Source organism: Ixodes scapularis, unplaced genomic scaffold (assembly GCF_016920785.2).
Source record: "Ixodes scapularis isolate PalLabHiFi unplaced genomic scaffold, ASM1692078v2 PGA_scaffold28__5_contigs__length_5199819, whole genome shotgun sequence".
Classification (NCBI taxonomy): Eukaryota; Metazoa; Arthropoda; class Arachnida; order Ixodida; family Ixodidae; genus Ixodes; species Ixodes scapularis.
This window is the reverse complement of record NW_024609855.1, coordinates 2,124,330-2,237,368: the sequence shown is the minus strand read 5'-3', so window position 1 is coordinate 2,237,368 and position 113,039 is coordinate 2,124,330. Positions and strand designations below refer to the sequence as shown.

Below are 113,039 nucleotides of genomic sequence, written 5' to 3'. Positions count from 1 at the left end.
ACATTGCGCGCGCATGCGCAACTTTCCTCCTCTAGTCTCCTCTCCTTCAAGTGTGAATATAAGCAGCGGTAGCGCGCTGCGCGCGTTCAGTTCACCCGCTGTTGACTCCACTTCACTCCGTTCTTCCGATGAAGTGTGATGGAAGCAACAGTCCCGTCAGTTAGTGGGTTGGTGCAAGCAAGCGTCAGCACCACCCCACAAACTAACAGCAACGCTACGTACACTGAAGGCAAAGCTGCGCAGCGAAGGGCACGCGACGCTGAGCGCAAACGCTTGAAGCGAGCGGCAGACCCTGAACTACGGCAACGAGAAGCGGCGTCCATTCGTCAACGTCGAGCGGCGGATGCTGAACTACGACAACGTTAAGCAGCGGCGGTTCGAGAACGTCGAGCAGCAGAACCTGAGGTTCGGGACCGTGAAGTTCAACGTAAACGTACGAAGCGAGCGGCGGAACCCGACCTTCGAGAACGGGAAGCCGCGTTGGTTCGTGAACGTCGAGCAGCAGAACCTGAGGTTCGGGACCGTGAAGTTCAACAACGTTACTAACACCGTTAATAACACCGTTAATAACGATCCGCGCATCACCCCATGGTTCCCCTCGGGAAGATGGTGTAATTTTTTTAATTGCCATTTCCTTTTTTTTTTCTTTTGATACGTTTACATATGTTTGCATCTGCTGCAAAAGGGTCAATACCTGCTCCATTTCAACATTTTGCCTGCTACAAAAAGTCAAATGCCGCTCCCATCACTGGTAATTGTTTTAGCGTCAGCGGATCCATTAACGTGGTGTTGCATTGTCCTGCTGAAAGAAGGGGTGCTGTAGTATTGCTGCCTTTCAGAGAAGCCGTGAGAAAAGCAGTTTACACCGTCTAGTAAAAAGTTGAAGTGTGCTAATATTCTAGTTTCGAAATCGAATCGAATAGTGATTGTCCGAATAGTTCTATTCGATTTTCACACTTGTATTCGAGTTTTCGAATAATTCGACTCATCGAATGCTTTGGGGCAAAATCCGGGTTCTTTCAACATCGCGGCCGGGCCTCTTGAATAAAGAAAAACCATACATGTGTTAAGAGGTCTTGGCTGACTAACCTTTTCGATAAGCAATATTAAAAGCTTTTTTTTTTTGGTATGTTTCGACAGAAGCAGGGCCCTGGAACGACTTTTAACTGGTTTTTAATTTGCACCGAACCTGAGCGCACTGAACGTAGTAACTTAATGAAACTTCTCAAATTTCGCTTTATTTTAAAAGTTATAGGCGAATAAAAATTACAAAAACGAGCAAAAAATAACCTCCTTCATGACGTCCATGGTCCTGGCTTGAGTGGCCGTGAACTAGAGGAGGGGTAGTGAGCTCAGCGAGCGCTCACGGCTGCCGCACTCCGTGTCGATGGCTCGAGAGGTCGCCACTAAAGCATGTGCTGCAGGGGGAACATGGTATTTAGCGGACAGCTTTTGCAGCGCCGAGGACCCGAAACATCCCAAGAATCACTCAATGTTGTGCGAACATTCCCTGGATGTTCTAAATGTTGAAGGAATGTTAAGACACCATTCGGGAACGTTCTAAGAACGTTCGTATGCGAACATTCCCTACTAAGTAAGCTGCTCAACAATCTAGGAACGTTCGTTGGCGAGCTTTCGTATGGACAATGTTCTCGGAACGTTCCTTTTCGAACATTCATATGCGCAACATTCTTGGAACGTTCGCTTGCGAACTTTCCTAGAAGTTTCGCAGGTGAAGCCAACTTTACGGAGCTCTCACGCAACCTGTGGTTCGAAACACCATCCACTATGTGTCACTTTGTGCCAAAAATATCTAAATTAATTGGAGTTTCTGGAAACTTAGAATAAGCAGGGGCGGATCCAAGGAGGGGAGGGGGACGATGTGGGTGGCCGCCCCCTTCTCCCCTCAAACAAAGTCGACCCCCCCCCCTCCCCCCTTCTCGGAGGTCAATTTGACATGGGTGGACCCCCGGTGCACGAGACAGAATGAGAGGATAGTATCCTTAAAAATCTTCCCCCCCCTCCCCGCCCCCCCCCCCCCCCAAAAAAAAAAAAAAAAGAAAGAAAAAAAAAAGAAAAAGAAACGGAGTTTTGGATCAGTTTTAAAAGGGCACTGAAGTCAATTCTGAGCTCGTCGTTTTGTGGTGACAACTCAATCTAGACGCTCTAAGCATGACAACACACCCGTAATCACAATCGTGCGTAGCTCATTTCCTCGTTAAAAGCGTGTTCAAAGGTCGCAACACGCCATTTTTGGGAAGAATTTTCTTCCGAGTGAAGTGGTCGACGAAGCGCGCTTGTCGGCGAGTTGCAAGCGATGGCTTCACCCGCGGAGAAAAAGAGGAGCCTTATCCGAATGCGTACGTATCAGGCTCTCTTCGAAACGAGTTATAATAAAATCATGTGGAAGCATCGCGTATTGTAGGGCTTTCATTGGTCCACACAATGTAGTCTGCGAGAAGAAAGAGTCCACATGTTTTTCTATTGCCCTGAGATGAATAGGCGGTTTTGTGACATAGGACTTGGTATATGCGGGAACTAACACCTTTTAAACAATATAAGGTCAAGAACGACCTTTTTGAAAAATGACTTCAGTGTCCCTTTAAGCTCGGAGTGAGTAATCGGTTATGTATACAGCATATTTTGAATGAAAGAAGTGTACAAGTGACAGGTAGGAGTTAACTGTCATTAGTACGTGCTCAGGCTGGTGCGCTGGGAAAACGGCTAGCTTGTGCTTGCGCCTTCTAAAACTCTGTTTCGACCATAAGCGCAGTCCCCCTTCCCCCCCGGGCCCGGGCCTTACCGAAATGCTGTTTACGTGCCATGTAACGAGCTTCTAGTAGCGGCATGTAAACAAAATAACGACCACGTTGCCTTTATTGACAAAATACACGGGAAATTAAATCCCATATGGAAAGTCTACGCCGCTGGTTTCGACTAAATAATATCGCCCTGTGAGGAGGTTTATTACATCCACATATCTAGTGGGGCTCATTGGGGCTGTAGTCTAAGCAAGCCGTAATTGTAGAATCTTTGTAAATAGTCCTCATAGATTGTACCCTGAGTGTAGCGACGTACCCACGCCACTTTCTGAGGAGATTGAAAGGAAGTCCCTGGCATAAATTTGCAATATTTCAAGAAAGTTACAGCAAAAGCAAATTGTTGTGTGTGTGTTGATACAGCCGGAAGTTAGTCTGCCTTAGTAGGCGTCTGATGTCTCAACTCAGCTGTAGATAAGCAATTTAGCCAGTGCGGTACAACCGCTAGCCTGGGGTCTTTAACGTTCACCACGCAGTAGTGATTCACGACCGCACGCCGGTACGATGCTCATCGAGTTACAGACAGAAGTTCTTCTGATGTTCTGAGAACGTTCTTAGAACCTTGTTAGGATATTGGAATGTTGATTGAACGCCCTGGTAATGTTTTATGTCATTCTCAGGACGTTCCAAGAATGTCCCTCAGAAAACATTCCCCGAATGTGGCGATAAGTGCCTGCGAAACATTGTGACATCCAGGGGCGGATTTAGAGGGGGGGTCCGGATGTCCTGACCCCCCTCTTGTTTTTTGCATGTGTAAAATTTAGGGCGTAAAACAAAGAAGAGGGGTAGGGGGTTCCTAAACATATGGTACGCTGACTAACACCTGACCCCCCTCAGGAAATGCCTGCATCCGCCCCTGGTGACATCGTTGATAGAATGTCCTTCCGTAAACTTGCAACATTCCAACAATGTTGCCTATGTTCTTTCGAACATTCCCGGAATGTTCTCAGAACGTTCTCGTGCTACGTGGGATGGTTTTCTAACCCGACGAGAAAAGAAGCGGTAGCGCGAGGAACGCGAGGAGCACGAGCGGACATTCCATCGCTCGGGAGAAGTGTGTTTCGGCGTGTCGCCGCAGCGGGGCGCCCGTTACATGGCTCTCCTCTCATCCGTTGTCTGCCGCTCTACCTTTTCACTTTAGGCGGCCGCTTCTCGTGGCGATCTGCCAGGCTTTGTCAGTATAGACTGTTTCATCCTCCCCCGCATGGGCGCTGCCATCTTGGAATCACGTGACGCGGCAGCCATTAGGTTGCTTCAACTTGCTGCTCCGCTCTCCCCTCCGCGCCTTAGCGGATGCATTGTATTCGTGTTTTTCGTCGCGTTTCACCGCGCTTTTTTTTTGCCTTACTTCGGAAACTGTAGTCCGAGACGTCTACTCGACGACTAAGACATCACAAGGGTTGAAAGGTCCTTATGACAACTGAGGTTTGTTTACTAGTAGTGGCGGAACATTCTCAGTAAAAAGCGCGTATATTTATATCGCGCATCTAGAATCGGAAGGCGTTAAGAATAGTCAGCGCAAGGAGACTATCTGTATTTCCTGAAAGCATCGTTCTTTGTATTCATAATATATCGAAAACAGTTTTTTTTTTATTATAAGAGGAAACATGCGGAGGAGATAGACAACGAACGTTTAGCTTGTATTTTATCTGTGGCTAGAAGTAATGGTACGTCAACATCAGGCGATTTGTTTGTTCATAACATCACATCTACATGTGTATGAGGCTCTCAATCTTTGTTGCTACGTAAAAATTCGGTTGGTCGGTTACTTATGAAGTATAAGAAATTGTATACCATGCTCGCTCCCATTTCGGCAGTCATTTAAGTGATTTATTGATTATATTCAGATAACCAGTTCCATCAACTTCATTTATTTTAACGCATAGGTTGGGACTTTCCGCGTAAGAAACTGCCACACACAACTTAACAGTAGCGAGCTTTAGAATAGCGTGCACAAAGAAATAACGTCGTTTATATTTGCAATCTAAAATGCGGTTTTGGTTCGGCGCATGCGCCGAACCAAAACCGCATTTTAGATTGCAAATATGATTGCAAACAATCTAAAAACCGCATTTTAGATTGTTTGTTTTTATGTATGCTGTTTTAACTATTGCCAGTGTCTGAAATCCGCAATATGTAAGAATTGTCGATGGCGAATAGAGATTTACTTTTGGTGGCTGGCGACGCCGAAATTTACAAAGCGAAGATGTACAAACAAATAAATGTTTGTTCACACATGTCCGCGAAGTGGTGCTAGGATTCAGCCAAACTTTCCGAGGTATTTCTCCTCCTGCGCCCTTCAATTTTATATGGCAAAATTTACGGAAGACAAATTTGACGGGCCTGTCACTTATATCTTGAGTAAGCAGATGTTCATATAAAAATAATTTATTTTCTAGGGCCAATATCGCGAAATGCTGCTTATGAATACTTTAGCAGGGTTGATAATTTAAGGAACTTCCTACTCGGCCTGTCAAAACATGCTCGAGTACTGAATAATAATAATAAAAACAGAGATCGAGACGATACTACTTGTTTATAGAGAGCATTCACTGGCGGCCATAGCTGTGTGCGCGAATGCTGAGCGCGTGCTGATGGCGAGCTTCCGCAGTTCTTTTGCAACGTGCATTCCGCACCATCAAGAGTGCCGGTCTTAGCAGCCTATTGATGTAAGCTCGATTTGAGCATGCGCTCTAAACAGCACCTACAAATATGGCGTCCAGTGAATACTCCCTATATCAATTATCTGCCTCATTACAGGATACGTTTTTAGTCTGCGAATTTGATTAAAGGTTGGGTGCCCACGAAAACCAAACAGTGTGTAGTAAACTTGCGAGTTCATCTGTTCTGGCCGATTCAGCACATTCCTAGTCAAGCTGTCGATATGCTTCTTTACGTTCACGTGTTAGTTTCTTCATTAGTTTGTTTTTTCTGGAAATTGGTATCATCGGATACGGCCGTAGATGATGGTAATCTCTCCTGCACATCAGTCAGGCGTTTCGCAGCCGACCATAATCAGATACATCAAAGGATTTGGTAAAACAAAGCCCGAAATTTAGGCTACAATACACCTCGTAGACCACAAAGTGGTTCAATACCGCTGTTTCATTGGTTGTGTGGTACAAGGAAAGTATTCGTATCACAAAATTAAGCAAAAACAACGTAAAACAGCAACATAGCCGCTTTCAAGTTGAAACCGAAACCAATCAAATTGAAGCAACCTAATGGGATGGATGGATGGATGGATGATGGATGGATGAATACGGCTGAGCCCTTTGGATCGGGCGGTAGCTTACGCCACCTAGCCATTTTGTTTTACCATTTAAGCTTAGAATATTTAAATGTGAAATCTATATTCACTCCGCAGTGCAAAGAAAGTAAGGCTATGAAACCCCCTTGCCATCAGTGAATAAGAAAATACCTAGTTTTCTCTCGATTTCTGCCACCATTCACTTAATCTTTGCTTGGTAATCTCTACAGTCTTGAAATCCACTCTCCCTTCGCTGTCTCTAAAACCTAACGACTTTATTAAATCTACGTTGTCTTCGGTAGGCATAGGGTGAAGCCCTTTACAGTAGAGTATCAAGTGCTCAGCCGTCTCGTCCTCCTCTCCACAAGCAGTGCACACTGTATCAATTTCCTGGTACTTCACTCTGTATGTTCTGGTTCGCAGAACACCCGTTCTTGCCTCAAACAGCAATGAGCTTCCCCTAGAATTGTCATAAATGCTTTCTTTGGCAATAACTCTTTTGTTTAATCTATAGCTTTCCAGAGCCGTCTTTGTCTGCATTCCCTCTAGCCACCGATCTCTTTCTGTGGCCTTAACTTTCTTCTTAACTGAGACTTGCTCTTCCGTATCTTCGCTATAGCCCAAAAACTTTCCTCGCCGAGTGCGTTAGCGCCCTCTATCCGCCGGTGAGGCAACTACTAAAATGAAAATGTCTATAGAGGAGGCTATGGTTCAGCGTATCTCGCGGTAGAACAAGAGCATAGGCTTATTGATGTGACGACTCACCCGAAGGGGTGTATGTACGGACATATTGTGAAACGAAAGATACCTCACCATAACAACCTACTGGTTTGTGAAAACTAGAAAGCAATTGTTCTCATGTAATGTAGCTACTGATGCCTCACTCGTTTGAAACACGCCCATTCACTCCCCTCCCGCGCAGGCGCGAGGTGAAGCGGCGTTTTCGGTGAGCCCGTCTGAGTGCTCGCTCGGTACAGTTTGACGAAAAAGTAAAGATCGCGCAAACACAGCTGTGATCGGCGCTCAATGCGCACGAGCGCACGGGTACACATAGCCATATGCCATAGCTTTGGCTTCCTCGCCAAGAAAAGTTGTCCCCAAGAATAGCAGACGTGTCGTTCGATTGATTTGTTTCTGGTATCATTTCATAGTTGAATAGACATACTCTTCACAATATGTGCTAACATGTAACTTGTAACAATACTGTGTGACTCATTCCGCGTGAAAGCTGAAACCTGAGCCAAAAATTGACGGTTGAGTTCTCTGTCCGAAATGTCGAACGTAGATAGACCTCATGAAGTCATGATGGTGAAAGAATCATGGAGACATCTCCACCGTTCAAGTTATATGCACCCAACAAGGTGATCATATTACATCCGACGATGAGATGACGTCACTTACGCCGCCATTTTGTGACATGCCTCGCATGTATTTTATAGATGTGTTAATTAATTCCACGACTTACAAATAAATTTGTTACATTCGATAGGTGCGTTTCATTTCACTAGACTCGGCACGTCGTGGCATCACAGCCCACCCGTTTTTTTTTTTTTAACGGTAGCTTTATACACCTTTCCAAAAAACGCTTCTAAGCCGCCGCCATGTTGCTGATGCTGAGACGGCTGGTGCTACTCTCGCGTACTTATCAGCTAGAAATGTTTTGCCTCTCTTGGACTATGGAAACCCGCTCAGCGCGATTCTCTGCCCATGTTTGGCGGCTTTGCATTCGATGTTTTCTGGTTCTTTTTGAAAGTTTCCACTTAATTTTTCTGATGCATACTGCATACTCTTTCTGTGTTATCTCCCACTGTGAGAAATAGGGCTGGTAACTGCCTGCCATTCAAGCGTTTCTGCTCAACATTTAAAGGAGCGATGCAACAATTTTTGTACTTTGCGCAAATACCGCTTAAAACGGATCCCTAACGTTAATGACTTATGAAACACGCGTTCGTTTTTCACCCCACGCAATAGAAGTCCCAGAAAAAAATTAAAGACAAACGAGCAACGTTCACCCCCTCAACTCGCAGCTAGTACAAGCGGCCACGTGATCTGAAGCCGATTATATGCCGCCAGTGTTGATCATAGCCACGCGCTGGGGTTGGCAAAGCGCAGGACACGCGCTGAGTTCCAGACATTGTTATGGCTCGGCTGTTGTCGTCGTTGCAGCGATTGGACACGGGTCACTACCCGAGGTAGCGATTATCACGAGCCCAAGTCGAGTGCCCACGCAATGCTCGGGACCAATCTATGAACCGCATTCAAACATCGGAAGGTTTTCGTCGTACATGTGTTTCGCGCTTAAAGCGCGAAACACATGTACGACGAAACCGTCCGATCCGACGTGCGGACTGCCGGAATGACCTTGGGGGGAGAGGGTTTTCGTAGCATCGGAGAGCGTTGAAAACCCTCGCCTCCGACCGTCGTATTGCGCGGTCGGACGTCGTGTCGGACGGTTTCGTCGTACATGTGTTTTGCGCTTAAAGCCCGTGCACACTCTTGCAACCGAGTACGACCGAGAGAGACCAGACCGGTTTTTAAGCCTCTTACGACGTCTTAGAACCAGCCCCGTAGCGGCGTATCCGGTTCTAAGACATCGCAAGAGGCTTAAAAACCGGTCTGGTCTCTCTCGGTCGTACTCGGTTGCAAGATTGAGGAGGGCAAGCACGTCGAATGGCCCTCGACGCGATTTTGCGAACAATGACAACTGTTCTCCTCCCTCCCAGAGATAATCCGCGTACAGTCCTTCTCAGTCATAGCCAAAAATAGTTGTTCGGGTTGGAGTCAGTCGCGCCCGTTCCTTTACCTTATAGTGTGAAACAAGCAAGCTCTCCCCAGAACGTACCCCAAAACGAAGTCAGCTTGGATTCCGTCCGATCGTCAAGTTGTCGTCGGCGGTGACTGTGTTGTTTGAGATTTTTGTCAAATAAATTATTTTTAGATAACGCTGCATCGTGAGGTACGTACAATATATTGTTCAAATGTTAACACTTGCTAAATTGTATGTCTGTGTCCTGTCCATCGGTAAACACGTTATTTGTGAGCGCGAAAAATGCATGATTTTCATTTCGACTATCTTTTGTTGTAAATTATTTGCGACAACTAAGCGCTTTGTCGTTTGACACGCGGCTAATCGAGCGAAACCGTCAAAACTTATCGTAATAAAAAAAAAAAAAAAAAGACAAGTAACATTTTAGCTGCATTCGTTCTGTCGCCCTGTGAGAGGTTTATTACATACATATATGTGGTGTGTCCAACAAAAAAAAAATGACTTTTTAGGGGCGAAGCTTCTTAGGGGCTAGCCATGTCCGTATACGTCAGTCTGATGTCCGGCGTCGGGTGCTCGTGCTCACGAGCACGTAAACACGTGCTCCCGTGCTCGTGTAGGGCAAAAAACAACAACAACAACAACAACAACAACAACAACAACAATTGAATCTCCACGTGGTGAATGATGTCGATTGGGGCGAAGCTCTGGTGGTGCTTGTCTGCGTAGACGGTGAGCCACAGCATGCCGAGCCTAGGGTGCCCTAGCCGAGCCTTTCGTTAGTTTTCATCGATGTCAGAAAGAGAATATGTGGTATGGAACGTGGTTATATACGCATTTGAGCATTTGACCGCAGCGTGACATGGATGAAAACGAACGAAAGGCTCGGCATGCTACGGCTCAGCGTCTACGCAGACAAACACCACCAGAGCTTCGCCCCAATCAACATCATTCACCACGTAAAGATGCGTTTTTTTTAATGTGGTACAATGCTTTCTCAATGTTCTCGGGAAAATACACACACCATAAAACACAACATACAGCTGGAAACGACAAGAGTTTAGCCGACAGCAGTGTTTGAAACTTAGTCTACACAGGCTCTGCCTATCGAAAAAACAGTCCACTCGGTTAGGGTTAGCAAAGACGCCGGTGAGAGTACAGCGAGTCCAGCCTCAAACCCAGTGACTGGGCTGGAAAACGGTTTGTTGCCCCTGGGGTCAAGTGTTCCTAGGAAAGGTGTTATAACCACGACCAACTCTATACTTACGACCACGGCATCTGAGCGCTCCCTATGGAAGAGCTTGCTCCCGGCTGAGGGCCGAGTTTTAGTGCCGTCTAGTGACAGGCGTTTTCACTAGGCGGCACAAAAACTCGGTCCTCCTACCTCGTCGGGTTCTTCTGTTATCCGTGGGTGCGTACCGGCTGATCTCGCTTTCTGGTTTCAAGCGCGTTCACTTTCTAAGATGTTTTTCTCTATGTAAAGCATACTGAAAGATTCCAATTCCTTAATTAGTTTGCTTTTTTTTTTTTTTTTAGTTCGCGCAGCCAACACCAAATGGTATTGGCTGCGCTTAACGTTACTAGAACACTCAGTTGAGAAACTCGCCGTCGAAACCTGGACTGCTGGCGTCCACCGAGACCGAGCTAAATACGACAACAGCGCCACTCTTCATCATTTGTCTGTACTGTGGCCACCTTGAACTTTTAGAAAGCATGTTTTTGCGTGAAAACAAACGGAAAAAACTCTTCGTATGAAATTTATTGGAGTTTAGTACAAAATGAGGGGCGCGTGATGTTTTTATAATCTTTAGTTTGCAAGGGTTTGCGGAACAATTAATATTGTTTTTATACAACCATGCCTCAGCGGCGCTTTCAGGTAGCGCGTCCCAACCTAGGTGCATTTTAACTTCGGTAGCGATACGCGGCACGTCCACTGGGGAGACGGGGGTGGCACACCCTCTTCCGCTGTATCTGTTTCGGCGCCAAGATGGCCGATTAAAGCAAAAATAGGAGTAACGTGCAGTTCCTCGAGTCACCGCTACGGGTGAAATGGCGGCGTTATGTTCGCCATTAGCTCGGTTCTGGTGGACAGATTGGGGCCACTTTTTCAGAACAATCTGTATGGCAGTTTCCCAACTGAGTGGTTCTAGTAACGTTGGCTGCGCCCGCGCGCCGCCAACACCATAGATGCCAACACAACCTGGTGAAGCTCGAAAAAAACGAACAAAAAATACCGAGTTCCAGGCCCACCACGAGGCGCCGCTGAAACTCGGCCCTCCGAGAGGTACGAGCTGGAGTTTTTTCAGATGGTGTGGTCGTAAGCACAGAGTAGGCCGTGCGCTCATAGCTTTGACCGCCCGCCTTTAAAGTCCTTTGATGTGTTCGTGTTTGACAAGTAACGTCATATATGCCAATGTACAAAGCCCGTGCTTGTGCGGTCGTTGGAAGCAAATGGCAGCGTAACACGAACTCGGTTGCGGCACGTGTCTTGCACGTTTGCGCAACAGTGGTTGGCGGTATACGCGAAATGTGAATTTTATCAAAGGACTTTAGGCGGCATAGTTACATAAAGCTGTCTCCGAGTGTAGCAGAAGAGGAAGTTTCAGCAGTGCCGCAGCAGTACCAAGCGGCCAGTCCTTTCTGGCCTCGCCTGCCTTGCCTACGTCTTGATGCATGAACGGTGGCCTCTCCGGGATGGTCCCCGAGTACGGCGTATCGGTGAGCTGTACATCTTTCCCAAAAATACGAAAAAAAGGGGAGGCAAGTGCGAGAGCCCAAGCCTTATTTGTGACGGTGACCGCATTGCACAAAGCGTTACAAAAAAAAGAAACTTTTTTTTTTTTTTTTTTTTCGTGGAAAAGTAAACTAGGCATCGCCGATTGCTCATTCTCCGACCAGAGGTAGAGATAGAGGTCACAACCAGATGCCAGAGTTTCAGCCCGATGCAATACCTTATTCAAAAGTTATAAGTGATTTTCTGAAAATTTCAATGGAAAATGGAGCCCCTTTCTGCCCGTTTTCAGTTCATGGCGCCATAGAGCCCCATGTATTCGAAAACTCGGTCGGCCGCCATTTTCCCATTGAAATTTTCATAAAATCACTTATAGCTTTTGATTAAGGTATCGAATCGGGCTGGAACTTTGGCATCTGGTTGTGACCTTTCGCTCTACCTTTGTGCGGAGAATGAGCGTTCGGCGATGCCTAGTTTATTTTTGAGCTTAAAAAAACCCAGTAAATTTTCTTTTGTGACACCCAGTACATGGCAGGTACGTGACGCCACTCCTTCGAAGCACTTGTTTCACATTGGACGCTCGCAGCCAGTGCTCGCAGCAGGCAGACTACCGGCGCATAAAGCCCCTTGATCCGAGACCATTTGCTATTTTACCCAAGCATCAAGGAGAATGCAGGGATTGGTGTTCCACGCGCCACACGCACACGCCTTCCCCGTATAAAAGATTCGAAGTAAATAACCAGAATAAAGCGTTGACGAACGCGCGTGCAAGATACAATTTGTTTTAGGTTTTTGCTCGTAACGTCACGACCCGGATTTGCAATGGGTGAGTGGGTGAGAGAGCGTATTTATTGAAGGAACGGATCGGTGAGTGCAGAAGTGCATTCATTGAAAGAATGGGCAAGTCAACTTTCCGAGGGTGAAGGGGCCCGGTCAGGATGGTGACGACCGATGATGGTGTTCGCCCGATGGTAGTCCCCCGGGAAGTCGAATAAGGAAAAAAAAACTAAAAGTTGTTCGATCCCGCTGGACACATTACGACGTCGGTAGGTTTACGGTGGCCAGTGTGGCCACGTTTATTTTCAAAACAAAACGGCAAGTCAACGGTAACATACAAAAACTTCCAAAATTAAAACCCCATACTTTAGTCCCCAGTCTCAAGAGCCGAATCCCCGAGAACCCTATCGGCAGCCCTTTTCTAGCCTCGTAGATGCCTCCTTTCCCTCCAGAGATGGACCAATCACTTCAAATTTCACCACTCCCACGTGGTACACTGTCGTCCAATGGTCGGCGAGCTGTCATCCTGTCGCTGTAACTGCCAAACCTAAATTCCTTGTAGGGTCGTTCTCTGCAATTTTTCCAGTCTGACTGGCGCCAACCGCTAAGTTATTGCATCGGGCAAAAAGCGACAATTTTACACTAAGCGGCGAAACCCTCTATATACAGGCACATTTGGCTAAAAGCCACAACCAGCTGCAAGAAGGGATCTGTCCGAGCAGACCACCGAAACCCGAGACGTTTCTTAACGACCGCGGGGAAGCCGCTCCCCACTCCCGGCCGCTCTGCCCCCGCAAATGCTCCCTCCAAAACGCCGACACTCACAAAGAAAGCTAAAAAAAAAATAAAACGATGCCGACGCAACTGTCGAAAGATAGACTTTTCTAAAACAAATCTTACTTATTTCTAACAAAATCCTTCGTTACTTAACACCTCCCCACCAAGAATGTTGCAAGTACACTTGCTGTTCGCGCAACATCTGTCCCCCTTTTCGAGACCGACGCGTAGCATACGAAAACAAAACAACAACAGAGGAGCTGTACCCCCTGACAAAAAAAAAAAAATCTGTTGGGCGACAGGGAAAACCAACAACACACACACAAAAAAAAAGACACAAGCAAACGCAGTCCGGTGAGACCCAAACCCGTACGTTCCAGATTCCACCATGACCAGTATTTATACAAAAGCAGAAAAAAAAATTAACGTTGGCTACAGGCAAGGAAATGCAAACGCGAACAGAAAAAAAAAAAAGAAAAGAAAAGGTTTGCTATACCTAGCCTATACCCGAAACTGTTTCTCCATGCCTGCGCGTCCCCGTCGTCTCAAATGTCTCGCGTGACCGAGGCAAAGGTCTTACCCCCGCACTCAGACACGCGGAGGCCGGTTTGTTCCCGGAGTCCACGGCTGTATGCACTATTCCAGGGCAGTTCTGCTTATGGTGTCCCAGCCTCCCACACGAAAAGCACCCTTGCGGTCGAGGTTTCTCAACCCTTCGCTGGTCGCCCCCAACTTCCGCAGGCCCACCCCGCATGTTCACCTGTGGCCCCTCGGCCGCCCTCTGGGGCTCCCAGTTTCGATTTTTCTTTTGTAAGAAGTGCCCTCTCGATGGCATGTCGTGCGCAAATTGAAACACCTCTTCCCTACGGGGCTTCGGGAGCACCAGCTGTTTGCATTCTTTCCCGTCAATTTGTTCCGTGTGATACAACAAATTACCTTCAATCAACATGCCATGCGTGCCGCTTCGGGCCTGTTCCCACGAGCCCTGCAAAGAGCCGTCGTCTCGCTGTTCGCTTACGAACCCCGTTTCGGTAGCGCTCCGTTCCGTAACTGTCTCGACCAAGTCTACATCACACGTGCTCCCGGCCGAATCAATACCCTCTACCACTTCCTCGAACTCCAAAGGGGGATCGCCGGAGACCTGGTCCTGTTCCGCTCTGATTTCTGCCTCCAGCCTTTGCACCTGTTCTGCCTGCTCAGCAGACTCAGCGTTTGCTCGCGTAAGCTCCTCAAATGCGTCCGGCGTCAGCAGCGCGTCCACCCCCTGCGCGAGTCTTTCCGTTACCGCACACAGCACGGCGACATGTTGGCCAGTCCCGCCGTCTGCGGTGCACAGCCCCAACGGAACATACCTCAGCTCTGCCGTCACCGTCTGACCGAATGCACCTCTGAGCATGATTTCTCCCCCTCCCCGCCTGCGTGACTCCTCGGGCACCACCTCCCGCCTCACGACAGTTATGTCAGCGCCCGAGTCCAAACAGGCAGAGAAGGCTGTGCCCCCTGCCGTAAGCTGTACCCAGCTTATACCCGAACCTGTTTCCCCATGCCTGCGCGTCCCCGCCGTCTCAAGGGTCTCGCGTGACTGCGGCAAAAGCGCTGCCCTTGCACTCAGACCCGCGGAGGCCGATTTATTCCCGGAGTCCACGGCTCTATGCGCTAATCCAGGACAGTTCTGCCTAATATGCCCCAGCTTCCCACACGCGAAGCACCCCTGTGGTCGGGGTTTCTCAATCCTTCGCTGGTCGCCCCCAACTTTCGCAGGCCCACCCCGCAAGTTCACCTGTGGCTTCTCAGCCAGTCTCTGGGGCCTCCAGTTTCGATTGTGTCTACTCTCCTCAAATTTCTCCGCAAGTCCCGCCACTTCCTTTGGCCTTAGCCATTCTTTGGTTTCGTTCTGAAGGACGTAGGCGCGTACATCATCCGGCATGGCATGCTTTAGGCGATCTGAGATGATCAGCTGCCGTAGATCATCTAGTGTCTCTACCTTGCGGCTCTCCATGTAGTATCCATACATAGTATTAAGATTTGTAGAGAACTGTGCCCACGACTCGTTCTCTTGTTTGCGCGCGACATTAAACCTCCGCTTGTACTCATCCGGAGTCATCCTGAGCTCGTCGAGGATAATGTCTCGTAGCTCCTTGTACTTCAATACCCGTCCCTCTGCTCTGTTTGCAACAACAGCGCTCGCTTTCTCATTTAGAAAAGGCAAGAGGATTGCCCCATGTAGGTCCTGTGGCACCTCACAACTCGCCAACATGGTTTCAGCGCTTTTAAACCATGCAGGCACCAATGTGTCTGTCACGGGCATTGGCGCCAGCACCGCACGTAGCTCCTTTGCATACCGTCCGACTCCCCCCGTACCCCGAGTGTTCTCTTCATGAGGCTGCCCCGTTATTTTGAGCTGCTGTAGTTTTATTTTCTCGAGTTCTATCTTTAGCCTCATGAGTGTTATCTCAGCACTAAGGTCATTCGAATCTGTTGGCTGCCCTCCCTCACCGGTGCCAGCGTCTGGTTCTGAGTTGGCGCCGCTGAGGAAAGACCATGGGGTCTTCGATCTAGTCTCTCTGGTCATGGTGAGCCTCGGAGAAAACGGGAATGGGACTCACCCACTGTTGCCTGGCAAAATCCAGTTAGCTGCTCCTCCAGTCGCCGCCACCCACTTGCCGCAGTGTCCCCACTCGGCCTGGCGATCATGCCCGTCGTATGGAAGGCTCAGCTCCTTCTTCGTTCACCGAAAAGAAGAAAAAAAAACAACAACACACACACACAAAAAAACAACGACAATTTTCCGGCACCACAACGAAGTTCAGCACTGCAGCGACGATCTCGTCTCTTCTCTTGAGGCTTGCCCCGATATTCTGTCGTCGCTCGCTGAAGATGCTTCGCCGGTCCGCAGGTGAAGCCACAGGTCGTCCTGTTCTCCGACGTAGATGACGCCCAGGACCACCTGTCAGCTGCCACCACTCCTTTTGGGTAACTGTACCCCCCCGGGCTTCTCGCGTAGATATTGCCACGGTCCTCACTCCGGCAGGAGCGAGCCTTGTCCGCAGTCCAGCAGACGACTTCTTTGGGTAACTGTACCCCCCCGGGCTTCTCACGTAGATATTGCCACGGTCCTCACTCCGGCAGGAGCGAGCCTTGTCCGCAGTCCAGCAGACGACTTCTTTGGGTAACTGTACCCCCCCGGGCTTCTCACGTAGATATTGCCACGGTCCTCACTCCGGCAGGAGCGACCCTTGTCAGCAGTCCAGCAGACGGGACCCTTGTCTGCAGTCCAGCAGACGCGACCCTTGTCCGCAATCCAGCAGACAAAACACTTGTCGCATAGAGCCCAGGTACGCTCCGCCTGCCTCCGTTGACGCCGTCGTTTTCGCTCACCACCCGTCGCAGGAAGTCAGCAGGATCCTGTCGACTGCGCCAGTCAACTTTCCGAGGGTGAAGGGGCCCGGTCAGGATGGTGACGACCGATGATGGTGTTCGCCCGATGGTAGTCCCCCGGGAAGTCGAATAAGGAAAAAAAAACTAAAAGTTGTTCGATCCCGCTGGACACATTACGACGTCGGTAGGTTTACGGTGGCCAGTGTGGCCACGTTTATTTTCAAAACAAAACGACAAGTCAACGGTAACATACAAAAACTTCCAAAATTAAAACCCCATACTTTAGTCCCCAGTCTCAAGAGCCGAATCCCCGAGAACCCTATCGGCAGCCCTTTTCTAGCCTCGTAGATGCCTCCTTTCCCTCCAGAGATGGACCAATCACTTCAAATTTCACCACTCCCACGTGGTACACTGTCGTCCAATGGTCGGCGAGCTGTCATCCTGTCGCTGTAACTGCCAAACCTAAATTCCTTGTAGGGTCGTTCTCTGCAATTTTTCCAGTCTGACTGGCGCCAACCGCTAAGTTATTGCATCGGGCAAAAAGCGACAATTTTACACTAAGCGGCGAAACCCTCTATATACAGGCACATTTGGCTAAAAGCCACAACCAGCTGCAAGAAGGGATCTGTCCGAGCAGACCACCGAAACCCGAGACGTTTCTTAACGACCGCGGGGAAGCCGCTCCCCACTCCCGGCCGCTCTGCCCCCGCAAATGCTCCCTCCAAAACGCCGACACTCACAAAGAAAGCTAAAAAAAAATAAAACGATGCCGACGCAATTGTCGAAAGATAGACTTTTCTAAAACAAATCTTACTTATTTCTAACAAAATCCTTCGTTACTTAACAGGGTACATCACGATTTCTTGATAAAGCCATCGAATCAGGAAGGGGGAAGGGGACTATGGAAAGGGTAGGGTGAGGACGCTAAGTGGTAACAGGCGATTGCAGGGGATTCTTGAGGTCCGTTAGATGTAACACGGTGCATCTGGGAAGCGATGGCCACGAGCTTCCACCGTATTCACGCCACCAAATAAACTCGTCGTTCGCAAGTGACAATAAGTAGCCGAGATCGCAAGCATATATCAGTTCCTATAGATGCTTGTGATGTTCTACTTATCGTTATTTGCGAACTACGAGTTTGGTGATGTGAGTACGGTGGAAGCTCGTGATCGTCGCTTCCCTGACAACCATGTTGCATCTAATCGGCATCCAGCAAATATCCCCTGCAAAATATTACACGCCCAGGCTATGTCAACAAACGTTCAATTTATGTCCAGAGCATATCCCAGGACCTGTCTGTTGCCTGGGGGTGGACATCCACAAAACGTTGAGACGATGAATTACCGATCTCCACAGGACGTGTCTTGTATACTGAGACACATCCAAGGAACATCCTAGAGACATGCCGTCTGAACAATTGTGGATATCCACAAAACGTTCAGGGGATGAACTCACAGTGTCCACAAAACATGCCTCATGTACCGCCGAGAAATTTAAAATATGTCCTAGCAGGGTGCTCTCGAGCAAGATTCAGGCATAATAAGCCGTATACGAATACGCAAATGAATGCAGTGAAATTAAACTTTTCACATAGGTGTCTTGGTGTTGCATCTATCATACTCAAATTTTATGAGTGCCGGTTCTTGGGAAAATTAACAAGAAAAGAAAAACTCAACATCTTCTACGATACCACATGTTCCGTGGTACCAGACGAAACAAAAGCTTGAAAGCCTTTCTTGAGATGAGCACCTGAAAGCAAATCCAAGTGAGTGTGGTACCGACTATGAGTAGTAATGTCAACCAGACGGTGTGTTTCTTTTCTCAACGTGCTTATAAAATAACTCGTCTTTCCTTTCTTGATTTTTCAAGGACACCTACTCACAGGATTTGGGTATGATAAATTCACGACCTAAAGACACTTTTGTGAAGTTTCACTGCTCTTTTTCATTGTCTTATTTATACGACTTTTCTACGAGTGAATAGTGCTTGGGAACACCCTGTAGAGGTGTGCCGTCTATGCATTTCCTTTTCTCTCCTGGCGAATTAGACTCGCGTCATGTAGCAATTATTCAAGAATTTGTATTTTAATTTATTCCCAGCATTAAAGGTATAGAAAATGACTCACTTTATGCAAGGTAACAATAATAAAAAATGGAAGTTTCTATTTGAATTTTGAGAATTACCAGTCCCTAGGTATACGTAAAGGTTAACTATAACAACACTTTGGCTTTTTTTTGCCAATTGTCACCCAGCATGGGGACCTCCTAAAAGCAGGGTTCGGCAGGGATACTCCAAAAAGTACTGAGAAACACTTATCTTTTATTCAACGGGATATCCCTGAGATAATTCTGCAGAAACGGCGAAAAAGTATTCCGGAATAAAGATACAGATACTTATAGAAAAACATTTGTTCCCGGACGGTGCAACGTGGGGAGGGTGTAGTTCGTGGCGAAGGCAAATGGTAATGTATGCTTGTGCTCCTCTTTTTCTGTCAATTTATGCACTTCCCCTTGTCCCGAACTCTTTATTTATCATTAATGCCTCTGAAAGAAACGAATAAAAACATGTCAGCCCCGGTGAACCACATAGTTACTGAATGGTAAAGACTGCGTTCCTTGCTTGACAAAAGTTGTCTGCACGAAATGAATCCTTTTTTTGCCGTGAAGGCGCATCTCAAGCTGTCGTCTTATATACTTCTGAGTCCGCCATAATGTGGGAAGATTAGACAACAGAGCCGTACCTTCTCTCCACTCAACTCCTCCACTGTCTTCGCTCTACAGTGGAGCTCTGTGTGAGCGGAACTTATTCTGTAATTCTTGCAAGCAGCCTTCTTTAAACCATCGTTTCTTTTTGAATGGTCGTGACTGTGATATGTAATTGTGTTACACACTAAAGAAAAGGGTATCACCTTACACCCTTTTGTCCCATATAATACACCCCAAAACTTCATTTCGACTTGCAGCGCCCTATAGTCGAAGAGACGGCCCCAACTTTTACGAGGGGCTTGATAGCCGCGTGATTTGACTCTTTTAAATAGCTAAAGTACGTATAAAATACCACATACAGAAAACACTGAGTTTTTGCAGTACGGCCAAAAAAAAACCCTATGATTTTTTTTTGTAGTCAGTAACACGTACTTTAGCTATTTTAATAAGTTGTACCGGCTATCAAGCCCCTCGTAAAATGTGGGGCCGTCTGTTCGACTACAGGGCTCAGTACGTCGAAATTAAGTTTTGGGGTGTATTATATGTGACAAAGGGTATAACAATACACCAGTTTACACCGTTTTTTCAGAGTGTATGTACAGCTATATACATACACTGCTTGTGTTCTGTGTGTTCAGAGATGTATGTATAGCTATACATAGATTTACACATAATTTATACATAGATATAACTACAGCATGTAGCGTTCACAAGTCGGAAAACTTGAAGTAAAAATTATTTTTTAGGGTTTGCTGGCTAAAGAGAGCCATTGGGAAAGCAATAGAGGAGTCTTTAGCCAACCATTAGAAAAGCTAAAGAGCGCTATGGCTGGACAGCGATAGGGCCATAGACAAAGCTAAAGAGGCCCATAAAGGCGTCCATAAAAAAATGCTAAAGAAAGCCATAGAAAATTCTTTAGCTAATTGGGCCAAATAGCTAAAGCCGACCACACCAAAAATTTTCTATAGCTGGCCATAGGACATATTTGTATGGGGGGCGGGTTTAAATGATAAATTCTGAATCACCTTGCACCACACATGTTTTCATCTTTTAAATTTATTGTAAAAAACGACAACAAATGTAACGAGATACCTAGCTATAAGTCTGTCAAAGTATCGCGATACAAGCGATACATTGTAAATGTATTTCTCCATTGAGATACAAATAAATTTTTCAAGTGTATTTTGACACAGAGATTCAAATACTCGATAGTATCTCTAAGGCACTATTGTGATGCATTTGTACCGCGATACTGCCCAGCCCTGCCTAAAAGTACGCAAGAGCCTGCAAGTCATTATACATAGCCAGCTCTGCACGATATCAAACTTCCTCCTCACCTTTTTCACGGCACTTGAGTGAGTGAGAAAGGAGTATGAAGGGGTCGGGTGATGTATGTTAACAACCTGACTCGTGAACTGTTCTTCCTATCACATAACTTGTAAAATACACGTAATTTTGTTTTCTATCTCGATTTTAAACGTTTAATAGTGTCACGAATGACAGATAATGAGGCGACGAATGAACAGAAACTAAACGTTTATTTTGGCGTACTTGTGCCGAAAACAAAAATACAAAGACGTAGCGTCGCAGGCGTCGAAGGTCGGCGGAGTAGCACGATCGAGCGCTAGAGCGAGACTGACTCCGGACCGCCACGCGGAGCATCTTTTGTACCAGCGTGGGTTTCTGGAACATTTGGCGTAGAACGTTCGGTACGTAGAACAGCGGTAACTTGATCAGACGACAAGGTTCTCAAACTTACGAGAACGTCAAGTTGAAAGTATAAACAAAAGAGTAATCCACTTCCTGAAATCGAGCCTGGAACCGCCGCGCGATAGCCAAGCATGGTAACCATTCGGCCAAGCACGTGCTCGCTTGGCTACGCGCGTGGCATTACTCCCCCCTCTTAAAAGAGCATCGATTCGATTGAACGTGCCAGGAAACAAAACAGAAAAACAAACAAAAAAATGTCAAACTACGGAGGCTTGTAAAACACTGTCCTATCGAGCATAGCCCTATCGAAAGTAGTACCGCTTGAAGCGCACGACGTGGACGACTTCCGGTCGTGGAGGGCGACGTGATGAAGTCCCTGCTCCGTCGGGCATCACCTCGTACTTCAGGTTCCCGAGTCGACGAAGCACCTTGTAGGGTCCAAAGTACCGTTTTAACAGCCTCTCGTGGAGACCATGGCGCTGAATAGGTGTCCAGACCCACAATCTGTCTCCGGGCTGAACGTGAACGTCGTGACGGCGAAGGTTGTAACGGCCAGCGTCGACATGTTGCTGGTCTTGAATCCGGAGTCGGGCGAGCTGGTGGACATAAACATACACACAACCCATTTTTTTTAACCGCAGTACCTAGGAGAGGGATTTAAACCACATGACTGGCTCGGTAGGGATACAGTGTACTAGAAGTACACTGTGGGATGCGGGGAAATATGGCGGTGCCCCGGTGAGTGAGCGCCGCTCGCTTCGGAACTAATATGTCGTTGTAGCTGCAATATCGGGTGCGTTAGTCAGCAACCAATGGTACAGGATGCTTTCGCTTTGCCTTACCTCACTTAAATTGCAAAGCATGAGCAATGACCTCGCCGCGTTTTTTAGATAGTCTTTCGATTCTGGCCATTCCTAAGCCTAAATGAACGCGATTATTGTCGGCATGGCAACCTCTTTGGAAAATGAATTGCTTTGACTCAATCGGCCAGGTAATGATAGTACACAAAAGCAGACTCTCAATTTCCCAAGCACCGAGGTGCATGCTACGAGTGTAGTTGCACGCGTTGCATGTGCTGGCGTATGCAGTAGTAATTGTCCTAAAGCAAAAAGTCTAAAACAAATTTGGCCTTGCACGCGCGTCCGTCAAAGCCTTATTATGATTACTTAGTTCGAATCTTTTATAAGAGGAAGGCTAGCGCGCGCAGACCGTAGATTTACACTTCCAGCGTTCTTCTCGGTGCTGGGGAAATTTAGAAAACGGTCTACTAGGACGCTGTCTGCTTTTGTGCGCTATCAATACCCGGCCGATTGAGTCAAGGAAATCCACTTTCCAATGACGTTGCCATGCCGACAATTATCGCGTTCATTTAGGCTTAGAAATGGCCAGAATCAAAATACTATTTAAAAATGCGGAAAGGTTATTGCTCATGCTTTGCGATTTAAGTGAGCTAAGGCCAAGCGAAAGCCTCCTGCACCATTTATTGCTGACTAACGCGCCCAATATTGCAGCTACAACAACATATTAGTTCCAAAGCGAGCGGCGCTCACTCACCGGGGCGCCGCCATGTTTCCCTGCATCCCTACCGAGCCAGTCACGTGATTTCAAAATCCCTCTCTATAGGTACTGCGGCTAACTTTAGCCGCGGTTAGCGCTTTGAGCAAACGGGCCCAGGTAAGCATAAAGTACTCCTCAAAACGAATCAAACCTACAGACATATTAAACAAGAGCGTAGAGTCCCTTCGTCCTTTCTCCATACCCCCCCCCCCCCCCCTCACACACACATACACACCCCGCCTTCCATTAGCCTTCGACTTTACGGGGGTGGGATATCTGGCTCCCGCACTCAAATGAGTTTGAGACCGGGGAGGAGGGGGGGGGGGGGGGGGTGTTGAAGCAGCGTAAGCCCCCCTGGTTACTCCACTGCCACTGCCTATACCAGTGAATACATACTTTTGGATTCAATTGATTTTGTTTGCCATGCTGTTTTTTCTTTTTCTGGCCCGGGAATACTTGGATAGTAATTCAGTATTTGAATTGGTGCGAATTAATTTTGTTACTTTAAATTGTAACTTGTTACTTTATAATATTGTCGCCTTTCGCTTCTATTTTGGAGTGGAAACAGGACTAACTCATTTCTTCCAAACGAAAAAAAAAAGGATCTAACTCGCCAAGAACGACATTGGGTCAAAGTAAAATTTAACCGAGGCAGTTGTTTTTCAGGCTGTCATAGACATTGTTTACTCACATTTTTGTTAAAAGTTGCAGATCCCCAGTGGTCAAAGTTAATAAGCCCAAAAACGTCCTAGCAGTTGTAACGGTTCGCGACGGAAAAAGCAGAGGCGGTATAGTTGCACACGTGTTTTGCCTCCGCTCATTCGTAGGCCAAAAGAGCACCGTGCAGATGGATTTGGCTCCTGGCCTTCCTCTTCGTGGCGGTCGCGGTTGGCTGGAGCGTCGTCGTTCAATTCCGAGACTCGAGGTTCCGGGGCAAAGTGCAGAAGAGGTCGAGCCTCGGACTACACCGACACTCCTACCCCTCGCAGCGCAATTACGCAGGAGATCCGGCATCTTACGAGTTTGCTCTGCAGCCGCCCGACAATTTATGCCTAGGCACGATGGCCGCCGGAACGTCGAACGAAGATGCCTTCATCGTGGTCGTTCACTCGGCTCCCCACCACTTCCGCTTGCGGGCCACCATCCGGGAGACGTGGGCCAGAGACGCCAGGTTCCCGCTGTCCGACGGACGCCGGGCCGTGGTCGTGTTTGTGATGGGGAAGCCCGCCGTGTCGCCCAACTATTACGAGTCTCAAATCAAAATTGCCAGCGAAGCCGCTGTCCACAAGGACATTGTTCAGGGAACGTTTACTGGGTCCTACACCTCAGTCACGCTCCTCAACATCCTGATGCTCAAGTGGGCTTCGCTGTCGTGTCCTCAAGCCAGCTATCTGGTGAAGGTGGCGGACGACACATTCGTCAACATGAAGTACATGAGAGACGTTTTTCAGGATGTAGTGTTCAAAACTTCAGTCATTTACGCTCACGTGTACAGAAAGCCGTCCGTCTGGAACGGACACAAGCTAAACGTCATCAAGCAAACAATTTGCGTGAGTTGTGGCTATGCAGTAAGCATGGACGTTGTCCCAAGACTGTTCAGCTTGTCCATCCACGGCTCGTTGAGCAGCATGGAGGGCCTGTTTTGGAACGCTTCGCAAGACCAGATGTCTCCGGTCAGTGTCATCAATATGCGGGGGTTCTCGTCATTACGCGGTGGCAAAGTGACAGGCTGCGACATGAGGAAGGCCATCACTAGTCACCAGCTTGAGGTGGAGGACATGCTCAGGTTATGGAAGGATCTTCAGAACAAGACAGAACATTGCAATGTGTCGCAATCCCCGTTCAATCTAATCTGAATAATCTATACTCTAAACTGTAGCGTATATATATGATACGCTATGCCGACATGTGACATCCAAAACCCCAGACATTCCTGGCGCACGCAAGCTTTTTTTAATGTTTGGCCTCTATCTACGATTTCGTCTGCCCCTTCGGAAAAAAGTGTTTTGTGAAAAGGTCACAGATACATCCATGTATTGCCCTGCATGGCGGCAAGTAAGAATATTATTAAAAGCAAACAAATGCAGTGAAGACATAATAAAGATTATGCAAAAATATCAATTGAGATTTCTCTTCATTTTAGGCATTCGGGATACGCAAAGAAATAATGCATTGTCAAATGCGTAGTGTACAAATCTTCTAATCTCATAGCTCCGACATTGAACAACTAAGTGGGGAATTAACGTTTTGAGAACACTGAATACCTCCTATTCATTACACACAATCGCGTCTTAATTACATAGTTTGTCTCAGTCTTCGATAGCTAAAACGTCAAGCCAGCCCCAAATTTTATCAATAGCACTTCGGCATTTGCCACGGGTATCTGCTTGATTACCACGGTACCTGGAAACTACAGGGACGCGTCTTCAACTGGTGTACTTTATACTGTCCCATCCTGCACGTGCACCGAAAATGGCCCCGATCGTGGCAACGAATTGTGTTACTGGAGCCGGTGGGTCATGCTGTCGGATGTGACAATCCTGACGGTTGGTTGCAGGATGAATGCTGGCGAAGAAGGCGAGGGTAGATTTCGTCGCGGCGTTCCTTCAGAGAGCATAGATTGGAGAAAGGAAACGTCTTAAGGCCCGTTCACACGATGCATTTTTCTCGCGCATCTAGTGTCGCGAAACGTAGTTTCGCGAAATGGTTGCGCCGTCTGAACGAGTCTGAAAAGGACGCGCGCATCTAAAAAAAGTTGCGCGCACACCTCGGTTCTGGAGCGAGCTTTTGCTGCAACTTTGCCGAGTCCTGTCAATCGCTCTGAGGGCGCCGCCAATGGCCGCTCAGAAACGCTCTCACATGGCCTTTGAGGGGGGATCGAGCTGTTTGAGAAGACCATTTCACTGCCGGTGTTGTAGCCGAGCCAAATCCGAAAAAAACCGAAACCACGAACGATGGATACTGCCGGCGCTTCCGCAAGCACGTCAAGAACCACTGAAGGAAAAGTGAGTAGCATATCGGAAAAAAATCCAGCGATGGACGAAGACGTAATTGGTGATGATGATAATTCGCGTCTATTTTAGTCATAATTAAGAAATAAAACCTTGAGACAAGGAAACAAAAAGGGACGTACACAGTACCGTCTCAAAACGAGCACAGCGTATACAGCTCTCATTTACTTCCACAACAGTCTTCTTCTTTGTAAACCTCCATCCAAATTATACATATTCAACAGTAAATAAAGTAAATGGCAGTAAATATGACAATTCAACAACTAGTAAATGAAAATTTAAGAGTAAATTAAGTAAATGGAAGTAAATGACAGCTGTATGCTGTGCTGGTTTTAAGACGGTAGTGTGTATGTCCCTTTTTGTTTCCTTGTCTTAAGGTTTTATTTCTTAATTATGATTGTTCACAAGCTCACCTGCGTTTTGACTCTTAGAATGTGGCAGGAGGTGGAGAACACGACGCTGAATGGCTAATGGTGATGATGATGATGTTGACTTTCAACTGAAGCGCCACTTTATGGTCAACACCCAAACTATTTTCGCGAGTCAAAACGTCATCGTTGTTGCACGTGAAGCGGTACGTGTGAACGAGCACATTTCGCGAAACTTGAGTGTCGCGAAACTGTTGCGCGCCTAAAAGATGCATCGTGTGAACAGACCTTTAAACAATGGAAAGCGTTTTGCAACTTAATGGCGGACGAACTCCTACGCAGACTGGATGCATTTGCACTTGGGTTCAGGGTTCAAGTGGTGAGAAGGGCAGCGGGGTCGGAGAGAATAAGAAAGGCAAAGACGCTTGCAGGCGATAGACGCGTTTGGCACCTTTTCATAAGCTGTGTCGCAAACGCGATCCATGAACCACCTGACTCGGATCAAGCAGTGGGAAACACTCTTAAATCTAGGCACACATAGACCAGAATTTTCAACGTTTTAGCGCGTGGCCATATTGTAGAGAGCCTCAAGTGTTCAACTCAAACCATGGAGAGCGTCTGCAATGTAATGGCAGCGTTAGAGATGGCGGATTATACCCCTTCTTGCGTGTAAAAAATACTGATCCTATTGGAGCAAAAAGTGGTGTCCAAAAAAAGGTTTTTTTTTTTTTTTTTTTTTTTTTTTATTCTTTGCCTAAATTATTTAAGCATCTCCAGGGCTGTTTATAGCCTGAGTTATGTTGAAAAACCACCCGCATTCCCATAGACACACAGCAAAATTTTGCAATTTAATGGCACCCACAAACACGCATCCCGGGCGAGCAGTTGACCACACTCTTACTTGGGTCTCTCTACCATATTGTGGTGAGCCTAAAGTAAGAGTGTGTTCAACTGCTCGCCCGAGGTACGTGTTTATGGCCGCCATTCGATTGAGAAATTTAATGGCGCCCATCGCGTGTCAGAGGCTTAAAGGGCCTCTGACACGCCAAAAAAATTCAAAGAGCTCGCCAGTGCCCTGTGACGTAGCAGTGTACCGCAGGGTGTCGGGGCGGTCAGTAGGGAGGCATCGACCTACGTCACTAAATTGTGTTCGCCGGAAGTCACTTGATTTTCACTCCTCCTGCTCCCCACGACCGTGCCTACGACTTTTTTCTTGTGTCTTCTCCACGAGCGATTGTAAAAAACGAAGTTTCAGTTCCACTGGCTTTTTATCACCGCACCGCTGGTTAGTTTGCGTGTTGTAAAAGTTGAGGACGAAGAGTCAGTAGATCGACTTGTTGGAGGTCAATGATGAAAGCGTTACGAGTGCAAGCCAGTGTACGAGTGGATGCCATCAGTCCGATAGTACAGAGCCATACTGGGCACAAAACAAGCTATCGAGTTAAAAAAAAAAAAATAGAACGCTCGCCAATTAGGATTGGTAGCATATGACACGCACGATCGTATTACTGAAGGTTCAGTCATCGAGGTCGTCGAATCATCGGATACTCTCCAGGCTGAAGATGTTTGCCATCTAGAGAATACGAACTGGTAAGTGTACAGGGTACAAGTAAACGTCGAGCATGAAGTACGTGTTTTGCCTAAAACATGAGTAGAACTTGTTTACTAGGTTCACTGACTCCTCTTTTTCTACCGTTACAGCAACATTGGGCGATGCAAAGCAAACAAAAGAAACACTGTGAGCTTAGATTGCTCGCGGAGATGCGAAAAAAAAAAAAAAAAAGAGATATTACACGCGGTCGCGGCAAGCACGAAGAGTGATACAACTTACGTGACTTTCGGCGATGCCTCCCTTCTGACCGCCCTGACATCTTGCGGTACATTGTTACGTCACAGGGCATTGGCGGGCACTTTGAATTGGCTTCGTATTTCTCATTTTTATTTAAAAAATCTACGCAACTCGAAAGTGAATTTTTTGTTTTTGTGATATCCTGATCACCATTTTAACGCATAACATAAAATAAAATTAAAAAAAAGGCGGGGGGGGGGGGGGGGGGGGGAGGGGGCGTGTCATAGGCCCTTTAAGAAGCAGTGTGTTTTTGCTGTATTCTCCCCCTCAAAGCCACTCATAAATCCTGCAAAGGTTTGCCTTTTCTTCCCCTACCGCCCATCATGTGCGTTTCCCCTTTCCCTCTCAGCCTTTCCGTCTCCGGCGTCCCGGCGAGCTGTCCCTTCCAAATTCTCGACCATACCATAGCCTCCTATGAGGCTATGACCATACACTCCCGCACGCTTCTGGGCTAACAAACGAGTTCCTCCTCTATCTTTGCGGGCTCATTTTGCGGCTTGGTTTGAACCGCCCCTTAATGGGGTACTCAATCGAAACTTAAAATATACCTCTTACGTCCAAAAATAAGTTCAACATGATCAACTCTATCTTCTAATGACAATCGCACGCTTGTATTTCGGACGGATGGTTGTATTTTCTGTTCTAAAGGTTCGATTCTGGCGAGCGCTTCAAGATCAGCCATCGAAGAGCGCGGTGCGTCTCGGTATATTCATCGCGCCCGCGCCCGCCCGCGAGTTGCCCGTGGCGTCAACGGCCTCCCCATGGCCAAGCGTGCCGTAGTTATCAGCGTTGAGACTTAAAGGGATACTCCACCGATTTTTTGAGCTACCTCAACTAACTATATTTTCGGACTCCCCGGCCTTTAGCCTTTCCGGTATGCTATTTAGCATCGCGAAATTCATAATGTATTGTGAAATCGGCAAATGAAAATGGTGCAAAAACCAATATTCAAATATTCGCGCACTTTTCAGTGCCGTGACGTCAGTGGCAGGCAGGCTTGCCAGTCGAGCAAGTCGTCTAGAAATTGAATATGCCAATCATTTGTTCCGTGCTGGAGCGCGGATACGGGGGCGAGCTTCCAAAGCACTCATTTGACACCATGAAACGGCTTCAAATCCGCTGGGAACAAGGCCAAGATTCCGAGACATTCGGGCTAGTTTCAAAACTTCCCACCACGCGGCGCTCAAAGACCAACCTGCAGAATATTTTTCAACCAGAAATAAAGTTCCCCTCGCCACACTTCCCATTTCCTCCTCTCCCATAGTTAACTTGACGGCGGGGAGACTCCTTTTGTTGCTGCATCTCGAGGCCAGATAAGCTAATGGTGAATTCCGCTCGCAGATCTTGAGCGCTCCAAAAGCGCTCCATTTGGAGCGCGCATATTCCGCTCGCAGATCTGGCTCGAGCTGGTCATCTTCCGCTCGTAGATATCTGGCAGCGCCCGCCCCACGGAGCGCCCCAAACCCCGCCGAACTTGCTCTGCGGGATTTCACAGATCTCTCCGGAAGTTGACAGAGCAGCCCACGTGATATCCGTCTAAACCGGCAGTGCGCATGCGTTTCGAGGTTGGAGAGGTCGGCGAGGTCGGCGGGCCGGTCGGGCCGTGGAGTTGGATCTGTGCGGGTGCGTCGGTTGTTTACGCGGGATTGTGACGGCTCGAACGCTTCTACCTCGCGTAGATCAGGGATACAACGCCGGGACTGTGGTGCGTTCTAAATCGTAAGCGCTGACATCTGTGATCGTGAGAGGAAGAACGACAGAAAAGCCGGAGGCAGACGCAAGGTTTGGCCTGTTCATTCTGCAGCCAACGATTGTTTACCTTTTTGCACTGCATTCCGCCGGCGTTTTCCCATGAAATAAAACAAGAAGTGATTATAGGCAACGACCGCGCAAGGGATGGCTTGTTACCTCTGTGTTTATTAAAGGCTTACACAAAATCTGAACTCCACCGCTGGCAATCGCTGTCCGTGCCCCGCCGCTTCAAGGCGGCCGAAAGGTATGTGACGGTGCCGAACGCGGACGTATTCGTGATTTGTGACATGGGCGCCGTGGCACGTATAATTTCGCCCGGCCTGTGTCGCGTGTTATTTCTGCAGCTAAGCAGTGACAGTCGTCACTGGTCGTCGGAAAGATCAGTCGGCTGAGGCGTTGGCGAGCTTGTCAAGTTCGAGCAGCGGCCATTATGAACGGCGGAGGGGGAAGCGATGGGGAGGGGTGTGGAGAGGTCGCTCCAAAAATGCAAGTTTATCTTCCCTCGTCGATTCGGAGCGGGTCAACGGAGCGGAATTTTGCCTCCCTCGTGGATTTTGGAAAGCGCTCCGGATCTACGAGTGGAATTCACCATAAGCTAAGCGCATAATGGGCGATTTGCGGTGGGAGGCACAGCGACCCCTTTCCTCCGGCGATACCAGAGAAGCGCCCGAAACCGAACTCTCCTTTCTGCAGCATTTCAAAGCCTAGCCTCTCGGTTTTGTCTCTGAATTTTTGTTTTGTTTTGCGATAAGCATGCTTGGCTACTCCGAGCATTTGACTGCTTCTGCCGTCCATGTGAAGTGACCCAGGGCCATGTGAGGATGGGCATAGGCCAAGAGCCATCGTCCAGAAACCCTAGAGTTCGAAGGAACTACCGCATTTTCCGGACTATAGCCCGCACCCGGTGCATAGTCCGCAGGGAAATATTTTGCGTCAAAAATAGAAGTGTTTTCTTAGATAGTCCGCACCCGGTACACAATCGGCACCCAGTGCAAAGCCCGCACTTAGCACCTAGTCCGAACGTAAAAAGTATCATACTCAGCAGAACTTGACAAACGCCTACTGTATTAGGTCACGATGAAGCTTTATCGTACGTAAATCAACATTAGTATAGTCCGTTACTCATAAAATCCTTCACGATTGTCATAGCCCTTAGCGAAAACTAATACGTTTGAAATATACCACATTCTAATTGAAGTGTATTTGAAATACAGTTCATAATTGTAAGTACACGAAAAATAGACCGAAAATAAAAACTTCTTTTTTTTTACTTAGTACTGAAATATACTTCTAAAAATCATTTTAAAATATCTTTACTTAAACTACATTTTAAGTTCCCTTCATGCGTTTTGAAATATATAAATACTAAATTAATAGGCTCAAAATACCTTTCACATATATTTCTTGAAATATTTATTTAATTCATGCAAAATATACTCCAACCCTAAAAAAATGGAGCAATCGAAAATACGTGCAGAATACTCTTAAAATACCTGAAAATCGTAAATACTGTTGTGTTAAACTCTAAGTACCTTTTGACTGCAATACTTTGGTAGTTTGACTTAAACTACAAAAATATTGAAAAGCTCCCCTTCTAGAAGTTCACTTCAAGCAGATATGAAGTACACTGAAGCGCCTAAATACATTTGATTAGTTTGTCAACTGAATTGCGGAGCATCGCACTGATAAATCAGCCCAGTTTATGTTATTGTTTCCTTTTTTCTATCAAGAACACACCTGATCAGTTCCTTGCACACCAATCACAAACGGGATTCGGCAACTACAACTACAACATTTGCTGATGCTGGAAAGCTTCAGCAAGTGCTGTGAACAGATACGTTTGGCGTGGTTTTGTTAGCACAATGTTAGTTCACTGAACGTGCATACTCACCATTGTACGTGATTTGAATAGTGACTTTAATATAGTGACATTAACTACCATATAAAATAGTAAAGGCAAAACAACTACTGTAAAATATTTATTTTTCGCGGGCTCAATATTTTGCGATTTAGGTCAAACTTGGAGTTTTGGAATAATTCGCAAATTCTAATTTTCGCGACGCGCTGGGATCGCAATATAGATTTTAATGTTTTTGCATTTTGCCGGAATTGTTCACGGGACCTATTTTTCGGAATTGTAGGCGATTCGCGAACTTTGCGAGAATTAGGTCCTCACGAAAATAAAGTCGTTTACAGTATTTTAAAGTGAAGATACTGCCTTGATTCGCTTCGTCCTGAGTGGTGCTAGGCAGAGAAGCAATAACATGTATTTTATGAGCCGTTTGTGTGGATATTGTTTTAAGGACTGCGCCGAATTGTTATTAGTTGTACCAATGCCTTTTACTAAGAGATATCGTCCACGAACTTCAAAACACTGTTTCCCCTTCGACAGACTCTCGAGGAGAAGATCGAATACTTGGAACCTTAATAAGCGCAGAGGTGGTCACTGAAAAAATGATTACCTTCAATATGTAGGCTATATAAGGCTCTAGAGCAGTCAACGGTACTATGAATGAGCAGTTCAGTGCGTCATGGTGTTTGTGTTTGTGTTCGCTTCTAATGTCGCTTTGTGAGATGTATTTAGTAGTGCCTTCAAATACCACAGAGACACCATTTGCTGACGAAATCGAAAATAAAAAAAAATTGTGTAACCGGTTTTTAATGCACAAATGGCATCTTGAGTGTGAAGGCGTAATATTTTTGGTATGGCTAAAATATTTTTTGATTCATATTTATAATGTATTTCGAATACCTTACGCGCGTATTTCGAATGCGGCCAAAATAATACAGAATAAATACAAAATGAATATTCGTACTAAGTATATTTCAACTTCGTTTGAAGTACGGCCTCTTTTTGCTAAGGGAGTGAAGGATCTAGAAAAATTAAATAATTGTATTGTCCGCACCTGTAGATATTCTGCATCGGGTGAATTTTCAACTTTTAAACTTGTATAGTCCGGAAAATACGGTACTACAGAGTGTATTGTGACCCTGGGTACTTGAAGAGAAAGCGGCGAGCCTTACAAAAAGTGTTTACGGGACGGGAACTCATGCCAGCGTGCGTACTCTAACATGTCCGGTGCTTTTACCCCAACCCACCTGGTGTTGCCTATATATGACACACGTTGAAATAAACAGTGCTGGGGGCTGTCAAACCGTTGTTTTTGTACTGAAATTTGACCGAAATTCCAAATATTGAGATCTGCAAAAATCCATAATACGAAACAGCCTTTTTTTTTTCCGGTTCCTTGCATCTTTATATTGCGTTTTGAGATCCTACTAGTGACCAGTGCCGCGTTTAGACGTCATATTGCACGTGGCCACACCGGTGACTAGAACTCACCCTTCCGTAAGCAAAAGTTTAAAGTACAAGTTCACCCGTCAAATTTTGGAAGTGTAATTACAATATTGCGTTAATTTTTCTCAACTCAATATCTCTTCTCGAAATGGTTAATCACTTTAGTACAGTCGCCCTCTTGAGATTTCTAGGCGAGAGATGGCAAAAGCACTTTCCAAAACTAACTGTTTTACATTACCGATTCCTTTCTTAAAAATCACTAAAATTTAATTATATCACATTACAAATTACTGATTACTAAAACTATGGGCATTCTCTTCGTATTACATTTAATTTTTGCAGGTAGAGTTTGCTTGTCGATAATGAAATATCAGTCTGCTGTTGCAAACAGTGCAATGTAGGCGCAATATAATATATTACTGTCATGCCGCGAGCTTGTTCAGGAAGCCGCCGATGACAACGAGGTTTTACGATGAGCTAATAACTCCAAAGTATCTGAATCAGTGGTGTCGCCATGCTGTACTAGAGCGTAACATATGAGATGAGACCATAACCGTGCTCTCGCAAGCTCGTTTTTAATAAAAATGAAGGTAATATTTTTTTCTTTAATTCTCTACTTGTGCTTGTAAGTTGCAACACAGCAAGAGCTACTCAAGTCTATTGTAATGTATCACTGATATCCGATAAGCTGAGGTGGCTTAACCTGTGCAGCATAAAATGCTTTGACGGAATCGTTTGTTTTTAGGATCACGCGTGAGGTGCGAGCTAACCTAACCTATACTTACAGCCCAGAATAAAGGCTCCGAGCATTAATTGGAATGCGACGGAAGCACTTCGACTTTCCGGACTCTCGTGACTATATCTCGAATGACTTCTCTAATCAAGGTGAACACACGCACACATATACCGGAGGCACTGTTGAAGTTTCAGGGGCTCGGGTTTGCGTAGAGATTATCATTTGCGCCGATACCCGGTTTTCGCTTTTCTAAAATATTTCAACAACTGCCAGTCTTGAATGGGTCAACGAAAGAACTGATCGTTTTCACGTAGTTGGGCTAAAACTATGTGGTTAGGCTACTGTATGGGTGCACTACTAAAACCAATTATAATGACATCTAAAGCGACAATCACTCTCATGTGTACTTTATCTCGTAAATAACACTTTTGCGATTGACAAGTACTTTTGCGCGCGTGCACCGTCGGCAAAAGTCGCACCATTAAATGATCTCCCTTATTTTTCTTTTCTTTTTTCTGAGCGAGAAAAAAGGGGGAGGGGGATAGAAGGTTGTTGAGGGTAAAAAATGTTGGAGATATGTGCTCTGATTGTCATGATTGTGCATTTTTGATCACCTAACCTTTACAGCTCCCACATGAACGCGACGTCCCATGATGTCAACCGCAGAAACAGTTTGATCACTACTCGTACATCAGCCTCTGCGTTCGGCTTTCAGGTTATTGTGTACCTTCGTGCGTGTGTGCGTGCGTGTTACTTTGATATTTGTATCTGATGTTTGCGAGTGCATATTTCGTAATATTTTCTAGATATAGCGTTGAATTTTTTTTTGTATATTCTTTCCGGAACGGTAAATCATCTAAAAATATTTTTTTTACTCGAGTTTATAACTGAAAATATTTACAACGCTTCAAACGTGCTTCAATGTGAAAAGTTCCCCAACTTCAGCGTGCAATTAAAAGAAAACTTCGTTTTTCTTTTTTTCTCGAGGAAAATATTTTACACTATATCGCGTGGTGTTCCATTAATATGTTGCATTATTTTGTCTCCATGCAAAATGCAGCGCTTCGAAATACACGAACTAGGTAACTTTGAAATTTTTACCCAATATTTGTGAGTTGTTATCTGGCAATGTCTTCAAGAAATAGCATTGAACTATTTCTAATATGTTCTTCCCAAGAGGGCCTATCACCTACATGAAAATCATTACACTCACTAATAACTGGACAAATTTACAGTGCGGCAAACAGCTCCCAGGGCCGAACTCGGTCCCAAGCAATAACAAAAGTTGCAAGTACAAAAAGAAAAACGGTACTGACATTTTCAGTGGCTTTTATTTCTACGCCACATAGTTTTATTGTGTCCAGAGTTTGCGAGCTCAGGCTGAACTCAAGCAGGATTTACCAATGAACCACTCTAAGCGATCCATTATTCGCAAACACAAAGCAGCGTAGTCTGTTACGATCTGTTCTACCTTAAAATGGACCGCAGCGGACGCTACGAGTCATCGGAGCTAAATCAGTTCTGAGTGTGTGACACGTGACATGCGCTGAGTGTGGAAACACGCGAAGCACGAGACCAAATGAAGCGCTCGCAGCGCTGCATTGGCTGCAACGACTTGCAGCGTCCGGTGTGTGTCCATCCCTGGGTATACAGAACATAATCTTGTACCAAAGCAGTATGTCTGACTTCCCGGATCACCCCGAAGACATCTCCAAGCAGCTCACAAAAGTGTCATTGTATATTGTCAGAATGTTGAACCGGACAAAACCATTATCACGGAGTACCTTCCGCACAGGACAAGGCGAGGCGTTAAGTGCTCGTTCAAGCGTGGTGAGAGCCAGTCCTTTGAAGACAGGATATAAAGCTACGACCCTCGTGAGCCGATCGGGGCATCGGAGCAAAGCACACGATCCTCCCACGGAGAGCTGTCTCGTGCGTCGCTCCTTTGCTCTGATTGGCCAACGGGGATCGTAGCTTTCGCCGTTTATCAAGTTATGCTGAAACGGAGATACACTCAGTCCGTGTAGCTTTTCTATCTGATCATTTTTTCTGTTCCACGTATTTTTAAAGTCCAATGTAACGGTTTGAGCGGAGAACGTAACGTGGCTTTTCGAACCTACTGGAGAATCCAGTGCATGTCTGTTATCTGTTTCAGCGGTCGTTTACTTACAAAAGCAAGCCGGGTGTTCCTGACAGAATAAAGTGCTCCTCGCCGACATTTACGATTCTGCCCCATTCCATAATCAGTTTAAGAAATAATCCAAATCCGAAAGCCCCGTTTCCATACCCCTGCCGCAAACCCCCGCGTTCTGTCACACATCTTCAAGATCCCCGGCTTTTAAAAACCAACGCCCGCTTAACAATTCTCCAAGCTTCTCCCCTTATATTGCTGTCAACGCGTTTCTTCCTACGCATTGTATAGATGATTAAGCAAGGGATAGAGTTGACAACGCGACCACAATTACTACTTTTGTGTACTTGTTTATCGAATGCGCTCTCGTGGCCCGAAGTCGTTATAGAGCGGAAGGTGAATACATTGCCAAAATAGTCTGTACATCTGTAACAAATAATTACTAATAATAAACAGAAACAAAGAAGCAGGTCACGGGCCACCGCAAAAACGTCACTGATGGCATTTCTAATCAAGTTAGGTCATTGATATTAGCAACCAACCAGATGAGGTGGTTTTATCCGTGGACTGAGCAAGGTAGGAAAGATGAACTCGTATTTCAAATTAATGATGGTGATTAGGTCCGGACACTTCATCGAAGGCCATCTCATCGAAGCCATTTCACCGAACGTTATTGAGTCAAACGCCATTTCATCAAAGCCGTTTAATTGAATGCTTTAAAAAAGTATTTGGAGATCGTTTCTCGTTTTCGGAAACAGTTCCTTTTGCATCGAAGGATAACTATATTCTATGCCATATTTTCAATTAAATGTCAGGACCAAGAAAAGAACTGCTTTTCTCCGGCAATATAATGGTAGTCGCATGAGGACAAGCACGCGTACACTATGCAGTGCTGACTACCCCGCGACAACCAGAAAGTTTCTGGCTCAGTGACTTGGTGTGCGACGCCTATTTGTGTCACACTTGTGCTGCTAAGCTTGTCTAAAGTAGGGAACATCCAAGCTCACAATTGTTTTAAAGATGTCATTTACGCACGAGAAAACCAGAAAGTTTTAGATGAGGCGATGAAAGGGATAAAAAAAGGGTACAAATATTTTCGGACATTTCATTATGCACGTAGTTCGTAGCTCAGGCTCAAATCAATCACGATTTGCACAAGAGGCTGTCTGGTTTTCGAAGCTTTCTTCCAAGCCTCCCCGTTATTTACAGACTTGGGCTTGAAACATTGAACCCAAACGCAAGAAAGAACGTAGTGGAGCCTCCTCTCCCCCCCCCCCCCCCCTTCCTTCCCCCTCGAGCGCCTCGATACCATGAGACATCGGAGGTGACTCAGTGCTGGGAAAAGTGACACGTGGCATTCGGATTTGGTGCAGCGATGCGCGCCAAAAAGCGAGAACTCATATGCAACTCAGGGAGCCTTCATGTGCGCTTTGCTAATGAAACCCTCACAGCAGTGCATCGGCTGGAACAGCTTGTAGCGTCCGGATGTCCTACTTCCATCAAGCCCCACCTCAGCGACCCGAAGAAATTCCCCAAGCAGGCTCTAAAGCGACCCCCCCCCCCCCCCCCCTTCTCCCCCCTCCATTGTGCGTTTCGAAAACCTTGAACGGGGCAATAACGTTATCACAGAGTTCCTGGTATACTGAACAAAGAAGAATGATAAGTGCACCCCCCCCCCCCCCCCCCCCGTCCTCGCTTTCAGCATGAATCACACACACCCCGTTCCAGTATTGCTTCTTTTTTTTTTTTTAATTTAATATTTCCAAGCGCGGGAGGCATGGCATGTAAACGGTCCGTCAACGACCGCTCTTGTGAAAGTTTGCATAAGTTTTGTTTTTATATATTATTATGAAGCCGCCAGTCGCTGCAGTTATGGCTTAAATCTCTGATGAACCCGGATACTTGGCGTTTTACAAATTTAGAAAAATACAAGGAGAGTCAAATGGCTCTGTCTTTATTCGCAAGGTTGTTGGATTCTTCAGACTGGGGATCCGAACAATTCAGTGTAGGACGTTTCGGTGTAGGTCGTTTCGGTGCCGACATTTCGGAGCACGGACTTTTCGGTGCAAGGACTTTTTGCTGCATGGAGATTTTTGTGTAAATAGACGTTTGGAAGTTCAAATAGCTGAGCTTTCCAGCAGGCATTGTGGACATTTGAATGTTCAAATATTGTGGCGGCAGTGGCGCATAAAATATAATGGATGTAATTATCAAGATGTCTTATTTGACTATGTTCCCCCCCCCCCCCCCCATGAAAATATACAATACGTGTAATTAAGCAATTATTTGCCTGTGTGATCCAATGAGGACATGTTCATAAAAGACGTCAGGTACACGGATATTTCGGTGTAAACGGTCCGTCATTTCTGGCAATAGCATGCTTTAATATTCTAAAGGTTAGAATATACGTCTAGGACATCTTTATTAAGATTTGTCATAAATTTGTCTGGATGATACGTATGTAACGTGCATAGCATAGGCATATGAAGTTATTCGCATGTGTGGCTTGATAATAATATATTCCGGAAAGAATGCCAGTTTCTAGCCCTCCCAAATACTATAACGCCCTCGTATTACAGGTGAGTCGTCGTATACGTAATAAAGTAAGTCTGAGGCCAGCTGCCTTCAAAAGAAATATAATCATGCACAAAGGGTAATGTGGACCCCTTTTATTTACAAAACGCTTGTGCTCACTGCTCTGTGACCTAATCGGCGTTGCTAGCAACGCTTCTGAGGAATCGTCGAGCATCATTGCAGTCCCTGATCCCGGCCTCCCAAAAGACGCTACACGGGGGTGCAAGTTTATTCATTGTGGTCGGAGGCGAGAAGACACATGCTCTAACGCCCGTGGGGCGCTGGTGTCTGCTAAAAAGTCGAGCAGAAAGAGAAGATGACATATTTTTATGAAGTTCGGGCAAACAATAATTCTAAAATAAGGACAAAAGCGACTCTTTGCGTCGCTTTGTGTTCCACGTTCATGCAACAAAAACTCCGCACACCGAATATTTCGAGCACCGAAATGTCCTGGACTCTTCAGACTGCTAGATGAAGCCTAAAACAAACCATTGTACTACACTCTAAAAACTGTCACGCTGAAGCTCACGCTAACCGCGAGTTTCAAGCGTGGAACCAACGTCAATACGACGGGAATGACGTTTTAAGCACCACGCGATCGAGAATAAGCGTTTGTTTTCTGTGTCCAAGCGTTAAAGCAGTCCAAGGAATCCCGCTCAGTCTTTTTTTCGGACGTGATCAACAGCGTTAGCGTGACGACCGCAAAACACACGCTTAGATTTTCGGAGAAACGCGCGCGCCTCCATTCATCGTCACGCTAATATATATCCGAATGGGTTGACCCTCCTGAAGATCCACTTGCGCGTGCCTTTTTGTTGATGTGAGCTTTTTTTTTTTTTTTCTTTTCCTGGAAGCACAGAGGGCGCATGCGTCCTCTTTTTGGCGGGAAAAGCGAGAAAGCCGTTGCGCTGTTTCCGTTGCTCGCTGGCTCGCTCAGTCAGTTCCCGACACGCCTTGTTTGTGGCTGTGGCTGGTGGCTGGGCCAGCTTGACTGACTGCGACTTGCGTGATTTTGCGAGAGACGGCGCGTGAGTTCGGGCACAGTGTGCCATGTTTACCGCGCTTGACGTGCGTGGAGTACCGCGGGGTCGCTGCAAACATAGCGAGTGCGAGTGCCCCGAATTCATGTGGGAGACGGACCTGAATGGCCAGCCAAGGAAAGGGCTTCCCATTTGGCTGGTGCCTTTACTGCGGCCATTCGCCAGCTATTCATGGAAGACAGCAATTATTGGGTAAGAACCCTGTTTTCGTTTGTCCCCCATTACTGTCTTAATCCGCTGTTTTCTTTTTCTTTCGTTGTGAAAGCGCAAGTATCAACTAGCACAGTCTTCATCGTGTTGCTTTTCTTGAAGCGTTGTGCTTTTCAACATAACTGCCACATCTAGGAAACCGTTTTTGCTGCTTGTGATTGAGCGCGTAATTGAAACAAATGTTGTTTATTTGGAAAGGTGAAGGAATGAACCGTGCATGTTGGGGCGTCGTTGAGGTAGTCGGGCGAGTTTGTTCTCGGCTGTAGACACTGCAGTACAGAGGTGAGCTTGTTATTCCAAGTGTTGCATTGCTGTCACAAAAACTTCAAAAGCATATTTTGCCTGAAGTCCCGCCTCTGCGTCGGTCTCCCGTGTTGAAAGTTTACGGTTCAGAATCGACGAACACCCACAATATGGGTGAAGGACAGAATGGGTACGTGGCAATGTGGCAAGGGAAAAAGGGTGGCAGCAGGAAAGACGGAAAAGGGTACACAACGTTGCATTGCAGGAGGAAAAGGGTCGCAGCGGTGAAGGAGACGCAAAGAATCGAAGTAACATCAGAGGCAGCCGCGTGAATCTTTGCATATTCCTGTGCTTGCAGGCATGTTTCATTTTGGTTTTGATCGGTCTCAACGCAATCGTTTCTTTGAGATAAAGCTTTGCAGAAATATCAAGTTAGTTTGAGCGGCGTCGCCGTCGGCATAACCGTACCGCGTCGGCATGACGCTTTTTTGTGACGCTCGCAAAAAAACGCATTGATTTCAGCGGCGAGTAGATCACGTTCGCAATAAAGAGAATACTTCAAGCACGCTCAAAGTGCACTTAATGTTACACAGCTTTACGAACTAAGAACAGTCTGTTATGAGCGTTTCAGTTAGTGCAACGTGGACAATGTGAACGTTCAAGTGTTTATACTCATATTTGTAATACTAAGTTTTTTTTTAGGCCATAATATCTTAATCTTATTGTCAACAGGTTGCACCGACGGATATTCTGGGACCCTGCATTGTGTAAGGCGAAACGAGACGGCTAATCTGCGTCAACGAACCACGAAATGAAATCGGCCTGCAACCAGACACGTCACTCGAGAAAGCGCTGGTGCTATGCCTCTGTGTTTACTACTTAAAAAAACGTAACATACCCAGCAGCATTTGGGCAGCTGCTTGGTTTTTGTACAGAGAGTAGTGAAACCTGCAAGCAGGTCTGAGGTAGCGTGGGCGCAGAAAAGGTTGCGTGATCTTCTCTCAAAGTTGCACTTTTTGCTCGCACAAAATTTTTTTTCTTTTTTCTTTTTTTTTCGTACTTGTTTTTGAGGAATGGTTGGAGGGGAGTTATGTACATCAAAATATTAATCGCTCTAGCAAGTGAATGAAAGGGCCGCCCTTAATAATGAAAAATCTTTGATATGTAGAAACAAATGGCAAGTGCCGCGTGGTCGAATGCTCCAAAGCTAAATCTAGTCATTACGCGCCAATTCAATTTTTGTTAGCAAATGTTAACTTTCGTAACGAAGTCAACACTTTGCTCATTTGAACTCATTTAATATTTATGCCAGTTTAACCTCTGTTAGCGAAGTGATGACGTTGTTTAAACTGGTTGTGTTTTGTTACGAACCATTTTTAGAAGGAAAAACCTCCTTCTTATTCTGTGGTTAACTTCTTTTAGAAAATCACAGACCTGCCACAAAGCACAATTTTTCTAATATACCAATTGCTGTATGTTATAGAAAACGAACCGCAAAGAAGTATGACTCACACAATTACCACTGCGTAGCTGCAAAACATATGGCAATGATTTATATATTGATATTTTTCTAACATTTACTGAAAAAAATATATCCTGATTCAAACCCGCTAAAAATGCAAAATATTGACATTCATTCATATTTGTTTCATTATACTCATAGTTGTGGCAGTTCTTAGCAGTTAGTGGGCATTATACTTTTTAGTGGCTTATTTGTACCAAAAAAAAAAAAAAAGATTTTCAAATAAAGAGTTTAGCCCCGAAGCTGAAATTTGTTTGCCTTTTTTTATTTAGTTCCTTTTGGAGTGTTCCTTCTTGTAACTAGAGCCTAACAAAATCCCTCTCTCTCTCTTTCCCTCTCTTTCTCTTTTTTGGGGTTTTTAGACGCCAAAAATAAATTTCCTAAAATCTTTATACAAGATGCACAGCTGTGAACAGCTTGCAGCTACTTAGCGCAATGTACCAGGCGTAACATGATTCACAACTGCAATTCGTATATGTGCGTAATTATACATAAAGCAGCACGTTTATCTTTCTTGCACTACTCAATTCGCCTAAAGGAGTACTTAGAGACATTTAGTAGATCGTTTCTGAGCTCCTATAACGATATCCGATAACAATATGATGCATGGGGGCCCGTGTGTTCATACGCTTATTACGGCGTGCGTTTTCTCCACTCTCAAATAATGACGCCTTCTAGGCGCGTGAAATGTGCGTCGTGGTTGAAACTTCTGGCCGCTGACATTGGGCTTTCTCGCATTTAGTATGTCGTCCCAATAATCTTAGTTATTGGGACGATATACTAAATGCGGGAAAGCTCAATGCCCACGGCCAGAGGTCTCCACCGCAACGCGCATTTCACACGCCTAGTAGGCGCCATTATCTAAGCGTGGAGAAAACGCACGCTATAATAAGCGTGTAAACACAAGGGCCCCCTCACGCCTGCGAAGCGTTAAACCATAGCACAGGTCACGCATAGGGAGCGTGAATTCTAAGCGTTGAAAAACAGCACGCTTAGAACAAGCGTGTAAAAAATCGCTTTGCGTCACGTCTGCAAGCGTTAAACATATGCGCAGTTCACGCTTAGGGAGCGTGAATTCTAAGCGTTGAAAAACACCACGCTTAGAACAAGCGTGCAAAAAATCGCTTTGCGTCACGCTTGCTATGCGTGACCATTTTTAGAGTGTATACATGGGCTGCACCTACGCCACAAAAGGACGTCGCACGCCAGTGTCGACCATGATGGTGGTTGAGACGACCGCGATTTGCAACAGAGCTATGGAAGACGGTGGTGCGTTGGGCTGCCGCAAGCGCTCGCGCAACAAAAAAGAAGCGGAAACTACACGGCCAGCTTCTACCGTACTCCGGCGATCGCAACATCGGTGTGCACTGCGACGGAGATGCTGTCCAGAAAAAGAAGGCACGAATGGCATACAGAGGCGGCTCAGGACAGACGTCGATGATGCGGCCACTCATTATTGAGTTTACGGGGCGCATTTATTTGTTAGTGGTGTGTGACGCACTTTCATAACGTGTTTGTGAATGCTGTCAGGGCCAATGCGACACCGACGCGCTAAAGTTAGTGGCCCCAGTGATGACTTTCCACTACACCATAAGTTTGTGTGGTAGAGAAAAACAGTCTAGTGAGGTGCACCTTGTGTTGTTGAGCAGCGCTTCGCAAACTTGGAACTCAGAAAATGTGGTTATGGTTGAATATGAAGTCACTTCCTAATGTACACAACTTCACCATTCGAAATAACATTCAATCTCGGCTCCTGCACCCAGCCGATCGTCAAGTGGTTATGTGTGCTTTAAAGTGTTTGCGTACAATAAAGCTTCTTTTTCGGACAAGGTAATCAATCTCGTGACATGCGCTCTACTGGTCATGCGCTCTTGTGACGTGCACTCTAATGGCAAGCGCGCTCCTATCGCAGCGCTCTCGAGTCGCGCGTTCTAACGTCGGCGCTCTAGTTACACTGAATTAGAATATAGGGGCAATGGAAAAAGTGTCGGCGGCGTCCCATCGGCCGTGTGAAGCCAGAAGTGCAGACTGTGCAGACTGCCGCGAGTGGCGCTGTTGTCGAAATCCGGAGGACATGGCTACTGTAACATGGGATATGGCGTCGCGTACGTTTGGAGAGCGATAACTAAATAAATTCTGGGCCGCTTCAAAAGCACTCGGGCATACGTGTCATAGACCTAGAGGAGATTCCTTATAATGAATTACAGACTGCTGAGCGTCGCCATTGATGGTACAATTGACGGCGCGTATGCCCGAATTTGTGGGAAACGCCCCCTTTTTGGCTGATTTTGGCGTCTGAGGCAACCTTTGGAGAGCGATAACTAAATAAATTCTGGGCCGCTTCAAAAGCACTCGGGCATACGCGTCATAGACCTAGAGGAGATTCCTCATAATGAATTATAGACTGCTGAGCGTCGCCATTGATGGTACAATTGACGGCGCATGCCCGAATTTGTGGGAAACACCCCCTTTTTGGCTGATTTTGGCGTCTGAGGCAACCTTTGGAGAGCGATAACTAAATAAATTCTGGGCCGCTTCAAAAGCACTCGGGCATACGTGTCATAGACCTAGAGCAGATTCCTCATAATGAATTACAGAGTGCTGAGCGTCGCCATTGATGGTACAATTGACGGCGCGTATGCCCGAATTTGTGGGAAACGCCCCCTTTTTGGCTGATTTTGGCGTCTGAGGCAACCTTTGGAGAGCGATAACTAAATAAATTCTGGGCCGCTTCAAAAGCACTCGGGCATACGTGTCATAGACCTAGAGGAGATTCCTCATAATGAATTACAGACTGCTGAGCGTCGCCATTGATGGTACAATTGACGGCGCGTATGCCCGAATTTGTGGGAAACGCCCCCTTTTTGGCTGATTTTGGCGTCTGAGGCAACCTTTGGAGAGCGATAACTAAATAAATTCTGCGCCGCTTCAAAAGCACTCGGGCATACGTGTCATAGACCTAGAGGAGATTCCTCATAATGAATTACAGACTGCTGAGCGTCGCCATTGATGGTACAATTGACGGCGCGTATGCCCGAATTTGTGGGAAACGCCCCCTTTTTGGCTGATTTTGGCGTCTGAGGCAACCTTTGGAGAGCGATAACTAAATAAATTCTGGGCCGCTTCAAAAGCACTCGGGCATACGTGTCATAGACCTAGAGGAGATTCCTTATAATGAATTACAGGCTGCTGAGCGTCGCCATTGATGGTACAATTGACGGCGCGTATGCCCGAATTTGTGGGAACGCCCCCTTTTTGGCTGATTTTGGCGTCTGAGGCAACATTTGGAGAGCGATAACTAAATAAATTCTGGGCCGCTTCAAAAGCACTCGGGCATACGTGTCATAGACCTAGAGGAGATTCCTTATAATGAATTACAGACTGCTGAGCGTCGCCATTGATGGTACAATTGACGGCGCGTATGCCCGAATTTGTGGGAAACGCCCCCTTTTTGGCTGATTTTGGCGTCTGAGGCACCCTTTGGAGAGCGATAACTAAATAAATTCAGGGCCGCTTCAAACGCACTCGGGCATACGTGTCATAGACCTAGAGGAGATTCCTTATAATGAATTACAGACTGCTGAGCGTCGCCATTGATGGTACAATTGACGGCGCGTATGCCCGAATTTGTGGGAAACGCCCCCTTTTTGGCTGATTTTGGCGTCTGAGGCAACCTTTGGAGAGCGATAACTAAATAAATTCTGGGCCGCTTCAAAAGCACTCGGGCATACGTGTCATAGACCTAGAGGAGATTCCTTATAATGAATTACAGACTGCTGAGCGTCGCCATTGATGGTACAATTGACGGCGCGTATGCCCGAATTTGTGGGAAACGCCCCCTTTTTGGCTGATTTTGGCGTCTGAGGCACCCTTTGGAGAGCGATAACTAAATAAATTCAGGGCCGCTTCAAAAGCACTCGGGCATACGTGTCATAGACCTAGAGGAGATTCCTTATAATGAATTACAGACTGCTGAGCGTCGCCATTGATGGTACAATTGACGGCGCGTATGCCCGAATTTGTGGGAAACGCCCCCTTTTTGGCTGATTTTGGCGTCTGAGGCAACATTTGGAGAGCGATAACTAAATAAATTCTGGGCCGCTTCAAAAGCACTCGGGCATACGTGTCATAGACCTAGAGGAGATTCCTCATAATGAATTACAGACTGCTGAGCGTCGCCATTGATGGTACAATTGACGGCGCGTATGCCCGAATTTGTGGGAAACGCCCCCTTTTTGGCTGATTTTGGCGTCTGAGGCAACCTTTGGAGAGCGATAACTAAATAAATTCTGGGCCGCTTCAAAAGCACTCGGGCATACGTGTCATAGACCTAGAGGAGATGCCTCATAATGTATTACAGACTGCTGAGCGTCGCCATTGATGGTACAATTGACGGCGCGTATGCCCGAATTTGTGGGAAACGCCCCCTTTTTGGCTGATTTTGGCGTCTGAGGCAAGCTTTGGAGAGCGATAACTATATAAATTCTGGGCCGCTTCAAGAGCACTCGGGCATACGTGTCATAGACCTAGAGGAGATTCCTCATAATGAATTACAGACTACTGAGCGTCGCCATTGATGGTACAATTGACGGCGCGTATGCCCGAATTTGTGGGAAACGCCCCCTTTTTGGCTGATTTTGGCGTCTGAGGCAACCTTTGGAGAGCGATAACTAAATAAATTCTGGGCCGCTTCAAAAGCACTCGGGCATACGTGTCATAGACCTAGAGGAGATGCCTCATAATGAATTACAGACTGCTGAGCGTCGCCATTGATGGTACAATTGACGGCGCGTATGCCCGAATTTGTGGGAAACGCCCCCTTTTTGGCTGATTTTGGCGTCTGAGGCAAGCTTTGGAGAGCGATAACTATATAAATTCCGGGCCGCTTCAAAAGCACTCGGGCATACGTGTCATAGACCTAGAGGAGATGCCTCATAATGAATTACAGACTGCTGAGCGTCGCCATTGATGGTACAATTGACGGCGCGTATGCCCGAATTTGTGGGAAACGCCCCCTTTTTGGCTGATTTTGGCGTCTGAGGCAACCTTTGGAGAGCGATAACTAAATAAATTCTGGGCCGCTTCAAAAGCACTCGGGCATACGTGTCATAGACCTAGAGGAGATTCCTTATAATGAATTGCAGACTGCTGAGCGTCGCCATTGATGGTACAATTGACGGCGCGTATGTCCAAAATTGTGGGAATCGCCCCCTTTTGACGGTTGAGGCAAGCTTTGGAGAGCGATAACTAAATAAATTCTGGGTCGCTTCAAAAGCACTCGGGCATATGCGTCGCAGAACTAGAGGAGATGCATTATTATGGCTTATAGAGTGATGAGTGTCGCCATTGATGGTACAATTGGCGGCGCGTATGCCAAATTTGTGGGACACGCCCCTTTTTTGCCTGATTTTGACGTCTGAGGTTGTGATGACTTAAGAGATACTGGGCCGTTTCAAAAGCTCTTGGGTCGCACGCGCAGCAAGCCTACATAAGATTGATTAATTAGCAGTAACAGCGTGCTAAATGTCGCCATAAATGGTACTCTTCATGTCGCGTTGGCCAAAATGTCTGGACCACGCCCACTCATTTTGGCATTTTTATTTTTAATACCATTCTTGGGGGGGGGGGGGGGGGAGAGGAAGTGGAATAGCTGGTGAAATGAAATTTGGACACTTTGTAAAATATTGTTCGGATCAAAAAACGTTTTGACTCTTTAATTATTCAGCGCTTTAAGTATAATGTATTTGAACTAATTACGCGATGAGAACAAAAAAAGAAAAGAAAAAAACCTGCATTCAGGTTCTGTGTTTATCAATTAAGAAAATATTCAGTGTAGTTGCCGTTTTGTTATACATTACATATGTTGCTAAAAAATGTATTTAGGAACGCAACAACGTCACTGAATCCTCGAGTCTCATCACCAACTGCGGATTCCTTTTGGTATTTAAAGTCCTGGGGAACCACTTTAAATTTAAGTAATTTGAAAATAAAAAAGGTTTCCATGGAGCTAGAGACATTGGCTATATATATAGCAAAATGCAACTAAATTGATGGTGTGGTTCTCTTAGGGTTTGCATTGAATGTTGAAAAGACGTATGATTTTTCTGCGGTCGCCATAGGAACCAATGAGTAAAAGTTTGGTTGCATTTTGGCCAGACTTAATATAAACCCAGGACCACAAAATTTCTTGTGGAGGTTGAGGGCAGCGAATTAAAACGTGACAGTAAAGTGCAAAGGGATTGAGTGATTAGTTTTCTTTGTATAAAAAAAGATCGCTTTGCTCCATTGAGTTACGGGCGCCGGCGCAACGGCGGCCGATAGATGGCGTAAGTAGTGGCGGCGCTCGCCTGTCCGAGAATCTTGGGGTTGCAACTTCTGTAGTCCAAAAAGTTAACCCCTGCCTTCCACTGACGTCACTTTTTCATTGTTGCCAGTAGAGACTTTCCGTTTGAAAAACATGGTGAAGACCAAAGCTGTAAATTCAATAACTTCGCGAAAAAACAATATTTTGACCTAATATTTGGGATACTATTTTAGCAATGTTTGTTGGTTAGTTTAGCAAAATTTCAAGCAAATCGGAGACAATGAAAAAAACGGTGGAGTATCCCTTTAAGAGGGCGCGGTACCTCTATTTATTCGGCCGTTTCAGCCACCAGATGGCGCGCGGATCGTAACGTGGTTGAACGAGCAACCTCTAGATGGCGCCAGTATCGAAGTGTGAAAAGGCCCGCATTATCCGCTGCGTGAAGTAGATACCCAAAATGTGTCGTGTGTTCCCGGCGGAAGAAGTTTCTCCCTCCCTCGGGCGCGCTTGGAATGTCTGCGGTCAGTCAGCTCAGTGTGCATAGCATCGGACGTCAGTGGTAATACGCGCGGTGGCCGAGTCCGGCCTCTGCGCTGTGTGATGCAGTGGGTGGCGCTCGTTTCTGTTCGGAGGTAGGAATAAAAATGTCGGTCCCCTTTTTTACGACGCTCGTTTCTATAGCTTTTTTTTTTTTTTTTTTTTTTTATCTCAAGTGATTTAGAGTAGCGCCTCTTCGAAATCGTCCTCTGCGGCGAGCGATTGAGAGTCAGGTTAGCATTTTCTTTTGGTCAGCACTACACGTTCAATGAAGACCTCGGGCGGGGATGTAAATATGCATTGCTTCCCAAAGTGTGTCCAAGGTGCGCAGTGACAATTGGAAATGGTATTGAAGGCGCGCGACCGTCGGTTGGTAAAATACGTGCGTTAGATTCACTTATTCAGTCTAATCATATTTGCCAACGTCTTTTATCTGTTTCAACAAATGACATGGTCGAGTCTATTGATAACCTTAGCTATGTTGGACGTACGGAGTGTCCGGGCTTTCAAAAAATTTGCTTCGTTTATGTGAATGAATATCTGTTTTCTCTTTTCCGTGCCCGGTGCTATGCAAAAATCGCTTAGATGTTATGGCACTGTTGTGCACACTCCAACGTCTTCTCTTTAACGCAGTCTCCTCATTTCTCTCATTCGGAGCTTAAGACTGTTGGCTTCACAGTAAAGGCTGTGCTCTGTGGTTAGGGGCTTCAAACGTAAGCTTGGTGTGTGTGCTGATAAGACATTTTTTGAACTTGACAACGAGCACGTTTACTTTGTCTTTGATGTTCCGCACCTTCCCAAAACAACCAAGAGCAGTCTCCAAGCCCACAAACTTTGCATTGGAAATGAGGTCATTGAGTGGTCTTCTATTGTTCAACTTTATTGTTCTATCCATGAGATGAGCTTGCAATTGGCTCCGAAACTTACTGAGAGACATTTTTTCAAGAACCTTTTTCTAACATAGAAGAAAATTGTGCCCCACACGTACTGAGTGCCTCACTCTTTCTTGCAATCATATCCCTTGTTTATGCCAAGGAACGTCCTGGGGCAGCCATGGCTACAGCCTATTTCTGTGATAGGATGTGCATACGTTTTGAATGTCTAAATAGCTAGAAAAATTCAAGAAGACAGGGCAGAAGTTGCGTCATGCCATTCTGAAGGGAGAATCTGAAATACTTGATTTTCTCCACCAGTAACTCGGACGGATTTCAGCATGGCAGTTCCAAAGTAGGAGGCAGCCATAAGCCATCATTGGGTGGCAAGTTACTATAAAAAGTGTCCTCATGCTCCGGGATGAGCTTTCAAGCAGCCATGACCTTAAGTTCTTACTTACACGACGCCTGCAGCAAGACACACTTGAGAACGTTTTTGGAGCTATATACGACAAATGCTGGGCTGCAACACAAACCCAAAATGTGCATCAGTTCACCTCAGGACTAAAACACAACTGCATAAAGAAAGTGTTCAAACTGTCGGACAATGAAAACGTAGAGGATGACAAGGCTGACCTCCTAAAGGAGTTGCAAATATCTTCGCACCATGAAAGTTTAATTTCAGACATTGTAGAACGTCTTCCAATTGATAACTTCCTGCCACTAGAGGATATTTCTGAGCTGGCATCAGACACCAGGTCTAACATAAATGATGACTCGTCCACTTTTTTATTACGCTTGGGGCTATTTGATCAAGCTTTTGCTTGAACAGACAACTTACAGCTGTGGCTGTAAGTCTAATGAGTCTAATGACTTGACCAGGCCTCACCAGTACTGTCTTGTTCCTAAAGCATACCAAGTGCATGGAAAATTCTTCGGGAACTTAGTAGTACCATCACAGGCTGCCTTTTATTTCATTCAGCAACTAGGAAATCACTTTTTTTTTTTGTATAATAGAGAGTGTGACACATGTTCGAGGAGTGTGTTCCACCTTGTATAGCACACTTTGAGGTCTGGGTGGTTTTAGCCTTTGCCCAGAGGAGTACCACAAAGGGTATTTAAAATTGTTTTGCAGAATACGCTTGTGTTTACATGTTTGATTTCTTAACCGGATTTTAGACAAAGTTCGGTTGCACTCTTCAGTGGCTAGTAAGAACGAGACAGGTTTAACTGTTAGCAGTGTATTAACAGAGGCGGTTGCCAAACCAAAAACAAAAAGTGCTTATTAAGTGGGCGGTGCAGCTTGCTCTCCAAATATTTGTTTCCCCTTTTTCCAGCGAATGTGTATCACGGCTCCGAGCTAACAAAAATATTTGTCCACTTTCTACAAAGTTTCGATAGAAAATAGTGCATAGAGGCTAAAAATATTTGAAAGAAAATGTATCCACTTTTGTATCCACTGTCCATAGTTTTTTAGCCTTGTAAGCAGTGAGAGAGTGCAGGCGAGCTGGTAATCAATCGTCATCTTGTAAACCCTGAGATGGGGAACGATAAAAAAACGGACGAACACAACAAAATCTTTTAGCCGCTTTTTTCTGAAGCCATATTTCTTTTCTGAACGATTTCGGGGAATGTTTAGGGACGTTCAATCTTTTCAGATTTCGAATAGAGCTTTCATTGTTTGGTAATGGCTCGCCCGCAGTGAGTTTGAGGCTATGCAAATTGGTGTTTTTTATATTTGCCGGAAATCAGGAATTTGTACTATCCGGCGTATGCTTCGCACTGTTATTATACTCTTATGACTGGTAATGATAGATATGTTTTATTTATTTTTGCACTTACTTCCCGCACCCGAGTCAGTGTGAAAGTGAATGTATCATACAGCATGTTCTCCATGGAAAGGTTTTGTTAACTTGGTTCCGCTAAGAATCTATTAGGAAGTGTACGAAATGCCGAAGTCCTTTATATTCATTTATTTTTGTGGGTATCGATCTCTTTCGGATAGAACATACAGAGCTTCTGAAGTAAATCATGTATATATGAATATGCTCCAATAAAATGTGTTCGAACCACTTACTGTTGTTGACCCCAAAATGCTCCACCAGCCAGCAGTCAATGCGGCAATTGTGTAACTTCAATGTTTTACAATAGAAAAAGAACAAGAAATATATATACTTCTGCTTTGTGAAGCAAGTTGAAATATAGTTTGACATATTTTGCACGGACTATATCGTAAAAAATAAAGCAAAAGTGCGTCGATATTAAAAAAAAAAAGAAAAGAACAGCGGTTTCGAGAGTCAAGAAGCTCCCGAGAGCCGAGCGAGGCGGGGAGGAAAGAGAGAGAGAAGGGTGCCGGATAACCGGAGCAAAAACGCCCAAACCGAAACCGAAACTAATTTGACCGGAAACGGAATCAGATTATACTTAATACCGCACGCTAGGAGCGCTAGCTGTCACTGGTCTATCTGGGCCGCTGGGGCCTATGGCAGTGTCCGCTCTTCACCCTCTTCACCTTATGTATATTACTCTATGGGGGAAGTGGTGTAGGCGCTGAATGTCTTCCTCCTTTGTGGCTTTTGACAGACGCACAACGAGACTGGCAGAACAAGCGCATGATTCACTTCTTTCGATGGAGGCGTTCTGTCTGTGTATGCGAACATGATATTCTCCCCTTTTAGTAGTTAGTTGTTCTTGCCTTGACTCGGGTCCCAGTGAGTGCGTTGTCATTGTATGCCCACTATTTTTTTTTTTTTTTTTAGTTTATGGTAGTTTTTGCGCTGATGGGGTATCAAGGTAGACGAAAATAAAAAAAAAAGAAACAAACAAAAAAAGTTGTTGTTGCGATCAGGAGCGTTTTTAAAGCCCGGAGCACCTCGCCTCCGTTCCCGTGACCATGTCGCTCCCTTTCGGGGTGTTGTATAGTTTCTAGCCTGGGTGGAACCCAAAAAAAAGGGTCCCTCCCCTCAAAAGGGATTAGAGGGGATTATTTCCCTGGACTGCCGCCCCTGGAAAGGGATAAGCATGGATTATGCTCGGACCGCTTCTTTGCATAAACCCGAGGCAATCGTCGCGCTCTGATAGGACGTTCGACCCGGAGCTTTGTTTGACGCTCTCCGATTATATTAGAGAGAAAGGGAAGTGCATGCGTGGATAGACTGAGTGACGGGGGGCAACGGGGGCTTCAAGAAAGCCGTGAAGTTTCTCGAAATGCGGCTTGTCTTGTTTTGGATCGGTAGAAACACTTCGCTACTTCGAGCAGCGAGCGGCCGCTAAATTAACCGCTGAAAACTCCGTGGAATCTGGCTTGTCTTGGATCGACAGAAACACTTTGCTACTTCGAGCAGCGAGCGGCCGCGAAATTAACCGCTGATGCCGAGTGGTTTTCGTGACGACTCGTCCATGTCTCTTCAATCTGCAAAATGCGGTTTGTTTGCTTCGCTTTTCTACGAGCGTACCGATATTGTGAAGCAAGGTGCGTTTCTCGGGCTTTGCGTAATCAGGATAAATTGTGTTCTTTTCAATACGCGTCGAGTACGTTGCACCGACTCCCTCGTGAACCGCGCGCCCGAAAACCACGAGAGGCAAGGTAAGCGAACGCCTCGGACCCCAGAACCGCGCGAGACGGCAAAGCCCGCCGAGGAGCCTCTTTGCTCTCCTGCTTCTGCGTGTTTTCTCGTACTATGTCGACTTTGCGGAGTAAGAAAAACAAGGGGAAAATAAAAAAAAAAATAAAAAATAAAAGTGAAGGGCAACCACACGCGCGTCTCTTCGTTTTATTATTTGTGTCCCCGTCTCGGATGAATGAGCCGTTCTCCGTCTATACTCCGTTTCACCTTATGTTGTACCGCAGAGAAGGCCAGAAGCGCGAGCTCATAGCGTTGGCACCTGCCCTTGTTGCACGAGAACTTGTACCGTCGAGATGTGCCCTAGAGCAAGGAGCTCGCGCTTGTAGCCTTTCCTGCGGTACAACATTAGGTGAAACAGAGTATAGCCTGCGTTTCTGCCACGAGTTTGGGACGTGTAAGCAACGCAACTCTTCACACTGCTTTTATTTATTTATTTTTTTCCGCTGCGGATTTTTTCAATTTTTATTTGTGCCTGGTTCTGCTACTCTTCTGCTCTCGCCTCCCCTCCCCTTCATAAAAGAAAGGCCCACACAATAACGTGTTCCAGTAGCCTGAAGCAAGTCACTCTCCTATTCTTCACCGTTGAAATGTTTTAGGCTGTACAACAGTAATGTGTGCACACTGAAAAGTAACTTCTTGCTGCAATGTTAGTCGTTTAATATTGGATCACCAGCACAAATATTACTTACCGATGAGTGCCCAGGAAAGCTTAAGAGACACCAGTGCACCCTTCAATGGTTCAAACCACTGCTTCATGCACCACACAGGTGACTGGCATAGTGACAAGCACAACCAGGGTGCTTGCTGTTTAATGTCAGAAACACTTTGGAAAATGCAGTTACCACATGACCCTGAAGTCCTAGAGAATCTTAAACCTTGGTGCCATGCAAAATAACTAAGCTAAAGAAACCGTCAAGAGTCACAACAGGTGCAACCCACAGGTTCTCGTGACTCCACATACCGGGCCGGGCAGCTGTAAATCAGCGAGCAGGTGTCGTAGAGTAGCTGCCACTGCAAGCGGTGCAGTGTCTCATAAAAAGAAACGGTTGCTGGAGAAAGCTCCCATAAATGCAAAGTCTGTGGTGAGCTTGGAGTAGTGATGGCGATCCTGAAGCAAAAAGGATTCAAGCCAAGCCTGTTACTGTGTTCCATGACGTATGGCATCCTCCCCTTACCAGAATTCCTGGCTGTTATTTTCCTTCCTTATGTGCGCGTGCCCCCATCAGCAGCAATAGTAATAATTGCACGTTGCTTCGACAGGACGTGCTGATTTGGAGGGGCCTGGTGACAGAGTGTGTTAGCACACTGCAGCTCACAGTGTGTGGAGCGAAAACTTGCACTGATCGCCCCTGCCCGTTTTGACCTGGATGAGCACTGCACCTACACATGGGCGTGTATTACTGCTATATGAATCATCTTAAAGACTTTGGGCTATCGGTTGTACCGCACTAGTCAAATTTCTCACATAGAGCGTGACAAAGTGTCACCATGCGCTGCCAGACCGACCTTCCTTCTTCTCGACAAATAATGTCCAATTTTCTTTGTTCCTGCTAATTTGGCAGTCGAGTAAAAGAGAAAAAAAAGAACTACTTTTGTGTGTGATGGGAAACGTATAAACCTCTCCATATACCAGGTTTACCTACAGCCACCTGAAAACATCGCACCTCTTCAAGTGTGAAAGAGGGTAGGCCTGCACGCAATCCACTACACTCTGTTTCACATTAATTTGGGAAACTGTAGAAACTGCGGCGTCTGTGCAAGCCGGAGAAGTCTGCTGAGAAATTAGCACACTTGGGAAGAACATACCACCCCATGTACCTAAAGACATTAGATGGTTTTAAAAAGGCATTTATACTTTCAGTCGGCTTGCAAACTCTAGCAAAAATGTTGGTTTGTACCATAGAGGTTTCAGTTTCCCCTGCTTGAACTACTAGGAAAATAACTTCAAATTCACAATAGTGCTGAACGCAACTAAAACACATGGCGGAACGGTGGCCCGAGTCGGCTAGCACGTCTCTGCTCCGGGCATGTGGAGCGAAAGCTCGCGCTGCAGAACCTGGGATCGTGGGCTAAATCCCAGCACTTGCTCATTTCGATCTGGACGAGGATCATACCAGTAGGCGTTTGTGTAATCACTACTACATGATGCACGTTAAAGATCCCAGGCTTTGGGTCATACTGCGCTGGCTAAATTCCTCATCTACAGCGGCAAGCTTGGCACCATTCGAGGCAGGCCGACCTTTCGCTGTCTAAACATCCTCAACACAATGCTACTTTTTTTTTTTTAACTGAAACACGTACAAAAGAAAACATGCCTATGACCTTGTACAGTAATGCATTGAACTGTTTGTGAATGCTTGTGATACACAAACGGGCAAAAGGCAAGAACGAGAGCATGCACATTCACACTGTGGCAGCAAATACACCACAGCAGCCTCCTTTGCCGTTGTTGCCATGGCGGATGGAAGAGCAGGGCAGCGAATGCCGATATGACTGAAAACATTGTAAAAGTTATTGCTTTGCTTTTAATAACAGTTCAAAAAAATTTAAATAGCTTTTCAAAACAAAGCCACGGTAGCAGTACTTTTTGGCGCAGATGGAACAGTCTGCCGCGATGGTGAGGAAATGCTGTAGCCGTTGCCTTTTGCCAAGTTATGGAGAAACACAGCACAGATCATTCCACTCGAAGAGAAGACGCTCCCATGAACCAGAGCACTCAGACGGGACTTTTCCTCGGTGCGTCGTCTGCGTCAAGAAACGAGCTGTACAAATGATTCGTTAGCATGCAACATGGTTCCAAATCTCACATTTAAGCTATTTCAGGTGCAAATTTAGAAGTGGGGGTTAGCATGCAATGCCATACTTGATGAAGAGATTAACAGGGCACAATTGTGCAACCATCTCCTGTGCAAAGGAAACAGAAAACTGAAAACAAGCACATAAACAATGTGCACAGTCAGTCTGCTCTGGCAACAAAACAAAAAAAGCTTTACACCAATTTGGATCGGAACTCATCGAACCCCCTAACAGCGGAGTCTTAAAAAAAAAAACGTAAAAAAATAAAGCACTTGCCAACAAGCAATGATTATGCATATTCAAGGCATTTCGTCGACGAAAAACAAATCCGCCGCCTGAAACCCGGTGCTTGCTAAGCCTTCCAGAAAAAAAAACCAAGGGTGCTTACATTATTGTTGATATTTGTGGCAGTGTTATACACCCAGTCATGTTTACAAACAAACCGGAGCGCCCCTAGCGGACGCCACCGGCGCCGCGCATGCACGATGGAGTGGGGGCAAGAAGCTTGCCGTCGCCCATAAACAAACCATTGAAATGCGATGTTGTTGGCGTCGGTGCGAGTCCCCCTGCCCTTTTTCGCGTTCGAATCGTTGATTCTACGTCTTCCTGGCAATGTCTGACTACTTGAGCGGCCTCAACGAAATTACCGGGGCTCGTTACACCGCAAAACTTTGCGTGAGTAATGCGACATGCAGCGATTCATTCCGCGCGGACGCCGCAGAATGCATGCTTAAGCCTGATTCGCATGATAAGATTTTGCTCGCAATTTTCAGTTGCAACGTCGCTGGGGCTGCAAAAGCATGAACCATAACTGAAATGGTCGACGTCAATACTGAAAATCGCAAGCACAATCAGACCAAGTGAACCAGGCATAACAAGTCAGTGACGCCCACTGGTAACAATGATCAACATCTCCTTGTACCTACTGTTTATATCGAGCCTGCTTAACAACCTTCAAACTTCAGTCTCTTGAGGCCTGCACTTCTTATCACAAGTACCAGGCCAACATTCGGTCTACGGGCCGGTGTCGTCTAAAAGAGGAGACGACAAGCAGAAACGTTTGAAAGAGCACACAACGGTGCGAACGATCAGGCGGCCGTTTAACCTGAAAACGCACTCAGCGTAGTCCGCAGGTGATTCGTACAACTTGACGGTTTTCTGGCGTTCATGTTCATCAAATAAATCTGATGACCACAAGCATCCGTGAACTCAACCCAGAGTTCTTCCCGCCCAAGCAATCGTGGTCCGGCGGCGTCTGGTTTTCCCTCTCAACGGCACATATCCACGTTTTTGGACGAACTGAGCACAAGAATACTGACCTTCAAAGCTTTCTCGACTCTTTTGGTACAGGCCCAGTCGCAGAGTTCTGACGAGAGAGCAGGTTTTTGTCCGGTTCCTTTCAAAACAATGCAGGAATACACGTCTCACATGGGGTACTTTCGCCCACAGCCCCAGACCGAAAGTACGCCCCACACGCCACCACCGCGGTGTGACGTAACAGAGCCGAGTTTGTGTATACAGAAGAGAGGGCGGGGGGACATATAAGTCACATACCTGCCTTTTAGATGTGGCACATGGGACAGAACGCTTGGTACGTTCAGAAGTAAGTTGAATGTGATCAATTATATCCGTAAATAACAATCGCACATTTGTAATTCGAGTGGATGGCCATATTTTTTGCTCCAAACAACCCACCCTGGCAGGCGCTCGACAAGTTGCAGTCGGAGAAGAGTTCATTTGTTACGTCGCTTGCTTCGTATCCCACAGACTACAGGCCACGCTACTTCCAGGCTGGCGCGATTATTGGCTTTGCCACTTGGCGATGCCAGCACGTCACTACTTGGCCCTCTGAGACGCCCCAGGACCGGCCATGACAGCCACGGCTTCGCAGTTGCGTTCAGGTGGACGCGCCAAACTTCCATGGAGCGGCACTGCTCTAGATTGGCGTTTATCTGGTGGTCTCATTGCCTATGCTCCATCCCACAAGTTGTCTGCAGCAGGTGCAAAGGCACGAGCACGTTGCTTTTAAACGTGCCATTCTTGCGCAAGTGCTCATGCAAACAAAGCTCACTGCAGTCCTATGCCTCCGTGCCCTCGCCTTCGTCTTTGCTGCGCACACCCTGCGAGACCGAGTATAGTCGACATCTATGGCTGGTATCAGCACAATTGAAAGCGCGATAAATCTTAAGCTGTCTCTAGGTTCGTATATAAGAACAATCGTGCATTTGCGTCAAGGATCGAGGGAACCAACTATGAGTTTTGCAAAGTATGAAATCGGAACCATATTAGCCTCTCGTGCAATAGACGTAGTAGCCGGAGGCAGTCCCGCCAGTAGGTGAAATTTCTCTGGACGTAATAATGAAATACCTATGCTAGGTGATTAACGCATGAAAGGAGCAGGAGACAACATACCGAGCCCAAAACAGCCATTCATGCGCTGCGCAAACGAACAACATCACAGAAGCAGTAAGGAGGGGGCCGCTAGATGTTTAGTACAGCCCACCACGGGGTACAGCTGAAAATGGCGAAATGCCCACACTTGGCTCGTGCCCTCTCCTTCGTTCGCCCTGCCGAATTCCGTGAAATTGCCCAGATGCACATAGACAGCACGGCAATCGGACAACATGGCGCCACCCTGAAAGCCCCAAGTTGAATGATGTATAGCCATTGACAGGTGTCACCACAAAAATAAGAGTTGCAGCTGCTTGCTTTGGCTTCAATGGTACAAGCTGTGCCAACAGCTCCATCGACCTACTTTGCACAGCTAATACAACCAATGCTAGACAATGATACAATTAGATAGCCAAAGCGGTGCAAGTGACAGCACTCCTAAGCCCCATATTTATTGCTGTAGCAGACACATGGGCCATAGTCACTTGCTGTGTTCGCTATAGTTAGTAATAGCACCCGAACGGCAGCATGGCCTTGCAGTTGTCCCATCTACGGCACAAGCTTATTGCCTTCAAGAATGCTTTGGAATCTCGTAAGCTTGGAGCATGATGGGGCCTAGAGCCTGTGCAGCCAAAGCACAACGGAAGGTGACGAGCGGGTGCTGGAGGCCTGCCAGCTTACCTACAGTGACACGGGACAGGTTTATGAACCTCCGAAAGGATGAGTTCACATGAAATTCACAACCGTTGCATTGTGGATATCGCATTATTTTTGTGTCCGCACGCAAGGGCAACATTTGAGACGCCACGCAGAGTGCTCGCTCATTGCCCGGCAACATCAACATGACTTTTGAGGCGGTTTGCTAGCTTCCGAGCGGCAGGTCACAGCTGCTGTATTATATTGAGTGGTGCCATCTACCCGAAGTCAATGAAAGTGTTCCCTCCCCACTTCCCACTTTGCTGTTGGCCGGCGACTGACGAGCCTGACCTTCGACGCCCAAGTCGGTTTTTTACGGTTTCCCCAATGTGCCCTCATGGCACATCATAAATCGAGCGATCCGAAGGCGGTGTACAGCTGAGGAGCAGAACAACTGCCGGAGTTATTTGGCCGAAGTCCGAAAATCGTTTCGTGGCCCCTTTAAAGACCAGTTTTGCTACGCACAAGCAATCGAAAGGATACAAACGTTTAGATGCCCAACTACCTCGCATAAGGGTGGGTCCAGGAGCCGCCACTGGGAGCAGAATGGTCGACATCCCGCAGGCCAGCTAGGCTTGATGTTTACAAGATCACGGCCAGTCAGTCCGGTTTTGGTGGCGTGTCGTCATGTACACAATTTTGTGCTGCACACACGACTGGTTGGATTGTTTTCATCACTACAGAGCATCGCTCGTTAGAGAAATCGAACGGCTCTTCTTAGTGCTTGTACAGTCGGGGACAAGAGTCCCCAGGACGGGTGAGCTGTGACTGAAACGCATTGCTGTGCCATCTGCCGGCTGGTTGGCTGGTTTCGAGATTACACAAAAGCGCATGCGCGTCCTACTGTGCCTGCAAACATGTGTGTTTTCCCGCTCGTCTGCGGCGCGGCGCCTAACTCGGAATCGGGCACGTGGTAGGGACTCGGAGATGGCGCTTACTGACACGGCACCTATAAAGCAAGAAGTCACGGCAGCTCAACTGAGCGATAAACTCGACTGTTTATAAAGCAAGGTGAGCTGACATGGCGAAATGCGGCGCAATGTCGCAGGCGGTATCTCCAGTTTCGGAATGTGTAGCAGACGCTCGTCAGCCGCAAGCGCCATCTCCGAGGCAGTACCACGCGCCCAATTCCGTGTTAGGCGCCCTGCCACAAAATAGCAGGAAAACACACGTTTGCAGGCACAGTAGAACGCGCATGCGCCTTTGTGTGATCTCAAAACCAGGCGACCCGCCGGCAGATGGCAGAGCAATGCGTTTCAGTCGCAGCTCGCGCATCCTGGGGACTTTTGTACCCGGCTGTACAACTCACCGCAGGCAGGTTAACTTTACCCTGACGAAACATCCATGAAACCTATATGGCAGTTTTTTTGCATTAGCAAACCAACACACCAGTCTGACTGCATTTCGCAAGCAACAAAAGTCTGGCTGCTCTACGAGATGATGATCATCCTTTTGGTGCTCACGGCTTTCAGTGGTGGATAATTGTACGCACTCAAAGATCTGTACACCTTCGATGACTCACATGTAACGAAACTGGTCTTAAAGACTGGAGATCAGGTGGTCGTGGATGTCCGTCGACTCGCAGCCACAGCTCACTGTCTTGGACATGTCACCACTCCCACGCAGACCTCCAGCCACATTCTAACTCTCCTTGCAACAGTAGTGGAAACCCCAGCACAAACACACCGGAGGAGCACTTTCAAGTACAGCACCTTCCACAGGAATACAAGGAAGGCACGCAACCAAACAAAACAACAAAGCACCTCGGTGATGGCTCGCTACCCTTCCTGGAAGAAACAGATTAGTTGCAGGCAGTATGACAGGCACGCCCGTAAGAGACCATGTTGGAATCTAGGCTTCATCACTTTGCTTATGGTGAATTCCCCTCACAGTTCTCAAGCGCTCCCAAAGCGCTCCATTTTGAGCGCACATATTCCGCTTGCAGATCTGGCTCGACTTGGTCATCTTCCGCTCATAGATCTCTGGCAGCTCCCGCTCATTGGAGCGCCTCCAACTCCGCCGAACTAGATCTACAGGATTTCAGAGATCTACATGCAAGTTGACAGAGCACGCTACGTCATTTCCCCTCTCTCGGCGGTGGCTCCACCGACGGCAATCGCTGTGCACGCCTTGCCGCTTCGAGGCAACCAAAAGGTATGCGACGGTGCCGAATGCGGACGTCTTCTTCGTTATTTGTGACATGGGCTCCGTGGTATGTATAATTTCGTCCGGCCTGTGTTGTGTGTTATTTCTGCAGCTAAGCAGTGACAGTTGTCACTGGTCATCGGAAAGATCAGTCAGCTGAGGCGTTGGTGGGCTTGTTAATTTCAAGCAGCGGCCATTTTGAACGGACGAGGGGAGAGCAGGGGGGGGGGGGGGGGGGGAAGGAGTCCCTCTAAAAAGGCGAGTTCATCTTCCCCTCGTCGTTCCGATGCGGGTCCCACAGAGCGGAATTTCGCCTCCCTCGCGGATTTTGGAAAGCACTCCAGATCTACGAGTGGAATTCACCATTAGTTTGAGAATCCGAAAAATAAACGAATGTGGACAAATGCAGTTTTGTTTTGCTCTTTGTATTTCCTTAAAATTCTCGTGGCTAGGAATCGCAGTGAAGAAACAGAAAATAAGAAAAAATTAGACGCAGGGTAATATTGCCGCCCGCAGAGCCACGCTTGGTCACGGTCTTCTAGAAGATTCCCGGTCATTCTCGCAGCAGGCGTAACTGTCCCTCTGCTTTGTTATTCTCGAAAGTGCCAGTTCATCCTCGCCCCGAGCGCGCGACGCTCGAACCTGCTTTGCCGAACTTTCGAGATAGTGACGCACGGTAGATAAGCAGCTGCCCGCGACTATGTCGAGTCAGTCTCAGTCTCGCTAGCGCTCTGTAGTGCCGCCGAATCGCCGCCCGCTTTTCTGCTGCCTCGACGCTCTTCCGTTACTTATTTTTGTTTGGCACAAGTTCGCCCATTAAACCTTTATTTTCAGTTTACTCTTTGCTTTCTCGTCGCCTTAATTCGTGACATTTACTGGTGGAGGTGCGGGGTACAAAACCCGTGCAGCGTACCCCTACAAGAACTCGGTCAACAAGCCCCATTTGCCGACGACCTTCCGTTGAAGACTCGGAGCATCGTGCCAGCCGCCGTCTTCAAGGGCAAGCTCCTGAACTCGGACCCCTGCCGCGGAAATCAAAGAAGAAGACCGCGACGATGGCCGCTCCGCCCGTCGTTGTCCTGCCCGTCGCCCCCCGATCGCCGACCACTTTCCATGGCGAAATCTATGAAGACGTCGAGGACTGGATACTTCACTATGAGCGCGTCGCCCGCCACAACGGATGGAACGCCGAGCAACGCCTCCAGAACCTCTACTTCTCGCTGGAAGGCACCGCAAGACACTGGTTCGAAAACCACGAGGCTTCACTTACATCGTGGGATATCTGCGCCGCCGAGTTGAGGCGAACATTCTCGAACCAACACCGGCGACAGAATGCGGAGGACCTGCTCCAGACGCGGACACAAGCCCCCGATGAAAGCGTGACAAGCTACGTTGAAGACGTGCTACGACTCTGTACACGCGCCGACCCTCAAGCCACCGAGGAGAAGAAGTTGCGCTTCCTCATGAGGGGCGTCAGGAGTGAAATCTTCGGTGGCCTTGTCCGCAGCCCCCCGACGACGGTAGATGGCTTCGTGGCCGAGGCAACCAACATCGAGCGAGCGCTGTTGGCCAGAGCTGTGCACTATCAACGACGCACCGGTGTGTCAACGGTTCCGGCTGTCTCACCACCTCGCTCCGATGTCAATAGTATCGGCATCGAACACCTGCGGCAGATAATCCGCGACGTCGTTCGAGAAGAAATCAGGAAGGTTCTGCCCACTGCCGATCGCCCTGCCTCGCTTTCTATGGCCGAAGTAGTGCGGGAGGAGGTGCAGCGAGCCTTCCAGCAGGAGGCTCCCGTCGACCTGCCACCACCGGAACAACCAACGGTGAGCTACGCCGCCATGACTCGACGACCGCCAGTTCCTGCCCGTCAACCTCCTGCGCCGCAACGACGAGACACACCAGCACCGCCGTACCTCCGACGTCTCGACGACCGACCTCAGTGCGTCCGGCGAGAACAACCGGCGCCCAGGAAGACTGACGTGTGGCGGACGGCTGATCGACGCCCCCTGTGCTACCACTGTGGTGAAGCAGACCACATCTACCGACGATGCCCCTACCGACAGCTGGGCTTACGAGGGTTTGCGCCCAACGACCCTCGACCACGTCTTGGAGAGCGACCTCGGGACATCGAAAACTACCTCCGCCGCTCTTCATCTCCTGAGTCGTCTCGCCGCCGAGGATTCCGTTCACCATCTCCCCGACGCTCGCCATCGCCCTTCCGCCGGTCCCGCCGAGAGAGCCTGTCCCCCTTGCCTCGCCGGGAAAACTGAGTGCGGCAATACCGGGAGGTGGTATTGCCGGTGACGAACGACGCCAATAGCCTCCACTAACGTCGGAGGGCTCCCACACTAGCGACGAAACGGATAGGAGCGACGCTTCTGTGACGGTGTCGAATAACCTCGACGTTATCATCGACGGCCACGACGCGAAGGCACTCGTCGACACCGGAGCAGACTATTCCGTTTTAAGTGGGAAGCTCTCTCGCCGCCTTCGGAAAGTGATGACGCCATGAGATGGCCCGAAAATACGAACCGCCGGCGGACATCTCATCACACCAGTGGGAAGGTGTACTGCGCGCGTGGACATCTACGGAGAGTCTTGCCCCGTCAAATTCGTCGTCCTCAAAGACTGTTCGAGAGACGTCATCCTTGGCATGGACTTCCTTTGTGAGTACGGTGCCGTGATCGACCTTGGAGCAAACAGGTTGACGCTGCGAAAACCCGTGCTACCTCCGGAGGAATCCAAAACGTCGCCAGCCGCCGTCCGAGTCATTGCGGACCACGTGAACCTGCCGCCACGGTCGAGTGTTCTTGTGCCCGTCGTTACCGACGCAGTTGCCAGCGGGAAAGTCCTTCTGGAAGGCAACGTCCAACTGCTTCTCGGAAGAGGAATAGGCGTCGCAAGGGGCGTAGCAGAGCTGCAGGATGGACGTTGTGTGGTCCTCGTGACGAACTTTCGACCGGAGACGCAGCATCTCACGAAAGGTGCCACTATGGGACACGTCGAGGAACTCCAGGCCGACGCCGAAATCGCCGCGATCTCCGACGAGCCCTCGCCATGTCAGCCGTCCAGTACAGTGCCGCCACAGCTCGACGTTAACCCCAAGCTCAGCGCCACGGAACGACGACAGCTCGGAGACCTCCTCGCCGAGTTCGGCGACTGCTTTGCGACGACGTCGAGGGTGCGCCAGACAACAGTTGCGAAACACCGCATCATTACCAACGAGGACGCGCTCCCTGTGCATCGGCCGCCGTACCGGGTCTCCCCAAAGGAACGAGAGGCTATTCACGAACAAGTACAGGAGATGCTCAACGACGAAATCATTCAGCCTTCAAGCAGCCCGTGGGCCTCTCCAGTCGTGCTGGTCACGAAGAAAGACGTGTATCCGCTCCCCCGCATCGACGACACGCTGGACCGGCTGCGCCACTCCCGATACTTTTCGTCGATGGACCTTAAGAGTGGCTACTGGCAGATCGAAGTCGACGAACGGGACCGAGAAAAGACTGCCTTCGTCACGCCCGATGGACTGTTTGAGTTCAAGGTGATGCCCTTCGGACTGTGCACGGCGCCGGCAACGTTCCAACGTGTCATGGACACCGTCCTGGCAGGCCTCAAGTGGCAGAGCTGCCTTGTTTACCTCGATGACGTCGTGGTATTCTCGGCCAACTTCGACGAGCATTTGCGACGCCTTCGGGCCGTTTTAGAGGCAATCAGGACCGCTGGACTCACACTCAAGCCGACGAAGTGCCGGTTTGCCTACGGCGAACTGAAGTTCTTGGGCCACATTGTGAGCAACGAAGGTGTGAGTCCTGACCCTGAGAAAACTCGCGCCGTAGCGGCCTTTCCACCGCCCACCGACAAAAAGGCCGTCCGAAGATTCCTTGGACTTTGCGCATACTACCGGCGATTCGTTCAGGATTTCGCCAAGCTTTCTGCGCCGCTAACGCGCCTTACGAAAGACGCCGTGAACTTCGAATGGGGTGGAGAACAACAACAGGCATTCGACGAACTAAAGCGACGGCTCCAGTCACCACCGATTCTCGGCCACTTCGACCAATCAGCCGAAACAGAGGTCCACACGGACGCCAGTAATACAGGACTCGGAGCGGTACTGGTCCAACGACAAGACGGTGCGGAGCGCGTGATCGCATACGCTAGCCGGACGCTGTCGAACGCGGAACGCAATTACTCAACGACCGAGAAGGAATGTCTGGCCGTCGTCTGGGCCATCACGAAATTCCGCGCATACCTGTACGGAACTCCTTTTCGGGTGGTCACCGACCACCATTCGCTGTGTTGGTTAGCGAGCCTGAAGGACCCATCGGGACGCCTCGCTCGATGGAGCCTACGACTGCAGGAGTACGACGTAACCGTGGTCTACAAGTCAGGCCGAAAACACAGCGACGCCGACTCCCTGTCCAGAGCCCCTGTCGAGTCAGCTACCGGATGTGCCAAAGACGACGACGACGACGACCACTTTCTTGGCGCGGTGAGCATTCACGGCATGGCAGCGCTCCAGCGGGACGATCCTGAGTTGCGTGCATTGATCGACCACTTGGAGGGACGAGGGGGTACGATTCCCCGAGCCTTCTCACGTGACCTGCCACGATTCACCGTCCGGAGAGGTATCCTCTATAAAGAAAACTTCGGGGACAACAACTCGACGTGGCTGCTAGTGATTCCTGCTGGTCTTCGAGAAGAGATCTTCCAAGCCTGCCACGACGACCCAACATCTGGTCACCTTGGCTACAGTAGGACTCTTGCACGGATCCGAGAAAAATACTACTGGCCCAAGCTTCCGAAGACTGTCCACCTCTACGTCCGTTCGTGCCACGAATGCCAACGACGTAAGAAACCACCGACGAAGCCGGCAGGTCTCTTGCAACCGATCGCGCCCCCGACTGCACCATTCCAGCAGGTTGGAATGGATCTTCTCGGACCTTTCCCACCGTCGGCGCAGGGAAACCGGTGGATAATCGTGGCAACTGATTATCTCACCAGGTACGCCGAGACAAAAGCACTCCCGTCGGGGACCGCCGTGGAAGTAGCCAAATTCTTCGTGGAGTCTATCGTCCTCCGACACGGCGCTCCCCAAGTCCTGATTACGGACCGAGGATCCTCGTTCATGGCGCAACTGACACAAGAGATACTCCGCCTGAGCCACACCGACCACCGCCGGACCACGGCATACCACCCGCAGACCAACGGGTTGACGGAGCGACTAAACAAGACCATCGCCGACATGATTTCTATGTACGTTGACGTGGAACACAAGACGTGGGATGAAGTGCTGCCCTACGTCACGTTTGCGTACAACACGGCGATTCAAGAAACTACCGGCATTACACCCTTTCAGCTGGTGCACGGCAGAAAGGTGACGACGATGCTCGACGCCATGCTGCCCCACAACCCGACGGACGACGGCACTGACGACGCCCAGCTGGTCACCCAACGAGCAGAAGAAGTACGCCAACTAGCCCGTCTTCGAATAAAGGACCAGCAACGTGTGGACGCTGGCCGGTACAATCTTCGCCGCCGCGACATGGAGTTCCAGCCCGGAGACAGGGTATGGGTGTGGACGCCCATTCGCCGCCGCGGCCTCAGCGAGAAACTGTTAAAACGCTACTTCGGACCCTACAAGGTCATCCGCCGCCTTGGGGACTTGAACTACGAGGTGCTCCCCGACGGAACTCGCCCATCAGGACGCCGCCAGCCACGACCCGAAGTCGTCCACGTAGTTCGACTCAAGCCGTTCTACGCGCGTTAGGATTGTGACACTGCATGTTTGTTTTGTTTCGCCGTAATTGTTTTAGCCATTTCAGTTTTCCTTTCGTTTTGCATCGGGGCGATGCACTTTTAAAAGGGGGGGATAATGCCGCCCGCAGAGCCACGCTTGGTCACGGTCTTCTAGAAGATTCCCGGTCATTCTCGCAGCAGGCGTAACTGTCCCTCTGCTTTGTTATTCTCGAAAGTGCCAGTTCATCCTCGCCCCGAGCGCGCGACGCTCGAACCTGCTTTGCCGAACTTTCGAGATAGTGACGCACGGTAGATAAGCAGCTGCCCGCGACTTTGTCGAGTCAGTCTCAGTCTCGCTAGCGCTCTGTAGTGCCGCCGAATCGCCGCCCGCTTTTCTGCTGTCTCGACGCTCTTCCGTTACTTATTTTTGTTTGGCACAAGTTCGCCCATTAAACCTTTATTTTCAGTTTACTCTTTGCTTTCTCGTCGCCTTAATTCGTGACAATATGCAGCCTCTTATCTTCAACGATGTCCGTCGTTCCGCTCTCGCTCCTCAATAGTTTGCCGGCAGCTTCCCCGGAGGCGACGCTGAAGCTTTCCGGACATGCGGGAAGTGAAACATTTGATCAAAGCAGGGCTCTTTGACAAGGCTGAGTCACATGTTCCTTACGAAAGGAACTTCACTTACTGGCGATGTTCTGGAATGCCGACGTCAGAGAGCGCTTTCAAAGCAACAAACACATACCTTTCATGGTGTTACACGGACAGCACGAGCACGCGCAGCCCCAATAAGCCGTCTCGACAACGCAAACCTTTGTTTCTTTGTGAGATATAACTACAGATTTTATAAAAGAGCGTACCTCCGCTGGTACGATTTCAGCTACTAAATATGAGGACTCGGGTGTGCAGAGAAAGAAACGAACGAGAAGACGTTTCGAGCAAGAGTTATTTGACGAAAGCGATTGCTATTTCTGCATCCTTAAATACTTCTTACTGTACTAATATAGAGATTGCCTGGAAATGCTCGAAAGTTGACCATGGAAGTGAAAGTGAACGTACCGACTCATCTCGCAGCACAAAATCGCCATCTTGACATTCCGATTTGGATTTGGATTGGATCGATGAATGGATGATAACGGCTAGTGACCAGTGTTGCCGAGATGCTCCCTTCTTTTTTTTTTTTTTTTCTGATTGCAATCCAATTTAACATTTTTTTCAAGATTTTCTAGATTCCGCCGGGGAGATTTCTTGACTTACTGGTAGCCTTTTTAAAACGTGTTAAAATTATTGTGAAAATTTAAGTGAAAAGTAAACCAGATCATGCCTAATCAACACCTCGCTTGCGTTTACGATTTTTGTCCTTGTGGTCCGGGGTTTGATCTTTCCTTCTCTTCGTTTTGAACGAAATCATTAGGCTGGATATGCCCGAAAAACAATTTACGCAGGTTAACAAACCTTCTAATCTCTGTTATTCCCCGACACGTCGTCAAAATCCCGGGCCCTGGGATTTGGAAGATTCGTTAGGCCTAAGGATTGTTGGCCCGTCGGTCATTGGGATAATGGCTTAATGTGCCATATCAGCGGAGTCAGCATGTTTTCTGATGGGCTTAAGCGGCTAAAGCCAAGGTGCCATGCTGGTTGCCGCACCGCGGCATTCAGGCAGTTGTTTTAATACGGGAGAATGAATTTCGAGCGAACGCGTTTGTTTCATCGATACGTCTTCCCACGTTTTGGGGACATTTCTTTTGTTGCGACGTTGCCATGAATATGCATGGCACCCTTGGTTTGAGATAAATAGGTCTGGTTGCGACAACGTGTACGCCGCTACGTTTAGGTAGTTTAGTGACACCGGGTTCTGCGTACTGCGAAGACTTGTCCCGATGACTCTCGTTGCTGTCTATCCAATCACTCTGATCCAACGTAAGTGTGGTGACTGAGCTAGCCCGCGTATTTGATGTTGTTCTGTCATAGCAAAACTCCCTTCACCAGCAAGCTCACTGGAGCGAAGGCTACGGGCCATACAGAGCTCACTGGAGCTAAGGCTTTTTTGGCAAATCGTTTCCAAATCAAGGATTTGTTAGAAATAACATAAAGAGCACAGACGTTCGGTAAAACCGAGACTTTGTCTTCGTCTCGGGTGTACCAAAGTGTTGAAAAGTTTTGTTTTCTCATTTGTAAGGGCTGTTACTTTTCTCCTGTGCTTTGGATATCTAGATGGTAGCAGTGTGTCCGTGATAATATGTAGCACCACACTTGCGTTGGATCAGAGTGATTGGATAGACAGCAACGAGAGTCATCGGGACAAGTCTTCGCAGTACGCAGAACCCGGTGTCACTAAACTAACTAAACGTAGCGGCGTACACGTTGTCGCAACCAGACCTATTTATCTCAAACCAAGGGTGCCATGCATATTCATGGCAACGTCGCAACAAAAGAAATGTCCCCAAAACGTGGGAAGACGTATCGATGAAACAAACGCGTTCGCTCGAAATTCATTCTCCCGTATTAAAACAACTGCCTGAATGCCGCGGTGCGGCAACCAGCATGGCACCTTGGCTTTAGCCGCTTAAGCCCATCAGAAAACATGCTGACTCCGCTGATATGGCACATTAAGCCATTATCCCAATGACCGACGGGCCAACAATCCTTAGGCCTAACGAATCTTCCAAATCCCAGGGCCCGGGATTTTGACGACGTGTCGGGGAATAACAGAGATTAGAAGGTTTGTTAACCTGCGTAAATTGTTTTTCGGGCATATCCAGCCTAATGATTTCGTTCAAAACGAAGAGAAGGAAAGATCAAACCCCGGACCACAAGGACAAAAATCGTAAACGCAAGCGAGGTGTTGATTAGGCATGATCTGGTTTACTTTTCACTTAAATTTTCACAATAATTTTAACACGTTTTAAAAAGGCTACCAGTAAGTCAAGGAATCTCCCCGGCGGAATCTAGAAAATCTTGAAAAAAATGTTAAATTGGATTGCAATCAGAAAAAAAAAAAAAAAAAAAGAAAAGAAGGGAGCATCTCGGCAACACTGGTCACTAGCCGTTATCATCCATTCATCGATCCAATCCAAATCCAAATCGGAATGTCAAGATGGCGACTTTTGTGCTGCGAGATGAGTCGGTACGTTCACTTTCACTTCCATGGTCAACTTTCGAGCATTTCCAGGCAATCTCTATATTAGTACAGTAAGAAGTATTTAAGGATGCAGAAATAACAATCGCTTTTGTCAAATAACTCTTGCTCGAAACGTCTTCTCGTTCGTTTCTTTCTCTGCACACCCGAGTCCTCATATTTAGTAGCTGAAATCGTACCAGCGGAGGTACGCTCTTTTATAAAATCTGTAGTTATATCCCACAAAGAAACAAAGGTTTGCGTTGTCAAGACGGCTTATTGGGGCTGCGCGTGCTCGTGCTGTCCGTGTAACACCATGAAAGGTATGTGTTTGTTGCTTTGAAAGCGCTCTCTGACGTCGGCATTCCAGAACATCGCCAGTAAGTGAAGTTCCTTTCGTAAGGAACATGTGACTCAGCCTTGTCAAAGAGCCCTGCTTTGATCAAATGTTTCACTTCCCGCATGTCCGGAAAGCTTCAGCGTCGCCTCTGGGGAAGCTGCCGGCAAACTATTGAGGAGCGAGAGCGGAACGACGGACATCGTTGAAGATAAGAGGCTGCATATTACCCTGCGTCTAATTTTTTCTTATTTTCTGTTTCTTCACTGCGATTCCTAGCCACGAGAATTTTAAGGAAATACAAAGAGCAAAACAAAACTGCATTTGTCCACATTCGTTTATTTTTTGGATTCTCAAACTAATGGTGAATTCCACTCGTAGATCTGGAGTGCTTTCCAAAATCCGCGAGGGAGGCGAAATTCCGCTCTGTGGGCCCCGCATCGGAACGACGAGGGGAAGATGAACTCGCCTTTTTAGAGGGACTCCTTCCACCCCCCCCCCCCCCCTGCTCTCCCCTCGGCCGTTCAAAATGGCCGCTGCTTGAAATTAACAAGCCCACCAACGCCTCAGCTGACTGATCTTTCCGATGACCAGTGACAACTGTCACTGCTTAGCTGCAGAAATAACACACAACACAGGCCGGACGAAATTATACATACCACGGAGCCCATGTCACAAATAACGAAGAAGACGTCCGCATTCGGCACCGTCGCATACCTTTTGGCCGCCTCGAAGCGGCAAGGCGTGCACAGCGATTGCCGTCGGTGGAGCCACCGCCGAGAGAGGGGAAATGACGTAGCGTGCTCTGTCAACTTGCATGTAGATCTCTGAAATCCTGTAGATCTAGTTCGGCGGAGTTGGAGGCGCTCCAATGAGCGGGAGCTGCCAGAGATCTATGAGCGGAAGATGACCAAGTCGAGCCAGATCTGCAAGCGGAATATGTGCGCTCAAAATGGAGCGCTTTGGGAGCGCTTGAGAACTGTGAGGGGAATTCACCATAAGCAAAGTGATGAAGCCTAGATTCCAACATGGTCTCTTACGGGCGTGCCTGTCATACTGCCTGCAACTAATCTGTTTCTTCCAGGAAGGGTAGCGAGCCATCACCGAGGTGCTTTGTTGTTTTGTTTGGTTGCGTGCCTTCCTTGTATTCCTGTGGAAGGTGCTGTACTTGAAAGTGCTCCTCCGGTGTGTTTGTGCTGGGGTTTCCACTACTGTTGCAAGGAGAGTTAGAATGTGGCTGGAGGTCTGCGTGGGAGTGGTGACATGTCCAAGACAGTGAGCTGTGGCTGCGAGTCGACGGACATCCACGACCACCTGATCTCCAGTCTTTAAGACCAGTTTCGTTACATGTGAGTCATCGAAGGTGTACAGATCTTTGAGTGCGTACAATTATCCACCACTGAAAGCCGTGAGCACCAAAAGGATGATCATCATCTCGTAGAGCAGCCAGACTTTTGTTGCTTGCGAAATGCAGTCAGACTGGTGTGTTGGTTTGCTAATGCAAAAAAACTGCCATATAGGTTTCATGGATGTTTCGTCAGGGTAAAGTTAACCTGCCTGCGGTGAGTTGTACAGCCGGGTACAAAAGTCCCCAGGATGCGCGAGCTGCGACTGAAACGCATTGCTCTGCCATCTGCCGGCGGGTCGCCTGGTTTTGAGATCACACAAAGGCGCATGCGCGTTCTACTGTGCCTGCAAACGTGTGTTTTCCTGCTATTTTGTGGCAGGGCGCCTAACACGGAATTGGGCGCGTGGTACTGCCTCGGAGATGGCGCTTGCGGCTGACGAGCGTCTGCTACACATTCCGAAACTGGAGATACCGCCTGCGACATTGCGCCGCATTTCGCCATGTCAGCTCACCTTGCTTTATAAACAGTCGAGTTTATCGCTCAGTTGAGCTGCCGTGACTTCTTGCTTTATAGGTGCCGTGTCAGTAAGCGCCATCTCCGAGTCCCTACCACGTGCCCGATTCCGAGTTAGGCGCCGCGCCGCAGACGAGCGGGAAAACACACATGTTTGCAGGCACAGTAGGACGCGCATGCGCTTTTGTGTAATCTCGAAACCAGCCAACCAGCCGGCAGATGGCACAGCAATGCGTTTCAGTCACAGCTCACCCGTCCTGGGGACTCTTGTCCCCGACTGTACAAGCACTAAGAAGAGCCGTTCGATTTCTCTAACGAGCGATGCTCTGTAGTGATGAAAACAATCCAACCAGTCGTGTGTGCAGCACAAAATTGTGTACATGACGACACGCCACCAAAACCGGACTGACTGGCCGTGATCTTGTAAACATCAAGCCTAGCTGGCCTGCGGGATGTCGACCATTCTGCTCCCAGTGGCGGCTCCTGGACCCACCCTTATGCGAGGTAGTTGGGCATCTAAACGTTTGTATCCTTTCGATTGCTTGTGCGTAGCAAAACTGGTCTTTAAAGGGGCCACGAAACGATTTTCGGACTTCGGCCAAATAACTCCGGCAGTTGTTCTGCTCCTCAGCTGTACACCGCCTTCGGATCGCTCGATTTATGATGTGCCATGAGGGCACATTGGGGAAACCGTAAAAAACCGACTTGGGCGTCGAAGGTCAGGCTCGTCAGTCGCCGGCCAACAGCAAAGTGGGAAGTGGGGAGGGAACACTTTCATTGACTTCGGGTAGATGGCACCACTCAATATAATACAGCAGCTGTGACCTGCCGCTCGGAAGCTAGCAAACCGCCTCAAAAGTCATGTTGATGTTGCCGGGCAATGAGCGAGCACTCTGCGTGGCGTCTCAAATGTTGCCCTTGCGTGCGGACACAAAAATAATGCGATATCCACAATGCAACGGTTGTGAATTTCATGTGAACTCATCCTTTCGGAGGTTCATAAACCTGTCCCGTGTCACTGTAGGTAAGCTGGCAGGCCTCCAGCACCCGCTCGTCACCTTCCGTTGTGCTTTGGCTGCACAGGCTCTAGGCCCCATCATGCTCCAAGCTTACGAGATTCCAAAGCATTCTTGAAGGCAATAAGCTTGTGCCGTAGATGGGACAACTGCAAGGCCATGCTGCCGTTCGGGTGCTATTACTAACTATAGCGAACACAGCAAGTGACTATGGCCCATGTGTCTGCTACAGCAATAAATATGGGGCTTAGGAGTGCTGTCACTTGCACCGCTTTGGCTATCTAATTGTATCATTGTCTAGCATTGGTTGTATTAGCTGTGCAAAGTAGGTCGATGGAGCTGTTGGCACAGCTTGTACCATTGAAGCCAAAGCAAGCAGCTGCAACTCTTATTTTTGTGGTGACACCTGTCAATGGCTATACATCATTCAACTTGGGGCTTTCAGGGTGGCGCCATGTTGTCCGATTGCCGTGCTGTCTATGTGCATCTGGGCAATTTCACGGAATTCGGCAGGGCGAACGAAGGAGAGGGCACGAGCCAAGTGTGGGCATTTCGCCATTTTCAGCTGTACCCCGTGGTGGGCTGTACTAAACATCTAGCGGCCCCCTCCTTACTGCTTCTGTGATGTTGTTCGTTTGCGCAGCGCATGAATGGCTGTTTTGGGCTCGGTATGTTGTCTCCTGCTCCTTTCATGCGTTAATCACCTAGCATAGGTATTTCATTATTACGTCCAGAGAAATTTCACCTACTGGCGGGACTGCCTCCGGCTACTACGTCTATTGCACGAGAGGCTAATATGGTTCCGATTTCATACTTTGCAAAACTCATAGTTGGTTCCCTCGATCCTTGACGCAAATGCACGATTGTTCTTATATACGAACCTAGAGACAGCTTAAGATTTATCGCGCTTTCAATTGTGCTGATACCAGCCATAGATGTCGACTATACTCGGTCTCGCAGGGTGTGCGCAGCAAAGACGAAGGCGAGGGCACGGAGGCATAGGACTGCAGTGAGCTTTGTTTGCATGAGCACTTGCGCAAGAATGGCACGTTTAAAAGCAACGTGCTCGTGCCTTTGCACCTGCTGCAGACAACTTGTGGGATGGAGCATAGGCAATGAGACCACCAGATAAACGCCAATCTAGAGCAGTGCCGCTCCATGGAAGTTTGGCGCGTCCACCTGAACGCAACTGCGAAGCCGTGGCTGTCATGGCCGGTCCTGGGGCGTCTCAGAGGGCCAAGTAGTGACGTGCTGGCATCGCCAAGTGGCAAAGCCAATAATCGCGCCAGCCTGGAAGTAGCGTGGCCTGTAGTCTGTGGGATACGAAGCAAGCGACGTAACAAATGAACTCTTCTCCGACTGCAACTTGTCGAGCGCCTGCCAGGGTGGGTTGTTTGGAGCAAAAAATATGGCCATCCACTCGAATTACAAATGTGCGATTGTTATTTACGGATATAATTGATCACATTCAACTTACTTCTGAACGTACCAAGCGTTCTGTCCCATGTGCCACATCTAAAAGGCAGGTATGTGACTTATATGTCCCCCCGCCCTCTCTTCTGTATACACAAACTCGGCTCTGTTACGTCACACCGCGGTGGTGGCGTGTGGGGCGTACTTTCGGTCTGGGGCTGTGGGCGAAAGTATCCCATGTGAGACGTGTATTCCTGCATTGTTTTGAAAGGAACCGGACAAAAACCTGCTCTCTCGTCAGAACTCTGCGACTGGGCCTGTACCAAAAGAGTCGAGAAAGCTTTGAAGGTCAGTATTCTTGTGCTCAGTTCGTCCAAAAACGTGGATATGTGCCGTTGAGAGGGAAAACCAGACGCCGCCGGACCACGATTGCTTGGGCGGGAAGAACTCTGGGTTGAGTTCACGGATGCTTGTGGTCATCAGATTTATTTGATGAACATGAACGCCAGAAAACCGTCAAGTTGTACGAATCACCTGCGGACTACGCTGAGTGCGTTTTCAGGTTAAACGGCCGCCTGATCGTTCGCACCGTTGTGTGCTCTTTCAAACGTTTCTGCTTGTCGTCTCCTCTTTTAGACGACACCGGCCCGTAGACCGAATGTTGGCCTGGTACTTGTGATAAGAAGTGCAGGCCTCAAGAGACTGAAGTCTGAAGGTTGTTAAGCAGGCTCGATATAGACAGTAGGTACAAGGAGATGTTGATCATTGTTACCAGTGGGCGTCACTGACTTGTTATGCCTGGTTCACTTGGTCTGATTGTGCTTGCGATTTTCAGTATTGACGTCGACCATTTCAGTTATGGTTCATGCTTTTGCAGCCCCAGCGACGTTGCAACTGAAAATTGCGAGCAAAATCTTATCATGCGAATCAGGCTTAAGCATGCATTCTGCGGCGTCCGCGCGGAATGAATCGCTGCATGTCGCATTATTCACGCAAAGTTTTGCGGTGTAACGAGCCCCGGTAATTTCGTTGAGGCCGCTCAAGTAGTCAGACATTGCCAGGAAGACGTAGAATCAACGATTCGAACGCGAAAAAGGGCAGGGGGACTCACACCGACGCCAACAACATCGCATTTCAATGGTTTGTTTATGGGCGACGGCAAGCTTCTTGCCCACACTCCATCGTGCATGCGCGGCGCCGGTGGCGTCCGCTAGGGGCGCTCCGGTTTGTTTGTAAACATGAGTTGGTGTATAACGCTGCCACAAATATCAACAATAATGTAAGCACCCTTGTTTTTTTTTTCTGGAAGGCTTAGCAAGCACTGGGTTTGAGGCGGCGGATTTGTTTTTCGTCGACGAAATGCCTTGAATATGCATAATCTAGGGGGTTCAATGAGTTCCGATCCAAATTGGTGTAAAGCTTTTTTTGTTTTGTTGCCAGAGCAGACTGACTGTGCACATTGTTTATGTGCTTGTTTTCAGTTTTCTGTTTCCTTTGCACAGGAGATGGTTGCACAATTGTGCCCTGTTAATCTCTTCATCAAGTATGGCATTGCATGCTAACCCCCACTTCTAAATTTGCACCTGAAATAGCTTAAATGTGAGATTTGGAACCATGTTGCATGCTAACGAATCATTTGTACAGCTCGTTTCTTGACGCAGACGACGCACCGAGGAAAAGTCCCGTCTGAGTGCTCTGGTTCATGGGTGCGTCTTCTCTCCGAGTGGAATGATCTGTGCTGTGTTTCTCCATAACTTGGCAAAAGGCAACGGCTACAGCATTTCCTCACCATCGCGGCAGACTGTTCCATCTGCGCCAAAAAGTACTGCTACCGTGGCTTTATTTTGAAAAGCTATTAATCTAAATTTTTTTGAACTGTTATTAAAAGCAAAGCAATAACTTTTACAATGTTTTCAGTCATATCGGCATTCGCTGCCCTGCTCTTCCATCTGCCATGGCAACAACGGCAAAGGAGGCTGCTGTGGTGTAGTTGCTGCCACAGTGTGAATGTGCATGCTCTTGTTCTTGCCTTTTGCCCGTTTGTGTATCACAAGCATTCACAAACAGTTCGATGCATTACTGTACAAGGTCATAGGCATGTTTTCTTTTGTACGTGTTTCAGTTAAAAAAAAAAAAGTAGCATTGTGTTGAGGATGTTTAGACAGCGAAAGGTCGGCCTGCCTCGAATGGTGCCAAGCTTGCCGCTGTAGATGAGGAATTTAGCCAGGGCAGTATGACCGAAAGCCTGGGATCTTTAACGTGCATCATGTAGTAGTGATTACACAAACGCCTACTGGTATGATCCTTGTCCAGATCGAAATGAGCAAGTGCTGGGATTTAGCCCACGATCCCAGGTTCTGCAGCGCAAGCTTTCGCTCCACATGCCCGGAGCTGAGACGTGCTAGCCGACTCGGGCCACCGTTCCGCCATGTGTTTTAGTTGCGTTCAGCACTATTGCGAATTTGAAGTTATTTTCCTAGTAGTTCAAGCAGGGGAAATTGAAACTTCTATGGTACAAACCAACATTTTTGCTAGAGTTTGCAAGCCGACTGAAAGTATGAATGCCTTTTTAAAACCATCTAATGTCTTTAGGTACATGGGGTATGTTCTTCCCAAGTGTGCTAATTTTACAGCAGACTCCTCCGGCTTGCACAGACGCCGCAGTTTCTACAGTTTCCCAAATTAATGTGAAACAGAGTGTAGTGGATTGCGTGCAGGCCTACCCTCTTTCACACTTGAAGAGGTGCAATGTTTTCAGGTGGCTGTAGGTAAACCTGGTATATGGAGAGGTTTATACGTTTCCCATCACACACAAAAGTAGTTCTTTTTTTTTCTCTTTTACTCGACTGCCAAATTAGCAGGAACAAAGAAAATTGGACATTATTTGTCGAGAAGAAGGAAGGTCGGTCTGGCAGCGCATGGTGACACTTTGTCACGCTCTATGTGAGAAATTTGACTTGTGCGGGTACAACCGATAGCCCAAAGTCTTTAAAATGATTCATATAGCAGTAATGCACGCCCATGTGTAGGTGCAGTGCTCATCCAGGTCAAAACGGGCAGGGGCGATCAGTGCAAGTTTTCGCTCCACACACTGCGAGCTGCAGTGGGCTAACACACTCTGCCACCAGGCCCCTCCACATCAGCACGTCCTGTCGAAGCAACGTGCAATTATTACTACTGCTGCTGATGGGGGCACGCACACGTAAGGAAGGAAAATAACAGCCAGGAATTCTGGTAAGGGGAGGATGCCATACGTCATGGAACACAGGAACAGGCTTGGCTTGAATCCTTTTTGCTTCGGGATCACTATCACTACTCCAAGCTCACCACAGACTTTGCATTCATGGGAGCTTTCTCCAGCAACCGTTTCTTTTTATGAGACACTGCACCGCTTGCAGTGGCAGCTACTCTACGACACCTGCTCGCTGATTTACAGCTGCCCGGCCCGGTATGTGGAGTCACGATAACCTGTGGGTTGCACCTGTTGTGACTCTTCCTTGGCGGTTTCTTTAGCTTAGTTATTTTGCATGGCACCAAGGTTTAAGGTTCTCTAGGACTTCAGGGTCATGTGGTAACTGCATTTTCCAAAGTGTTTCTGACATTAAACAGCAAGCACCCTGGTTGTGCTTGTCACTATGCCACAGTCACCTGTGTGGTGCATGAAGCAGTGGTTTGAACCGTTGAAGGGTGCACTGGTGTCTCTTAAGCTGTCCTGGGCACTCATCGGTAAGTAATATTTGTGCTGGTGATCCAATATTCAACGACAAACATTGCAGCAAGAAGTTACTTTTCAGTGTGCACACATTACTGTTGTACAGCCTAAAATATTTCAACGGTGAAGAATAGGAGAGTGACTTGCTTCAGGCTACTGGAACACGTTATTGTGTGGGCCTTTCTTTTATGGAGGGGAGGGGAGGCGAGAGCAGAAGATTAGCAGAACCAGGCACAAATAAAAATTGAAAAAATCCGCAGCGGAAAAAAATAAATAAATAAAAGCAGTGTGAAGAGTTGCGTTGCTTACACGTCACAAACTCGTGTCAAAAACGCAGGCTATACTCTGTTTCACCTAGTGTTGTACCGCAGGAAAGGCTACAAGCGCGAGCTCCTTGCTCTAGAGCACAGCTCGACGGTACAAGTTCTCGTGCAACAAGGGCAGCTGCCAACGCTATGAGCTCGCGCTTCTGGCCTTCTCTAATAAAACGAAGAGACGCGCGTGTGGTTGCCCTTCACTTTTATTTTTTTTTATTTTCCCCTTGTTTTTCTTACTCCGCAAAGCGGACATAGTACGAGAAAACACGCAGAAGTAGGAGAGCAAAGAGGCTCCTCGGCGGGCTTTGCCGTCTCGCGCGTTTCTGGGGTATTCGTATTCGAGTTTGGATCATTGGTAAAATGTATGGGCTGCGCGGAACTGAGCGCTGCGTGACAACCATACGTGCGTTCATCGGTGGTTTTGTACGTCACCACCATCGGCAAAGTGGGCGACTGAGCACGTCTACCGGTGCAAGGCGAGCTTCGCGCGGATGATCACGGAGGATGATGATAAAAGCGGCCGACGCGATCGCGGGGTGAAACGGTCGACGGGACGATACGCATTCAACCGGAGTCTGGGTTGTTTAATGCACAAGCCCTAGCACGTCCACACACACACACGCACAAAGAAACATTACTTGTGAAACTGGAACGGAATTAACACAATACAATTTTCGCATAAAATGCACACAATCGCCGATGTCGTGTTCGCGTTGACAGCGCGGTTTGTCGGTCGTGGGAACAGCGCCGTCACTTTCGAATAGCCAACAAGATCCGACCCGACATGAAGAAGTCGGAAGCGCCATCCGCCGCCCTCGCGGCTCTCCGCCGTCACTCTAGCCGATGTATTTTTCTCCTAGCCGAGCTAAACCATTTGGCGTAGTCAAGCCAAGACGCCTTGAAGTTTACTTTTCGGCCGCTAACAGCGCTTGACGAGGTCGCCCGAGGTCGTATCACTCCCACCCCACCTGTCCCCTCCAACCCTTCCACACATTCCCGAGACCCGTCCGTTCCCCCTTCCTCTCTACCATAATGACCCGGCTGTTCCCCCTTCCTCTCTACCATAATGACCGCACCCTTCTTAGCATACGGAGCGGACCACCCCACCCACCAAAAGCTCCCCACGTTATCGCTGCAATCAGCGTGAGACTCCCTCCCTCTCCCCCTCATTAGGGAGGGTCCCCGTTTTGAAGGCGGATTCCGGGCCGGATTCCGAACTATACCCAATACTTATTTCTACAGTCGTGAAAATACCGTCCTCCTCTTACTCCCCCCTCCCCCCCTCCCCTCCCCCTCCCCTCCCCCTCCCCCTCCCCACCCCCGGTCAGGGTGTCCCGCATTCCACCAACAGGAAGGTGGTCACCCTAGACCGTGTGTTCGCGTATCAGTAGTGTAACAAGAAGATGAGATCGTAAACTGTCGGGCATTGATGCCGAAGGTCGGGCCGTGATCGGAGGGGGCGGGGTGTCGCAGGTTGACATTCCGCTTTACATTAAAAAGTTTAAAACCATTTGAGGGATTACGTGCAATCGATCAACGTGCGGATAGCCATGTTGGAACGCTGGTCTGAACAGTAGAAGCTCCTATCGTACAGTGGCCAATGTGACTGTCGGAAGTGTCTCGTCCCCGAGAGCGATTGCGCTCTGGGGCAAGGACTGAACAGTACGAAATCGTGACGGAAACTACGTAAATTTACTGTATGGAATTTCGGCATTAAAAAACAATAGTAGGTAAAGTCGAAAACAAAAAGCTACCCTTTATTTTGCTGTTTAAATATACTACGGTTCCTGGACAAACTGCCCTCCAAGTGGCGCGCTGGGATGAGCGCTAGAAGCTTTCGGGCTCGCCACGGCGTAGCTCCGTACACTTAAAGGGGTACTCCGCCGATTTTTGAGCTACCTCAACTAACTATATTTTCTGACTCCCAGGCCTTTACCCTTTCTGGTATGCTATTTAGTATCGTGAAATTCATAATAGTTATTGCGAAATCGGCAAACGAAAATGATGCAAAAACAGACATTCAAATATACCCGCCCTTTTCAGGGCCGTGACGTCAGTGGAAGTTCAGCTTGCCAGTCGGGCGAGCAGTCTAAAAAATAGAATATGTCAATCATTTGTTCCGTGCTGGAGCGCGGGGACTGGAGCGAGCTTCCAAGGCATTCATTTGACACCATGAAACTGCTTCGAATCAGTTGGGAACAAATTCTACAGTCCAAAGAGTGAACACCTGCACTTCCAATGACGTCACTTTTTCATTGTTGCCAGTAGAGACTTTCAGTTTGAAAAACACGGTGAGGACCAAAATTGTAAATTCAATAACTTCGTGAAAAAAAATTAATTTGACCTAATATTTGGGATACTATATTGGCGATGTTGTTTGGCGAGTTTAGCAAAATTTCAAGCAAATCGGGGACCATGAAGAAATCGGCGGAGTACCCCTTTAACACCTGCCGCAAGTCGCGGCTTTGACCGCATTCAAGTTGATCGAAAAACGATTTCTCAGCCCGTGAAGCATCACTTCCAGCTGAGTGAATATCCGCTCTACAGAGGTTGATTCAAGACGGCAATTGCAGCTTTGCGCGAACAGCACACATAGAAAAAACAATAGAAATACACGCTACGACGTGCCGTGTGGGGAAACAAACTCATGACTTCGAACCGCATTGGAGAGGCTTTATTTATTGGCTTTCCAATAATTACGGCATGATCGAGAGTTTACTTTTTAATAAGAGATTCATCCCCTGAGCCATTCAAAATACTCTCAGAGGTATGACATTGCTGGGAAAAAATCAACATGCTGGGAATATTTTTTATTGCTTAGGGAGTCACCGAAAAGTTCTGTACGTTCAAAACGACCAGTATAAAAGACGGAAACGCAGAGCACGGGTGTAGCGTTCGAGTTAGTGTGGTGTTCCGCTATATTGCTATTTGTGTCTGCCGTGTATGTGCTCAATGTATGTTCACCTGATGCTTGTAATAAGCGTAATAAGCGTAATGTGTGTATAGTGGGGGATCCTCAAGCGCAGCAGTGGCCTGAGAGAAGCAAATTATTTTTTGTATAACATGAATTGGGCGGTACCTAGCGCCACCTAGCCTAGCTACTCGCAATTACTCTGCTTGACCCCGCCATCTGGTGGCTGGCGATTTACCCTTCTTTCACACTACGCGATAAACAGCGGCTTCGAGTTTGTTCTTTCGAGAGCGGCTTTTGCTTTCGCGGATTGAGTTTGCCCTTCTCCGTGATGTGCGGTTGACGAAGGAATTGTGACTCGAGGAACACCAAAGGTAAGACGCAAAGTGCGCGAAGTAACTGGGTATCGGTTGTCTCCGTTTAACATCGCAGTGCTGTCGACGAGAAGACTGAGTAACTGCTTTCGAAACGCAAGTTTCTATATCTGGCTTAGGAAATAAACACAGTTTGCGGAAAGCTCGTGTTACGCTTTCATTTGTTGCTCCTCTCGTCCCGTACAAGACACGTAGCGTCCTCGTTAAGCCTTATTGAGCTCGATTTACTTGATTCAGGGCCGCCATAATGAAATGCAGGCGACGGAGGAACTAGTTGCTCCCCTGCTTCAGGGACGAAGGTTTCTCCCTTTCTAAAGGAACATAGGTTACAAGACCGTCCCTCCCCTAAGGGAGGACTATCCATACCCTTTTTTCTAAGAGTGAGGGGGGTGTATGCGGAACGCAAGTTCGTCTGCTTATTGAGCAGGGGTTGCGGTGACGTTAGAACGCCGAGCTCTGATTGGTTCCGATTGGAAGGATAGCAGGTAGACCTCAAGGTAGCTATAGCATTGAGGTCTACACCCACTATCCCTCCATCCGAATCAATCAGAGCTCGGCGTCGAGCTGTTGCCAACATAGCTCTTTCAGAAAGAAGCGGACGAGCTTGAGGTCCGCACTGACTCGATGTGCACAAACTCTAAAAAAAATTGCACCTGTCACAAGCTGTTCAGTGGAAAGGTCTATGGTCACCGACCGACCGGACTGGAACGCCAGGAAGGACTTTCAGTTCCTTTTCCTCTTAGTACTGCATGACTATAAGTTGTTCCTACTTGGCTATACTCCGCGACAACTTTTCTTGGCAATGCAATGGAAGGTACAGGAACGCGTCCCCTCTCCCATTTTGAGTGTGCACGGGCTCTCCTCCTCTCCCCAGAAATGGGGTAAGAGGAGAGCCTGCGTACACTCAAAATGGGAGAGGGGACGCGGGCCTGTACCTTCCACTGCATTGCCAAGAAAAGTTGTCGCGGAGTATAGTACGAGCTGTTGAACGGCCGCGCTCAAAAATAGCGTCATCTGCAGGGAGGCGAAAGAGGGGGAGACGGGGCACTTTTTCGTGTACAGGAACTCTAAGTCACGGTCGCACTGCCTGTTCATCACACAGAAGACGGACTGCGGACACTGTCTGAGACTTTCTTGTGTGACGGTCATACAGTAGTCCCACAATTAACCGCCTGAAGGCATGCCTGAAGCATACGTAAGAACCAAACATTCTTCGAACATGGTTGAGGCGTGTCTGCTCCATACTGTCTTTTTTGTGTGTTCTGTGCTCAATGTAACTGCGGCTTTAGGGAGGCTAAGGAGGCAAGGCATCCCCCCCCCCACAAAAAAAACAAAAAAAACAAACAAAAAAAACTTAACGATTTTTATTTTTTTTATTTCTTTTTGCGTTTAGAAGAACTCCAGAGTGGGTATTGATATAATTGATAAGTATCGATTATACGACAGTTCTACAATTAGGTCAGCTGACGGAACGCCACCGCAAACGCGGGTCTCTTTGTAAACAGCGTGTTGACGTGTAGAAGTCACGCGGCACTTTATATACGTGCCCCTGGATACTTCCCCCGCCTCCTTCAGTGCCTGGCGAACGGCAGCAAAGAGTGCCTGGAGGGTTGGACTGAGCCGGAGTGCGACGTTCCGGCGTGCGCCGACGGCTGCCACCCCGAGCACGGCTTCTGCGAGCGTCCCGGCGAGTGCCTTTGCAAGATGGGCTGGGAAGGGGCGCGGTGCGAGCGCTGCACCCCGATGCCCGGATGCCTGCACGGCACCTGCAACGCCAGCTTCGAGTGCAACTGCCTGCCCGGATGGGACGGCTTCTTCTGCAACAGACGTGGGTTCGAGCTCGGTGTCTCGTTTCTGTATCCTCGGCCGACCCACGCGATCCCACCATGCCAATCAAAAGCGGCACCCAAAAGTGCAACGTCACGGCCACCGTTCTCATTTTGGGTTTGCTGTCGCCGGCTAATTACCAATCGCGCGAAGAAAAAAGAAAGCGTGGTGATTGGTCAAAAAGTGATTGGTTTTTAGTCGGGGAAAGCGAACACGCGAAGGCAGCGAGCACCTTTACGATGTACTATCGGGGCTGCTTTTGATTGGCTCTTTTGGGATCGTGGCGTCGGCTGCGGTCGAACTTAAAGTGAACGTAAAGTAAGGACGGAAACGAACTTAAAGCGCGTGAATCACTCGCGGAGCGGAGTTTTCCACAACGGCCTCCAACTTTGGCCTTCCAGTATTGCGGGTAGCGACCGTTGCTCTCGCAGGAGACGAGGCTGAAGGGCACCATCAGATGCCCTTCAGCCTCGTGCCGTTCACCGCGCATGAGCTGTAGTGCGCCTCAAGTGTCTCTCGAAAACCCTCGCGCGCTGCATCGTCATCGTTGTCGTGTCGTCTCCGTGTTCATTGACGCTTCAAAATAGCACGCGCGTCATAAGAAAAAAAAAAAACAAAAAACCGCCGTTACACGTATTGAATTGTCACACGCAAGTCCGAAAGTTCACAAAGCTTTCTCCTGTCATATTGCAGGGTGAGGTCTATATTTTGCGAACGCAGAGCATAGGATATTTCGTCCCGCCCCGTGCCCGGCGCTCCCCAAGGCCGTGCTTCTTCGCAGGCGCTTTGGGCATATTTGGAACATGTGACCGTTCTTCAGCCAATGAGGAGTTGGAGGAAAAGGAAAAACATTGAGGCGATACGGTAGTGTTGTTTATCTTGCGGTATACGCCAGGGTCGTATTTGGGAAACCTTGTAAACTAAGCCAACAGTACAATTTTGGCACTCTGTAATGTGCGCGTTTTCACCGACGTCACATTAAAGTTTGAGTCGATCGTTTTGATAACTCCCATATCAATGCACGATACTACGCCACTGTTTTTGCGCATGCATCGTATCGTTATCGCTCGGCTCGACTAAACACGCCTCAGTGATTCATGCGTACCTTAAGTGCGGAAGAGAAGTTTCAGGAATGCGCCCCAATCAAGGTGCCGAAATTGGCCTGTTGACCTGCTCCACAGTTTTTTCCCAATACGCGTACCCCGGCTGTCGAACGCTGGTGGGAACAGACCATTCGGGAACAGAACTCACTGTGACCTTTAAACGCGATACGGGAATTTTTATGCGGCATGAATGGCTGTGCCAAAACGCTAAGAGGAAAAATAAAAAAAGAAGCTTTTTTGAATTTGTAGGTTTTCAAAACACTCAAAATGCCTATTGCTAAACCTACGCAAGTGACAGGTTGAGAGCCCAATGGGCTCTTAACCTGGCACTGACATTAAGGAGTTTGATCAGCCTTAAATTCGATAAAATCTTACTGAGATTTAACACAACGCTGGATCTAGAAATTGGCCCCTAGCAAAATTATTGTCTCCTATTCTCTTCCAGCGATGTGCGGGGACGGCTGCCATCCAACCAGGGGCTACTGCGAAAAGCCGGGACAATGCAGGTACGAACGTTCAACCACTGAACTGCTGTACGTTAGGGGCGGAAAACATGTTGAATCAGAATGATTCGCGGTGTAAAGGTGTGATTTCGAGTGGACTGCAATGAATGGCTACCTCAATATTGACCTTTACCTTCTTATTGCTTCCCAGGGTCGGGTGGAGATCAAGTCAGTCGTCATTTCATTTTAACGGTTTTCCTCACTTTTGATGGTAGAATACGGTGAAGGATCTGAGTATGAAAACATCGGCATTGATTTATCAGATGCAAAAAAAGAAAGAGGAAAAACTGCTTAAATGAGGGATGAATATACTTTCGAGATGATGTGAGCATCTGAAACGCCGTTGTCGCATTATAATGTTTTGCGTATGTTTTACAACCGGAAGTTAGTGAGCCACCATAGTCGTCTGGTGTCTCAGCTGTTGATCGCCAGAGATAATGTTTTCGGAGAAAAAGTTTTTTTCTGCGGTCTCGTCTTTTGCTGCGCTTCATCAAACCGCGCACACAGATACAGATATGGACAAACGTACACGCACATACGCACAAACCAGACTTGTACCGTACGCATTACAAGTAATCAAATTACTTGTAATCGATTACTTTTCGGAGTAACTTTGTAATCAGTTGATTACTTTTATTAGCCAGTAATCACAAGAGTAATCTGATTACTTTTTGAAGTAATAAAATTACTTGTAACCGTTACAATTTGTCCACGGGACCCCCCCCCCCCCCCCCCCCCCCCCGGCACACGCCTTTTTTTTATGGAATGACGAAAATCAAATTTGCTTTTTTTTTTTTTTTTCGAACGGAAAAAAGAAAGATTTTTGCGGAGCTCTAGGAAACGAGGTCAATCTCTTTCTATGTACAGTTTCTGTGGAATGTCCGTTTTTGTTCTTTTTCGAGCTGGGACTGCGAGTGAGAAGCCCCAGGGAAGCCACAGTGCGTGACAAAGGACATTCAGGGCGAAGTTTGAGGAAGCAGAATGTAGCTTTGTGAGTCCTTCGTTCAAACTAGCCCCCTCACGCACACACACACACAGAAATAAGAAATAAAAAAAATCCTGCTTAGAGTACCTACTCGCAGCCCGTAGGAGAACCAGAACCGAAGAATGCCTAAAGCGGATGCAAAATATGACAAAGGCAGTTGAAATATTTCCCCGTTTCCCCTTCGTGGTCTTTGTGACAAGCAATGTTTCGACTTGAGAAGTGGCCGGGGCGATCTCTTCCGCTAATGGATACTACACATGATCCGTTTCAAATCCTGGAGCTGCTGCTCTTTTTTATAACATGCGAGCTCATCCACATGTGAATAATAAAATGAGCGACGCAAACTTTGAGCGACAACCCTTGCTCAAGCTTAACAAGATCTAGAACCCCCTCCGCTCTTCCCCCCCCTCCCCCCCCCCCCCCCCCCCCCCCCACACACACACACACACTGGCGAACGCCCAAATCATTAAACGTCTTCAAACGAATTCTATGCTTGTGTCCGCATTGAGAAGGTGCAACGACCACGAAGAGGGAGCCAGTTTTTCTTCTTCAATACTTGTGCAAATGTGAAATATAGGTTGGAAGTAGTTCATTGTTATGAGCGCTAAAGATGTGTCTTCATGCAATGAAGTAATCGGAAAAGTAACGATTCCTTCTTTAAGTAATGTCCAATTACTTTTGCCGTCGAGTAATCAAGTAATCTAATCGAATACTTTTTAGCCAAGAGTAATAGTAATTGTAATCGATTACTTTTTTTTAGTAACGTGTACAAGACTGGCACAAACACATGCACAGACACAAAGACAGCTGGCAGCTCCGCTGTTAGTAATTTTCTTTGACCCTGTCTGTACAGTGGAATGCATTCCGATGAGGTTCGGATAAAGGCTAGGTCTCGCTTAAAGCTTGGCTCCCGCCTTTTTCTCCGCAGCTGTCGGTTCGGGTGGCAGGGCGAGAAGTGCGACCGTTGCAAGCCGCTGCCGGGCTGCCTGCACGGCCGCTGCAGCAAGCCCCTGGAGTGCCTCTGTGACGACGGCTGGACGGGCATCTTCTGCCACATACGTACGACCCTCCCTGCACACATCGCTCTCAGGGGCCGTCTGCTGGACAACAAGGCCACAGTGCTAGTTTTGATACATCGCCAACGGAATGCCGTCTCGGGGCACACATTGGACACAAGTGCCGCGTCAGCGGCCGCCTGGGACTTCGCGCATTGAACAACAGTCCTAGCCTTACGCCGACGCTGACTCGTGTCTAATATGTTTGCCCCCGCTGGCCTTCGGTTTGTGACGTAGCAAAACTAGCCCTACGGTCATCTAGCTAGGAGGCGCTGGGGTGGGCGTCAGAGCGATGGGGGTGGCGTGGCGCCCTTCGGTTTGTGACGTAGCAAAACTAGCCCTACGGTCCTCTAGCTAGGAGGCGCTGGGGTGGTGTGGCGCGTGATCACAGGCCGTTTGCTTTACTGAAGGGGCTGACAAATGAAAGGATTAAAGCAGCAAACTGGGTAACACGTAAAATGTAGAAAAATAATATTTTATCTACTTCCTTCCAGGGTACTTAGGGAGCTGGTCAGTGATAAAATGGGGCGTGGCAGGTGAGGGGTCGAAATTATGCCGAGACCTGTATATTAACTCTGGGGTGACGCCATGTAGGACGTTCACACGCTCTCGCGTCCCACGTTGTGATAACCCAGAGTTAATGTTGAGATCTAAAGGTAGCAGTGACTGGCTCTACCAGTGTTCTTCGTCGCTCTCGCCGGGAACTCATAATTTTTCTCTGTCCAGCGGTCTGCTCCTCCAAGTGCCACTACGAACACGGCTACTGCGCCAAGCCCAATGAGTGCAGGTGAGTCTCCAAGGTGCCTTGTGGCGCTCTACAGCTTAGACGTGCACTCTTTTTTAAAAGAAATGCAATGACGCTACTTAGTGACACAGATACGTAAAATCTTAAGTAGCACAGTCTTTTGGGTCAAACTTTTGTTTGTTTCTGGTAGTTTAGTGCTCCGAGGGACAAACTATAACCAAACTTTATAATTTCTCCGGGCCAGAGTCTAGGTAGTTTGGTAATAATTTGCCAAAGAAGTGGTAGAGTTAGGCCCAAGAACCTGATTGTCCGGTTGTCATTTGGCAACTTTGAGCCTAAATTGCCAAACAAGTCCCACAATTAAGCTTCCCTGCTTGTTATTCGGCTGACATGTGCCATTCTTGGCTCATTCTGGTAATTTGTCAATTATGTAATGAACAAAAGAACAGCCGTAGAAATTTCGATGTAATCAGGCACTATCTAACGCATTAGATCAAAATGTTGCTAGGCCCAAGTTAGGCCCCTAGTATTGTCAAACTTGGGCTAAGTTAGGCGCTTTTCTGTTGCGTTGCGTGGTATAATATGGGCCAAACTAAAAAATTGCCTTATGAACGACATCCATGTAAGTGAAAGAATAAACATTTGTTAGAAAGAAGAAAGAAATTGTCTTCGTTGCTGACATGCATCTTTTGTTAAAATACAGTCTACAAGCGCCCACGGTGTCATTTTTTGACGATATTAGGTTGAAGTGGACGTCGATCTGCTCGTTCAGAAATTTGGTCTTTCTTTCTCATCTTCTGATTCAGGTAGCATCATGCTCTAACTTTCGCGTTCTATTACCACCGGAAGCATCGCATTCCACAGAGCCGAAAAAAACAACCAACACGGTTTTTGTTTTCCCACGAACACCACTTGTAAAGAACGAACAACATTGAATGTTCATTCAGGAGCTTTTTACTCGTTTAATTTATCACCAGGTGCCGCGTCGGTTGGATGGGCGAGCAGTGCGACCAGTGCTGTCCGTACCCTGGCTGCCGGCACGGAACCTGCACCAAGCCCTGGGAGTGCCACTGCCAACCTGGCTGGGGAGGATCGCTGTGCGATAAAGGTGGGTTCAGGCGGGCCATCATCTATCTATGCGGAACTAGCAGAAATTCGTCTGCTTCTTGCACATGGGTTGCGACGACGCCAGAACGGCGAGCTCCGATTGATTCGGATTGGGGAAGGTAGTGGGTAGCCCTCGAGGAAGCTGCAGCATTGAGGTCCGTCCACTATCCTTCCAATCAGAGTCAGTCAGAACTCGGAGCGTTCTGACGTCAGTGCAATGCCTGCGTAAGAAGCAGGCTAACTTGCGCTCCGCACGCTTCGTTTTATGCCAAGCCCGGTCGCAGCCAATGCTGCGGTCCCATGGGGCCAATCAAGTGTCCCAAAAAGTACACCGTCGCGGCTCTACGGTCGTCCTTGCGCGCTTGCTATAACCGGCTCGACCAATCACGCCCGTACAAAAAAAAATATCGAAGGATTACGCCGCATTTAGTATGCGCAATTTTTTTTATAGCAAACGCAGTAACTATGTACTTTTGGTAGTGCTTGACTGGCTCTATGCGGACCGCAAGTTCGTCTGCCTATTTTGCGGGGGTTGGGGTGACGTCAGAATGCGAAGCTCTGATTGGTTCTGAATGAAAGACAGTGGGTGGATCTCGACGCAGCTTGCTTTGAAGTTTATTCACTTTCCTTTAATCAGAACCAATCAGAGCTCGGCGACTTTCTGACGTCACCGAAACTCTTGCGCAAAGAGCAGACGCTCTCCGCTTTGGGTCGTGGTGCCGGCAGCCTTCGCACTTAATCTGAAGCAAAGAGTAACGAAAGACGCCGAATTCAGCACCTCCCTAGAAAACCGCGCAGCGCATCGTATAAATCATGGTGTAGCCTTTTGATGCCTTTTGATTTTAGTGCAGAATTGCACTAAAATCAAAAGCTACTTATTTTAGGGTCTATTTTGGGGGGTCCTCGCTTAGGAACAGCTCAGGCGCATGCGTGCTGGTGGACATTGATTCGTTTTCTGAGTGCCCGATTCTGCGGCACAAAAAACAAAACTTTAAGTCGAATGAAGAGACACAGAAAGAAGGACGTTTCAAACTCAGCTACTTTCTTTGCTTCCACGGATCCTGATACACCCAGAAATCTACGGTTGACAACAGCCATCACTTAACTTCCACAAAGAGACATACAGTTACAACAAGAGCAGGTTACCAGACATGGAACGCACCCCTGTAACTCAAACAATGGTCACTTAAAGATGCACAAAAACTAACCTTCATCCCCAATCCCCTCTTAAAATCGAACAATGAATCCGACCTTCACAAAGAAGGACTAGTAGATTTAGGGGCGAAGCTCCTTAGGGTCTAGCCTTGTCCGGCTGGCGTCCGTGCTCACATCACTCTTGCTGGTGCTCGTGCTCGTGAGCTCACGTGCTCACGTGCTCGTGTAAAGGAAAAAAAAAAGAAATGATGAAAAAAAAATGTTTGCGCAGTCTACAGGATTCGAACCTGTGCGGGGAGATACCAATGGATTTCTAGTCCATCGCCATAACCGCTCAGCCACGACTGCGGGACGAGTAGCGGGCTCTGAGATGTGGTAGTAACTCAAGAGCTGGGGATGTCATGGATGAAGCGTTGCACGTAGCCGCTCAACGTCTAGACAGGAGAGGGCGCCGCGGTCAAATCCGTATCTAATCGCGTTAACTTTGCATGCATTAGCTCAAAGTTTATAGACGAGAGGGCGCTGGGGTCAAATGCTCAAATGCGTATATAACTATACCACACATTCTCTTTCTGACATGGATGAAAACGAAGGAAAGGCTCGGCATGCTGCGGAGCAGCGTCTACGCAGACAAGCACCACCAGAGCTTTGCCCCAATCAACATCATTCAGCACGTGGAGATGCGGTCAATTTTTAAGACTGACTTCGTAAAAGCCCTGCCGTCTTCTAAACTTGCTCGCCTTGCGGACAGCAACATCGAGAAGCAACTGTTAAGTTAAAACAAGGGACTTAGATTGAAACGTGTGTGGTTGTTGTAACGCGTGCGTGCAATGTGGATGAATCCTTTAATAGATAATAATAATAAAAGTAACCCCGCTCCTCCCGGTTCCTGGCTCACAGTACATTCGGCTTGTCTGAATCACCCACAAAAAACAGGAATATGGTAAAACGCTAAGATTTTTAAAGGTGAATATATCAACGAATGGAACCTACTTCCGGTTGTTTTCTTCTCCTGGCGTCCTTCCATCGAAGCATTCAAGTTCTCATGCTGCCATTTGATGGGATATGTCTATATATAAAAAACCTTCGTTTGAACTAAGTGAATATGGTAATTAGCAGAATACAAAAATAATGTATATTTAACGATGACTTCCATTTTTTTAAATGGTAACGGGAACGAGTTTCTTTCTCACCGATGAAACTTGTAACGGGAACGCGTTGCAAGAAAACCAGAAGGGACGGGGAATAGGGTGACCAACCGTCCCGCGACTCGCGGGACTGTCCCGCATTGAGGGCTCGTGTCCCGCGTCCCGCGAGAAAGTCCCAAATCTACAAAATGTCCCGCATTTCACATGGTCGTAACATTCACTACGCAAATTATGGCGCTTCCGAACAACGGGGTACGAGGAAGGCGGAGGTCACTGGTAAGCATGTGAATCTTCATTGTTATAACATTTTCTATCTAAGCGCTGCGGGAAGCGACCGTCGTTCTTGCAGGAGTGCGACACGTATGCGCCAATGAGCCTCTCCCCTTGATGGCAAAATATTGCAAGCGAAAATTGCTCACAAAAAGTTGAAAAATAAACTGTTGGAATTATTTGCAAATCCTACTTTGTCATGCAAAAGAATTGTTTAAAGAAGTTTTTTTATTTTTTTTTTGTAAAAACGGCTGCACAAGGCAAAAAGCCTGGAACTCCCAACGGCCGAAAAAAATAACACAAGGTTATAATTTTATGTAGGAGCATGTTTGTATAAGAGTATAAGTATCGACAGGAAACAATAAGCCGAAAAAATATTTACTGTTTCTTAGTTCCTTTTGATGCATTGGGGTCTGCTGGAGTCGATTTTTATGTTTTTAACTCAGACAGCTTTAATAAAATATTTACCATTACAATTGCCGCAACACAATTTTCAGATGTATAATATTATTTCGGACAGTACATGATTTTAAAGTGTGCGCGCTGATGAATTTTCTTTAATACTTTCTTCTTCAGTCGTAAAAATGACGTCCTCGACTTCTTACCCCCCCCCCCCCCCCCCCGGAAAAGGGGGGGGGGGGGGGAATCAGGGAGTCCCGCATTATGACGGCAGGAAGGTGGTGCACCCTAACGGGGAACGAGCTTTCGTTCCACTTTTTGAGGAACGTGTACAACACTGCCGAGGTTTAACGTTGAAATTTAATTGGTGTATAGGTCACGTGACAATAGGTCATGTCACTTCAATGTTTTTTTTAAAATATTTAGTGGGGACACTATATAGGTGCATAAGTCTCGTGATGTCAGGTCACGTGATATTAAATTTTACGCTAAATTTAGCGGCGGAAAGTGAATTGGTGTATAGGTCACGTGACTTCGGGTCACTTGGAATAAATTTCCCCGCCGACTTTGGCGATAAAACTTAGTTGGCGAATAGACCACGTGATGTTAAGTCACGTGCCCTAAGCCCCAATTTAGTTTCTCCGCTAAATTTAGCGGGAAATTCACGGACAGGTATAATTTGGGGATTGGGTGCCCCGTACTAGAAAGCATGCTTAAAAAAGAGTGTTTATTTTTAGATAGTTTGCACCAGGTGCATAAAGTCCGCTCACAGTTCATAGTGCGAACCTGGTGTCTATATTCCGCACGTAAATATTGTACATAACCCACCTCGACAAATCCCTCCTTTATTAGGTGACAAAGGAGATTGTGTCACGCACAAATCATCATTACCATACTCTGTCATTCACGTAATTCGTCAAGGCTTCTCATAATGAACGACCTGGAAAAAACAACATATCCACGTATGGTCCGCACCTGTAGACAGCCCGCACATGGTAAATTTTAAACTTTTATACATGTATAGTTGACGGCCTACGGTCCAGAAAGGAAAAAAAAAAAAAGAAAAGAAAAAGAAACGATGCTAAGCTTTTGGGACGGTTTCAGAGCTGAAGTTCTGCGAGGACCACTCGCCGTGCAGCGAGGGTTCGACCTGCGTGAACAAGGCGGAAGAGGACGGCTTCTACCAGTGCCTCTGTCCGGACAAGCTGGCCGGTAGGAACTGCACCGTACCGGTCAGGAGGAACAAGTTTCTCTCGGAACACGCCCTCTTCGGAACCACGTCTTCCAGAAACAAGTTCTTTTAGTGACGCCGAGGAATCGGCCTGGATGCAAGCGGTACCAGCTACAAGACAAGGCCAGCGCACGACGTCATCGCTTGTGGACCTCCGACCAGCTCCCAATGGCGCCATTGCCATTGGGCGCGGGTCGGATTGGCGTCGCCGCGTGCATGCGTTGTCGCGCTCATAGCAACGCGCCGCAAGACTAGCGGATGGCGTCGCTGACGCAAACTAGGCGACACTGCGTGAATGTTTAAGCGATGATGTTTACGGGGGAGGAAATGTGAGGCCTTGCCTTCTACTTGGTACCGACGCACGGCGTCTTCCGTAACGGCCGCATTTCTACAAGAAACCCTTTTCCAACGCCGGTCCTGAAACGCCGAGCTCTACGTGCGAGCCATCGGTAGACAATCACTATGATCATCCGCAGTTGTGATGTGAGATTAGATTCCGATAATGAGAAACGCGAAAATGCTTTTCATTCCGAGGGGATTAGCCAGTAAAATTGAAATGCTGGCAAGCTGGCAAGCTGCGCATTACCAGATGTGGGAAGTCTGAAAGCCGATGGGTTATTGAACATGTCCTCCATTTTGTATATTTGAAACTCAAGAAAGCGATGTCCTCACTTAATAGAATAAGCCTAAAACTATGCCCTTTGTGTTATTGCGAAAACAATTATGGAGGGTCAGAGGCCTTGTTCCGCTGCACATTCCCAGTAAAATTGCTTAGGGGCCCAAGTAACCTGGAACTTATGCAACTTAGCAAACAACGTTGAAAAACGTTATCCCACTAATCCTTACAACCACCAATTAAACGTGCAGTCGTGGATACAGGTTTTAGCAAGGAGGATATATAGAAGGAGTACAATTATAGCACATGACAAAAAAGGTAACAAAACCTGGCGCGCGTCGCAGACGGCCAACTCGAGGGTTCCACTGTTACGATAAGTACAGAACTCATCACATGGCCGTCTGGGTTGAGAAACGTTGAACCACGCACGCTTTTAAAGTCCACTAAAATACCAGCAGTCATGAACGGCAAAAACGCTACGATTTTGATGCTGCTTTCGTGCAGTAACATTCATTATGATGGTAACTCATAAGTGAACCGTCGGAGCTGTCTGGACGAGCGGACCGGGACTGTTAAAAGTGGTTTTAGCCAAGCTTGAGATTACTCCTTCATTGTCTTTTGCTTGTCGCGTCCTCTACCCACCAATAATCTAATCATTTTATATATTTGTTATCATTAAATATATGCCCAATTCTCGTCGGGTACATTCAAGAAGCGATACGATAAACGTGCCAGTATATTTCCCCATGCTTGCTGAATTTACACAGAAGATACCGCTTGGTCGTCTGCGAACGCTCAGTATGTGTCACTTGTGAGCCCACAGTAAGTTCAGTGGGGGCGCTGCAGGTCAGAAAACGATCGATGTAGCTTGTTTGAACTCTTTCGAAATTGTTCTCTTAAATTTTTATTGCACATTATATTTTTTTGTTTTTCAGTGATTTTGTTTGTGGGATTGTTATGATTGAACGGGAATTCGTAAATGGTTTCTTTAGATGCGGTGCTTATGCTGTGTCAAATTGCGTGAATGATACACCACCATAATTTATTTGTGTTTGTAGCGACGACAGTGCCATTTAAGTTATTGAAATGTCGAGTGAAGCGTCGGAAATCGATTGCGTCTCATGAGGTACAAGTTTCACTTTTGTAAATAACCACTCGTTCGGGAATGATCATCTGTTTATCTTATTTATTTACCGGTAATGTAGCCTCGAACAGACATTATACGCTATTTTTAGCGCCCTCCATGGTGTTTTATATAATAGAACTTTGGAAACAGAGGGCTGTCCTTTTTTACACTTCTGAAATAAATTTGTATTTGATTGAATTCTACATTGTCTACCCATTTGACTTGGTTTTGTTGCAAGTGTATCTTTGAGAATGCTTTGTTGAGATATTTTGGCTTCAACGACCTAGGCCGCGAATAGTTTGGGTGGCAGATTCACCGAATCCGGGATACTAATAAAATCATTCAGCGATCTATATGGATGATTTCACATATATTTATATGAATGATTTCATCTCAAATTGTGCAAGAAAAATGGTGGGTCATCAAAAAAATGGACAAAACAAAATGTTGATGGAAAATGTTTGACTAAAATAAAACTGCAAATTACAAGTACGGAATGCTTTTTCTTCTCGAGTTTTGGGCTTCGAAAGGGCAAAAGGTACACCTTGCCATATTTGCAGTTTTTACCAGTGACACAATTTGGGATCTCAAAATATTTAGATTATTTTTTTTTCAGAACAATTATATCAGTTATTTTTTTTTTTGCTTTAAGAATTCGTATAGACGGGTTAACGATTTGTAGAAGTGTGTTTTTTATTTTATTTTATGAAATAAAAATTCTGAAATCTTGCACCTTTGGCAATAATATGCCATGCTTGAATCGAGCTAGCTTTTGATGTACAATTATTTGAAGCATAAGAGACATATCAAATGAACGCTTGTAACTAAGCCAATGTAAAACATAATATTGTTAATTTAGGTGTGGTTTAAATTGAAGAAACACCTGATAAGAAATGATAAATGTACAAAATTCAACGCATCTAAAAAAACGAATTTAAAATTTTTAAAGAATAATTCTATATGACAATTTGTTTGTGTTCTTATTATGCAATGAAATTGTTTTGACATATATGGTTTTATCTTAGTAATTAGTGCGTTTGAACAGATATTTTTACCTCCCACCTAAGATGGAGGAGATATGGGCCCTTGCCAAATCGTTTAATCAATTACTATATATATGCGTGTAATGTGACCATAGTATATATAATATACCTCATGCACCATTTAATAAAAATAAGGCATGACTGGCACCTTATAATTAAAAAAATGTCAATGCACATGTCCAGATAACTTATGAAATCTTAAGATTCACATGTTTTCATTAAGTAAATTTATTAAAACGTCTTTTTTTATTTAACAAGAATCAAAATTAGTTTTCAAAAACCTCTATGTTAGGCACTTAAGGAACGAGGTAAATTATTTTCAGAAAGCTATAAGGTTGATTGCGAAATTTTTCTTCGTTTATGCGGCCGGATTTTCAGGTGTACTGGCGAGGCCCGTTCAAAACTTGTTGACTTGTTTGTTTTTATTTCAGCAATAACAAAGAATACAGATAAACGAGGGAAATATTTCATAGCACTTTTATTGTTTAAGGTCGCAGTAACGTTTATAAAATGAAATGAAATTTTAAGTCAGGTTAACATTATTCTTGAGGATTCGCTTTTTTATGACATGCCTGAAAGACCCGTCTCTATTTTGAGTCTTCATCCATAAGTGGCAGGATTAATGGTTTTTCACCAGACTCAAAAATTCTATTCTTTTCTCACTGCGTCATGGTATTGGGCGGGGCATGCTGGTTCACTCTTGTTGAGTACAATTCCAGGCCAGGTACGTATCCAGGTTGGGAGGCCCGGGCCTCCCCCGAAATCTTCCTTTTTGCTGGGGCATCCTCTTCCCCATCCCCCTCATACAGCATTATGTCATGCGAGGAATTCATCATTAATTTTGTGGTGGCCTTGCACACTGTACCTTTCGGTTTGAAGATAATTGCATTTGTTTTACTTTCATTATTTTTCAGAGAATTGGAGAGAGTTGACCAACTAAGTTTTTCAAGGCATATATTTGCACCGGTAATTAAACTATCAATGTATTTTCCCGAAAAAAAAAATATACTGGTATCATCTGCCTAAGTCACAAATGAGACTTTTCTTGTGATAGTAATTATATCAGTTATAAATAGGTTAAACAGCAATGGCCCCAAGACACTACCTTGAGGTACTTCTGTCCGAACTGCTTTCAGCATTGAAGAATATCCGTTTAATTCAACAGTTTGACGCCGCAAACTCAAGTAGCTTTCTATAAGAGCCAGGGAATGCCCTCGAATTCCATAAGAATATAGTTTTTCTAACAGAACTTAATGACTCAGCCGGTCAAAGGCTTTAGAAAAATCAATAAGTATTCCTAAAGTTAGACACTTGTTTTCAAAATTGTTTAAGATAATTTCCTTTTTTTGTAAAAGTGTCAGTTCAGTAGAGCGATCTTTTCGAAAACAATACTAAGAATCTGTAAGTAGCATATTTTTCAGAAACGTTATTAAGCCTAACATGAATAACTTTCTCTAAACCCTTCGAAAAGACAGGCAATATTGAGATCGGTCTGTAGTTGGACATATTATTTTTGTCTCCCGACTTGTATAAGACAGGCACCTTAGCTATCTGCATACCTTTAGAAAAAACACCAGTCGAGAGCGACGAATTAAAGATATGTGTAAGACAAGGCGAGATAATTTCAAGCACGTATTTTATTGGCTGCACCTGCATTCCATTAAAATTGGTACTTTACTGTTTTTGAGGTTCAGAAATGCCGAGCTTACCTCGCTCTCGACTTTTGACATTTCCCGCATGAGGCGAGCAGCGTCTAGGCCTTGCAGAAACTCTCATCGGCCTCGTGATTTCAAACAAACTCCTGATCTTTGCAAAGAAGTCGCCACAGTGGCTCCACCACATCTGCATAATAAGGAAGAACATGGGAATAATATCTCACTAGTCCGAGAAAGGAACGCAATCCGACCGAGTCGTTGGTGCTCGTGCATTGAGGATTGGCACCCCTTTTGACTTGAGTGGTGCAAGCCCCCTTGCACTGACGTGGTGGCCCAAAAATGAAAGCTCTTCACACCAAAGAGGCACTTCTCATTTAGCTGAAGGCCCGGAGTGACGGTCCGTCACAGCACCTCACACAAGTGACGAATGTGTTCTTCCTTAGTTTTCCCAAAGACATATATCATCGATGTAGAAAAGCACGCCGTTGTAACCCTTCAGAATAGTCTGCGTCATCCGCTGAAACGCGGCGGGCGCCGATGCCAGTCCGAAGCAGACGCGGCGAAACTGGAGCAACCCTTCATACGTAACAAACGTCGTGATCGGTCGGCTATCTTCTGCCAATTCCACCTGGTGACAGGCGGATGCGAGGTCCAGTTCGGAAAACCATGCTGACCCACTGAGAGCGTGCAAGAGTTCCTCAGTGAGGGGCAAAAGAATTCTGTCGACGACTACCGACTTGTTTGACTCCCTTGTTTGACTCCCGTAAATCTACACAAAGACCGAATTGCTCCATCCTTCTTTACAACTATCGGAGACACCGACTCCGATGCATTTAAGCATTCAATTATGCCCTTTGTGTCCCAATCTTTCCAACTCGGCTGAGACTTGCTCTCGTAGCATCAAGGGTAGCCGCCGGACTTTGGCTGACACTGGGTTCACATTGGCGCGCAGTTTCACTTCATGCAGTATGTTCTTTACTAGCCCCAATTTGTTGACAAAAAAAGAACTCACACAGTTCCAGAGGAAGAAACTCGGAGCTCGCAGGTGTCTGTAGGCACGCCAGCGGCGACCTGTCAATGTGGGACAGCAAATGCTGCACGGAATCCAGTTCCAACAATGCCATGCCTCGTCGAACCACGTAGAAACCGATGCGTACCGCGACATCTTCGTGCAAGGTTTGGGCCAGAAAACCCCCTACGACCAGAATGTTTTCTTGCGAGAGGTCCCGCAGAGTCACTGTAGCTGGTGTCAAGACGAAAAGCCTGGCGAACTTTGCTTGATATATGTGCTCAGGCAATATAGACAATGATGAGGCAGTGTCTGCCACCAGCTGAAGCAACTATTCCCCGACGTAAACGTCGACAACCAAGATCGAGCGTTTTAATGGTCGCATAACCTTCAGCAGACTCATCACTTCCTCCTCGCCGTGTTCATCTTGAATGGCTCGTACTGCAGGCAGCCCAGGATGCCCAGGGACTTTGCAGACCGCTTGGAAGTGTCTGATTTTGTGGCATTTCGCACAAAGTTTTCCTCGTGCTCCGCATTCCTGTGCGTTGGCTAGATGCCCAGAGGTACCGCACCGGTAACACTTGCGTTTCAGAGCTGCCGCAAAACTGCCACTCGCTGGACGACATCTGGTTCTCTCGACCTTTTGGACGTTGACGTCTTCACGTCCCTCTTTGTAGGGGCGGGCCACTTCCGCTGCTTGCTCGTATGTTTGCAGAATTTCAACAGCCTGGGCTAGCGTAAGCTGCGACCCCTTCAAAAGAAGCTTTTGCCGCATCTCCACACTTCGAACTCCGTTGACGAGCTTGTCCCGCAGTAACGTCTCCAAAAAGTCACCGTAGTCGCACATCTTTGACAGCTGTCTGAGAGCACCCACGTACGCCCGCGCTGGCTCGTCTGGAAGTTCTTGTAATGTGAACCGACGTTGTTCGACGAGCATGTTCACGATGCTCGCAAAGTGACACTCCAGAAGCAGCGGAAGTGGCCCGCTCCTACGCCCCTCCGGAAATAATCTCGATAGTGGGGTGTGACGGCTGCAGCCGAGAAGCACGAACCGTTGTCGACTGCGCCAATCTTTTGTGGCGCCGGGCGAGGACGAGGCCCGGCTGGCCGAGCAAGTAACGACATGCGCCGCGGATGGGCGCTGAACAAACTTTAGTCAGATAGTGATGTCGAAGGTTCATCGCGTAGAACATTCCAGCCTGGAATAAGCAGCAGGGTTCGCGAACTTACCAGAAAGCGACATTTACAGAAACAACGAAAAGGAGCATCCGCAGCCCGGCCTCGAACCTCGGCTCTTTGCGCTGGAGCCAGTACGATAACCATTCGTCCACGGACGCGCTGCCTACTTGGCTAGCTGCCCGCGCGGCGATATAACAGTTGTTTTTAATGTTCATAGTGACTTCGACTGTACTAAATAAAAAATCATGACAGCAATCTAAAAATGAGATGCGACACTCTTCGTGTTAAAAATGGTGGCGGCATGTCTATGCCCCGCTCGGCCCATGGGCAGCCCTTTCGTTCCCACTTTCAGCCGAAGAAAAATAGCCAGTACAGCTTATGAGAACCTTGTAGGTACTTTTATATCGACAAGAAAAGTCGAAATCAGGAAAGACGTGCACATTTCGGAAAAGCGAAAGCAAGCGCCGAAGCGGCGCGATATTTTGTCAAGGCCGTTTTACCCGATATCAGTCTACAAGGTGTGGAACGTACGTCTGGTTTCGCAAACACAGAAGTGGCAATAGTAAAGACGGAAATTGCACGGTTCCCGCAAGCCTAGCTTAGTTATCGTGTAAAGGAATTTTGAAAAAAAAGAAACGAAATTCATGCACGCTTATTGACGTGCTCGGCTGGCCGTCGCTCTAAAATGTTTGTCCCCACAAGTGCTCTATTAATTCACAAAAAAAAAATTCAAAACGTCCTATACAAAGGCGGAGGACGGGATGAAGGGGTTTTAGGGGGTTTAGGGAGTTGAACCCCCCCCCCCCCCCCCCCAAATTCCAAAGCTACCCCACCACCTTCCCCCCGGGGGGGGGGGGGGGGGGGGGAGGGGCGGGGGCGCTCGCTCCCCTGCTCACGCAGTCTGTTTTGCACGGGGCATGGACAAAGGGGGATCACGGACTATCTCCAACTTATATTCTTTCGGGAAAAGTGCTTGTGGGGTAGAAAATGCTCACATAAATAAAACAGGCAATATTTCTTCGTTCATGCTCATTTGATCGGATGCGGAACTTGATCTGAGATATATAGAGAACGAATATTTCGAAACATTTGTGGGGTGACGGAAGGCTGTTTCAAGGCAAAGTATAACAAACTATCCTTACCTAAATACACAGCTCAATCACCCCAAAGCGAACATATTAAAACGAACATATGGTGACAATATAAAACAATGTCAGTGGTGTAATATTGATTGAATTGTAAAAACAATTGCACTGTGATCAACGGGTGGCGCTGCGCTCACGCACACCCTGAGTAGTGATAAGAATTACGTGCTTTCAGGGAAATAGCCAGGGGAGGAGGGGAGGGGGGGGGGGGGGGGGAGGCTTTTGGGGTTTCGCCCCCCACCCACGAAATTCCGCCGACATTATAATATACACATGCATTTCGAACCTCCCTCACCCTCTCCGCACCCCAATCATGAACATCCCAGCCGGCTCAGCCCCCCCCCCCCCCCCCCCCCCCCCCCCGCCTCCGAAAAATAGTCCTCGCTACGCCACTGGTACTATAATAGACTTTTTCATTTTAGTAGTTGCCTCACCGGCGGACAGAGAGCGCTGACGCACTCGGCGCCATTAGATTGCTTCAATATGGTTAGTTTCGGTTTCAACGTGAACTCGGCTATGTTGCTGTTTTACGCTGTTTTTGCTTAATTGTGTGATACGATTATTTTCTTTGTAGCACACAACCAATGAAACAGTGGTACTGAACCACTTTGAGGACCACGAGGTGTATTGAAGCCTAAACTGTGGGCTTTTTTACCAACTCCTTTGATGTATCGGATTATGGTCGGTTGCGAAACGCCTGACGGATGTACAGGGAAGCTGTGCCATCCAGGGATTTCCCTAGACCCCCCCTAACCCCCTAGTTTTCCTGGACACCCCCCCCCCCCCCTTGAATCTAAAAAAAAGGAAAAAAATAAAATTCTTTTTTCAGATTAAGTAGAAAACACCACCTCTCAGGTGTATATATAGAGAAAGGGAAACGAACATTACGGGTATGAGCATTTGGTTAATAGACGTCTGTAATTTAGCTAGTGGACTAAAAAAGAAACAGTTTTATATTTTATCTAGCCTCGCCTCGCATCGCCTCCCCCTCCCGGAGCCATTGGGACACCCCCCCCCTTGATTAGATTCCTGGGGAAACCCCTCTTGCCATCGTCTGCGGCCACGCCCGATGACACCAGTTTTCAGAAAAACAAACTAATGAAGAGACTAACACGTTAATGTAAAGAAGCATATCGAAAGTTTGATTAGCAATGTGCTGAATCGGCCGGAACATATGAACTGGCGAGTTTACTACTCACTGTTTGGTTTTCGTGGGTACCCAACATTTAGTGAACTTTGCAGACTAAAAAAGTATCGTGTGATGTCGCAGATAATTGACATAACCAAGTAGTATAATCTCGGCCTCTTTTTTAATTTTTATTCAGTACTCGAGCATGTTTTGACAGGCCGAGTAGGAAATTTCTTAAATAATCAACCCTGCTAAAGTACTCATAAGCAGCATTTCGCGAGATTGATCCTTGGAAATAAATTATTTTTTAATAAACATCTGCTTACTCAAGATATAAGTGACAGGCTGGTAAAATTAAATCTGGCATTTGCCTTCCATAAAATTGGCCAAATAAAATTAAAGGGCGCAGGAGGAGGAATACCTCGGAAAGTTTGGTTGAATTCTAGCGCTAGGCACCACTTCACGGACCTGTGTGAACAAATATTTGTTTGAACAGATTCGCTTTGTAAATTTCGGCGTCGCCAGCCACGAAAAGTGAACCTCTATTCGCCATCGACAATCCTGGACACAAGCAATTGTTATGCAGACGGCTCTTTTTTTTTTCCTTTCGGCGTCAATTATTGCTGATTCCAGATGCAAGCAAAAAACAAAACAGCGAACGCAAAAAAAAAAAAAATAGAAAAAACAAACAAAAGGCGTCGTCGTTATTGCGCATGCGCCGAATCCAAACCGTGTTATAAATTTGCAGATAGAAACGATGTCATTTATTTGTGCACGCTATTCTAAAACTCGCTACTGTTAAGTGTCTGCGGTAGTTTCTTACGCGGGAAGACACAACCTTTGTGCTAAGATTAATTAAGTGGATGGCATTGGTTATCTAAACATAATCAATAAATCATATAAATGACCGTCGAAATGGGAGCGAGCACGGTATACACTTTTTTAAACTTAATAAGTAAACCGACCAACCGAATGTTTACGTCGCAAAAATAGATTGAGAACCTCAAATACAAGTATCTGTGATATTATGAACAAACAAATCGCCTGATGTTGACGTGCCATTACTTTAAGCCTCAGATGTCTATCTCCTCCGCGAGTTTCCTCACATAATCAAAAGAAACTGTTTTCGATATATTATGAATACAAATAACAATAATTTTAGGAAATACAGATAGACTCCTTGCGCTGACTATTCTTGACGCCTTCCGGTCCTAAATGCGCGATATAAATATACGCGCTTTTTACTGAGAATGTTCTGTCACTATTAGTTACAAACCTCAGTAGTCATAACGACCTTTAAACCCTCGTGATGTCTTAGTCGTCGAGTGGGCGTATCGGACTAGAGTTTTCGAAGTAAGGCAAGAAAGCGCGGTGAAACGCGACGAAAAACAGGGACGCATCCGTCAAGGCGCGGAGGGGAGAGCGGAGCAGCAAGTTGAAGCAACCTAATGGCTGCCGCGTCACGTGATTCCCAGATGGCAGCGCCGATGCGGAGGAGGATGAAAAGGTCTATATGTTTGTGAATCTCACATGACAACGCTTAAACATTATTTAATACAGTTTCACTTTCTGTCGTTCACTAAGTAAGCAAACTCAACGTGCGGAAGAACCCCTTGCCATATTATACAATTAATACGATCGATGTATACGTATTGCCGAACTGTGTGTAGTTTCGAGAACCAATAAGAATTATGATCATGTTACAAAACTAATATTTAGGTAAAAAAACAAAAAAAGCTGGCAGGAAGGGCTGCAGCCCTTCCTACCGGCGTCTGAAAAGTCCTGCAGGTGCGTCAAGTGCCCAGCATACAAAATCATCAAGCGGAGAGCATCTTGCTGACGCTTCCTCCTATGTACTACATGGAAGTTCCGAGAAAGACTGATGTGCTGCTGCATCGAATCGAGACTGGTGACGCTCGACCAACTGCGGTGCAACCCAAAGCCCCTCATCGTCCACGTACGAGCTCTCCTGAAGGCAGCACTACCGGAGCTGTTTGCAAGTCCCAGAGTCGTTGGGCTTCCCCTGTCGTAGCCTCAACGCAGTAACGGTGAGAGATTCATGCCCGTTTCCTTTGATCGACTCGATCGACAGCACGAAAGTGTTCACAACGCTTGACTACAATCTAGGATAATCAAGATAGACCCAGAAGAGGTTTCAAGAACCGCTTTTACCTGTCACAAGGGTGTGTTCGAGTTTATGAGTCTACCTTTTGGCCTTTTGAATTCGCCCGATAGCTTTCAACATCGAATGAACATTGGTCTCGGTGATACAAAGTGCAGGTTTGTGATGGCAAACATGAATGACGTCATTTTCCCCAGTCTTTCAAGAAACACCTCGAACATCTTAAGATGGTCCTCGAGCGAATGCAATCTGTTAGCTCGACAGTTCACCCTGAAATTAAAATGAACCTTCTGGGCTTTGTGTTTGTTAACCCGAGTTTTTCACCCCAATCAGAACCAGCTGTGCGCGATAACCGATCACCCGCAGCCGCAAGACGTCAAGAGTTTGCAACGCTTTGTGGGATTGATTGGATGTTATCGCCACCTCGTCCCACACTGTGCCAAGAGAGCTAATCCTTTGCATTTGCTTTTGTGCATAGAAGAAAATTGGCATTGGAGACGAAAGCAACGCGACGCTTCCCCTCGGCTGTCGAAGGCAATCACCGACTTTGGTTCCTTGGTTTCCGGGTCTCTTTAAATCGTTTGTTGTTCAGACAGATGCCAGCAACTCTGGCCTTGGTGCAGTCCTGCTTCAGGAACACAAAAGTGTTCTTCGGCCAGTTGCCTTCACCAGCCGTATGTCGACAGCGTCAGAACATTAATATTACACAATGGAAAAGGAGTGTCTTGCCATTATTTTTGCCATAAAAAATTTAACATGTCTCTCAATGACACATATTTTCAGATCAAGGCCGATCAAGTGTTTTCCTGGCTGATTAATTTGGTGAATCCAGGCGGACGTCTCGAACAATGAACTCCGACATTAGAGGCATATACCACTGAGCCACACATACAAAAAGAGAGTTTTGTCGTGGCAGATGCGCTCTCCTCTGCTCCTTTGCAGGTCCTTCCCACTCAGGACGAACATGCATTGGTGGGAAAAACTGGCATTGTGGCGGACACATCAGTTATGATGGGGGACGTTGGTCATCAGAGAACTTCGAAAGGCACAGTGGGAGAAGGGACTCTGTCTACGGGTGTGCGAGAAGCTTGCTGAACAAAGGGCCGGCCGCATCGAGAGCGACGCTAGGTACGACTCATACTTGCAGAGAGAGAGGATGGACTTCTTCTCAGCTACATTTTTTAAGCAGACAATGACGCCCATGGGGCTCCTTTCAGAATCGTAAAACTTCAAACGCCGTTCATCTGTCACTTCCATGATTCAGTTTTATCAGGTACCAGCAGCAGTATGACTTACCATAAGTTGAGACTTGACCAGGAATCAGGCAGGATGTATTGAAGTATGCCCGCACTTGTCCAGGATGTCAGAAGTCAAAGCCACGCGAAGGTCAGCTACCAGGATTTATTCAACCAATCGTAAGCCACACTCCTTAGCAGAATGTTGCCTGAGGCGTAATGGGGTCGTTTCCTCATAATCCGTACAGTAATCGGCATCTTCCTGTCGTGACTCATCACTTGACGAAATTGGTTGAATTATTCCCATTACAGAAGGTTCTTTCGCAGAGAATCTGGGATTGCCTTCTCGCCGCGCTTACCAGATTCGGCTTCCTTGCAGAGCTCATGGTGGATGGTGCATTATACTTACGGAGCAAGGTGATCGTCGGCACCTGTGCTGTGCTTGGCATACCGTACAAGCTCACTTCTCTGCAGCGCTTATGGTTTGTTGAGCCGACCAGATGTTTTTTGGCAGATGCATCACATGCACAGCGAAAGGAAACATAAAAGCAGCATAATATATGATTGGTGTTCCAGGGAAACGAACACAAGAGGTGTACACATGAGAGTATAGAGTATTGCTTCTTACATCTGATCAGTGTGGTCATTGCTACAGTTACTATGGTTAATTAAAGTGGTAGGTGCTTTTTTTTTTTTCATGGAATCAGTGCGGATACCGTTTTAGGTGCTTCTGGTTCGCTGCCTATAAGCGGTGAATGCTGTGGTTGTGCCTGCGACTGGCGCAGAGCAACAATCGACCAGTGCCCTCGTGTGTAGTGAAAGCAATTAGGGACCGATTCGTCAGCGACACATTTTCCGAGTTCCCGTGCCCCGATCGCTACGACTGAACAAAAGTGTCTTTTGTTATACTGGGTATAGAATCATGTTTTTCTCATCACAAAATTAAACAATGCATCGTCCAATAGTCGGTCTTCACCCAAATGTATTGCTAGCCGTTAGAGTGAAGTGACAACTTACTTTTGCGCAGTTCAAAGTTGTAATCGATTTGCATAACCTTTCACCGAGAACATTCGGGGTTTTTGTTTGCTGCCATCTTCGCGGCGCTTCCATCCAAACGCTGCTATACTCCGTTTCACCTTACAACTGACCGCAGCGGACGCTACGAGCTATTGAAGCCAATGGGCAATATGTAAAATAGCAGCGCCCTTAGCGGTTCAGGTGCACACTGGGAGCAGGAAACTGGCAACGGGTATGGTTTCGCCGGGTCGTGCATCTGTCGACTCTTATCGTCTCCACACCGCCATTGCTCACGCCGTCGTGGATTGCTTCACACATTAGCGCGATGCAGTAAGGGCCCTTTTCGTCTCGTCGCTACATATCGGACACAGCAAAAATTTGAAACAATTAATTTTGCTGGCACGGGTTCCGAGCGAGATATTTCCAACGGCGAAGGGAAGTGAACGTAGATCGACGGACGCCGAATGCCGTGCCAGCTCGCTGCGTGCATTTGTGTGCAACCTCGAGAACCCCCACCGAGACTAGTACTCGTTTTATAACACCCTTGCTTCTCCAATCACAACTTTCAATTGGGCTAACAAAATACACGTCGAACCGCACTGTACAAGAATGCGTTCAGGCGCAAACTTGTGCCTCTTGATACGTTGCTGTGAAACTTGGCCACGGAAACAAGGGTGTTATAGAACCTGAGCACTTGTCGCAGTGGCTGTTCTCAAGGTTGCAAAAAAAAGAATGCACGCAGTGAGCTGGCTCGACGTTCGGCATGCGTCGATCTGCGTTCACTTGACTTGGCCGTCGCGGCGTTTTCGCTCGCCCACCACCTGAAATATCCTAATTGCTTCGTTATTCGCTGCGACCGATATGTAGCGACGAGAAGAAAAGGGTACTTACTGCATCGTACATACGTAGAGCATCTACGACAACGTGAGCAATGGCGGTGCGGAGTCGATGGCACGACAGATGCACAACCCGGTGAAACCAAAACCGAAACTATTTGTTGAGAGTCTCCTGCCCCCAGAGTGCACCTGAACCACTAGGCGCACTGCTATTTTGCATATTGCCCATTCATAGCTGTTTGAGTTTCCCATGACCTCCCAGCGAAAGCACATTCTTTGAAGGTGGTTTGTTTTGGACGACTCGACGAATATTTGAATTGCAGATTATCTTTAAACAGCGAGACAAGATACCAGTGATAGACCGAACTTTTACCCAATCGAAAATTCGGTGCGGAATCTTAGGATTTGGCAAAGCCGAATCTGTGGCAATCTATTCAAGAAGATTCGGCAACAATACCTTTGGCAATCCTAAAAGTTGATATTTCGTATTTCAGGCAAAAAAAATGTTCTAGTTTTTCGATTTTTTTCAAATACATATTGACACAGTTATTTCTAAATAAGGTGATATTATGCAAGATAATTGTATAGGTGTCAGTTTCGTATGCTTACTGGCAATTTTACAGTGACTTTTTGCAAAAGAGGTGTGACACTGAGGTTGGGTAGTAGCGAGTAGAGCACTATATAGCTCGGAGAAACAGAGCAACGTAATCCTTCGATCCGGTTGTTTTCCTGCCAACATGGCCGACAGAGCAGCTTGGCGCGAGTCACGTGGTACTCTCGGCTCGAGGAGGCGCCAGCCCTATGGAAGAACACTTGAAGATCGACGCAACACAATTCAGTAAAAAATAAACACCAAGTTCACACTTTTCGAAACTAGTCCGTCGTGAAATTGGTAAAGCACTGAGCACTGCAGCGGTTTGGCCTTGCTGCTGCCCGTAGGGAGGTACGACACGCGGAATCCAGTTCAACAACAAAAGTGTTTATTACCTGTAGGCTCCCCCGCTGCGACTGCCCGCTTTGCAGAAAATTGGTTTGCTCTTTATACAGCCTTGATGGAGATGCGCCTCAACGGGTAATCGGTCTTTTAGCTCTAGATGATAAATTTAGCCAGTGCGGTGCAACCGCTAACCTGGGATTTTTAACGTGCATCACACAGTAGTGATCACACGAACGCGTGCCGGTACGAAACTCATCCAGATCGAAACGGGCGGGGGCGGCGGGGATCGAACCCAGGAGGTTCCCAGCGCAAGCTTTCGCTCCACGCTCCGAGCTGAGACGTGTTAGCTCACTCGGCCACTTCCTCCCGCCCGCTGGGCAGAGTTTTGGCCCCATTTATATATAGTGAGGGGCGCGGGGCTTTCAGCGGCCCCACTCCACTTGAGCGCGCGAGCGCCCTTGCACTTACCTCAAATACGGATGCCGGAACCCGTAGTGACGTCAACGCTCCCTCCGTACGGGCGGTGACGTAATTACGGCTTCCGGCACCCGGAGTGAAGAGTTGAAAAATTTTCAACTTTCTCCTTCCCGGGTCGTGACGTAGTTTCCGTATTTTCTCCACGGCCAATCAGCGCGGCGCGCTTCCCTCCTCCACCCTCCTTGCCACCGGCATTCACGTGGTTCCGCGTGCAGATGCCTCAGATCAACGCCTCCTAGAAGACAAGCCCGTAGCGCTCTACTCGTGACGTCGCGAGGGAAGGCCATCGGGGGCGCGCGGCGAAGCGAAGGCAACCCGCGTGGATCGATCGCCGTAACGTGCTTTTAGTCACATAAGCGTGTCTTATTAGCTAAATTGAAAGCTGCACATAGCAACGGGTCTCGAAAACATTTCATTACACGGGCAAAATATTACACTGCTAAGTGATCGGTATGAAATTGTACGAGGAAGGCGCATAAGAGAAAACATTGATTCACGCAATTATTGCTGCAGGAATGCATATTTTACACAGAAATACTTCGACAAAATGGCAAGACTCGCAGTGATTGGACACAGTAACACACGTAACATTGAAAAATCAGTTAGACGTAGTCAACGCGGACACGGCTAGAGGAATGTCACTTACGATCATGTAAGCGATGTTATCGCGTGCAGTCACTGAATTCTTGCATCATATTGCGGCCACATGGCCAAAGTAATGTAATTTCGATCGAATAAAAATACGGGGCCGACAAATCAGCTTGCCACGCTCACATAATTACTCAAAACAGCGAGCTGATTAAATCCCGTATTATTTAATCAAGATATATTAACTTTGCCGTGTGGCAGGGGTACTAAACTTACTGTTTCCAGTTAACTAATTTACTTCCCCCTATGGGCTCGAGGTGCCTAAGAACAAAATATAACCTATTCTGTATACAATAATACTATTACCTTAATACAGTTAAGATTTTAGTATAAACGCGGTAAAGGCAACAAAATAACATTAGTATAAATAAACACATAAGCACAAACAACGCACTTTCAATAATCACAGAATCTTGTTATTTACCTTCCAGTAAAAACTAGAATATTACCACGCATAATTATAAATGCCGACGCAATAGCAACCGGATAATGACGAAGAACAAAACTCCATTCTATCACGATATTAAAAAAAATCGACTGCAGCACTTTACTTGCGTCTTACATGACCAAGAAAGCCGTAAATAAGTTGTTCCTCACCTGTCGATCGTATCCATACGTCACACACGATCCATCACAAAAAAAATTTAACACGAACTTCAAGAAGTCTCTCTCTGTTGAGAGAGGTCATCGGCCAGTGTCATCGTTGACTAGTTGCCACACACGTCAGTCAAACCGTTGCAGGACTTGTTTCGCGAATTCACGTAAATGCCGTAGTATCAAGCGAACACACACACACACACAAAAATCTACACGAGACTGCGGTGACGACAAAAAAAAAAAAAACGATGGGTAGGACAAAACCACACACACACACACACACACGAGAGCAGCACCAGCAGTGTGGGACGAGAGGCACGACCCATCTCTTCCTTGTGTTCACTCCCTCCCAGCGGCGATGAATGGATTTTTTTTCGGTTCCTTTCCCTTCTGAAATGTCTCAGCGTACCTTTGCATGCAGTCAGCAGCTCACACGCAACGTAAATTTACCAGAATCAGAGCCCGTACGAGGGAAGATGTCGCATCGGAAATTCGGAGCCGGTTCATTCGAAAAGTGTGGGGAGCTGCGGGACTGCGCTTAGTCCCGCGGTTACGGGGATAATCAAAAGTATAAATTTGGTACTTTCAACTTTGGTAACGCGTTGTATATTACGTTTATATTATATGTATAATAAATTGCACAAGACTGCGCTTTTATAACGTGTATTAATGTCGGATAAACGCGCACGAACATTAATGCGCCGATACGCGTCGACAGCGGCATTTTCTCACGTAGTTGCGCAATGGCCTTCCTTCAAGGAGGATAGAAGCCTAGGAGAGGGCATGACGACGGCCGTGTAGCCTCCACAAGCCATGCTCCCTTGACGCCTCGCCTTTTTCTCATTTTCCTCCTTACTCTCCTCACTTACCACGCCAGCGTGACCACATCACGTGACCGTAGCTACCCTTCATGTAGCTATGGGGTACTAGGATACACCACAGGCCAGCCTTCGATCCGATAAAACCTACCGGACGGAGCGCGCGCAAGCCTGCAAGGTGTCTTTCTAGAGTCAACCATCCATCTCACACGTGACATGTCACGCGCACCAATCGCCAGAGAGATCTACGGTCACATTGGCCACAACATCTTTTAAACTTTTTATGACTAGGCTTCACCAATATTGCAACGTGCCCTCTCCTAGTACTTCTAACCTCCTTGCCTTCCTTCCTTCGCCATTGTGACGTGCCCGCTCGGAGCGCTATGGCCTTCTCTTCTAGGAGGTGTTGCTCAGATGCTCCGTGCTTGCTTGCAAGAAAGGCTGCGACGATGAACTTCACGCCCGTCTCCGACGCGAGAAAAGCTGCTCAAGCTGCAAAGAAGAGTGCCGCTGCCGCGAAGAGGGCTGAAGTTGTCGCTGCGTTTGATGTACCCGAGAAAACCTATAGTTTAGTTCAGCTAGTTCAGCGGTACTTCTGGATCTACGACAGAAGAAGGAATGCCGAGTTCAGTTGCGAGTCTTCAGAAATGTTCAACTCGTTTGATACTGCTTTTAATAATTTATTCACATGGTTTTCGGAGACACGGGAGGTGGTTGCAACCCGATGAAATGGCATCTTCAATGCAAATATGAGTGGCCTTTAGAAAGGCCGTTTGTAGAGGCAGGCAGTGGTTGGCATGCTGGCTGCAAAGAGGCTGGAAAGGCAGTGGGATATTATTCATAAGCAAATGTGCTCCGCTTCCGGCTTTGAGGGCATGCTTGCCCTCAAAGCCGGAAGCGAGCGGGCTCCATCCAAAAACATGTCAAATTTCTTGAGCGCGAACACAATGGCGAGGCATTCCTTCTCGGTGACTGAGTAGTTACGCTCGGCTGGGAGAAGCGTATGACTGGCGAAAGCAACTGGGCGTAACACGGTATCAAATCCTTAGAGCAAGACTGCCCCCAAACCGTAATCACTCGCGTCCGTTTGTAAGACGAACGGTTTGTTTAGATCAGCAAGCTGCAAAGGCGCGTTTCCTGCTATCGCTTCCCGAAGAGCTTCGAACGCATGCTGTTCGTTATCGCGCCATACCCACTTGTTTCCTTTACGCAGCAACTGATAGAGGGGCCTTGATATGCTAGCGCAGGTGTGGGACGAACTGTCGATAAAAGGCAATCATGCCGAGGAAGCGTTGTAAGCTCTTGATATCACGGGGCGGGGGGTATTCTTGGATGGCACGGAGCTTTTCTGGGTCCGGCTTGAGCGCACCGTTATCAACTACGAAGCCAAGCAGGTCGATCGTGTTAGTAACTAGTTGTATTTTGCCAGGATGCACTTTCATTCCAGCGTCATGGATGCGTTGTAGCACAATCTGCAAGTGCTCCAATTGTTCGTCAAATGAACGAGAAGACAGTTACGTCATTGAGATACGAGAGGGCAAACCAGTGTTTTGCATCGCCCAGGACGATAACTACCATTCTTTGGTAGGAGCTGGGGCTGTTACAAAGTCCGAAAGACATTCCGACGAATTCAAACGAGCCTCTGAGACAGGTGAAAACGGTTTTTTCCACGTCGTTTGTGTGGAGACAATGCAGAAGGTTCGTTTCAACTCGTTCGTGTTGAGAACCGAAAGTAACTTTATTCTCTCGAAAATAACATACGAAGCCGCCCCGCGGTATCACAGGGTTGCCTGCGGCAATCACGTACGCGAGGGTTGCGCCCTCTACATCTCCCCCCTCAGAATCACACTAAAGGTTCAACCTCCTGGGACCCGTCTGCCACACCTGGTTCTTTGTACAGGTGAGGTACCCAAGTCGGGTTCGTTGAGCCGGAGATTGTGGCTCGTAGGCGAAGATGGCTGTTGAGGTTGAGCCGATCCTTGAGCTGCAGGTGCAGGTGGTTGTCGAGGTGAAGTCCGTTCCTGCGCGGCAGGTGCCGCCAGCTCTTGAGAAGGAGCCAGTCCTTGAGCTGCAGGTGCGGGTGGTTGTCGGGGTGAAGCCCGTTCCTGTTCTGCAGGTGCCGCCGGTTCTCGAGAAGGAGCCAGTCCTTGGGCCTCTTCTCTCGCGGTTTGGTCTTCATAGCCAGTCCTGAAAGGTACCAAGGTTCTCCGGTTGCGTTGCGAGATTGCTCCCTCATCCGTTTTCACCACGTACGACCTGGGATGTTGCGCTCGTTCTGACGAACCCAGACACGAGTACCGTCTTCCAATGGCGAGAGGTTTCTAGCCCGATGACGGCGATCGAAGTCAGTGACTTGCCGACTTACTTACTTACTATTTACTGTTTATTGGCGCAAGGGCTACCTATGGGCCAAAGAGCGCCAGTCTATGGTGAAGGCTGTGTTAAATCTCAAAGTTAGTCACTACTGCTATATTGGCTTTAAAGTAATGATGTCAGACCAGATAGAAATAAAGATGTGAAAAGTTGACGGTGTGAAACTAATGGAGTATC

General features: G+C 47.3%; 1 protein-coding gene across 1 annotated transcript; it reads left to right on the top strand.

The window, feature by feature from the left end:
- The first annotated feature begins 23,529 nt into the window (after window positions 1-23,529).
- LOC8024977 (delta-like protein 1) lies at window positions 23,530-93,130 on the top strand. The gene is made up of 7 exons (XM_042291202.1): window positions 23,530-24,018; window positions 82,947-83,199; window positions 84,747-84,807; window positions 86,719-86,849; window positions 87,572-87,632; window positions 88,568-88,698; window positions 92,774-93,130. Exons 1-7 carry the CDS (start codon window positions 23,530-23,532, stop codon window positions 92,971-92,973), a joined length of 1,326 nt encoding a protein of 441 aa, XP_042147136.1. The 3' UTR covers window positions 92,974-93,130.
- The last annotated feature ends 19,909 nt before the right edge of the window (window positions 93,131-113,039 follow it).

Bases quoted from the DNA above. Each gene is read 5' to 3' on its own strand.
- LOC8024977 (XM_042291202.1), top strand. From the start codon at position 23,530: ATGGCCGCCGGAACGTCGAACGAAGATGCCTTCATCGTGGTCGTTCAC. The intron at 24,019-82,946 runs GTGAGTTGTGGC...CGCCTCCTTCAG, and splicing joins TCATCAAGCAAACAATTTGC to TGCCTGGCGAACGGCAGCAA. The intron at 87,633-88,567 runs GTGAGTCTCCAA...ATTTATCACCAG, and splicing joins GCCAAGCCCAATGAGTGCAG to GTGCCGCGTCGGTTGGATGG.